The 141,927-nt window shown below is 46.4% G+C and overlaps 5 protein-coding genes across 7 annotated transcripts; 1 reads left to right on the top strand and 4 right to left on the bottom strand.

Moving 5' to 3' along the window:
* Positions 1-1,162: 1,162 nt before the first annotated feature.
* Positions 1,163-28,464, bottom strand: CIP2A (cellular inhibitor of PP2A). Its single transcript, XM_068163060.1, has 21 exons — positions 28,334-28,464; positions 26,729-26,876; positions 25,264-25,376; positions 22,465-22,559; positions 21,685-21,781; positions 20,582-20,704; positions 20,295-20,440; positions 19,122-19,197; positions 16,736-16,963; positions 16,101-16,260; positions 15,071-15,212; positions 14,077-14,176; positions 13,254-13,372; positions 12,969-13,161; positions 11,141-11,215; positions 10,947-11,057; positions 9,837-10,033; positions 7,943-8,056; positions 5,094-5,176; positions 4,427-4,566; positions 1,163-2,681 (listed from the first exon to the last, which is right to left on the bottom strand). The coding sequence occupies exons 1-21, from the start codon at positions 28,433-28,435 to the stop codon at positions 2,511-2,513; spliced, it is 2,733 nt and encodes a 910-aa protein (XP_068019161.1). The 5' UTR covers positions 28,436-28,464; the 3' UTR covers positions 1,163-2,510.
* Positions 28,465-30,208: 1,744 nt separating this feature from the next.
* Positions 30,209-36,093, bottom strand: SH2D1B (SH2 domain containing 1B). The gene is made up of 4 exons (XM_068163067.1): positions 35,960-36,093; positions 33,955-34,018; positions 31,922-32,090; positions 30,209-30,262 (listed from the first exon to the last, which is right to left on the bottom strand). Exons 1-4 carry the CDS (start codon positions 36,091-36,093, stop codon positions 30,225-30,227), a joined length of 405 nt encoding a protein of 134 aa, XP_068019168.1. The 3' UTR covers positions 30,209-30,224.
* TRAT1 (T cell receptor associated transmembrane adaptor 1) lies at positions 31,311-63,915 on the top strand. Of its 2 annotated transcripts, none has more exons than XM_068163065.1 (6): positions 31,311-31,389; positions 56,063-56,173; positions 56,764-56,800; positions 58,533-58,594; positions 60,660-60,718; positions 63,138-63,915. In XM_068163065.1, exons 1-6 carry the CDS (start codon positions 31,365-31,367, stop codon positions 63,402-63,404), a joined length of 561 nt encoding a protein of 186 aa, XP_068019166.1. In that variant the 5' UTR covers positions 31,311-31,364; the 3' UTR covers positions 63,405-63,915. The 2 variants fall into 2 exon arrangements, with proteins under 2 accessions (XP_068019166.1, XP_068019167.1); XM_068163066.1 differs by lacking the exon at positions 31,311-31,389 and adding an exon at positions 52,617-52,735.
* Positions 63,916-65,552: 1,637 nt separating this feature from the next.
* Positions 65,553-81,934, bottom strand: LOC137453658 (uncharacterized). Its single transcript, XM_068163068.1, has 13 exons — positions 81,787-81,934; positions 80,630-80,696; positions 79,993-80,057; positions 77,916-77,943; positions 76,748-76,803; positions 75,399-75,438; positions 74,591-74,652; positions 73,275-73,367; positions 72,778-72,838; positions 70,554-72,127; positions 69,230-69,293; positions 67,393-67,482; positions 65,553-66,167 (listed from the first exon to the last, which is right to left on the bottom strand). The coding sequence occupies exons 1-13, from the start codon at positions 81,856-81,858 to the stop codon at positions 66,151-66,153; spliced, it is 2,289 nt and encodes a 762-aa protein (XP_068019169.1). The 5' UTR covers positions 81,859-81,934; the 3' UTR covers positions 65,553-66,150.
* Positions 81,935-89,750: 7,816 nt separating this feature from the next.
* Positions 89,751-118,016, bottom strand: GUCA1C (guanylate cyclase activator 1C). 2 transcript variants are annotated; one of them, XM_068163069.1, is made up of 4 exons: positions 117,688-118,016; positions 94,507-94,656; positions 93,426-93,513; positions 89,751-92,315 (listed from the first exon to the last, which is right to left on the bottom strand). In XM_068163069.1, exons 1-4 carry the CDS (start codon positions 117,889-117,891, stop codon positions 92,185-92,187), a joined length of 573 nt encoding a protein of 190 aa, XP_068019170.1. In that variant the 5' UTR covers positions 117,892-118,016; the 3' UTR covers positions 89,751-92,184. The 2 variants fall into 2 exon arrangements, with proteins under 2 accessions (XP_068019170.1, XP_068019171.1); XM_068163070.1 differs by lacking the exon at positions 117,688-118,016 and adding an exon at positions 106,436-106,711.
* Positions 118,017-141,927: the final 23,911 nt, after the last annotated feature.

Consider the following 141,927-nt stretch of genomic DNA (forward strand, 5'->3'; position numbering starts at 1 on the left):
AGACTGAACTAGAAATTTAGGGCTGATGGAGTTTTCTTTTGCACAAGCTGCACCAGGGGAGGTTTAGGCTGGATGTCAGGAAGAAGTTCTTCACAGAAAGAACCTTATACCATAACAGTCCTTCCCTTTCTTCTGTTCTCTTCTGATCTCTGGCTGTTTTGCTTCACTTGGGAGAGAGAACCAGCTTAGAATACATATAGAATACATAGAATAAACCAGGTTGGAAGAGACCTTCAAGATCACTGTGTCCAACCCATCAACCAATCCAACCCACCTAAACAACTAACCCATGGCACCAAGCACCCCATCAAGTCTCCTCCTGAACACCTCCATTCACGGTGACTCCACCACCTCCCCAGGCAGCACATTCCAATGGGCAATCACTCTCTCTGTGAAGAATTTCCTCCTAACATCCAATCTGAACCTCCCCTGGCACAGCCTGAGACTGTGTCCTCTTGTTCTGGTGCTGGTTGCCTGGGAGAAGAGACCAACCCCCTCCTGGCTACAACCTCCCTTCAGGTAGTTGTAGAGAGTGATAAGGTCAGCCCTGAGTCTCCTCTTCTCCAGGCTAAGCAACCCCAGCTCCCTCAGCCTCTCCTCACAGGGCTGTGTTCCAAACCCCTCACCAACTTTGTTGCCCTTCTCTGGACTCGTTCCAGCAAGTCAACATCCTTCCTGAACTGAGGAGCCCAGAACTGGACACAGGACTCGAGGTGTGGCCTAACCAGTGCAGTGTACAGGGGCAGAATGACCTCCCTGCTCCTGCTGGCCACACTGTTCTTGATGCAGGCCAGGATGCCATTGGCCCTCTTGGTTGCCTGGGCACACTGCAGGCTCATGTTCAGCCTACCATCGACTGGCTTTAGCTAAGTCTAACTCCTCTGCTCCTTTCTCTTGTCCCTTTTGTACAGGGGGGTAAGGGAGTTAGGGAGGGAGAATCTAGGAACTTCCCCTGGCCAGGGGAGTCCTTGTGCTGTTTATTAATTGTAGATATCAGTATAATCTGGTCAATCCTCTATGTTTTGTACACACTCACTGCATTCCATTGTAGATCTTGCTTGTAAGCACAGCTTCATTTGCTTCTAACTGAGCTGGTCTGGCAAAGTTAATGCTGAGGGGGAAACTTCAACCCACCACACTTGTGTTTTGTTTGTGTTTTTTTTTTATTCCCCAGGTCTTCAGAGACCCAACCCAATGCCTAGAGAGGTTAAAATAGATACAGTTCATCTGCTGTGGCAGAATTGCCACAGAATGGAGCAGGCTTGTTGAACAGAGTCAGTAAGACATGAAGGAGTACACAACTGACAAAATAAAACACAGAGGATTTCAGGTGTTTTAAAACCTAGAGATGAGAAGAAGGTCATAATGCTTCAGAACAGAAAATACATATACATTACATCATCCCACACTCTGGCACCAAAATACAGCTAAGAAATAGTTCTGGTTTACCAACAGACAGCCCTGAAACAGTTCTGCCAACTACTACAGGTCATGCATGTCAGGTGTGAACTCAAGAGGAGTGTTTCAGCCACTCAAACCCCACCAAATCCTGGTCTCAGTCTTGCCTATGAAAAGTGTGTTTTAAGAATCCCAAATTACCTGCACAGCTGTAGTCTGAGCAGCATGAGATCTTGGTGTGGAGCAGAAAGCTACCATGCTGACAACAACCAGCATGCACCAGGCAGGTGGTGGAGGAGTAGGAAATTGTTACCTAGCACTTTAAAAATGATCTCATACTTCAGAAACATTTGTACACATTCATGCCTTTCATCTTAGCACCATGCCACTTGCTGGAGAGTCACTGAGACCTGGTGTTCTGCATGCTCACATGGGTATCTTCTGTTAATTAGCAATGCCTCCACACATGTACTGCATGAAGCACTTGCACCAACACCCTGAGAAATACATCTTTCAGTGTGGCCTGCTCTAACTGATACAATTCATTTGGCTCTGGTTTGTAACTTAGGGACCAGGAAGCAACACTGAAGAAATAATAGTGGCCAGCAGAAGAGTCAAAGTTAAACTGAATCAGTGCTGAAGCTATGAAGCACCCTGCTTGACAGACAGGCAAGAGAAGAACATTAAAAGCTGACAGTGACTCCCTCTTTTGCTTATTTTTCCCTATATAGAGATACACTTGGGAAGCTTTGCACCAGCACCAGCTGCATTCAGCTCTTAATACAGAGGATAATAGCTCTGCCAAAGCCATCAGAAGACCTCTTTGCCACACAGGAGCTCATTTTTTTCAGAACAAATCTTCCTCAATCAGTACTTTTTCTTCAGGGTTGAAAGGCTACTTACATTTGGGTTTTATTTGCTAGACAGTAGCTCAGTGTTTTCAGAGCAAATCTTCCACAGTTGCTACTTTTTCCTCAGATGATAGCCAGGCTACTGTCATGGCAGATTCCCCCCACCCCAAGTCAGAGAGTTTGCTAGCTTCAGGTTTAAAAGTCTTGGCATATATTCATACACAGATGCACAAATGACTAGAGTCTTCAGGACACACAGCCTTATAAAGTGAGGTTCACTGCTTCTGCACTCAACTTGCCACCACTTAGACTGTGAATCATGGCAATCATATTGGAATGTTTGTTCAGCTCCTCCTTCTGGAGTTTTACAAGGGCTTCTTTTTCTTCCAAGCGCCCTTCCAGCTGGGATTTCTGAACTTCCAGGGAAGATGCCTGCAGAAACAAATAAAGTGTTCTAATTCACAGTATCACCAAGGCTGGAAGAGACCTCAAAGAGCATCGAGTCCAACCTGTCACCACAGACCCCATGACTAAACCATGGCACCAAGTAACAATAATAATACTAAACCAGGTTGGAAGAGACCTTCAAGATCACTGTGTCCAACCCACCAACCAATCCAACCCACCTGAACAACTAACCCATGGCACCAAGCACCCCATCAAGTCTCCTCCTGAACACCTCCATTCATGGCGACTCCACCACCTCCCCAGGCAGCCCATTCCAATGGGCAATCACTCTCTCTGTATAGAACTTCTTCCTAACATCCAGCCTAAACCTCCCCTGGCACAGCTTGAGACTGTGTCCTCTTGTTCTGGTATTGGCTGCCTGGGAGAAGAGACCAACCTCTGCCTGTCTACAACCTCCCTTCAGGTAGTTGTAGACAGCAATAAGGTCTCCCCTGAGCCTCCTCTTCTCCAGGCTAAGCAACCCCAGCTCCCTCAACCTCTCCTCACAGGGCTGTGTTCCAAATCACTCACCAGCACTGTTCTTGATGCAGGCCAGGATGCCATTTGCCCTCTTGGCTGCCTGGGCACACTGCAGGCTCCTGTTCAGCCTACCATCAACCAGTACCCCCAGGTCCCTTTCTGCCTGTAGCACTGCATGGGGTTGTTGTGGCCAATGTGCAGAACCTGGCACTTGGTTGTGTTCAGTCTCCTGCCCTTAGACTCTGCCCATCTGTCCAGCCTGTCGAGGTCCCTCTGCAGAGCCTCTCTACCCTCCAGCAGATCAACTCCTGCCCCCAGCTTGGTGCTCCCTTGAATCAGCAGCAGCAGGTTCACTGCTGAGCCAGCCACATTTCATTTCAAGCCTCACACTGGTAAATATTTACCGTGGACAAAGGAAGTGTTTGCTCTGTCCTGGATAACGCTGCCTGGAGAGGCCTAGGTTTTGCTTCCAGGAAATGAAAACACAGCCAATGCTTTTGCCAGACTGCACATTCTGCCTTTGCTGACCAGTATAAATGAAATTAAAATGAATTACAAATCAACCTCTGCCCTGGGAATTTTCCCTACGAGCAAGGACATACACAGGCTGCACTGAGGCTTTGCAGACATAGTGCTGGTTACTGAAACATTCCTCAGTAACTTGCCATAGCCAAACTGCTCTCTGCTTCCCAGGAATAAAAATGCTTTATTTTCTCAGGGAAAGAGAAAAACAGATGCCTTGGGGTGTATGCATGTGCAGCTTAACCCAGTGAGAGGGGGGAAGTCAACCAATCCTCGGTTTGAAGCAGCCAAGGCTTCTGCAGAGGAATTGGTGACACTCATTAGTTTAATGTTGTGCTACAGTTGGTTTGTTTGTGGTTGGTTTGCTTTTGTGTGTATGGTTGGGGTTTTTTTCTTCTTTGTTTAGGTCTTTTTTAGTTTTCTGGGGGGATTTGTGGGTTTTTGGTTGGGGTTTTGTTGCCTTTTTTCTGGTGTTTCTTTGTTTTTTCCCCTTCCAAGCATCATGTGCTTACACCATGCCTCAGACAGCCTCATTAGAGCCTGACTCTGACCTCTTCTCTCTTAAGTTTGCACTCCCCAAAGCTGAATTGGTTCTTGTACACTGCACAGACTGTTCTAGGATGTTTTTCCCAGCTGCTTTACCACTGGAACATTGATTTCCCAGCTCCATCAGTGACACAGATCTCTCAAATGCAAGTCTCTAAATGCAGGTGCACAGAATTCCTTACCTTGATACTCAGCTCCTTCCTGGCTTGCTCTGTTTTACTCAGTTCTTTCCTGAGGAGGTCTATAGCTTGCTCCAGATCTGTTTGCTCCTTCTGCTGAGTTTTCAGTTTTTCTTCCAGGACTTTTATTTTCTGTTGCAGGGCTTAGGAAAACAAATGCATTAAGAGAGGGGCTGCCAAACTTAGAAGAGAAATGCTGCATCACCTAGGAAACCAGGAGTTGTTATTTTTGAGCTGCAACATGGCTGCTGCTAATTGAATTACTGAGTACTGCCACCTACTGCTGACTCTGGGTGATTGCTTCCAGTCATTGGCAGCAGACCTGAGGCGAGCTCTTGCAATGTGCAGCTCCTACAGGCAACAGTTCTGCCTGTTTTCACAGAACTCTGGCATCCTTTTACAGACATGCTGTAAGAAGATCCCGAGGCGAGGTGTGATGCTGTGCAGAGGGTCAGTGAAGTCCACACAGGTTGGGAAATGGGAGTTTTTTTTCATGGAGCAGTGTTCAAAGCCAACATCCTGCATTTGTTTCATTCAAATGTTAAATTACAGCTCCATGGCTAAGCTGAAGATTGACAAGTGACTTAGCAAGGCACAGCTTCTTGTTCAGTGCCCCAAACAATGCCTAGTCAGTTCTCTAGGGCCAGTCACTGCCAGGCTACTGACTTACTTGTTATTTTGCCATCTCTCTCCTGTAGCTGCTGCTGTAATTGTTTTCTGAGGTCTTCCATTTCTACCAACTGTGCAGCAGTCCTGAAATTGCAGAGAAGGAAATCTTAATGATTGAAGTGAGATAATGCCACCACTTTTCTGCCTTAAGAAGCTAGTGTTATTTTGGTGTAATTTCCAATTGCTACCAGGAGCTTCCAATCATCAAACATGAATCTGCAGGGTGTGAGCACAGATAGATTTTACTTCCTGTTTCCCCTCTACTTTATTTCCTTCACCACTCCTGTTTAATTTCCTCCCCCTGCTTTTACTTCTGTCCCTTCCCCATTTTCTTTCCTTTCCCCCCTTCATGAAACACTAATTTCCCTTCTCTGATCACAGAGACACATTGGAAAACACTGAAGAAGTTCATACCTGGAGCCTGAACGCCATCAGAACCTGTTGCTTTTGATCACAGCCATATGGTATTCAAGATACCACAAGACAACAGAAGTTGTCATGCAGCCCAACTCAAAAATCACTGCCATCAGTGATTAAGAATTTCTTAGACTGGATATTAGGAAGAAATTCTTTACAGTGAGGGTGGTGAGACACTGGAACAGGGAGGTTGTGCATGCCCACTGCCTGGAGGTGTTCAAGGCCAGGTTGGATGAGGTCTTGAGCAACCTGGTCTGGTGGAAGGTGCCTCTGGCTATGGCAGGGGGATTGTAACTAGATGATCTTCCAACCCAAACCATTCTATGAATCTATAAATCTACCAGCATCACAGCTGCAACCTGAGCACCTGAAGCCAATCTACTTGTTCCATTACTAGCCAGCCTAATTTCTAAAGCATATTCCCTCTGCCACTTGCCTTGCCCAGATGGCATCTGCTGTCAGTCTTGTTGAGTTGTTTATCCACTCCCTACCTCCCAATTTCCAAGCTGCATCCTCCAGCCAAGAGAGGAGAAGAGAATTTCCATGGTCTCCATTTAACTTGGGACAGGTCAAGAATATCCAGATGATAACTGCTACCCTAACTTGGGGTGCATCAAGATGAGTATGGCAAGCAGGTCAAGGGAGGTGCTCCTCCCCCTCTGCTCTGCCCTGGGGAGGCCATGTCTGAACACTGTGTCCAGCTCAGGGCTCCCCAGTTCAAGAGGGACCTTCTGGAGAAGGTACAGAAAAGGGCTGCAAAGATGGAACATACCTCTGATGAGGAAAGACTAAGAGAGCTGGGGCTTTTTGGTCGGGAAAAGAGCAGATTGAGGGGGGACTCCATCAATGCTGATCAATACTGAAAGGGTGGGTGTCAGGATCAGTCTCTTTTCAGTGGTGTCCAGTGGCAGGACAAGGGGTAACAGGCACAAACTTGAACATAAGAAGTTCCATCTAAGCATGAGGAGGAACTTCTTTACCTTAAGGGTGGTGGAGCACTGGAACAGGCTGCCCAGAGAGGTGGTGGAATCTCCATCTGGAGAATTTCCATGCCCACCTGGACATGTTCCTGTGTGATCACCTTCTCTAGGCAACCCTGCCTTAGCCTTGGTCTCTATAGGTTCCTTCCAACCCCTACCATGCTGTGATTTGGTGACCTGCCTTTAAAAAGGCGACTTTTCACAAGAAATCTCCCCAATTACAGTGAGCTGTACCCTGTGCTAGTGAAAGCATGTCTCCAGATTCAATCAGTAGCAAACTGATGTTATTGGTATGAAAATGCTTCCAGTTGAAGCAGAACTCAAGGCAGTGATTTAGACTGCTCTGATTACTCACAAGGCAAGAGCCTGGAAGGATCATCTGAACTTTGCAAGCAAAACCCAGAACAGCATTTTATTTCAAAGCCTGTTTGCTATCTTCTACAAAATGAAGTGTTAAATAAGGTTAGTCAAAGAGGAACCCTATTCCCTTGGATTCCTTGCTGGAAGATCTCTCTTTGAAGGCATCAAAAAGGGGGGGGAAATAAGTAGAATTAGTCCACAAGAAGAGCTAAGTAATGCTAGCTTTTGGGTTGAGAAATGATGTTTTCTACAACACTCACAATACTAAGCAACACTCTCTCTGACATAATTGTTGGAAGGTTTAGTTTAGGAGGGTTGAGCAGCTCTTTTTTAACCATCATTACCTTAGTGTTGTTGGTTTGTGTGTTCAGTTGGGGGCACTGTTGGGGGTGGTGTTGGTTGGTTGGTTGGTTTTGTTGTGGGTTTTTTGGTTTTCCCTGATATGACAGAGAAACCTTGCAGGCTACAAAGGAATATGTGAAAATCTCCAGGTGAAAAGAGCATTTCAGAATTCAACCACCACCAAAAGATACCAAATCCTATGCCAGTGAGAAGGGAATGCTTGGGCAGAGATATTTTTCCCATCTCATGAAAACAAAACTCCAAACCCCAATTATTTATTCTCTTACAGATTTCCTACAGAGTCCTTTACCTGAAGCATCAAGGGCAGAATCTTGTAGAACTGACAAGCACCTTAGTTCAGGGGAAATAAACTGTTCAAACCAAAATGGAAAGGACCTAGAGAAGCTCCAAGGCATGCAAGTTTACTTCATAAAATGTTTCTGTTGGGCTTTTCAAAGTCCTGCTGTCACTGAAGTCTGTGGGTGAAGTCTCCCCACCCTCAACCAACACAGGAGCAAACCAAATGAACTAAAGTCACTACTACAGATTTTCACCTCACCTATATATAGAAAAATAACCCTGAAGCATCTTTTACTTCCTTTAGCTCCAATTCTCAAGTGTTCCCTACAACACAACTGAGAAGTTGAGACTGATGTGCTCTTTAGTTTAATCCTGTTTATCTTTAATGTGCTTTGTAAAAACAACAACAATTCCAATACCTCAGTGGAAGTCCCCTGCCAGTGGAACTCACCTGTCATTCTGCTGCTTGAGTGACTCATTTTGTTTCTGCATTGCCTCCATTTGTTTGCTGAGTGAATTGTATGAAATCTGCAGATCTTTATATTGTCTTTCAGTTGTTTCATACCTGCAAGTGAATTAGGAGCTTAGGGTTGAGGAGTGTAAGTGCTTCTGAAGAGCTTTTACTTTAATAGGCTCTCAAATGAGAATACTTGGCATCATCTCTGCAATCATCCCAATCAAGCTAAAAGCAGTGTTTGGGGGCAGGGGGGTGAGGTTTGGATGGTTTTTTTTTTTGTTGGCAGTTTGTTGTTTGTCTTGGGGGGGGGGGTTGTTTCTAAAGTGAACATACTTGGAGGAATTAGGAACAGGTAAAAAAAAAGGAACTGGAAAAAAAAGAGCCAAGTTTCAATAGCAGGTCAGGTTAGGTTGTGTCCAGTTCTGGGCCCCTCAGTTTAGGAAAGATGTTGACTTATTGGAAGGTGTCCAGAGAAGGGCAGCGAAGTTGGTGAGGGGTTTGGAACACAGCCCTGTGAGGAGAGGCTGAGGGAGCTGGGGTTGCTCAGCCTAGAGAAGAGGAGGCTCAGGAGTGACCTTACTGCTCCTTACAACTACCTGAAGGGAGGTTGTAGCCAGCTGGGGCTTGGTCTCTTCTCCCAGGCAGCCAGCACCAGAAGAAGAGGACACAGTCTCAAGCTGCGCCAGGGGAGGTTCAGATTGGATGTTAGGAGGAAATTCTACACAGAGAGAGTGATTGCCCACTGGAATGGGCTGCCTGAGGAGGTGGTGGAGTCACCATCAGTGGAGGTGTTCAGGAGGAGACTGGATGGGGTGCTTGGTGCCATGGGTTAGTTGATTAGGTGGTGTTGAATGATAGGTTGGACGCAATCTTGAAGGTCACTTCCAACCTGGTTTATTGTATTCTCTCTCATTTCTACCTCACTTCTACCCCATTTCACTTAAATATGCTACACAAGTGCTCACAGGTACAAACTCCTACCTGAGGCAGACATGCTATTATTGGCTGCTTCCCCATGCTATTTATAGCATGTCATCAAGACATCAAACAGGATCAAAGCAGCTGAGAGTATGGTATAGTACTCATAAAGACTAAGCATTGTTAACTGCTTCCTAGAGAAAGATGCCCACTTTTACACCATGGTCATGCTATTCACTGAACTGGACTCTCCAACACCTACAACTTTGTTCCTCACTCCATTTAGAATAGAATAAACCAGGTTGGAAGAGACCTTCAAGATCATTGTGTCCAACCAATCATCCAACACCACTCAACCAACTAAACCATGCAACCAAGCACCCTATCAAGTCTCCTCCTGAACACCTCCAGTGATGGTGACTCCACCACCTGCCTGGGCAGCACATTCCAATGGGCAATCACTCTCTCTGTGTAAAACTTCCTCCTCACCTCCAGCCTGAACCTCCCCTAGTGCAGCCTGAGACTGTGTCCTCTTGTTCTGGTGCTGGTTGCCTGGGAGAAGAGACCAACCTCTGTGTGTCTACAACCCCCCTTCAGGTAGTTATAGAGAGCAATGAGGTCACCCCTGAGCCTTCTCTTCTCCAGGCTGAGCAACCCCAGCTGCCTCAGCCTCTCCTCACCGGGCTGTGTTCCAAGTCCCTCACCAGCTTTGTTGCCCTTCTCTGGACATGCTCCAGCAAATCAACCTCCTTCCTAAACTGAGGGGCCCAGAACTGGACACAGGACTCAAACATATTACTATTTTTTCAGTAACTTACATCAGTCCCATTGATAAGCATATAGAAGGACAAAAACAACCATGGTTTTAAGTGAAAATTCCATTAAGCAGCACAAAATGCTGCCCTCCCAATGTGCTTAAAGGGCTTCAACACTTAGACCAGCAAGCACTGCTTAGAGATCCTCCACTTACCTCTGAAGAAGATCAACAGAGGATTTTTTCAGTGTTTCATGTTCTTCAGCAACTGTTTGTAATTTCCTGTTGTGTTGAAAGAGCTGTTCAATATCAGTCTGTGCCCTTTCAGATTCCACCTGCTGAGCCTTCAGCAAATCATTAAGTTCTTCTTTTTTCCGTTCTGCCTCCTTCAACATTGCAGCAAGAGTTCTTGCCTGGGAGTGGAAAGACACCCCCACAAACCCCCCCCCCCAAAAAACAACCCACCATTATAAGCAGCTCTGTTTCATCAGTCACTCTGCAGTAGGCATAGTAAAATGCCATCAGCTACATTAAGGAAAGGATTTCTCTTACCTAGCATTAGCTACAGATTAATTTGTTCACTCAATTCCTTAATCTCCCTTTACAGGCAGGGAAAGGGGAAAGGGGGAAATGTAATTATACATCCCAACACTGATTTAGTGATCTGCAGCCTATAACCTTTAAAGACCAGAAATGATTCTGGGTTTTCCATGCACACTTCAAATGCATGCCTCAGGGAAGCAAGCTGTGTTTGAAAGTTCACCTCTGACAAGTGATTAAAAGGCACAAACAGGAAATATTTCTCCAGGTATCAGCAAATTGTAGCTAGAATTATACTAAGCAGGATTATTTAATTCTCAGTAACACTACCATTAAGTTAACACTGATGGTAACAAGCCATAAGCAGTACAGCAGGTTAGCTTTGTTGACTGTAGGTTGCCCAGAGGTGCTCAAGGACAGGTTGCATGAAGCTTTGAGCAGCTAAGTCTAGTTGAGAGGTGTCCCTGTCCCTGGCAGAGGGGTTGGTGTAGGCTGGCTGAGGTTGGAAGGGACCTTACCTTTCTATGATTCTACAACTTCCTCTAAGGGAAAGGATTGAGCTAGATGATCTTTAAGGTCCTTTCCAATCCAAACCATTCTATGAGTCTATGAAAGAAAACTGTTCCAATGAGTAGTTCAGAGGAAATCAGGATGTTTAGGATGAAAAGTGAGACTGCCCTAACTTGCAAGCAGCTGACTGCAAGGTAAGCAGTGAAGTTGCCACTGACAATCTCAGGTAAGCTACCCACACAAACAGAGTTTCAGAAGGAAGCTCCTGCTACTTACCTCAGACTCGGCTTGGGCTCTCTGACACCGGTACTGAGCCATCAACCTATCAGCCTGAGCCAGAGCCAAAGCCTTAGCTTCCAAAAGGTCTTGCAGCTTGGTTTCTTTGGACTATGCACAGAAAGAACATTGTTCATCAACACTTTCTGAATGCACAGACAGCAATGTACCCACATGCAGCAGGTTGTACTCACTGCTAATGCTGACAGCTTCTGCTCGTAGACATCCATTATGTCCGATATCCTCACGTCAGGGAGAGGCTCCTTCATCTGGGGAAAGGTTTGCCATTTACTGCTACTGCAATTTGTATTTACTGGACAGATAAAGGGCTCAAAGAGCTCAGTAGTGTTGTGGACTCCACCTGTCCCCCAGCTTTCTGAGTTCTTATTTCTGCATCCGAGACTGCTCAAATCCATCCACCTGACTCCTGTGGAAGGCCTATGAACAATGGAACTCTGCAGGCTGAAGAGCATTCATCTGCAAAAGGCTATCAGTCCATTGGCACTCTGAAACAGCTCCCTTTGGTCTAATCTCTCAGTGCCCTCGTGGGAAACCTAAGACAATTTCCCTTAATATCAACAAGGCAGAATGAAAATAGTTGAAAAACCACATCCATACTCCATGGCCTCCTCAACATAGCTACCAGGAAAGGCCTAGGAAACTTCTTCTGGAATGATGTTAGCCAGAACAGAACTTACTACCTAAACTATTGACTTACTAGAGGAAGTGTACCATGTATGGCACAACAAGTTCTAAGTGTTTATTAAAATATTTGCCCAAGTCAAGTGAGAATGCAGCTTTGTGATTTCAGGACATTTCTCCCTTAGGCAACACCAGTGTGAAGCAGCTGTTCCTGTATCCAGCATATTCCTGAAGCAAGCTATGCCAGCTGTATACACACTGAACATCTACTCAAAAGCTACCATCTCTGCACCATTTTGAGTGATTCTGCAAGGGTTTTTTCCCTACACAGCCCCAGTTCTCAGCTCATTTCTGTCCCTAAAGTAGGGCACAAGCAATTTTTTCCTGCTTGCAAATGGGCCATCCCTGTCCTTTTATTACTACTATACGAAAGGCTTCCATGAGTTCCCCTCACTGTTTATGCAGTGATCCTGTTGAAGTGTGGTCTCAGTCATGCTTTGACACACATTTGAGCTTCTCACAACTTACAGAACACACAGAGAGATGAAGTACTGAATATTTCAAATGACTGGGTATATTGATCTTTCAAATGGAAGTTCTGCTAATTAAAAGGTCTAAGAAAAGACTCACTCAATTTCTCCCCTCAAAACATCAAAGCAGCTTTACAACATGCCATGTCACTGGAAGCTGCTGCACTAGTGCTGCTAGGCACCTGTTGCTGCTAATTAACTACATTAATTACTACAGCAATGCACCTATAGACCAGAAAAGGCTGGTCAATGAGAGCATGCTGTGGCAGAGGATGGAGCAAGCCAGTGCAGACTCACTTGACATTTTTCAGTATTAATTTAGCAGCTAACTGGAACTAGTAGCTAGCCCAGTTTCACCAGCTACAAGAGAAAGGAGGCTTGCAAAGCTAGAGCTGAAGGCAGTACCACTGATCATGGAATCACAGGATGCCAGGCTGGAATGGACCCCAAGAACCATCTGGGCCAACCTTTCTAAGTGATAGCATAGTTGAAATGAGATGGCCCAGCACTCTATCAAAATGAGTCTTCAAACTGATCTAATGCAGATATGAAGGTCTGATCAGGCAGAGGTGCAGGAGAACCTCCCTTGGTCTGCTGGACACCCTCTTCTTAATGCACTACAGGATACCATTGGCCTTCTTGGCCACAAGGTCACACTGCTACCCCATGGGTAACTTATTGCTCCAAGGTCCTTCTCCACTGACCTGCTTTCCAGCCTGCCAGCTTCTAAACTGTCTTGCTGCACAGTGCATGTTGGTACCTGTGCTATAGCCTGATGCTGGCATTTCAATTCCTACTTCACAGTAGAAAAGTGTCAACTATTTAACAAAGGAACATAAATTCCACTAACCTCTAGTCCAGAATGGAGTTTTTGTATTAATTCCTGAATATTTGAAGTTGTGGATTCATCAGCTGAAGGACAGGATGAAGAACATCTCACTGAGGTAATGGTTGTCACTGGTGACTGCAGTTGGATTCTTTTGGATGGGTGCTCTGTCTCCTGCTGCCTGTAAGCATTGCTTGCTGCAATACTTTCTCCAAGCCTATGGAAACAAAAAGGCTACCAATGAAGCACCCTGCTACATACACCACCAAAGTGCTCCATACCAGCAGACTATCACAAAAAGAAACTTACACTATGGCAGGAAAATCTGGTAAGGGTGCAGCCTCAAACAGTATTCTAAGTGCCACTTGGACTTGCTCTCTCTGGTCTGATGTTAGAGCAAACGTCAAAGACGTAATCAAGCGCTGGTCCTGAAAGGAAAGCTGCTGTGGTCAAACCAAGATGAAACAGGCCAAAAAAAACCCAACCCAAAACCACACAGACATCACAGTATCATAGTATCAGTCAGGGTTGGAAGGGACCACAAGGATCATCTAGTTCCAACCCCCCTGCCATGGGCAGGGACACCCCACACTAGATCAGCCTGGCCACAGCCTCAGCCAGCCTGGGCTTAAGCACCTCCAGGGACAGGGCCTCAACCACCTCCCTGGACAACCCATTCCAGGGCTTCACCACTCTCATGGGGAAGAATCTCCTCCTCTCATCCAGCCTGAATCTCCCCACCTCCAGCTTCATTCCATTCCCCCTAGTCCTATCACTACCTGAGACCCTGAGCAGTCCCTCCCCAGCCTTCCTGTAGCCCCCTTCAGATCCTGGAAGGCCACAATGAGGTCACCTCAGAGCCTTCTCTTCTGCAGACTGAACAGCCCCAACTCCTTCAGTCTGTCCTCATAGGAGAGGTGCTCCAGCCCTCTGATCATCCTTGTGGCCCTTCTCTGGACACCTTCCAGCACCTCCACATCCCTCTTGTAATAGGGGCTCCAGAATCAAGGCCCACCAGCACAGGAATTCACAGATTGCTCAAGGAGTTTTAACCCTCAGAAGTGAAGCTGCTGGAGTGCAGTGAGGCTTTTCCTTCAGGGATGCATTTCGTAAGGCATCTTAGAAACCCTACCTGTAAAACCTTGTAGAAGCTGACCTCCATACCAGGCACATCTTGCTTCAGCCTGCTCATAAGATCAAGGGTTTTCAAAATGATATCAGCAGCAAGTTTGCTTTTTAAACACACCAGTGGAAAGCAGAGTGGATGAGAAAACCCAAAAGAGAGAAGAGGAGAAACAAGAAGTCTGATCAATAACAGCACTGATAGATAAAACATTAAGTTTACAGATAAATTCAATGTCTAGCAAGGCAACAATGGCTACATCAAGATCACTCAGTTCCTTGGACATGCTGCTGAGCCTCTCTAGAAGGCCAAGGATGCCAACAGTGAAGACCACAAAAAGCCACATTCAAGAGGAGGAGGATAGAATTCTAGGTCCAAATATATTTGGCTGTTTTTTGGCCATATAACTCTGAAGTTATATCAACACTGAGGTTAATGACACTGAGCTGGAATGCAGTCACTGTCTCCTACACTAATGTGTAGGCTGCTTAAAGTCAAAATGAAAAATTAAGTGCCAGGAGCAGGTCTGGTAAGCTTCAGTTTGGATGAGCTTGAACTACTGAATGAGGTTTGAATCACAGAATCACCAAGGTTGGAAAAGACCTCAAAGATCATCAAGTCCAACCTGTCACCCAAAACCTCATGACTAAACCATGGCACCAAGTACCACATCCAATCCCCTCCTGAACAACTCCACCACCTCTCTGGGCAGCACATTCCAATGCCTAACAACTCTCTCTGTGAAGAACTTTCTCCTCAAGGCCACTGTTCCACCTAGGCTGATCTCCAGCTTACGCTGAAAACATTTCAGCTTGGTTTTCCTTTGGGCCCTGATGAGCAATGTTACTTTGTTGCCACAAAAAGGCTGAATTTGATTTTAAAGCATTAATTTGCAGACATGTAAATGGTCATTTCAGTCCCAATCCACTTTCCATCAGAGCAATCTCACAACTTTCAGACAAGCCCTTACTAAATCAGATGTGAGAGAAGTCTGTGTGCTTACCACATTTTAGAGTCTGCTGCTTTTGTCCCCAAACCAGTATCGATCCCACTGTAGGTAAACTGGTGTTCTATCAGAGATGTGCACTGGCTGGCAGTCAATACCTTTGAGGTATGCTTTTTCAGTGTGTCATCACTACAGAGGAGTAGGCAGAGTTAAGAATAAATCTATCTGTGATTAGGGATTGGCACCACAAGGCAACACTCTCTAATAATAAAGGACACCAACATAGTGTATCAAAGCACAAGAACCTCCAAAAAGGGTTTTAAACCTTAAGTGCACAAGCCACTCAGTGGAAGGTGCCCCTGCCCATGCCAGGGGAGTTGGAACTAGATGATCTTCAGGGCCCCTTCCAACCTAAACCATTCTATGAGTCTATGTTTAACTCACAAGCCAAGTCAGCTTCACTTTTGAGTTCACTCACTGGAAACACCAAGGGGACACAGCAGTAAGTGGCAAAAAGAAAGATGACAAACAAAGGCAGTGAAAAATCAATGTTCAAAACAAAAACCAGCTCTCTAGGAGTGATCTTGCAGACACTTCTTCACAGAACTCAGATTAGATGCAAGACTACATCCTGCCATCATGTCCTCTTTACTTCATGACACTAAGGGCTTCAAGAGGAGTGTAAAATGATTGGTTTTCCTTGTTTCACTTGTCTAGATTTGTATCATATTCAACTAGAAGCTGCACTTGAGTTAGCTAGGTGAAAATACTGTACTGATCAAGAAGATGGCCACCCCAACTCCCCTTGCAATCTCAACAGAAAAACATTCAATCTCCCTTTTTGATCTGCAAAGTGCTTCTATACTATTATGTGGCTACCACAGTTTGCCCTGCACCACTGCACTTACAAAATCATTTCACAGCAATTAGAAAGCTATTTCAGATCTTTTTGAGATGGCAATCTCCAGTGAAATTAGGGCAGTCCTTGGCATTAAAAGCCATTAAAGTGAGCCAAGATGGACATTTCTTCTCAGATCACAGTGGAGGAATAACCAATTAGCAGCCCAAAGGCACATAAAAAGGATATTTGTCAGGACATTAATAGCCTTGACCATTCTTTCACACTTTTTCTTCACCAATAGCTCATCCCCAGTCTGTTCTGGCATCTGAAGATGATCAAGAAGAACAGGCAGCAAAAGATCCACCAAGTGTTTGGCTGAAGTGCTGCTCCCACTGTTATTTGCATCCTGTAACAAAGACATTTGATGTCAATATTTAGAACTACAGTAAAAGAAAGCCAAGCCTACACTACCTCTTCTTCCACCAGCCTGTCTTCTAGCTTCCCTGGCCTCATCCTATTTCAGGTTTAAGGCTACTAATCTGAAACAGTATTGTATAGGAGGAGGAAGTTTAACAAAGAGCACAGTAACAGGATAAACTTCCTGTCTTCTGCAAGTCCTGGGAAGCAATTCTTTGATAGCTTTGCATCTACCTCGTGACTTCAAGAACTGCCCTATCTTCCACTTAACCTTCAGCACAGACACTTCTAAAATACAGCATTGTTTCTAGAAGAACAGTTGTTTTGCAAAGCCTGGAATTCCAGAGCAGGAAGGATTTAGTTTCCAGTATATTTTTTACATAGTGGTTTTCAAGTACAACGCTATTAAAAAAAACATAGAGCTGCTAAGAAGCTCTTTAAAACTCAGCTACCAGCCTTGGTACCTCCAAAATCTCCTTCAACACCTGCAATGCTAGAACTGAACAGTCTGCAGAGCCTTCCAATGGTTGGTTTGACAAGTGCACCAATGCAACAGATGGCTCAGAAGGCTTGGAGCGAGTCACAAATCTGGCATTTCCAGAGCGCGGCAAGCCAGCTGGGTCCAGCACCGCCTGCCGCAGGCTGTGACGCAGCTCCACCACCGAACAGAAGGCAAGCAGCAGCTCCAGGATCTGTGTGAAGGGAATCAGAGTTCAACAGCTTTTAAATCAACAGACATTTCAACACTCAGAGCAGTACCTAAAGTTCTGTGTGACTCCCTTTAGGGCTTCAGAGATTTCTGAAGAAGAGTTTTCCTTCCTTGAAGCCAAGGCAGCAGCAGAAACAGTTCATCAGACTGGCAAATCTTGACAGGATTCAGTGTGTTGCTTTCCCTTCTTTAGGGGCAGGCTCCCCTCTCACAGCCAGCTTGCCTGTCTTCTGCAGGGATGTGTGAGTGGCTCTCTTAAAGCTCTCAAGCTGTCTACAGCTACCTGAAGAGAGGTTGCAGCCAGGTAGGGGTTGGTCTCTTCTCCCAGGCAACCAGCACCAGAACAAGAGGACACAGTCTCAAGCTGTGCCAGGGGAGGTTTAGGCTGGATGTTAGCAAGAAATTCTTCATAGAAAGAGAGACTGGCCATTGGAATGTGCTGCCCAGGGAGGTGGTGGAGTCACCATCACTGGAGGTGTTTAGGAAGAGACTGGCTGGGGTGCTTGGTGCCATGGTTTAGTGGATTAGATGGTGTTGGGTTGGACTCGATGATCTCAAAGGTCTTTTCCAACCTGGTTAATTCTATTCTAAATGCAGGACTGTTGGCTGGTGATCTAACAAGCAGTAGAAATGCTTATACACTTCAGGATGAATAAACCACAGAATTAGTTCAAAAAGAATTCCAAGATCATGGAGTCCACCAGCATGGCAATTACCCATGTCCCACACTGCCATCTCCACACAGTTCTTGAATGCCTCCAGACACTCCACCACCCTCCTTGAGCAGGCTCTTCCAATACCTGACCTTTCTTTTAGTCAAGAAGTTTTTCTAATAGCCAACCTAATAGCACAATTTCAGGCCATTCCCTCTTGGTCTGATAGAGAAAAGTGACCTACCTCCACCTCAGCACAACCTCCTTCCAGGAGAAAAAGTCTTGAGAGATATAAAGACATTCACTTGTGCATACTTAAGAGAGCAACACACTCTGGAAAGCTTATCAATTTATCTTCCTAAAGAAAAATCAATAAACAGCAAAAACCAAAGGTACAAAAGGGGCATGAATGGGCCCCAAAAAAGCTGGGGAGGGACTTTTTACAAGGGCTTGTAGTGATAGGAAAAGGGGCAATGGGTTTGAGCTGGAAGAGAGAAGATCAGTATTTGATAAAGAAGAAATTCTTTACAGGGGGGATGGTGAGACACTGGAGCAGGCTGCTCAGAGAGGTTGTGGATGCCCCCTCCCTGTAAGTGCAAGAAGCATTGAGCAACCTGGTCTAGTGGGAGGTGTCCCTGCCCATGGCAGGGGGGTTGGAAGTGGATAATCTTTAAGGTCTTTACAACACAAACCACTCTATGAATCTCTGACAAACATTAGCATTTACTATGATGTATAACATATTCATTAAGAAAAGAGCCTAAGGTATGTTTGCCAAATGTATTTAGTCCAAATACTTCCACAGCATTTCATATTTTGGTGTTTAGCAACAGGTAGCCAATATTTCATCTAGAGAATCATAGAACAGCATAGGTTGGAAAGGACCTTAGACATGACCTACTCCAACCCCCCTGCCATGGGCAAGGACACCTTCCACTAGACCAGGTGGCTCATGGCCCCATCCAACCTGGCCTTGAACACCTCCAGCACAGGGGCATCCATGACCTCCCTGGGCAACCCCTTCCAGTATCTCACCAGCCTCATACTGAAGAGCTTCTTCCTAAGAGGGAAAGCTAAAGGCAATGGTTAACTGCTTAACTAAATGTGCCATCAATTTGTTCAACGTGGAAGAACTTACTCCTCTAGCAGTTCAAAGTCTGAGCAGTATCAATTCAAGTTTTAACCAGAGATTGCATTTTTTGGTAAATCCCCAAATTTCTTATTAGCCAAGGAACAAAATCTGTTTGCCTTGGCTTGCTGCCTGACAGCAGAAACACAATATGGCAGAAAAACAACTCCAACAAGTTGAAAAAAAAAATCCAATCTATAAAATATAAACTTGGTGAATACTGTAGGTCACTGAAGGGTTCTAAAGTCAATGTATTCCATCATCAACCCCTGGACATAAGGCACCCACTCATGACTACAGAAGCAGAACTAGCTTGGGATTTGTACACTCTACTTTTAAACCAAGCAAGCAGAAAATACCTTAAATGATGACTCAGGATCCTTTCCATGAAGAAGATCTAATACTTGACCAAGGCATGAGGTAAAGTGCTCATACCTGCAGCACACACAGGAGAACAAAACACAAACACATTAATAAAAAGGAGAAAGTATTGCACACAGACTCAGAGGAAGTGAAAATGCAAGTGTCCTACTCTCCTCCTCACCCCAAACACTTCAATGAACAGTGACAGCTTTGATAATGTCATTTTTATCTGAAAAAGACTGAACTTCAAACAAAAATTCTAAGAATGAAAGCAAATTCCTTAAAATAAGCTGCAAATCAGATTTGGAGCTGGTTTTACTGCTAGATTTAGACTGAAAGTCAGCAGCTAAATGCAGCTAGCTGTATGTGAAGAAGTACTAGCTGAACAATCCCCAGACACTCCCCAGTAAAATTGTGACTGCTTAAAGCACACTAATCCACTTTAGGATAAAATAGGCCTGCAAAAGGCAAGGCAGCTACTCACCAAGTTGTCTGACTGCCAATACTGCTCAGAGAATTACTAAATACACTACTCAGTATTCCATGAGTTACACTGGAGAAGCAGATTTTGATTCACACTTGTGTGAATCACAAGAACTAGTTCCAGGTGCAGCATTTACAGTGAACTAGTAACATTTAAAAAAACACCTAGGGATTTTTTTTTCCCAGTGTTTGGTGAGAGGCCTTGAGCACAGCCCTGTGAGGAGAGGCTGGGAGCTGGGATTGTTTAGCCTGGAAAAGAGGAGGCTCAGGGGTGACTTCATTGCCCTCTATAACTACCTGAATGGTGGTTGTAGCCAGGAAGGGGTTGGCCTCTTCTCCCAGGCAACCAGCACCAGAACAAGAGGACACAGTCTCAAGCTGTGCCAGGGGAAGTTTAGGCTCGAGGTGAGGAGAAAGTTCTTCACCGAGCGAGTCATTCGTCATTAGAATGTGCTGCCCAGGGAGGTGGTGGAGTCCCCATCCCTTGAGGTGTTCAAGAGGGGACTGGATGTGGCACTTGGTGCCATGGTCTAGTCATGGGTTCTGTGGTGACAGGTTGGACTCGATGATTCTCGAGGTCACTTCCAACCTCAGTGATACTGTGAGTATGAAGAGCATGCAGTGAAGAAACTGAACAAGAGCTCGTAGGAAAATTAATCCTCTGCTTCTGGGAAGCGAAGTCATACCTGGTAAGATAATCTGCAACTTTGGGGTTCTTCAGAAGATCCATGAGGAGATCAACAGAGTATTTCCTTGTGAGAGTGCCATCTCCATTTACAACAATATTGAATATGAGCTGAAATGTCTGATGAATATTTCGAGCGTGGAAGAGCTGCAAGGTAGAAGCAAATGATGTCTGGGCACACGGTTACCTTGCCAGGCCTTTTGCTGATTAAAACTGGCTGGAATGAAAGTTCTGTTTGGCCAGTGTGACTGGCCAACACATCCACTGTCACTTCAAAGTATCACTTACTTTTTCTCCTACTTCTTCATTTAAAGTAAGGCTTGACAATATTGAAAGTGCAAACACAACCACAGTCAGGCTGCTGTGGGCCAGGAAGCTTATCAAGGTACGATAGAAGCTCTTCACGTTATTCTACAGTGAAAAGGAGGAACACAGACATCATCAATTTTACTTTGTGCTCTAAAACACCAAACTGACAGACTGTACATATCTATGAGCCACACAACAATATTAGGATGATAACAGCTCTCTAGGAAACCTATTTTGGTGTGCTGCTGCACAGCATTAGTGATGCCAACAACTACACGGACAAGATGACCTTTGAGGGTCCCTTCCGACCTGATGCAATCTGTGACTAAATTCTCTGTTGCACTTGTGTGAGGAAAGCTGAAAAACAACAACCAACCTACACAAGCTAAGGAAAAAAATTAAAGAAAGATGAAAAACTTATTTTGCTGCAGTATGTAATAGAAGATAACCACTGCACATTGACTCCCATCCCTTTCTCTGCTCCGTGATCAGGTCTGACAATAGCTCCTCCTTGCTCCTCCACCCCCTCTTCAAAAGTAAAACATCACAACATTCACTGCCATGGAGACAAATCTGTGCTTCTGAATGAAGAAAGAAGTTCTGTTTGCACTGATTTACAAAGAGGCAGGGACTGAGTTAATGCATCTGGCATCCACAGATAGTGGATTCAAAAGCCCCCTCACCTGACATTGAGATCTGTGGTATTTTATTGATTCATCTTTCAAATGGCAAACCTTTCTGGGCCAAAGTTAATGCAGGTTGCCAAAAATTCAACTATGGTCTTTATATGTTAACAACATTAAGTTCACCTTCCACATGCAGAGAACAGTTGCAGAAGCTGAATGCATAACACAAGTTCCTGCAGCGACACAGCAATGTAGGGAAGGAAAGGGAGCACTCAGCTGCCTGCTCTAGTGGGTATTTTCTCCAACAGGAGAAAACCAAGTGCCAGCTCTGCAGAGCAGGCAGGCCAGGGCTGTTATTGTCACAAAGGAAATGCCTATGAAATACTAAGGTAAATCCCCAAAGAGCTCTTTTCCCCTTCCTGCCAGAGATTCAGGCCACAAAACCAAAACTCTTACCAAAGACTTGACTTGGGTTTGAATTGACAAATTGTGACGACAGAGATTTGCCAGCAGCCCTAAGCACGGGATCATTAACTCATCTTCAGTGGTTTGACTTGAAAAGAAAATGTCACAAGTTTAAACACAGCTTTTTTTCTTAAGACATGCAGAATTTCATGACAAGAGAGGTCAGAGTGGGGAACTGTGTGACTGGGGGACTTTGTGTGGTGGGTTTATTGCTAGACTTCGGTTTGTGTGTGGGGTTTGGTTTTTTTTGTGGGGTGTTTTGGTTGGTTTGGTTATTTTGTTTGTGTTGCTTGGGGGGGTGCTGTGGTTTTGTTGTTGTTTGGTGGCTTGTGGGGGTTTTTTGTTTGGTTTTAATTAGACACCATTCTGCTAAGCAAAGCAACATTCATAGTGCAATCCCCACAGTGTGGGCAGAGAGTACATCTGAGGGGAAAACCAAAAAGTGTCAGTCATTAGAGCTCTTGCAAGGACACTCACACCACAGTCAAATTCATCTGAAACAAGTCTGCTCCAAATGACAGACAGCAATTTTCTCTCTGTTAGCTGCCTGCTCCCAGGGGTGTGGAGGTGGGCTACAGAGGCAGTCAATATTCAGTCACCCAAAGTCCCACAATCACTGCATGTGATCATCTGTAACAACATGGTTTTTTAAAGACCATTCTGTTAACTTCAGAGCAAAAAATGTCACAGCTCAGTCTGGAGACCAGGCTAATGCAATATGCTAATGGTTCAGAAACTTAGGTATTGCCCAAAAGAAGAGCACACACTTACACATGATGCATTAGGAATGAAATTAACTCATCAATGTTGGCACCAGCAGAAAAGACTGGGACGTTGTAGGTTAGCTTCTGCAGCAATTGAATGCTCTGAGGAAACAAAATGTTAGTCACATTATGCCTTTCCCACAGCATCTCACTGAAGAATGCTACAAGTTACAAAAGCTGAAAGGACAAATAAGACATCACAACTGCATTAATTTTCAGGCTCTATAATAACAGCATAATTACACAAGCTGCTGCAAGCACATTGAGTCTTGTCCTCAATCTGCTTATTAAAAGCTCAGGCAGATGGGTAAGATTTTGTTCTGACAGAAAAGTTACCTTTTCAGCCCATCCAATTCATCCCTTTGCTTCCTCAGCAAGTCCTCAGTTCTGTCAGAGAAAGGGGCTTTGTCCTACTGAAAGACCTAGAAGTTCCACCAAAATCCAAAAAGGGCTTTGCAACCCCTTGCAGAAATTTTCTTTATAGGAAAACAGGTTTGCTGTGAACACTGCAGACAAACCTAGTGCTGGCAAAGCCCTGCCTGCTGGCAAAGCCCTGCCTGCTGGCAAAGCCCTGCCTGCAGCACTGTCTCAGCACATGACATAATTGAGCTGGTGTGGAGTTAATAAACATGAGAAAAATCACAGCTTAGGATATCAGCTGAAACAAAATCTCACCCTGGCAATATCTCATCAAAGCTTAAAGGTCTTACAATCAGATCTACCTGCTGGTTACAAACATCTCTCTCACTGACTGGCATCTTCTGGCACTCCAGCTGCTTTAAGAAATATGCAGACCATGAAAGAAGTGTTCTTCACTGGATGTTTGACTGCTTTTCCACAGAGCCAAAAGAACTACTAGCAAACCCCCTCTCCCAGCACACCCCTGGGCTGCTCTCCCTTCCCCTCTCCCAGCACACCCCTGGGCTGCTCTCCTTTCCCCTCTCCCAGCACACCCCTGGGCTGCTCTCCTTTCCCCTCTCCCAGCACACCCCTGGGCTGCTCTCCTTTCCCCTCTCCCAGCACACCCCTGGGCTGCTCTCCCTTCCCCTCTCCCAGCACACCCCTGGGCTGCTCTCCCTTCCCCTCTCCCAGCACAGCCCTGGGCTGCTCTCCCTTCCCCTCTCCCAGCACACCCCTGGGCTGCTCTCCCTTCCCCTCTCCCAGCACACCCCTGGGCTGCTCTCCCTTCCCCTCTCCCAGCACACCCCTGGGCTGCTCTCCCTTCCCCTCTGCCAGCACAGCCCTGGGCTGCTCTCCCTTCCCCTCTCCCAGCACACCCCTGGGCTGCTCTCCCTTCCCCTCTCCCAGCACACCCCTGGGCTGCTCTCCCTTCCCCTCTCCCAGCACAGCCCTGGGCTGCTCTCCCTTCCCCTCTCCCAGCACAGCCCTGGGCTGCTCTCCCTTCCCCTCTCCCAGCACAGCCCTGGGCTGCTCTCCCTTCCCCTCTCCCAGCACACCCCTGGGCTGCTCTCCCTTCCCCTCTCCCAGCACACCCCTGGGCTGCTCTCCCTTCCCCTCTCCCAGCACACCCCTGGGCTGCTCTCCCTTCCCCTCTCCCAGCACAGCCCTGGGCTGCTCTCCCTTCCCCTCTCCCAGCACAGCCCTGGGCTGCTCTCCCTTCCCCTCTCCCAGCACAGCCCTGGGCTGCTCTCCCTTCCCCTCTCCCAGCACAGCCCTGGGCTGCTCTCCCTTCCCCTCTCCCAGCACAGCCCTGGGCTGCTCTCCCTTCCCCTCTCCCAGCACACCCCTGGGCTGCTTTCCCTTCCCCTCTGCCAGCACACCCCTGGGCTGCTCTCCTTTCCCCTCTCCAGAAAAGAGACACTACCACAAGTAACCAGAAAGTACTTGGCTGAAAGCTTAAAGCACTCCTGAGAAAACCTGTGGCTATTTCAAAAATAAAGAAAACTTCACTCTTAAATGCACAGCAAGGCCAGGTTAAATTGATGCTCTCAAAGGTCTTTTCCAACCTGGTTAATTGTATTCTCCTCTAAAATTGGTGGTCAGGCTGGGAGAAGGCATGTGGGCACTTAAAAAAGTAAAGGTTTGTTTCCTTAAATCATTAATGTCTGCACTGGGCTCCTAAAAGTAAGCTTCCATCAGCACAGCCCTCTTGCATTCACTGGCAGATAAAACAACCTCCTAAGCTCTCAAGCAGCAGTTTCCTGGAATGCTTTTAAACCATGGGTTTTTTGTGTGATTGTTGGCTGTGTGTTTATTGGTTTGTGGTTTTCATTCTTTTTGCTGAATTTATTGTGGGTGTAATGGTTTTAAGTAGAGCAGGTGAAAAGCACAAGGAAGACCAAAGAGAGATTACAAAACTCTAGTGTAAAAAATCTTGTCACACTAGGCTCATAAACAAGTAAAGTACACAGCTAAGATCAACTCTCCTCAACACATTACTGCAGACAGAGCTTTTAAATGTATTCCTTGCACACAGTCTAATGAACCCTGTCTGACAGTAGCCAAATATTATGAAGCATCAATACTAGATATTAGAAAGAAAACTCATTTACAGTAAGGGTGGTGAGACACTGGTTGCCCAAGGAGGTCTTGGATGCCCTCTCCCTGGAGGTGTTCAAGGCCAGGTTGGATGAGGCCTTGAACAACCTGCTCTAGTGGAAGGTGTTCCTGCCCATGGCAGGGGGATGGAACCAGATGATCTTCAAGGTCCTTCCATCACAAACCATTCTATGAATCTATGGTGAATACCTGAGCAATCTCAAATGAATCCAGTTTCAGCCTGTGCTTCAGAGCCTTGAAGGTCCCTTCCAACCCACAAACCATTCTGTGAATTAGCTTTTGTTACCTGCAGTAAGACTGGGTCACTAAGATTGGTAGAACTTCGATGAACCACTCCTGCCAACACGCTGGTCAGATTGTAGGTATCCTGGAGAGCTTCTCTAGTCTCATTGTCTAGAGCTAGAGATTAAGAATTATTAATAACAATAAAAAGTATCTAATAGCAGTCTAAGCAGAAGCCAACATTGCTCCTTTATATTTCAAACACAGCTACAAATCAGTTGCATCTCTACCTTACTTCCCAACTCATAGTTAATTCAAACACAAATACATTTCCTTAAGATACTGAAGGACTGTTTCCTACCTACAAAGCTGTAGTTCTATTTGAGATCTCAACACCAGCATTTAAAAGGCTTTAAAGCTTAAATCCCCTGATCTCAGTTTCCTGCTTCATGTTACAAGTAAACCAGAACTGGTAACTCGACAGAGTTATTTAGTAGCAATTGGGGTGTCCCTGCCCATGGCAGGGGGGTTGGAACTAGATGATCCTTGTGGTCCCTTCCAACCCTGACTGATTCTATGATACTATGAGTTAAAGCTCAAAAGCCAGTTCTGCTTAGGTAGTGCAGGAAGAGACACAGCACACAAGGATGACAGGTTAAAGCAGCAGAACAGTTGGGGGAAGAACAATTTCCTCCAGAATCAGTAGGCTTGAAAAAAAACCTGTTAAAAAACCAATCTGCAAGAAGTACAATTTCACAGTGGAAAATAAAAGGAAAGATGAAAAAACTCCAAGAATCAGAGAAGATTAACAAGGAGTCATCATGAAGGATTCAAATCTTGAGTGACTAATCCTACAGCATAAGACATCAAGCAGTGAAGGGACAATTTTTGTCTGCTGCATGCGTAACCTAGACATGTAGGTTATGGTGAGCACAGAGCTTCCCTAGACAATGAATCCCACCTCTGTGAAATGGAAAGGAGAAACAAAACCCAAACAAAAACCACCAACACCATCTCAAGACACAAGTAAGAGGCAGCAGAACCTCCCTCCTTCATAACTGGGAAACTTTATGTGCACAGCTCAGGCCACTGGAGAGCCCAAGCTGCCAGCCAGCAAACACTGCAGTGGGATGTTAGAAACTGTGGATGTAACATGGTTTCTCTCTATCTTTGCATCCTCTAGGTGTGTTTCTTCACTTCAGCCTTATCAAGCTCAAAAAAAAGAAGACAAAAAAAATTAATCAAAGACAAGAGGACAACTCTTCACCCTGTTCAGTCAGGAAACAAATTCTGACAAGCATGGACATTGCCATTTCACAGGGATGGCTTAACATGTTAAATGGCCATGAGAAGCAGATTTGATCTGGCCTTGTACCTCCGGCCAGGTGGCTTGGCAGAGAGCAGTACCACAATGAAAACCATTTTGTCTTTCACAATGTTGTGTCCTTCCCAAGAGGTTCATCACTCATGCCACAGAATCAGCACCTGTCTTGTCTTCCCTTTCCCCAAAAGTTCAGAGCACACCTTACCTAGCTGTGACAGCAAAGTAATGACAGACAAGGTCAGAGATGGGTTTATGTTAGCATCCTCAAGGAGTTCTACTAGGCAGCTGAGACATTCACTTGGTAGAATCTGGTTTGAAGCAAATAATCGTGTAAGCTTCAGCCCAGAGATAACCTGGAGAGGGAGGGAGAAAGCCAACCTTAATTACTCAACTGCAATGAGCTATTTGACACAAGAAGTCGAAGCACAGAGGAATATTAAATAGGTTTTGCACCATTTGACAAGCTGTGAATGAGTGGCAGACTAACAGGACATTTGTATGCAAAATTGATTAAAAAAAAGAAATAAAAGCTTAGAGAAAATCTGGCTTTCCTTTCTGTGGGTGTGTTCCCTTCAGTCTTGGAAGGAAAGAAGTTCACATTGGGATAGATTCTGGAATCACAGAATTGTTTGGGTGGGAAAAGGCTCCTAAGATCACCAAGTCCAACTATAGACTATAAACTATATATAGGCTATGAAACCATGTCCTGAAGTGAGGCTATGAAACCATGTCCTGAAGTGCCATGCCCACATGCTGAAGTTTCTTCTGTTTCCTTTCTGACAGCATTCATACTAACAGCATTCTTTTCAACCTCATAGCTGTGGAAGGAAGCAAGCTGAGCTGAATGCTCTTACACTGATGGTTTAGCAATTAATAAAGCTGGATTTGAAAAAGGTGCTTGCAGATGAAGCCATTCAGTGACTATCCCAACACAAACCAAGCGTGCCCAGCACAAGGGTTGGTGTACCCAGGGTTTTATCTGCAGGTCAGAGAAATGGACAGACCTGCTCCTTAGCCCTAAAGACCTTTGAAATACTGGAACAGGCAGGTGGTGGAGGCTCCATCCCTGGAGACAACAAAGGTCAAGCTCGATGAGGCTCTGACCAACTTTGATCTAGCTGCAGGGGTGCTGGACAAGATGATCTTTGTGGATCCCTTCCACCCAAACGTTCTCTGCTTCCGTGGTGCAGAATCTGAGGCTCCAGGTACAAGCTCAGACACACTCCAGACACACCAGCCCATCGTTCAAAAGCGATTGTAAGGTGTGAAAATAAATTATCCTTGCGGGACAGGATTTAAGGGGCATGGAATTAAAAACAAGGCCAAAACACCTACAAAGTCCCTTCTGAGGCACAGTATGCGTTTAGCCTATGTGTGCACTTCACACGTCTGGAAGTACACACAGGCACTGTGAAACAGTTAAAGGCCGTCAGCAAGGGCTGGAAAGGGAGACATTTTTTCTGGGGGACGTCCTCCCTGGCTAGCAGCCCCGCTGAGAAGCGGGCCCGGGTGGCGTTCTCTCGTCCCCGGCCGCCGAGCGCCGGGGCGGGCCGCGGGCCCTGTCCGTCCAGCACCGCCGGGCGCCGGCAGGCAGCAGCGGCGCGCCGGCAGCCTGCGCCTCGGCGGCCCCAGAGAAACAACATCCGAGACAGCCCGGCTCACACTGACACCCGAAAAGAGCCATCCGTGCCCTCAAGCCCAAGGGGACACCACAGACAGCCTCCCATTCCCGCCCGCACTGCCCCGCTCCCACCGACCAGCCGGGGGGGGGGGTAGGACGGGACCGTCCAAGGAACGGCGCCGCTCTCACCTCCAGGCTGCGCTGCAGGAGCGCCGCGTTGGTCGGTGTCTTGGCGGCCCGGTACTGCGTGGCTGCCAGGAGCAGCGACTTCATGCACCCCAAAGCATCCATAGCGCCTCAGCCTCTTAGATGCACCAACGAGAGACTCCATTCGTATTTCCCGCTGCCGACGCCATTTTGACGGCAACGTCCAGCGCCGGGCTGAGCCGCGGGGCACGACGGGAGGCGCGGCCGCCGCCATCTTCCTTTCAGGGGGTGGGAGCGAGGAGGAGTCATAGTGAGGGTGCCGGCCGGCGGCAGCGGAGGTAGAGGGGAGAGTATTCTGCTGCTGTACCACTAGGGGGAGACATGCACAGCTGAGCCTTCAGACGGACCCGATGTAGGGGAATCCACTGCTTGCCGTGGCAGATGGTTCCAGTGCTGAGCTATTCTCACGGGGAAGCGTTCCCTTCTGTAGTCCAATCAGAATCCCCCCAGCAGTAACTTGTCCGTATTAGCCCTTGTCTTTTCCATGGGACTCCTTATAGAAAGGGAGTCCCTATCCTCCTGGTAGCCCCCCTTGATGTAATAAGGTCTCCCCTAAGCCTTCTCAAGGCTGAACAAACCCAGCTCTCTCAGCCTTTCCTCATGCAGCTGCCAGGAGCAGGGACTTCATGCACCCTGAGGTGTCCACAGTGCCTCAGTTGTCCTCTCAGATGGGTGCCTGGGAGGCACATCAGGCTCCCACCTGAGCCCACTCCCTGACTTTGCCTTGCTGCTGCCCTTTTCATCCACAGCAGCCTTGCCTGTCCTGGGCAGCAGCAGAGCCCAGCCTGCAGCTCGGTGCCCCTTCTGCCTTGGCTCCCTGCCCTCTCCTGGCTGCCTCTCCACTTACACCGTTTTTCAGGGGCAATCGCTGTCCTTCAACTGATGCTGTTTGGACACATCCAGTTGGAGATGTGCCTGCTCACTGCAAGGGGGTTGGACAAGATGGCCTTTGAGGGTCACTTCCAATCCAATGCAGTCTGCGACTCTGTGATGTATGTCAGTATTGATGGCAACACCAATAAATAATCTTACTTTTTCTCTCCTTCATGCTGGAAGTACCAGTTGAGCCTGGCACCAAACACTATTAGCACTGTTAAGTTCATAATGAAGCCAAAAGTATTGAAAAACCCCAAAGTCCTGTATCAAGTAGTGGTTGAAAGAAACCTAATAGTCAGAAATGCAGCTAGTATTACCCATTAAAATACATAAATAATTTGAGAAACATCTTAAACTCACAGCTATCAAAACTGCTACCCCAAACAGGGGTGTAGTTGGTAATAACAACCAGGAGAATCAGAACACAAGTTCCACTTTTGGCTTTTACTGCTGGTTGCAGGCAACCTTCACAAGTTGTATGTTAAATATTAAAATTAGAGATAAGATTAAAGAGTACTTCTACATTAAAAAGGAAAGCAAACAAGCATGCACATTAAAATACAGAGCTAATGTAGCAAATGACATCTGGGAAGCATTCTCCTATGGAGAATACATTCTCATGTGTTCATACAGATGTGCATGCAGAGCTTGTGCTCCTCTTGCAATCTACCAGAACCATTCATCAATATTTAAGTTATTCTAAACCATTTTCATGCTGCTGATTAATTCATTGTGGCATGGACTTAACACAGCCTTTTTGGTTTAGGTTCTTCCAAACCACAGGATAACGCTAGTACGCCATGACATGGGTGGAATACTACCCACTTATCCAACAAGGTGCACAAAAATAACAAGAGTTTAGAGGTTTAACAGAGCTTAGAGGTTTTTGAGCAGTCTGCAAAAGGAGGAGACTAGTGACAGAGGTACAGATCCACAGTGGAGAATGCCCAGCTGGCAGCTCCTCCCAGCTGATCTGTTGTAGCAGGTTGCAGATCCTTCAGGACAGGAAAGAGATGTAGTCACTGTCATCAATTTCTGTAAAGAAATCAATAAGAAAAGAAGAGAGGTCACTAGGAATGGCTCCCCTGAAAGCCCACAGTAAGCAGGATGGCCTGTGACTGTTTTCCTGGGCAGGTAACTCAATATGGTTTCTCAGTATCCTCTCTGATGCTGTTAGATTGATGATCTTAGAGGTCCTTTCTAACTGAATAGAATAGAATAGAATAGAATAGAATAGAATAGAATAGAATAGAATAGAATAGACCAGACCAGACCAGACCAGACCAGGTTGGAAGAGACCTTCAAGATCATCGCGTCCAACCTATCATCCAACACCACCTAATCAACTAAACCATTCAACCAAGCACCCTGTCAGGTCTCCTTCTGAACACCTCCAGTGATGGTGACTCCACCACCTCCCTGGGCAGCCCATTCCAATGGGCAATCACTCTCTCTGTGTAAAACTTCCCCCTGACCTCCAGCCTGAACCTCCCCTGGCGCAGCCTGAGACTGTGTCCTCTTGTTCTGGGGAACTGAAACAATTCTATGATTCCTTGCCAATTCTACCCTCGTATCTGGGTCTTGGGATCCTCAGTCAGCAAAAGGCCAACCAGAGACTGAACTTGCTGCTCCCAGATGTGTGATCCTGAGCACAAGGCTATATGCTTCCTGTTTTCAAAATACTCTTTTAAGAAGTTAGTCATGTGTTGGGATTTTGGTTGAGTTTTGGTTGGCTGGTTATTTGTTTTGGGTGGGGGGTTTATAGGTTTTGGTTGTTTTGATCTTTCTTTTTGTTTTGTCTTTTTTTTTTCCCTCTAGCATAGAATCATAGAATGGTTTGGGTTGGAAGGGACCTTGAAGATCATTTAGTTCCAACTTCCATGGACAGAGACACACCTTCCACTAGATCAGCTTGCTCAGGGCCCCATCCATTCTGGCCTTTAGCACCTCCAGGGAGGGGGCATCCACGACCTCCCTGGGCAAACTGTTCCAGTGTCTTACAACCTTCACTGTAAAGAATTTCTTCCTAAAGAACAACAGCAACTGAGTTGCATTTTGGTATAAAAATAGCTTTCAATCTGGACAAAGAAAACAGAGGACAGCCAGCCTCAGCTCCTTGTGAACTGGAGTGTTCTGCATGCAAGCTTGGAAGAAGAGCCATGGTAGGTAGAGCTGCTCTTCAGGCTTCTCTACCCTAAAAGCATCAACACCCATGAAGGAAAAAAATATTCTTTGCCTTCAGAATGTCTCACAATTTCAATTTGTTAATTTGTAGTGGATGAGAGTATGCAACCTGTAAGCTGGGGATGACTGTTTTCCAATAACCGTAAGAGAGAAGGAGGGATGTTGAGCTTTGGTCTGTTCAGTCAGGTCTCAGGGGGCACACAGCAGATTGCATTGGGTTGGAAGGGATCCTCAAAGGTCATCTTGTCCAACTCCCCTGCAGTCAGAAGGGACATCCTCCAACTAGATCAGGCTACCCAGGGCCACATCAAGTCTGATCTTGAATGTCTCCACAGACAGGGCCTCAGCCACACCCCTGGGCAACCCCTTCCAGTATTTCACCACCTTCTTTGTAAAGAACTCCATCCTGATGTCCAACCTAAATCTCCCCTGCTCCAGTCTAAAACCATTCACCACAAATCTGTCAATGGAGTTGTTTTAAAACACCCAAACAAGAGGTAAATTTCTCACCATCATAAATGGTGTCCTTTCCTGACTTGAGCCTCCAGCTTCTTTGGGAGTCCTTTGGTTTGTTTACTGGGTAGCGGAGGTTTATTACCAGTCCTTGATCTGGCTTTTCAAAAGTGTATATGAGGTCCTTTAATGTTTTGAAGATGATGTGGGGAACACCTTCAGAAGTCTGCAAGGAAAGGAAAATAAAGGTTTTTTTTTGGCAAGTGCCCTTCACATAGCAGCCCCTCAAAGAAAGGAATCCTGGAACCACAGACTTCCTTTGGTTGGAAGAGCTCTCTAGGATAATGGAGTCCAACCTTCAGCATAATACAACCATAGCCATTAAGCCATGTCCCCAGGTGCCATGTCCCTGGGTTTCTTGAACACCTCCAGGGACAATGACTCCTCAATGTTCTCCTTGTAGTGAAGGGCTCACAACTAAACCCAAGACTGGAGGTGCAGCCTTTTCAGTGTCCACAACAGGGGCACCATCACTTTGCTGCTCTTGCTGGCCACACTGTTTTTGATCCAGGCTGGGATGCTGTTGGCCTTCTTGGCCACCTGGGCATACTGCTGGCTCCTGTTCAACTGCTGTCAGCCAGCACCCCCCCAGGTCCTTTTCTGATGGGCACCTTTCCAGCCACACTGGCCCGAGCCTGAAGCACTTGTTATCCAGTATAGCCTGCAGTACACATCTGGTCTCCTGACATTACTTCTTCTGTGATGTCAGATGCAGTTTTCTCAAAGCTATTAGACTTCCAGATCAGCACTTCTGGCAGTGCTTTGTTTTTCCTGTCAGTGGGGTGTTTGGGGGAATTCCATACCCCTCAAAATGTTGTGTCATCATTATGGCTTGGGAGTGTTGACAGACATTAGAGTTCCAGGTATCTGAAAGCTGGCACATACAGACAGCAAAACAAAGCTGGGTGGATAATAGATTTAAAGGACAAATTAATTTATTTAGCTCAAGACATCTGATGATATCCTAGACCAAGTCCAAGGGGCATGTTGGGATTAGTTAATCTTGCTGTTTCACCTCTTTTCTTCTTCAAGTGAATCGAGTTTGCCATTGTGCCTTGCTCTTCTGCTGATTTTAACTTCATGATTGGTTGCTTACCAAGGAGCTGTTTTGTCACCAGATGAGGTGACAGGATATTGTACTACCCTTCAAAGACTAGGGACTCCTCCTGGGTGGTGTGGCCACGGCAGTGAGTGGCACCTCCCACACCTTCTTTCTGGTTTGAAAACCAAACATCGGTTTCAAACGCTGGCTCAGCTGTCTGCTGCAGCAACCCACTAGAGCAGTGCCAAAGAGGGAGAGCATCACAGGCTCCCTCTTGACCTTAGAGCACAAGTTTAGGGGCAACATGCTGACTTCCTCTTCAGAATGCTGTATTTAAGCCTTTATGTGCAGAAGCCAAACGCTTTATAAATTATCAGCATTGCCAAGCACAGGATACACAGAATATACATAGAATAGACCAGGTTGGAAGAGACCTTCAAGATCATCAGGTCCAACCCATCAACCAATCCAACCCACCCAAACAGCTAACCCATGGCACCAAGCACCCCATCAAGTCTCCTTCTGAACACCTCCAGTGATGGTGACTCCACCACCTCCCTGGGCAGCCCATCCCAATGGGCAATCTCTCTTTCTGCGAAGAATTTCTTCCTAACCTCCAGCCTAAACCTCCCCTGGTGCAGCCTGAGACTGTGTCCTCTTGTTCTGGTGCTGGCTGCCTGGGAGAAGATGTGCAGAGGCAGCAGACTGTCTGAGGATCGCTCTGGAAGTCTCAGTCTCCAGCACTAGCTTCCATTTTTAGGCAGGAAATGATGATGTGTCCAGCTTTGTGACTGGCAGTGGAGACTCCCGAGGCCCAAAAGGGCTTGGAGGTGGCACCTGAAGCCATGGTTTAGTTAGTCATGAAGCGCTGGGTGACAGGTTGGACTGGATGATCTCTGAGGTCTTTTCCAACCTTAGTGATTCTGTGATTCAAATCAAGGCAGTGGTCTTCAGTGCAATCTTTACAGGAGAAGTAGGAGCTACTCACCTGTATCCTAAAATGTCCTTGGTGTTCCTTGAAGATACGATAAGTGTAGACAATCTCTTCAAATCTGTGGGGAACATTCTCACATAAGTTATGCTTTTTATCAACTCTCAGCCCCCTGCAGCTTGCTTTCACAACTGGAGCTGATCTTGACAGCCAGCTTTTGGGGTTTTTTTTGCTGGGTTTGGGATTTTTGGGGCTTTTTTTGCTTGTGTCTTACAGTAAACTGCAATACAACAAAAGACTCCAAACAAAGAAACCAATCTAAAGGAATGCCTGATGCTCCATAGCATTAATTACATATATTATATATATATATATAATTTGCCTTTCCATTTGATTCATATATCAGAGCTTTCAAAGTATTTGAGATCCTCCAAGTCATCTAATTGTCTGTTAGTCAAAATTAATCAGGCCTGTTGTCTTCTTAAGCCTCAGAAACCCAACTCTTGTCAGTTCAGATCTAACCCCCTGTACATCACTCTGCAGACACATGTGGTATTGGACCAAGTTTATGGCACTTTTTGTTTTCACCCTGCAGAGTTAAGGCCACACAGAGTAACTGTAGCTGAGAATCCTGTGTCCACTCTGCAGTCACTGCATTTGGGTTAGCAGAGATCTTGATAAAGACTGTCCAGCTTTCTCACCTCCAAGCTGAACTTCCTTTCCACCTTCTCATCTGTATTTCCCATGCTGAGTTTTGTACTACTACAGCTGCAATGGAATAGAGCTGGTGTGTGAAAGCAGTGGAAATGCTCTGAGTTTTCACATCCAGAAGGGGCTGGATGTCACTGAGAATTTGCATTGCTTGTTCTGAGGTAGGAGAACACAAAATAGACCCTGGAATTCTACTGCTTCCAGAGGGCTCCCAAGTCCTTGCTCACCACTAGCAGAATTGCTTCAGGGTACTAAAAACTACTTTGTGGTTTTCAGCTGGGAATACACTGCACTATTTCCATTTGCTGTCTGAAGGCAGCCCTTGCTTTGACTTCTGCATGCCATCAGTCATCCCCACAGTTCAGCTCTTACATTTGTTAATGCACAAGTTCAAGTCACACTAACACTAAAGCATTTAGCAGTTTTTGACCACAAAACCCCACAGAGGCTAGCTGGAAGTCATGTGCTTTTGCATATGCTTGCCCCAAACAGCCAAAAGCTGTCTGCAAGCCATCTCAAGACACATCTGCTTTGCTCTCAAAACCAAAGAATGAGAAAGCAACTGTTAGTGTGGCACCAAGCCTGACTTCTGTGTCAGCTTGCATCTGCCCACAACACACCCTGTAGACATGCCTTCTATTACATCAGTAGTTCAAACTCATCACACACCCCTGAGTAGCCCTTCACTTTCTCATCTTCATGAAAGGAGGTTGGAGTGAGGTGGGAGCTGGTCTTTTCTCACTAGTATCAGTTGATAGAATGAGAAGAAATGGTCTGAAATCCTGCCAGGGGAGGTTTAGCTTGGATATTAGGAAAAATCTCTTTGCTGCAAGAGTGGTCAGGCATTGGAACAGGCTGCCCAGAAGGGTGGTAGAGTCACCATCCCTGGAGGTGTTCAAGAAATGCATAGACATGGCACTTAGAGACATGGTTTAATGGCTATGGGGGTGTTAGGTTCCTCAATGCCTCATGCAACCTGGCCTTGAACACCTCCAGGGGCAGGGCATCCACAACCTTGCCACGCAGCCTGTTCTGCTGTCTCACCACCCTTACTATAAAGGCTTTCTTCCTAACATACAGTCTAAATGTACCCTCTGGCACCTCTCCTTATCATCTGCAGAGAGAGAGCAGCAGATGACACCTTCTGTGTGCTCTGTTGTACACAATGTCTTCGTTGGAAGCCACGCTTTCACCGCTCACTACAAAGGGAGCCTAAGGCAACCAGCATTACGTGAGTTATACACTCCCTGGGAGACTGTTGGTATTAGGGAAGAGCTACAAGTGTTAGAGAAGATGAATGCTTGTCTTTTGATCTGCAAACCCATGAAAACTTGAGTATTAGAGCACTTACAGAACACAGAGGCACAAGGCTCCTTCCACGCTCTCACTCTCTCGTATTAAATAGCTCCCGTCCTTTCCACTCCTGCTCAGCCGTTCTTCACAGGTCCCTCTCGTTATCTTGCCATGATAAAATGGGAACTCCATGGATAAAGCAAGGTCTCTCACCTTCCCAAGCAATTCCCCAGGAAGTCAGAGGACTGGCTTCAAAATAAAACGTGCTCTACCAGCAGCTGCCTTCAGACAGGCGAAATGGAAGGTTTATCTCTGCTGTGACCATGGTCCTGTCCATGGTGAAGGTGGTGCTGAGACCTTGTGGTTGCACTGCAGACAGGAAATGACAAATGGTTTGTCTGCTGGTCACAGCCTGCATGAGAAGGGATGAGTCTTTAGCCATGTTGTTCCAGCAGACATTTGAGTAGTGTAACACCCTCCTAAGCTGCACAGTAGCCAAGCTGACACCTCGGTTAAACCAACTTTTATGTTTAAAGTGGCTCACAGCCCTGCCCTCCCCTGCCCAGGGAGGTGGTGGAGTCACCATCATTGGAGGTGTTCAGGAGGAGACCTGATGGGGTGCTTGGTGCCATGGGTTAGTTGTTTAGGTGGGTTGGATTGGTTGATGGGTTGGACACGATGATCTTGAAGGTCTCTTCCAACCTGGTCTATTCTCTTCTATTTTCTATTCTATTCTAAACAGGTTCTTGTTTAGAGCTTTGGAAAGTGCTGCTTTGTTTGATTCCTTTCTTTGATACACTTCTTGCCTGCAAGAGTTGTCAGACCTTGGAACAGGCTGCCCAGGGAGGTGGTGAAGTCTATGATTCTGTGATTTAGAAAATTAGATTATTGTTTAGCTCTTCAGCCCAAATCAGCTCTTCTAGATCCCCAGGCTAGTCAGCAGCCCTCTGTTCTTTTCGACACCAATAAGTAGAGGCCAATATTTACATTTTTAGAACATGGATTGTATTTACAACTGGGATGTGGCCTGCTGAGCCAGGCAGGAACACTTCTTCTGTTTCTTTATTAAGAAGGGAGAAAGAAAGGGCTTGATCTATGGCAGCACAGCTATAGCTGTCTAAGACATGCTGGTGGAGTTCTCAATTCTGCTTCATTTTGACTCCCTCTGGCAGATCGAGCCTCCTGCTGCTGCTGTTGCTGCTATCAAATTCATATTCAAGCCCAAATGCTCTATCTCACAGCATGCAGGCTGTGTGAAATGATTCCTTGACTTGTTGCCTCAGAAAAGAGCTCCACTGCACTGCTTAAATTAATTGTGGAGAAGGAAGCAGGAATGAAAATTAGCAGCATGAATCTTTTAATGTTTTGCCTTGGAAATCTGGGAGTTCATCAACAAAGTTCACTTCATTCCTGTAAGGAGAGAAGGATAAGACTATGTGATCACCTGTTCCTATGTGTACACCCACCTCAGTGAGGGGGCTACCATGGTTTCTTGAGAGACATCACAGTGATGGTGCAGGAGGAGCAGAGCTGCCTCTTGGGAGTTCCACAGCAAGTACACAAACAAAAAGCTGTGCTGTGCCCTTTGTTGAGGACATCCTTTAGCTCCAGCATCCTAGATGCCTCCAACTCAGACACTCATCCTGTGTTTCACAAGGTGTTGAAGCTTTGCAGAGTGAGCAGTTGGCAGACCTTGGATGCTCTTCCTGCAGAAGGGTAGTCCTGGGTTGGCTGTGATAGTCATGAAGCTCCTCACACTCTGCTGCCTTTAGTTCCAGAAAAGGGAAAAACCTTGCGCAAGATAAGAGCAACACAATGAGATGAGGATATGACAGTGTGGTGGGCTGACATTACCCCCCAAAATAAAATTGCCAGACTAGCTCAGAGGAAGCAAGTGAAGCTGTGTTTGCAAGCAAACCTACAATCTAAAATAAGGAATGCAATGAATATGTACAAAATACACAAGATTTCCATACCTTTACAATCTATAAACAGCACAAGAACCCCCCCTGGACAAAACCAGAGGGTTACCAACAGCTTCTTCCTCTTCATCCCTGTACATGGGACAAGAGGAAAAAGGAGAAAAGCAGGGAGTAGCTTATTAGTACTTAGCCACAACACATAATGCAGCTCAGGTCAGCAACAGCTAAGCAAAAGCCAGCTAGTATTACTTAGGATAGGATAGGATAGGATAGGATAGGATAGGATAGGATAGGATAGGATAGGATAGGATAGGATAGGATAGGATAGGATAGGATAGGATAGGATAGGATAGGATAGGATAGGATAGGATAGGATAGGATAGGATAGGATAGGACAGACCAGACCAGGCTGGAAGAGACCTTCAAGATCATCATGTCCAACCTGTCATCCAACACCACCCAATCAACTAACCCATGCAACCAAGCACCCTGTCAAGTCTCCTCCTAAACACCTCCAGTGATGGTGACTCCACCACCTCCCTGGGCAGCCCAGTCCAATGGGCAATCTCTCTGTGTAAAACTTCCTCCTGACCTCCAGTCTGAACCTCCCCTGGTGCAGCCTGAGACTGTGTCCTCTTGTTCTGGTGCTGGCTGCCTGGGAGAAGAGACCAACCTCTGCCTGTCTACAACCCCCCTTCAGGTAGTTGTAGACAGCAATAAGGTCACCCCTGAGTCTCCTCTTCTCCAGGCTAAGCAACCCCAGCTCCCTCAGCCTCTCTTCGTAGGGCCTGTGTTCCAAACCCCTCATCAACTTTGTTGCCCTTCTCTGGACACATTCCAGCAAGTCAACTTCCTTCCTAAACTGAGTACCTGAGTAAACCTGAGTATCTAATACCTGCTAGAGTGGAGAAACCAAAAAGAGAGTTGTTTTACACAACTAACTTTATGTTAGTGACCAGACCAATGGGATTATTTAGACCTCATCATTGTGGTGGTAGGGCCAAACGGGCTGAATACAAACCCAGAACAAGTCCTTGATGTGCTGGCCACACTCCTCTTAGTGCATCTCAGGATACCATCCGCCCTCTTGGCCGCAAGGGCACATTGCTGTCCCGTGGATAATTTGCTGTCCACCAACTGTTCTCCAGCGCTGATGTATTAAAACCAAAACGTCTCCGTTCCTCCGCATCGCTTCGGAAAGCCATCCCGAATCTGCCTGTGGCCTCTAGGTGTCGCTGTAACTCCACGTCAGGACTACGCCGCAAGGAGCAGCCCATTAAAAGGTGTTGGTGGTCTGCAGGTGTCACTGTGGCTCCAGAGACGGACTGATCTGTAGTGAGCAGCCCGTTAACAAGGTGTTTGCATAGCCAGTTGGGTAAGAATCCACAGGTGCCAAGCGGCTAGCTGCTCTATCACCTGTGTAACAGCACCTGTGTTTGTGGTGCTGATTTACTTCTGGGCTTGCAACACAAGCTTGAGCTTCCCAAGATGTCCTCATTTCGCTCACAGTTCCTGCTGCAGACACAGCCATGTGGCTCCTTTTTTACCTGGAGGGTCTTTCCTAAGTGAAGTGAATTAGCCAATTAGGGATCCACTTGCAGATTCATAGTATGGTTTGGTTGGAAGAGACCTTAAAGATCATTTAGTTCCGGCCCCCCTGCCATGGGCAGAGACGCTTCCCACTAGATCAGGTTGTCCAAGGCTCCATCCATCCTGGCCTTGAACACCTCCAGGGAGGGGGCACTGGACTACTCTTTAGTCTCTGTGTTCTCAGGATGTAACTCTACAGCTGGGTTGTTCTATTTGATTAGAAACACTCAACTGAAGGGTTAAATGGCTGTGACAACTGGGGATCTCTGTGATCAATCAGTGTTAGTGAGCACACTGTTTGTAGTGACAGGATGAGAAGGAATGGATTGTTGGTGATCACATTCTTCCCCCCCTTCCCTCCCCCCTCCCCCAATACTAAGAATATAACACATCCTGATTTAACCATGAGAGCCCAGGAGCTGGGTAGGACTCTTGAGCTAGATTTGCAGCCCCTGCACTTCAAACCATTCCCTGGCAGCAAGGCAATTTCTAGGGCATCGATTCAGTTCTGTCATAACAGCTAAAAATTGTAGTTCCAAGCTACTTTCCAAATTTCCTGTCTATGAGCTTTTAGTTTATGCTGAGTGCTTGATGCAATCTCCCCAGCTTGGATTGCAGAAAAAAGGAATTGAAGGCAGAACCTTCTGCAGCATTCCTCCTCACCCATCCACAAAGTCATTTGCAGCTATCCATAATAAGAGGGGAGCATGGAAACCCAAATAAATTGAGAAATAATTGAAAAGCCATTAAAGTGATCTGCAGAACCTTATGAATTAAAGCAGGTTAGAAATGGAAGCATGGCATTTGTAATTAAGCATTGTGTGATAAATGCTCGCATTCATTACTCCATAAAGCTTTCAGAGTCATCATCATGCCCAGCTTTTGGAGGAGTGTGCTGATTAAAAAGGGAAGGAGAGATGAATCTTGTTTTCCTCTCAGGAAATATGCCCATCTTGATTACAAAAGCAAGAGTTCACTTTCAAACCTCAGTTCTACTGAGTTAGCTGAAATGCTTCATCTTTTCTCTGCCAGCTACTCCCTCAATGCCTCTTGCACAACTGTGATGATTGTTGTGGCTATGAACATCAAAAGGGTACACTGATTTCTACTGTGGAGGTATTAATATGCTCTGAGGTCTGTTCCACATGCAGCCAGCTGCTTTCCATGCTCCTAACTTAAACCTCACCTTCTACTCGTTGCAGTCTCCATTATTACAGATAGAGTTGCAAAAAGAGTGATTTCCATCCCTTTGCTGGGTGGTGTGTTCTCCAAGATATATGGTTTGGTCTCCTCTCAGTCCTGTAATCTCTCAGCTCTTGATGGAGAAATCTTTAGCTGCTTTTCACGGAGAAATGTGCACACTTCTCATGGATTAAGGAACAACTGCAGCTAGGAAGCTTTCTGGTCCTTTCCAACCTATTCCATTCCATTCCATTCCATTCCATTCCATTCTATTCTATTCTATTCTATTCTATTCTATTCTATTCTATTCTATTCTATTCTATTCTATTCTATTCTATTCTATTCTATTCTATTCCATAATATAACATAACATAACATAGCATAGCATAACATAACATAACATAACATAACATAACATAACATTTGAGCAGCTGAATCAGAATTTAACATTTTTTTAATTGCTCCAGAGCCTTAGGAGCACAAGTTGAAAGAATGGAGATTTAGAATCATAGAATCAATGGAAAGACCTCAGAGATCATCATGTCCAACCTATCGCCCAACACCTCATGGCTAACTAAACCATGGCACCAAGTGCCACATCCAGTCTGCTTTTGAACACCTCCAGGGATGGTGACTCCACCACCTCCCCGGGCAGCACATTCCAAGGCCAATTACTCTTTCTGGGAAGAACTTTCTCCTCACCTCCAGCCTAAACTTCCCCTGGCACAGCTTGAGACTGTGTCCTCTTGTCCTGGTGCTGGTTGCCTGAGAGAAGATAGGGTATTGGGAAGAAATTCTTCACAGTGAGGGTGGTGAGACACTGGAACAGGTTGCCCAGGGAGGTTGTGGATGTCCCCTCACTGGAGGTGTTCAAGGCACCTTGAGCAAGCTGCTCTGGTGGAAGGTGTCCCTGCCCATGGCAGCAGGTGTGGAACTAGATGATCTTTTATGTCCCTTCCAACCCAAACCACTCTGTTTTCTCTATATTCTGTAAAAGCATGCTGACTCCTGGGAGTGTTTTGTTTCTGTAATGTACTTTAGCACTCCTGTGGCACAAGTCCTGTTTCCTGTGTAGAATTATCCTTTGCACCTCCATGTTACACTAAGTGCTCTGTTAATTAACATTGAAACAATTAATTATGAAATCTCCAAGCCCTTGGGTAGCTTGGGAAAATGTAATGCCCCTCTATGCTCTGAGGAAATCAAGAACTCAATGGGCTTTCTCTCAAAGATGCCCACTTGGAGTTTCTCCAGTGTTCTGTTATTGATCCTTCTATAGCTACCTGAAGGGAGGTTGCAGCGAGGCTGGTGTTGGCATCTTCTCCTAAGTAACTAATGGCAGGACAAGAGGAAATGGCCTCAAGCTGTGCCAGGTTTAGGTTGGATATCAGGAAAACTTTCTTTCCTGCAAGAGTGGTCAGGTATTGGGACAGGCTGCCCAGGGAGGTGGTGGATACAGCATCCCTGGAGGTGTTCAAGAAATGTGTGGCCATGGCACTTTCAGACATGGTTTAAGGGCCATGGTGGTGTTGGGTAGAAGGTTGGACTTGGCCATCTTAGAGGTCTTTTCCAATGTTAATGATTCTGTAATCCAAATTAAGATGTGATTCATAATAGGATCTCTTATCTCAGTGTGACCTGTGCCTGCATACCACCCCTCTGAGGTGTGAGCACTAAGTGAGCATCCACTGATTTGCCTGCCACGGCCCGTGCTGGTGGCAGGGCTCCACATGACAAGGAGCACAACTGCCCTTGTCACTGTGGAAAGGCAGAGTAAGCTAACTTTCCTCAGGGGATGTAATATAGAAAAGGACTTTGGGCATTCATAGAACCATAGAATTATTTTGGCTGAAAACAACTTTTAAGATGACTGAGTCCAATCATTCTTTCACTCTACCAAGGCAGGTGATAAACCATGTCCCTCGGCAGCGCTTCTCTGACTCTTTGCAAGTCCTCCAGGGATGGGGATTCAGCCACCTCCCTGGGGAGCCTGTTCCAGTCTTTGAGAACCCTTTCAGGGAAGAATTTTCTTCTAATGTCCAACCTAATCCTCCCCTGGAGCAACTTGAGGCCATTTCTTCTTGTCCTATTGCTTGTTACTAGAGAGAAGAGACCAACTCCCACCTGGCTCCAACCTCCTTTCAGGGAACTGCAGACAGTGAGGGGAGCCTCAGTCTCATTTTCTCCAGGCTAAACTGAATGCTAATGCCAGGCAAATTTTAGATGTGAGAGGAATCATTTATGTAGTCTCAGCTCAGAAACTCCCTTTTTACCAAACAAACAATTTGTGTGATTTACAAATTGCAGAGGATTCTCACCTACCTCCACAAAAAACCAGTGACTTGTTGTTGGAGGCCATCTGGGCAACTATTTAGCCTCTCCTCACTCAAAGGCTGTGTGTGTAAGCATCCAAAGTGCTGCACAAATTATGGTGCTGCTTCCACAGCCCTAGCAGATGTATTTGATTTGTTCAGTGGAATACATCTAAAATTAAACCCTTAATTTAAGAAAGTAAACAAGCAAAGGTGAGCCTGGCTTCTGTGAACACCTGCAAAACAACAGAGGCTGTTTTTCAACCCTTGCAGAGCAATGCCAGTTAGTGATTCCATCAGGATGTGAATGATTCTATAATGTACCACAGAAACCTAGGGCTGGTGCTGGAACATTGACTGAAAAGCCAGACAAGGAGCAGAGCAAACATTAACCTCCTAAGTAATCTGTGTGCTTTCTATTTCTGCAGCCTATGTGACAATGAAGATGTTTTGCAGCATGGCCTGTGTTAAACGTGCTCCTTCAGCACCACTTGCTTGTACATCTGATTTCCAGCCTCTGCCTGATGCTGAGTTTAAGGTCTGGGGGAACATGAAGCTCCTAAACAGCACCCATCAAAAACCTGACCTTGTCACCTGAGCTGGAACTAAAGACATTAGAGATTCATAGATTTATAGAATGGTTTGGGTTGAAAGGGACCTTAAAGAGCATCTAGTTCCAACCCCCCTGATGTGGGCAGGGACACCCCTCACTAGATCAGGTTACTCAAGGCCTCATCCAATATGGACTTCACAGTCTCACTAAGGTTGGAAGAGACCTCAAAGATCATAGAGTCCAACCTGTCACCACAGACCTCATGACTAGAACACCTCGAGGGAGGGGGCATCCACAACATCCCTGGGCAGCTTGTCTCAGTGTCTCACCATCCTCACTGTGAAGAATTTCTTCCTAATATCCAGTCTAAATTTACCCTCTTCCAGCTTCAATCCATTCTTCCTTGTCCTATTACTACAAGCTCTTGTGAAAACTCCCTTCATGGCTTTCTTCTAGGCCCCCTTCAGGCATTATCTCCAAAGAGGATGGGAAAGAAAAGTTTGAAGGTGGTCTTCTGCATGGTGTAGTCTTGTTGGAAGGGAAGTATCTCCAGTCAAGGGATAGGGCACTTTGCACATGCCAGGCAGCAACTGGTTATCAGTAGGAGGACATTCATCATTGTTCTGCAGTAGTGATTCCCATCCATCCTCCTCTGCTAATCCTTGAGAGGATTTGTCTTGAAAGAGCCTTTGCATGCTGAATCCATCTGGCTCAGCCTCACTATGATGCCAATTCATTAACGCCTGTGATGTGACTGAAGCACTCAGGGTTTCATTCTCCAGGAGCCAGCTGCAGATGTGGCTGATGAATGAAGATCCACCTTCTACAGGAAGCATTATTGTATAATCCATCAGCTTTATGTCAGAGCTACTGATGCTTTTATGGCCTCTCTGCTCATAGTAATGGACCTGCACTCGCAGGGGCTTCATCATTTGAACCACAAGCATCTCTGAGATGGGCAAAGACATTTGTACAAGCCTTCATCAGGAGCCAGGGCTGCCTCTGTGAAGAGGAGGAGAATAAAGTCAGGCTCTGCATACAGATGGTTTCTTTTCTCCAGTATCAGCAGATGACGCTCCTTGTATTCTAAGCAAGGTTACTTCTGGGAAGCAGCACTTTCATGCCTGGGGTTGAAGTCTCTTAAGTGCTTTTCCACATGCTCCTTTTCATCTCCTTCAATTGCCAGACCTCCTTCCCTCTAAAGTGGCTGGACAATAATCATATTAGTGCTCAATGGGTTCAGCTAGGAACTCCAGACTAATCTGTTGTGGTAAATAACCAAAGGAGTCAGAGAGCAGAAAGGATTTCTGTGCTTTCCTGGAGCCTGCCACTCAGTAAATACCAGTGGGATCCTTCTTGTGTGAGTGCTGCTGAAGGCATCTCACCATGGCTCTGTCCACCACTGTCCTGGCAGGAATGTGCTGAGCAGCAAAGTGACACCACCTGTGACAAAGACTGTGAGGGCACAGTGTTCAGAGCCAGTGTGTAAATTTGGCACACAGGAGACTCATCAAAGTCACCTTGCAGGCTTCTGTGACATCACTTAGTCCTTAGGCTACCTAAAGGCAACAAAAAAGGGCAACACAGGGCAGCAAAGCTGGCAAAGCATCTAGAGAACAAGTCTTATGAGGAGAGGCTGAGGGAACTGGGGTTGTTCAGTCTGCTAAAGAGGAGGCTGAGGGGAGACCTTACTGCTCTCTACAACTCCCTGAAAGGAGGTTGCATTGAGGTGAAGGCTGGTCTCTTCTCCCTGGTATCAGGTGATAGAATGAGGTGAAATGGCCTGAAATGGTGCCAGGGGAGGTTTAAGTTGGATATAAGGAGAAGTAGTTAGGCAGTGGAACAGGCTGCCCAGGCAGGTGGTGGAGTCACCATCTGCAAAGGTGCTCAAGAAGTGTGTGGCACTCTGGGATGTTCTTTAATGGCCACGGTGGTGTTAGGTTGATGGTTGGACTCCATGCTCTTAGAAGTCTTTTCCAACCAAAGCAAGTGATTCTATGAATCTCAAACACCCCAAAGTGTCACATACAGATAAAATTTCCAGGTGTAGAATGAGGGAGGACACCTCCTTGGAAATCCTCACAAATGCCAGCCCCATTTCTAATCCCCAGAGCAGAGGTGCCCATGGTCTGGTCAGCAGGAACACCAGCTGTCTTCATCTCCACAGGCAGGTAGGAGCGTCCTTGTCCTCTGGAGATGGAGCATCTGGGCTTGTGTTGCAGTGTAGTCACTGGAACTGAGGCAGCTGATGGAGCATCACACAGACTTTAAATAGCCTCAGAGGCAAGAGAAAACAGAATCAATTTCTGAGATAACAAGAGGAGAAGTCCAAATATACACACACATAAATCAAGGAGTTTGGCATGCTTCGATGAGTACTGTAAGTGACGCAGTGTCCTACAGGACTCCTTGTCCTTCCCTACTTGACTTTGAAGTCCATAGCCTTCCACAACTGGCATTCATCTTTCCATGGCTTCCTGATGAATCTAGCACTAGAAATGTGTTGTGTGAAGTGACCTTGATTTATTGAGAGGGAATTAACTTAGGTCACAAAATGCACCCAGCCCACAACACTACTGGTCTGACCACAAACCACAGAGAATGGTACCCACACCACTGAGCTGGCACTGCTGCTTCTCAGCCAGCTGTCACACCAGAAGGACAGCAATCAAACAAAAACAGCCCCCAAAATCCCCTCCCAGCCCAAGGAAACATCTATTACACTAGGGCAATGAAGCTGGTGAAGGGTCTGGAGAACAGGTTTGGTGAGGAGCAGCTGAAGAAACTGGTGGTGTTCAGCCTGGAGGCACAGAGGCTGAAGGGAGACCTTCTCACTCTCTACAACTCCCTGAAAGGAGGTTATAGCAAGGTCAGTGTTAGTCTCCCTAGTAAGAAGTGACAGGATGAGAGGAAATAGCTTTGAGTTGCACTGGGAAAGGTTTAGGTTGGATATTAGAAGAAACTTTTCCCCTGCAATGATTCTCAATGCTGGAATAGGCTCCCCAGGGAGGTGGGTGAATCCCCATCCTTGGAGGTGGTTAAAATACACAGAGATGTGGTGCTGAGGGACATGGTTTAGCACCAGCCTTGGTAGCATTAGGGAATGTTTGGACTGGATGATTTTGCAGGTCTTTTCCAACCAAAGCAACTCTGTGGTTCTGCAGTTGATCTATTCTGTGCTTCTTTAATAACAAACCTAGTTGGGGAGTTGTTCTTCAGAGGCCTGAGACTGAGTCTTTTAGTCTCTTACAGTGAAGGTAACCCATCATGAACCACATGGAGAGACCTGGGATGTCTTCAAGAATGAGCTCCTCCACAGCTGGTCCTTTTTTTAACCCAGATAAGCTGCTCAGTTTTTTTGGTGGTTGTCAGTCTCTTGCCCTTGTGAACAGAGCCTGCACTGTGCCCTTTAAAGGGTCTTTTAAAGAACCTTTGGGCACTGCAGTGGAAGAGAGACACTGAAGTGCTGAAGCATGTCCAGAGAAGGGCAATGAAGCTGGTGAGGGGTCTGGAGAGCAGGTCTGGTGAGGAGCAGCTGAGGGAACTGGGGTGGTTCAGTCTGGATAAGAGGAGGCTGAGGGGAGACCTCATTGCTCTCTACAGCTCCCTGAAAGAAGGTTCAAGTGAGGTTTGTTTTGGCCCCTTCTCCCAAATAGCTAATGACAGGGCAGGAGGAAATGGTCTCAAGCTGCACCAGGGGAGGTTTAGGCTGGACACTAGGAAAAATTTCTTTATGGAAAGATTGGTGAGGCATTGGAGCAGGCTGCTGAGGGAGGTGATGGAGTCATCATCCCTGGAGGTGTTCAGAACATGAGTGAATGTGGCACTCTGGGATGTGCTCTAATGGTCATGAAGCTGTTGGTTAGAAGGTTAGGCCTGAGGATCTTTGAGGTCTTTTCCAATCCTAATGAATCTGTGATTCCTTTGCCTCTAGCTGTGGAGAGAGAAGCTCTGTGTTTTGCGTGTCCACACTGCACAACTGCTCACCAGTCTTTATCAGTGCGCACTTTTGATGTCCACTGCAAGTCAGTAGTGGTCAGCAGAAAAGCACTCTTAGAGACACAGGAAGAAAACCCCAGCTTTTCTTTGCACTCCAGTTCTGTTCCTGGTACTAGGCTGTAGAACACCTCACTGGAGGCACCTCAGAGCCTGCCACCTCTGTGTGATTAAATGACCCTCTGTGAACTGTCTCACAGAGAAAGCCACAAACCAGGATGGTCAGCCACATTTGTGTTGTTGTTGGTCTCACCAAGAAGCTGCAGTGCCCTGAGTGTGACTGCTCAAGCAGACTACTTTCTCCAAGAGTGGCAGAAAAGAAGTTACACTTGTCTTTCCAATTTAGTGTGGTGCTAGAACTCCTGAACTAAAGTTTAACTTCAAGTAGAGGCTAGGGTGAGGTATGAAACTGGTGATTTGTAGGATGCCTGGCTCACAGTAAAAATGAAAAGTTTGGGGCATTCACTGAGTTGAGTGCTGAGAAGGAAATAAACTCAGTGTACAAAGATTCATAGATTCATAGAATGCTTTGGGTTGGAAGGGACCTGAAAAGTCACCTAGTTCCAACTGCCTACCGTGGGCAGGGACACCTCCCACTAGACCAGGTGGCTCAAGACCTCATCCAACCTGGCCTTCAGCATCTCCAGGGAAGGGGTGCCCCCAGCCTCTCTGGGCATCCTGTTCCTGTGTCTCACCACCCTCACTGTCAAGAATTTCTTCCTAATATCTAGTCTCTCCCATCTCAAATTCATTGCCCCTCATCCTATCACTACAAGTCCTTGTAAAAAGTCCCTGCCCTGCGTTCTTGCAGGCCCCTTTCAGGTACTGAAAGGCTGCTCTAAGGTCTCTCCAGAGCATTCTCCTCTCTGGGCTCACCAGCCCCAACTCTACCAGCCTGTGCCCAAAGGAAAGGTGCTCCAGCCCTCTGACCATCTTCATGGCCTTTTCTGGAACCCCTCCAGCAGTTCATCTGCTGTCATTCAACTTACTGAATTCAACAGTTGGTGCCATTCAAGTCCCACACCAGTCCAATGTCTCTAGTCCTGGTGGGGCACAGACCCCTGAACCTACATCCACATGTACAACAGTGGTGATGTCGAAGGAACGTTCAAGAAATGTGTGGGCATGACACTTGAGGACATGGATTAATGGCCATGGTGGTCTTAGGTTGGTGGTTGGACTCAGTGGTATGGGAGAGCTTTTCCAACTGGAAGAGTTGTATGATTCTGAGGGTATCTGGTTTGTATTTCAGTTAAATCAGCATCTGAACACAAGGTTCTAAATAGAAACCAAATCCCACAGCTGATGGAAAGACTATCCAATTTTGTTGGGGTTATTATAAAAGGAGAGAAGTCACTCATGCAAATCACAGAATTATTTCAGCTGGAACAGACCATTGAGTCCAACCATCAAGCCAACACCACAATGGCCATTAAACCATGTCCCAAAGGAACGTGTCCGCGTGTTTCTTACACACCTTGGTGGATGGTGACTCCACCACCACCTCCCTGGGCAACCTGAGCCAATGCCTGATGACTCTGTCAGGAAAGAATTCTTTTGCCCATAGTCAGCCTAAACAGAACCACAGAATTACAGCATGTTAGGAGTTGGGAGGGACCTCTAGAGATCATCGAGTTCTGACCCCCCTGCCAAAGCAGGGTCAGCTAGGGCTGGCTGCACAGGAATGCATCCAGGCAGGTTGTGAAAGTCTTCACAGAAGGAGACTCCACAACCTTCCCTGCCCATAGAAAACTTGTTAAATATCTATATCCTACTGAGCTGTGACCTCTGAGAAATGCCAAGATGTGCATGTTAATGTAGAGCAAATCACTTTATAGCCTTACAGCATTTTGTGGGACAAGACATTTCCCATGCACCTGTGCTTGCTCTTTCTGCAAATGCCACCAAGTCACCGACAGTTTATTCTACAAGGGAGCTAGCACCCCCTTTACTGTGCCCAAATGTGCTGCAGCACAGGAAGCAGGAAGAAAACAATGTTCAACAGCCCTGAATGTGGCCAGGCAAGCACTTTCATCTGCTTACCAGAGAGTTCTTTAAATAAAGGTGCAACAACAGCTTTGTGAAGCTGCAAGATTCAGTAGTTGAGAGGTTCAGTTCGAGCTCACTAATCCAGGGCATCGCTGAGCACTTACCAAGAGTTACCTTCAGAGTTGTTACTTCAAATCTTTAGCTTAAGCTAAATGCACACCAATTAGATCTGAGCAGTCCTTCATAGAATGTTAGCATCATAGAACTGGGTTGGAAAAGACCTCTAAGATCGTTGAGACCAACCTTCAACCTAACACCACCGTGGCCGTTAAACCATCTCCCCAAGTGCCATGGCCACACATTTCTTGCACACCTCCAGGGCTGGTGACTCCACCACCTCCCTGGGCAGCCTGTTCCAATCCCTGACCACTCTTGCAGCAAACAATTTTTCCCTAGTATCCAATTAGCACAATTTCAGGCTATTTCCTCCTATCTTATTACCTATTTCCTCAGGACCCAGCATCTTTCTGAATGGAAAACAAAATCCCTGCAATAGCCACACTCTGCTTCTGCAGGTTCTGGGTGAAGTGGGGTCAGTGGTGTTCTCTCTCTGCTGGCCATGCAGAGAGCTGCTCAGCTATCTCCCAGCACCTAACACAAAAACCCCTCCACCCAAAGCTTCACAAGACTGCAGGGTTAGCTTTCAGTGGAAACTTTGACAGTGCAGAATTACCAAGATAAGAACTTTTCTTTCTGCACTCCTTGATAGTAGGGGTTTGTAACATTCAGAAAGAAACAATCCCCTGTGGTTTCCCCACAGGAAACCCATTTGCTGCTTGTGATAGGAGCCATAGTTTCAGGGGCAATTGAAGAGACAAAGTTGTGCTTGACACTGGTTTAAGTAAAACGCTGACATTCAGCCCCAAGTGATGACAAATGACTACAAATGACACTGATCTTTATTTGTGTTCATTTTCTTGCTAAATACAATATTTGTTGTAAGAGTCAGAGGAGCTGTCTGCAGTATTAAACTTTGGATTGAAAGGCCTCACTCTTGCTGGCAGCTTTTTCATGCCAGCCTCTTTTCTGTGCCATTCTTCCTCACTGATGTTCACCACACAAGGAGCGCCAGGTCTGCACCTGCATCATCTAAGCAGAGCCACGTGCAAAGATAAGAACAGCTCTGCTTCTCTGATGTGCTGGGTGAGACTGGAACCAGAGCAGACTCCAGTCTCAGCTGCCCTCAAAGCATTTCATAGAATCATATGACTGTTGAGGTTGGGAGAGACCATCAAGTCTGACTGCTCGCCTAGAGCTCTCAATCTCACCACTACTGCTAAGCCACTGCCACTGACCAACCACTTCAGTCACTTATCATAGTATCACAGTATCATAGTATCAGTCAGGGTTGGAAGGGACCACAAGGATCATGTAGTTCCAACCCCCCTGCCATGGGCAGGGACACCCCACACTAGATCAGCCTGGCCAGAGCCTCATCCAGCCTGCTCTTAAACACCTCCAGGGACGGTGCCCCAACCACCTCCCTGGACAACCCATTCCAGGGCTTCACCACTCTCATGGGGAAGAACTTCCTCCTCACCTCCAGCCTGAATCTCTCCACCTCCAGCTTCATTCCATTCCCCCTAGTCCTATCACTACCTGAGATCCTGAGCAGTCCCTCCCCAGCCTTCCTGTAGCCCCCTTCAGATCCTGGAAGGCCACAATGAGGTCACCTGGGAGCCTTCTCTTCTGCAGACTGAACAGCCCCAACTCCCTCAGTCTCTCCTCGTTGGAAGGCTTTATCTAATCAAATCACCTATTTCTGCTGTAGTTCCTTTCCCCAGCAAACCCTGGAAGGTCCACTACTGAAAGATCTTTGCCCTTCCAGCAGAAATGTCCTTCACCTCTTGCAGGAACAGCTACAGGCTTTGCAAGACTTTGGCTGCAAACAGTTTCTCTTTCATTCTGGGCAAGGAAGTTTCCATTGCCTCACCAAGCACTGAAAATGACATCATTTTTTTTCAAAGGAAGTTTGGAATTTGAGAGAGAGGTGCTAGAGAAATTAGCTGTTTGAGGCTGATTCTGCTTACACTTGTGCAATTTATTTCAGCTTCAGGAAGGCAGAATAAAGAGAAAAGACCTGTACAGCTTGCTGGCAACATGCATGCATGCAAAGCTCTAAGAAGTGATTGCTTAAGTAAATGAGAGGTGTAGATGCATTGGTGCCAGGTGGCAGCAGCCTGTTGAATTGGTGTTTCCTCCAAACTACACTTGGACAATGTAATAGTTTGCTGTAATATTCAGAGAATCATAGAAGGGGTTGGGTTGAAGAGCACGCTAAAGATTATCTAGTTCTAAACCCCCTGCTATGGCAGGGACACCTCCCACGACAACAGGTTGCTCAAGGCCTCATCCAGCTTGGCCTTCAACACTCAGGCAGGGGGTACCTACAGCCTCCCTGGGCAACTTTTTCCAGTGTCTCACCAGCCTCACTGTCAATGATTTATTCCTAATATCCAGTGTAAATCTCCCCTCTTCCAACTTCAGTCCATTCCCTGTCTTCCCATCTCAACAAATCCTCATAGAAAGTCACTTCTGGGCTTTCCTGTAGCCTCCTTTCGGTTCTGTAATTAATTCAAGAGGTATCTAGGGACTTGGTGCATTCAACATAATGTCAGAATCAAGAAGACTTAGTGTATGGGCCCTATGAATATTAAGAAAGAAGGTTTGAATCACACAAATGGGACTGACAAGCCTGTGCATACACTGCTGGGGCAAGACAGGTGGATAATAGAATCATAGCATCAATAAGGTTGGAAAAGACCTCAGAGATCATCAAGTCCAACCTCTCACCCACCACCTCATGACTAACTAAACCATGGCACCAAGTGCCACATCCAATCCCCTCTTGAACACCTCCAGGGATGGTGACTCCACCACCTCCCTGGGCAGCACATTCCAATGGCCAGCAACTCTTTCTGTGAAGAACTTTCTCCTCACCTAGAGCCCAAATAAGTGCAGATGAACAAATATCTTATTCCTCTCTTGGAGGCAATACATTGAAGGAGACCATCAGTTTGCTCCTGGGGTTGTAAAAGCCTAAACCACATTTCCTGTTTGTGAGAAAGCAAGTGAAAAGGAGACTGGAGGCCCTTTGAGTTCCACGGCAGCTCTAAACATAGACTCACGCTGCCGGGTCCAAAACCTAAGAGCACCCAAGGTCTGCCAACATCACTTGATTTGTTGCTTGATAAAGGGCCAGGGAGGACTCCCAGTAGCAAGAGCAGCAGGTAAGCCTTCTCTTTGCAGTGTTCTAACCTTGGAAACAAAGCAGCAGCAACTTTTTCTTTACAGTGAGGGTGGCGAGACACCGGAACGGGGAGCCCAGGGGCGTCGTGGTTGTCCCCTCCCTGGTGGTGTTCACAGCCAGGTTGGATGAGGCCTTGAGCAGCCTGGTACAGTGGAATGTGCCCCTGCCCATGGCAGGGGGGCTGGAACTAGATGATCTTTAAGGTCCTTTCCACCCCAAACCATGATACGATTCTATGAATCTATGAAAATCACTTTACGGCAGGTTACCAGGCTTCCAAGAAGGTTGCTCAAGGTTCTGAAGATAAATTTCAGTGATAATAATAATGATTATGTGTCACCATGAACAACTTAAACCTCCATCAATTAATGTTTGTTAATGAAGAGGAGAGGCTGAGGGAGCTGGGGTTGCTTAGCCTGAAGAAGAGGAGGCTCAGGGGAGACCTTATCGCTGTCTACAACTACCTGAAGGGAGGTTGTAGACAGGTGGGGGTTGGTCTCTTCTCCCAGGCAACCAGCACCAGGACAAGAGGACACAGTCTCAAGCTGCACCAGGGGAAGTTTAGGCTGGAGGTGAGGAGAAAGTTCTTCCCAGAGAGAGTTGTTAGCCATTGGAATGTGCTGCCCAGGGAGGTGGTGGAGTCACCGTCCCTGGAGGTGTTCAAGAGGGGATTGGACATGGCACCTGAAGCCATGGTTTAATTAGTCATGAGGTGTTGGGTGACAGGTTGGACTTGATGATCTGTGAGGTCTTTTCCAACCTTACTGATCCTATGATGAGAAGTACTGGTGTTAATTTTATGCTTAAAACATTAGCTGTGCGGAGGGTTTTTATTTCACAACGTGCCATTTCCTTTCTGAGGTATGAAGCTGATGCCTTACCAAGTGATTAGTGGAGCACTAATTACAGTTTAAAGAATGCTTTCTGCAGAATTAATCTTGTCTTAAAAACTCACACAGGTGGAAGCATCTTTACTGCTAATTGAACATTCATCAGTTTCTTAATGGGTTTCTCTTTCTCAGAGTCATTAGTAGAGAATATTATTTATCTCACCCTTTAATTGGGGGGGGGGGGGGGGAAGCTAGTTTTATTTCATCTTTGATGAATTTGTAGGCAGAAGCAACAGGAAACAAAACATTTTGTGCTTCTGGTAGTGAGTAAAGTAATTAATTAATCTGCTTCTGTGAGTGATGAGCTGATACTGTAGATGGCATCCATCCTCCCTCCCTCATGTTTTCAGTAGGCAGAGCTGGCAGAAGCTTCAAATCTTGCCATTACCCTAGAACACACTAGAACAAGAAGGAGAAGTGGAATGTGGCACTTCTGCTACCTATTCTTATCCTATTAGGGGCATAAAGATCCATTCTTAGCCCTGAAGTGTTGAGCCTGGCCCCTTTCCCCAAAAGGCTTGGACCTGATGGTCTTAGAGGTCTTTCCCAACCAAACCAAGTTGATGAATCTTTGGTTCTATGGCCAAAGAGATACAAAAACAATGGACTGCAGAAATGAATCCAGAGAGGATTGGAATGTTTTGGAGGGTTTTCTTCAGGGTTGTTTTGTTTGTTTGTTTGGGGTTTTTTTTGTGTGTGTGTGGTTTTCTTGTTTGTTGTAGTTGTTGTTTTGTTTTGTTTGCTTTTTTCCCCCCAGTCATAGTATCATAGTATATCAGTCAGGGTTGGAAGGGACCACAAGGATCATCTAGTTCCAAGCCCCCTTCAGTTAGAGTATAGTGAACCCTGCAAAGAGAAGGTGAAAGAGCAAGGAAAACTCATATTTTCTTACCATGTCTTGTCACTGTTGGTGGAGAAAGAGGTAATTAGATCCTCAAAGCTTTAAAAAGGGAAAAAAAAAACCCAACCCAACCCACAATTAATTGTGGCTTTGGAAAGCCTTTTGGATTTCATTTGTGTGTGTGTAAATATGGCATCTTTTGTTTGTAGCAGTGCAAACCGTGCTGAGAGGAGGAGAGTAACCTCATCTCTGAAGTCAGAAAAGTAACAACGTCCTCTAGATGGGAACTAAAAGGTCTTTAAGGTCCCTTCCAAACCTTTTGATGATTCTGCTTGGGTTGAGCTCCAAGTCTGACCCTGTTTCCAAACAGGAGTGAATAGGAACGTGTCATTAATCATAGCATTAGAGAATGGTTTGGGTTGGAGGGAACCGTTAAAGGTCATGTAGGCCAACAGCCCTGCAGTTAGCAGGAGCATCGACTCCTGAGCAGGTGGCTCAGAGCTGTGCAACTGGAATATTTTCAGGCATGGGGTATCTACCACCTCTCTGGGCAACCTGAACCAGTATTTCACCACCATCACTGTAAAAAACACCCAAACACTTCTTCCCTGTTTCTAGTCTAAATCTGCCCTCTGATAGTTTAAAACCATGATGCCTTGTCCTGTCACAACAGGTCCTGCTAAAATGGTTATCCTCATCTTTCTTGTTGACATTATATTAATACTAGAAAGGTTCTAGCATTAAGCATTCAAAACACTGTCAGCTCCAGTACAGTACTTCCCCCACTTAACACATCCCAGCTTCTAAGAATCAGCCAAGAACCGTTGTCCTTCCCATCAAACCTTCAGCTCGATGATGAACTCTTTCCATTCACAGAGATTTCAGACATTGCACTGAGCCTTAGATGTTCTTGCCTTTGACATAGACTGCTTGCACTGTTGGATAGATAGCATAAGATGCAAATGCTGGGTTACAAACTGTATACCAAAAGGATTTTTTGCCTTTAGCAGTTTGTGATTTTTGCTGCATCTTGCAGGCACACCAACAGCCCAGGCTTTGGCAGAGTGCTTCCTGCTAAACAGTTTATTGATGTTGCTTTCCTATTAGTTAGCATCTGGGCTTGAAATTAATTATTTAGCTTGTAAAGCAATGGCTGTCACAGAGTAAACAACAAAACAGCAGCTGCAACTACAGAGAGCAAAAATCAACCACGGTAAAACGGTGACACAACGTAATCTCAGCTGGAAAGCAGGTCGGAGTGAGGTGGGGATTAGTCTCTTCTCCGTAGTATCAGGTGACAGAACAAGAGGAAATGGCCTGAGGCTGTGCCAGGGGAGGTTTAGGTTGGAGGTTAGGAAGAATTTATTTGCTGCAAGAGTGGTCAGGCTTTGCAACAGGCTGCCCAGGTGGAGTCAGCATCCCTGGAGGTGTTGAAGAAACGTGTGGCCATGGCACTTTGTGACACGGCTTAACGGCCACGGTGGCATTGGGTTGAAGGTTGGACTCAATGACCTTAGAGGTCATTTCCAACTGAAACAATTCCATGGTTCTGTTAAAAAACATGCTTTTCTTTCAGTTGCAGAGATGGACTGCCACTTTGCTGTCTGGGGAGTCCTGGCCTTTCTGAGCTTGGCTCTGGTTGTGTCATTGGTGCTGAACATTGTGCACTGTATGAAAAAGAAGCGAGGTAAGGAAGTTTTAGATGCCTGTGAGAAATAGAGCTTGAGTGGTTAAAGTGCCTGCAGAGAAAGCCAAGGAAGTTTTAGGTGCCTGTGAGAAATAGAGCTTGAGTGGTTAAAGTGCCTGCAGAGAAAGCCATCACTCAAAATTAAGTTTGATTAACAACTTCCCACACCGTTCTGTGATCCTATGATTATGTGCTTAAAGGTGGTTTGGATGTGGTGCTTGGGGATAGGGTTTAGGGGTGAGCCTTGTAGAGCAGGGTTATCAGTTGGCCTTGGTGATCCTGAGGGTCTTTTCCAACCTGAACATTTCTGTGATTTCTGTCATTAATCATATTAAAATACTCTTTTTTTTTGGGGGGGTTGTAAACTAACACAGGCTTTGCAGCCACAGCACAGGGTCACGACACAAACATCTCTTGCATTAGTCAAAAGTGTTTGATAAAAGCATGTGTGTGTGGGGGCCAGGGCACAAGTGAGGGTGCTGAAAGCCAACAGCTTTCAATGTTACTCTCTGCAGTGTCAGTTGAAGACAAGTATCTGAGGTGTTCTAAAACTAACACATTTCATTTTCTCTTCACTTTATATTTTCCAGCTAAAATGCACAAAGACTATGAAGACAACAGCCCAAGGTAAGCTGGATCAAAACACTTTCTTTCTGGCAAGGGTGAAGTGAGCAGTAAATAAAGACAGATGGCTTTGAGGGGACAGCAGAGAGAAGAATCCAATATCTCATGCAGCCTGCCTGAACATGTCAAAGAGCAGGATGGTTATGGGGAAAAGTTTTCCAAAGACACCTGGAAAAATAATTCATGTGGGAGAGATGTCCTTCAACCATTTTCATCCACACACAAACTGTGATCATTTTATAGAGTAAAGAAGGTGCCAGACCTTGAGCTAAAGCACTATTTACTATCACTCAAATTCAATAAGTCTGTAAGAATTTAAAAGAACTCTCAGAAAGCAAGGATAAATTGTGGTCTGGTATTTAATACCTGTGGAGTATACTTAGGTGTTCAAAAAAGGCTTGGATGTGGCACTTGAAGCCATGGTTGAGTTAGTCATGAGGGTGACAGGTTGGACTTGATGATCTCTGAGGTCTTTTCCAACCTTATTGATTCTATGGAGCAATAATTTACATGTTTTTATGTTCCATACCTTCTTTTACTTATAGAATTGTTTTAGTTGGAAGAGGCCTTTAAGATCATCAGGTCCAACCATCAACCTAAGACCACCATGGCCATTAAACCATGTCCCAAAGTGCCATGCCCACACATTTCTTGAACACATCCAGGGATGGTGACTCCACCACTTCCCTGGGCAGCCTGTTCCTAATCTCCAACCTAGACCTCCCATGGCACAATTCCAGCTCATTTCCTCTCATTCTGTCATCTGGTACTGGGGTGAAAAGACATAGAATAACATAGAATTACATAGAATAAACCAGGTTGGAAGAGACCTTCAAGATCACTGTGTCCAACCCATCAAGCAATCCAACCCACCTAAACAACTAACCCATGGCACCAAGCACCCCATCAAGTCTCCTCCTGAACACCTCCAATGACAGCGACCAGCCCTTACCTGACTACAACCTCATTTAGAAGAGACTTTTAAGGTCATTGAGTCCAACCTTCAACCTAAGACCACCACAGCCAATAAAGCATGTCCCAAAGTGCCACATCCACACATTTCTTGAACATATGATGTCCAGAAGCAATAAAGCAGAGTCTCCTCACATCTGCTGGACAGCTCATCATCTGTTCTGTCTTATTCCATGTAAAAAAAAGCCTCCACACTACAGAAAAGTGATGGAAAGAATCTAATCTCAACCCAAATATGAAAGGCCCTCAAAATAAAAATATAAAGCAGCCTTCACCTGTTACCCAGAGTCAGTCATCAATTTATAATTAGCTTGAAGATGAATCAGCTAGTTCCAACTGCCTACCATGAGCAGGGACACCTCCCACTAGACCAGGTGGCTCAAGGCCTCATCCAACCTGACCTTCAGCACCTCCAGTGAAGGAGCACCCCCAACCTCCCTGGGCAACTTGTGTCACTGTCTCACCACCCTCACTGTAAAGCATTTCTTCCTTGGGGTTCTTTTCAGTGATTATTGCTCTTTCTAGATCTCTATTTAACTTATTTACAGGAAAGAAGAGTTCATTTCTTGGCTAAATAACAAATCTCTCTGCGGAACACAAACACTGCCATTTCTGCCCCCACCCTGATATTTTTGGTCTTGTTTTTCAGACCATATACAATCTGCCACTGTTATGTGTGTGTGAATTGATTGGAGTGGAATGATTTGGTGCTAAATAAAGCATATTCTGTGAACTCTTAAGTATCTCTCAATTCCCCCTCTAGCTACGGTGCCTCTTACACTGAAGATGGCCCTGTTTATGGCAATCTCAATCAAGGTATTTCAGGTAAGCTTCATGTCAAGAAGATAAGTCAGAATAGAATAGAATAGAATAGAATAGAATAGAATAGAATAGAATAGAATAGAATAGAATAGAATAGAATAGAATAGAATAGAATAGAATAGAATAGAATAGAATAGAATAGAATAGAATAGAATAGAATAGAATAGACAAGGTTGGAAAAGACCTTTGAGATCATGGAGTCCAACCTATCACCCAACACCATCTAATCAACTAAACCATGGCACCATCCAGTCTCTTCTTAAACACCTCCAGTGCTGGTGACTCCACCACCTCCCTGGGCAGCACATTCCAATGGCCAACCTCTCTTTCTGGGAAGAACTTCTTCCCAACATCCAGCCTCAACCTCCCCTGGCACAGCTTGAGACCGAGCAGTTTTTATTTAACATGAGCATGTTTGCCTTATCTGGGCTTAAGCAAAGCTTAAGGTCTTGAACTGCAGGCAAAAAAAAGTCCCCAAGAATAAAACCTTAACCAACTTTTTCATGTGGGGTTTGCACAAATTCAACCAAGCCAACACTCAAGGCCAGCGTGGAGCAACCTGGTCTAGTGGAAAGCATCCCTGCCCATGGCAGAGGGATTTGGAGTAGATGATCTTGAAGTTCCCTTCCAGCCCAGCCCATTCTGTGATTCTATGACTGACAACTACAAAATATCTGCAAACTGGAAGTCAGGGATCTGTTTTTCTGGTGGCTGAAATGAGCAATGGCATGAGTAAAAGCTCTTACAAGATATTTGCAGAAAACTGGAAGTAGAGTCAGGAAGAGAACTGAATCACCATCTGCTGCAACTCACAGCCTCTTTCTTTCTCAGCCAGAGAAAAGCTTGCCTGTGCTGAAAGGCACAGTAGTATGTGGTTACTGCTCATTGCAAGAAGTCCTCCTAGCAGCCTAAAATGATTTCCTGCTCAGTCAGTAATGAGAAACTTCCTCTGCATTTGAAGAAACAAATGATTTTCATTTTCACAGTGTGTCTGAGTTTCTTAGCTCTTTGCCTCTCCCAAAACAGAGGAGATTCATAGATTTTGTCAGGCTGGAAGGGACCCTCAAAGGTCATCTTGTCCAACCCTCCTGCCATCAGCAGAAGCTTCTCCAGCTAGCTCAGGCTGCCCAGGGCCACATCAAGTCTGGTCTTGAATGTCTTCAGGGAGGGGGCCTCAACCACATCTCTGGGCAACCTGTTCCAGTATTTTACCACTCTAATTGTGAAGAACTTCCTCCTAATGTCCAGCTTAAATCTACCCTGCTTTAGTTTCAAACCATTGCCCCTTGTCCTATCACTTCAAGCCCTTCTAAACAGTCCCTCCCCAGCCTTCCAGTAGGTCCCCCTCAGATATTGAAATGTTGTTCTAAGGTTTCCCCAGAGCCTTCTCTTCTCCAGGCTGAACAGGCCAAATTCTTTCAGCCTGTCTTCATAGGAGAGGTGCTCCAGTTCTCTGATCATCTTTGTGGCCTCCTCTGGACCTAGTCCAGCAGGTCCATGTCCCTCTTGTGTTGGAGACACAGGACTCCAGGTGATATGTCACCAGAGCAGAGGGGCAGAATCACTGTTCCTGACTTGCTGGCCACGCTTCTTTTGATGTAGCCTAGTATGCCATTGGCCTTCTGGGCTGCAAGTGCCCATTGCTGGCTCATGTCCAGCTTCTCACCCACCAGCACCCCCAAGTCCTTTTCTGCAGGGCTGCTCTCAGTCTCATTCTACTCCAGCCTGGACTGGCATCAAGGATTGAGGTGACCTAGGTGCAGGACCTTGCACTTGTCCTTACTGAACCTCATGAGATTCTCCTCAGGCCACCTCCCCAGGTCCCTCTGGGTGGCATCCTGTCTTTCACTCTAAGCAGCCACACCACTCAGCTTGGGATCACGTGCAAACCTGCTGAGGATTCACTCAGTGGAGGAAGAAATCTGTGTGTGTTTTCAAAGCAAAACACACTTCTAACACAGCAAGCTGGGGGCAGTCAGTTGTGTAATAGTGAGGGTCTGTTGATCTTTGCAGTCTCAGCAGTGTGTCCCTAATAACTAAAACATTTCTCTACTTTGATAAATTCTAGAGGAGTGTTGTTACGAGCAGATGAAGTCCCAGCCTCAAAGGCCACTTAACCAACTACAGGTACCTTTACTTTTACTTCTGTGGGCTGTCTCAGAGTTCTTCTATTTCTCCAGTGACAACATGTAAGCAAAACCTTCACCCTGCTCATCAGGAAAATGAGCCATGTGCTGGTGTCTCAGCTCATCACAGGATTTAAGCGCAGAATCGATCCTGCGCTCAATCTGGGTCATCCACGAGGGAGCAGAACAATTACAGACAGATTGTTTCCATCCATATGGCTTGCTGAAGCTCAGTCATGGGCTGCCAGGGCTGAAGTAAAGAATTAATTTCATTTATTTTGGAGATTCATAGATTCATAGAATGGTTTGGGTTGGAAAGGACCAGAAAGATCAGCTGGTTTCAACCCCTCTGCCGTGGGCAGGGTTGCCTCTCAACTAGACTTGGTAGCTGAAGGTCTCATCCAACTTGGCCTTGAACACCTGCAGGGAGGGGGCATCCACAACCTCCCTGGGCAACCTGTTCCAGGGTCTCACCACCCTCACTGTAAAGAATTTCTTTCTCATGTCCAGTCTAAATTTCCCCTGCTTGAGCTTCAATCCAATTAATCAACTCAATCCAGATCAACCAAGTGAAAACACAGGCTGCACCAGGAGAGTCTGACTGGTCCTTTCCTGCCCAGCACAAAAGCTATGTCTTAACAAATTGAAGGTGGCTGTGTTTCTATGAATTTGTATTCTGTTGAGACACTTGGCTGCCTAAAAGCAAGCAAGCTTCAGCCAAAATTTGTCTGTAATTGAAACCTTCCCAGCACCAATTTCCTGAGTTCATAGCTTCATAGAATGGGTTGGGTTGGAAGGGACTTTGAAGATCATCTAGTTCCAAACCCTGTGGCACTGGCAGGGACAACTTCCACTAGATCCAGTTGCTCAAGCTGATTTCCAAGTATTTCATAAGGACAATTCCCTCTCTCTCTCTCTCAGGATGCTTCCAGAGGGTAGAAATATCCTTTTTTTTTGGTTATTTTTTATCTAGCCATTTGTTTTCATTAATTTCACAGGAACAGAATAATCTCTGGACATTCCAGTGTCAAAAGTGAGGGGTAATTTGGCTTGAAAGACCACAGAGAGGAGAAGGGGAACAACACCTTCCACTCTCACCTTGGAGCCCTTTCAGCTCATCTCCCGTTTAGGTCCCCCCCAACCTCTCCTCTGGGACCTGCTGAAGGGTTCAGCAGCATGGCCTTCAGCCAGCACCTCAGCCAGCAGTGGTGGGGGTGTTGTATCCTTGCCATGTCTTCAGCAAGGCCTGATCCTCCTCTCCACACCCCAAACCCAACAGCTGATGGCACAGCTCATCTTCAGGCCAAGTTTTCCTCCCCACACAGCATCTAAATTAAGCCCAACCTGGAAGGGAATAAGTGTCTTGCATCCCAAAGAACCTGGAGTCATTATCTAAGTTACTCTTACTCCCATGAAGCATCTTGGATGCTTGGATTCATCCTTGGATTAATTTTCCCTCACTGTCACTCTCCTGAGAACATGTGTCACAGAATCACAGAACTGTTTGGGTTGGGAAAAACCTCTAAGATCATTGGGTCCAACCATCAACCTAAGTCCATCTGCACTGAACCATGACCTGAAGTGCCATCCCCATGAGGTTATGTTAGCCTACTCTCTGTGCTGCTACAGCTTAATTATTTGTGCTTTCAGTGGGTTCATTTGCAACTAGTCAACTTCAGCCACCATTTGGATGGCAGTGTGGACACACTCAAAGCCTTAGATATAAAACCCTTTTTGGCTGGGGAGAGGCCTTGAGCACAGCCCTGTGAGGAGAGGCTGAGGGAGCTGGGGTTGCTTAGCCTGGAGAAGAGGAGGCTCAGGGGAGACCTCACTGCTCTCTACAACTACCTGAAGGGAGGTTGTAGCCAGGAGGGGGTTGGTCTCTTCTCCCAGGCAACCAGCACCAGAACAAGAGGACACAGCCTCAAGCTGTGCCAGGGAAAGTTTAGGCTGGAGGAGAAAGTTCTTCACCGAAAGAGTAATTGGCTGTTGGAATGTGCTGCCCAGGGAGGTGGTGGGAGTCACTGTGCCTGGAGGTGGTCAAGAGGGGATGGGACATGGCATTTGAAGCCATGGTTTAGTTAGTCCTGAGGTGTTGGGTGACAGGTTGGACTTGATGATCTTTGAGGTCTTTTCCAACCTTATTGATTCTATGCTGTGCCAGGGGAAGTTTAGGCTGGAGGTGAGAAGAAAGTTCTTCACAGAGAGAATTCTTAGCCATTGGGATGTGCTTCCCAGGGAGGTGGTGGAGTCACCATCCCTGGAGGTGTTCTAGAGGGGATTGGATGTGCCATTTGAAGCCATGGTTTAGTTGGGTGACAGGCTGGACTTGATGATCTCTGAGGTCTCTTCCAACTTTATTGATTCAATGAATCTATGATTTTAAAACACCCCAAATGCTAAAGCAAATTTCCTTCCAGGTGGAGCCTGCCACTCAGATGTGTTATGCCTCACTTGATCACAGTGTGAAGGGAAAACGCAGGAAACCGAGGAGAAGGCAGAGCCCTTCATTGCAGGGGGATGAAGAGGAAAGATCACCCAACCACACCACGAGGGCTTCCAAAGCCTGCATTTACCTCAACAGTGAGCAGCTGGCTGCTGAAAATACAGGAAACGTGGAAGCCATTCACGATGATCCCATCAGACTGATGAGTTTGATTCACACTGCAAAAGGAGAGAACATCTGAAGTGGCTTCATGGACCAGGTCTGCAATTACACAGGGAGATCTGCTTGTTCATTCTGAATGGAGTAGGAATGGTTCAAGATTGTATCCTGGCAAAGCAACAAAGGTATAAAATGAGTGAGTATTCAAGAGTGTTCTCCAAGAGGATTTACAGGCTAAGCAAAAGAACCCCAACCCCAAAGCCCAGAGATCCATGCTGCTGTGAAGGATCTGTCCTGAAGACATTTTGAAAGGAGGTTGGAGAAGCATTCTCGTGGTATTGATTGCAGCAAAAGTGAATCCCTTGTTTAAAACAACAACCAACTCTGCCACAGTTCCAAATGCCCTTCTGTGCTGCCTGCAGGCCTCTGGCAGGGTCTAACTGTTCCTCTGTACAGGTTCTAACAGCACTTTTGGAAGGAAATTGTGTTTCATCCTTCCACACTTAAGATCCATTTGTTTCCCCAGTCCAAAACTGATCTGTTCAGCACTGTGTACTTCCTACCATGGTAATCACAAAATAAATCTCAGGCTAATTGGCAGCTAATTTACCAGTTTGCCTTAACAACCTCCTTCCAGGTCTTTCATTTTGTCCTCTGAGCCATACCAGCCTACATCTCACACCTTCTACTAATGTCATGTTGTATCCAGCCTTATTTAAGAGGCCACAAAAATGAGCAAATGGTCTCCTAGGGAGGATTTTTCCTTCTGGTGGTCTATGGGTTGTTTTAGATTCCTCTTGTTTTACACTGCTATTATTACCAACCATGTGACACACATAGGAGCTGTTGGTTTCCCCAGATTCATAGAATGGTTTGGGTTGGAAGTGACCTTAAAGATCATCTAGCTCCAACCCCCCTGGCATTGGCAGGGACAGCTTCCACTAGGACCAGTCTGCTCAGGGCCCCATCCAACCTGGCCTCGTGTGCACATGCATCTGAAAAGCAGCTATGAGAAATGAAGCAAAGAAAAACCCCAGAGCTCAAAGAGCCAACCCCTCTTCTAAAAGCAGAAGCAAACTCACCCAGAGGTGGGACAAATGAAGAGTGAATATTCATAGTGATAGAACAAAACTTTTGGAGTGGAAGGGATCTTTAATATCATCCAGTTCCAACCCCTCTGCTGGGAGCAGGGACACCCTCCACTAGACCAGGTTGCTCCAAGCCTCATTCAACTTGGCCATAATTGTGTCAGTTTCACTTTGGGTTTTGTTTCCTGCTGCTAACACCAAAATGTGGCACTGGGATGAAATAATCTTCTAACCACCTAAGGGTTTCCAAGGACTGCCTCCTAACCTTCTTCTCATTTCCATTGAGATAAACTTTTGCTCTCTTGTTTACACAGGCTTACCCTCTTGCCTGCATTCAGCTTGTGGTGTAGGAGTCTTATCTAGAGTCAGAAACTTATCCAACCCCCAAATCCAGTTTACCTTGAGAACAGAAATACCAATAATCATCTCTGACTATCTACATCTCTGGGGTATCAAGAAATACTGGGAAATAATTACCTCAACCAATCCAAGGGGAAGGTAGCTTGTGAAGCATATCCCCTACAGTTCATCCATGTCTGAAGCAGGAAGGAAAATGAGCCATAAAGACAAAATGTAGTTGAAGGAAACATACTAAGCATGAGGTATAGAATCACAGAACTTCAGGGATTGGAAGAGATCATCTAGTCCAACTGCCCTGCCACAGCAGGATCACCTAGAGTACATCACACAGGAACAAGAGGGGATTGGATGTGGCGCTTGGTGCCATGGTTTAGTCATGAGGTCTGTGGTGACAGCTTGGACTTGATGATCTTTGAGGTCTCTTCCAACCTTGGTGATACTATAACATGTCTGGGTGGACACATAAAACAACCCCAAAACATACAAATCCTTTCCAACCCCAACCACCCTGTGAATCTAGGAATCCCTGTGTGCCCAGAAATGAAGTAAAGCCAAAAGGAAAAGCTATTTGTTGTTTTCCCTGGAGCTCCCAACGCTGATGAAACTGACTGCATTTGACAAGACTCCTTGCCAAAACCACCTCCTTACCCAGGGAAAAAACCCACAGCAATGAACAGATGTGGGACTCTGAGACATCAGTCTCATGGATTTCCTGTGTGAACACAGACCCCTGGGAATTCCCAGAGCTGAAACAAAGCATTGAAAGCCAGCAGTTGTTCAAAGCAGGCTTTTATTTAGGACACAAACTGATTTGCAGATAGAGTTCTCTTAGATAGATTCTTTAGAACAGGTATTTTTTCTTTGCAGATAGAATTCTCTTGGCTATAGATGGAGCAAATCCACTAAAAACTGTCAAGTTTTATTGAACAATCAACTTCAGGGAACCAGTTGGGAAATAGCACTTTAAAATGACACACAGTGAGGCATATGACAATAACACTACATTTGGATCAGGCAGGCCTGAGGGGTTTTCCCCCCTCTCCCCCCTCTCCCCCCTCTCTGTTAGTAAAAGTACATCTATAAGGTGTGAAAAGGCAGGAATTCAACAGAAGGGCTTGTAACTTATTACTGAAAGGATAAAAGCTTAGAAAGAGATAACAGAGATAACCCTCTGTGCTTATAAACACTGTGAAGTACAAAGACTCAGGAAAGAAAGCCACACTGCCTGCAGTATCTCACAAAGAAGTGCCCTGCCAGAGAGGATGGGCCAGTTCTTGAGGATTTTTATTAGAGGCAGCCCCTGAGTGCTTCCTCAGTGAGTTTTGACCAGGAGGTTGTCCAGAGGTTTGCCAGGCTTTTGGGCTTCTCCATCCACGTAGATTACTTTTCTGGATACTCTGAAGAAAAGGTTTGTTTAGACAAAGTTAAATCACACAAACATAGGCTTGCTGAAATGCCCAGGAACAACAGAGTGAAACTTGGTGACCTGTGAGTCTCTGAAACTAAACCACCAAGGCAAGGGATCTGAACACCTGGACTGTGAACAGCAGCAAGGCTCCTTGTCTGTGTTCCCAGGAGAACAAACTTCCCTGGAGAGCAACCTTTCCATCCTCTGCCATTCCAATGTTTAAACAGTTTATCAGCATTACTGAGACATGTCCCTGGAGGATGTGTAGATCTAGAGCTTGGGGATATGGCTTAGTGGTGGACCTGACAGAGCAGGGTAAACCATAGAATTGTTCAGGTGGGAAAAGGCCTCCAAGATCATGGAGCCCAACCATCAACCTAACACCACCATGGCCATTAAACCATGTTCCACAGTGCTGTGTGCACGTGCTTCTTGAGCACCTCCAGGGATAGTCAATCCACCAGCTCCCCTGGACAGCCTGTTCCAATGCCTCACCACTCTTTCAGGACAGAGAGTTTTACTAATACCCAACCTAACCCTCCCCTGGCACAGCTTGAGGCCATTTCTTCTCATTCTATCACCTGATACTGGGGAGAAGATGCCAGCTCCCAGCTGGGCTCAATGATCGTGAAGTTCTTTTCCAACCTAAATGTTTCTATGAAATATCAAACTTTGAGATGCAATCTTTGAATCTTTTAGCTCACCAAGAGCTAAAAGTTAAAAGACACAAGTGAGAACAGAATTCTTTCTTTGCATATTGCTGAATAAAAGGCATCACTTGTTAGCATCTCCTTTAATCTCTTTTGGTTTAATCTGCCAAGTCTAACAGAATGGCAGAGCCTCTCTCAGCCTTCTCTTCTCCAGGCTGAACAGCCCCAGGCCTCTCAGCCTGTCCTCATCAGACAGATGTTGCAGTCCTTTCATCATCCTCATAGTGTCTGTTGGACTCTCTCCAGCACCTTCCTGTCCCTCTTGAACTGGGGAGCCCAGAACTGGACACAATACTCCAGATGTGGTCTTACCAGGGCAGAGCAGAGGGGCAGGAGAACCTCCCTTGCCCTGCTGGTTACACTCTTCAGATCTGCAGGTTGGATTACCTTGAGCTCTCCCAAGCCTCCATGCTGGTTTTATGCTAGAAGCATGCATGTAAGCAACACCCTGCATACCTTTACTAGTTATTTCTTGTGACCTTTCTGTTCCCGTCAGGCACTTACCTTCAGAGAGCCTCTTCCTCGCTTTTGGGACAATTGGTAACACTTCTTTGCCCTTAGGCCAAGTAGAGTGGGCACCTGAAACCCCAGATTCTGGTGATAAAAGCAAAACAAACCAAACAACAACAGAAAGAGTAAGAAAAGGGCAGGAGCAATGCTGGGCAGCTTGGACACAACATTATGTTGTTGTTGACATATTAGCCTCTTAACATCAGCAATAATTCACTGGCATACTACAGTGAGGAAATTTCCTTCTGCAATGCACCTCATTTCTGGTGAAACTTAGTTCAAATACATTTTATACACTGAACATATGGAAGTGTAAGCTAGGGTTCTCCAAACCAGAATCATAGAATCAGCAAGGTGGGAAAAGACCTCAGAGATCATCAAGTCCAACCTGTCACCCAACACCTCAGGACTAACTAAACCATGGCTTCAAGTGCCACATCCAATCCCCTCTTGAACACCTCCAGGGATGAGGACTCCACCACCTCCCTGGGCAGCACATTCCAGTGGCTAACAACTCTCTCTGGGAAGAACTTTATCCTCACCTCCAGCCTAAACTTCCCCTGGCACAGCTTGAGACTGTGTCCTCTTGTTCTGGTGCTGGTTGCCTGGGAGAAGAGACCAACCTCCTCCTGGCTACAACCTCCCTTCAGGGAGTTGTAGAGAGCAGTAAGGTCACCCCTAAGCCTCCTCTTCTCCAGGCAAAACAACCCCAGCTCCCTCAGCCTCTCCTCACAGGGCTGTGCTCCAGATCCCTCCCCAGCCTCGTTGCCCTTCTCTGGTCATGTTCAAGTGTCTCAATGTCCTTCTTAAATGGAGGGGTCCAGAACTGGACACAGGACTCAATGTTTCAAATCATCCTCTTCAGTATTTATCTGTTAGTTATCCTCATAAAAGAAAAGAAAGGGAAAATAAAACTGGTGATGTTGCTTAGAATAAAAACCAAGCCAAGAACCCCCCCAACAATGCTGGGGCCTGGAAGGAAGCAATCTACAAAAGCAAAAGAGGCTCCTGAATTGCACTTCAGCTGCCTTTTAAAGGTCAAGTAGGACTTTTACTCCAAAACATGCATTTAGAATGAAATGGAAAGACCAACATCTAAAATCTGAAACTAATTGAGTTTGGTTTGAGGTTGGTTTGGTTTTTTTAAAAGAAAACTCTACTGTCCTGAATTGGCAAAAGCCTTTTTTATCCTGATCATGAACCCAAGTCAGCTAAGCAGGTCAGGCTGTTTCTTCACTCTGGGGGTGGTGAGACACTGGAGCAGGCTGCCCAGGAAGGATGTGGATGCCCTCTCCCTAGAGGCTGCTCCATGCCAGGTTGGATGAGGCCTTGAGCAACCTGGTCTAGTGGAAGGGGTCCCTGCCCACTTCATGGGGTTTGGAACTAGATGATCTTTAAGGTCCCCTCTACCCCAAAGCATTCTATGATTCTAAGTCACAGTAGCTATACAACTCAACTGCAGGTTTATAGGAAGCTGAAGAATCCCAGCAAAAGCTTTGGCTTATTGAAGTGCAGGATTAGCAATCTCTGGATTCCTGCTGAACATTTAAACACAGAAAAGAGCAAAGAGGAAAGAGGAAGCCTACAGATGAGAGGCAACACTTCAGTAGAAAAATTCCTAATTGTTTAAAGGAAAGCAAGGCAGCTTGAGTAGCTTAATTAGTACATGCAGATCAGGAAAGCAATTAGGTGTAAATCAAAGGAACACTTAAATACACCAAATTATTAGTGAGGAAGAAGAGCTGTCACCTAGACAGTGGTCTGTTGAGATCTGCAGATTTATCCTCAGAAGATTGCTAAAGCACTAACTCATAAAGTCTCTGAAACTAACCTTGCAGGTAAGTACCAGGAAGACGAAGACTATTTTTGTCTGTAGAAGCCTGAAGTCCAGAGTGCTGAAAAGAAAGCAGCAACAGATGACATTGAGAGAAAAAAAAAGATGTATCACTTCCCAGCTTGCCTCAGGAGGAATCACTGGCCAGCTTGGATGGGGCCTTCAGCAACCTGGAGGTGGGAAGTGCCCCTGCCTGGGGCAAGGGAGTTGGAACTAGATGATCTTTAAAAGCTGCTTCTAACCCAAACCAGTCCATGATTCTGCAAGCCAAGGGCCTGAGTCAATAGTTGAATCAATGAGTCAAAGGAGTCAAGTGGATCCCAGTAAAGCTTAACTGGTTTGCCTTGTCCACCTACAGGGTGATTAAAGAGTCAGAAAGACAGCACCTTAATTACAAGGTGCACTACTTGAAGTGAGCTGGGCCAGTGACACAGCCTATTACAATGTGACAAAATCCTGCACTGAGCATTCTAAAGCCACTTGGAAGGTTATTAGAAACAGTGAGCTTCCTCACACCGAGCCATGGAATTGGTTTGGTTGGAAAAGACTTTTAAGATCATCAAGTGCAACCATTCTCTGCCAAGTCTGGAGCTAAATCACATCTCTCAGCACCACATCACCGTGGCTTTTGAACACCTCCATGGATGGGGATTCTACCACCCACCTCTGCAGCCTGTTCCACTGTTTGAGAGCCCTTTCAGTGAAGAAGTTTCTTCTAATGTCCAACCTAATCCTCCCTTGGTGCAGCTTGAGGCCATTATCCTCTTGTCCTGTCAGTTGTTATCTGGGAATCTGTGACACCCACCTCATTCCAAGCTCCTTTCAGGGAGCTGCAGAGAGCCAGGTCTCCCTTTAACCTCCTCTTCTCCAGACTAGACAACCCCAGTTCCCTCAGTTGCTCACCAGACCTATTCTTCAGCCCCTCCAGCAGCTTTGCTGCCCTTCTCTGGACATGCTCCAGCAATGTCCTTCCTGTAGTGAGAGGTCCAACACTGAACCAAGTGTATCCAAGGCAGTGCTGACTACAGAGGGACAATCACTGCCCTGTTCTCACTGTCCACACTATTGCTGATCTAGGTCAGGTTGCTGGCCACTTGAGCTCACAAACTAGAGTAGCTGGTGGAGCCAACACTTCCTCAGGCAGCAGGGCTGGCAAAGCAGAGAGGAGGAACCATCAGGCCCCCCAGGCGGAGGGACAGAGCCCTGCCACCACTGCCTCCACTCGATTGATTAAGAGACCTGATAGAAGTGAGATCTCAGCAAATAAAACCCCCCAACCCCCCAAAAACCACCCTGCTGATCAAACAGCAAGGTCAAGTACCTGGCTCTGACAGGTGGGACTGGCAGACAAGCTGGGGCTGCTGCTGCTGGGGGTGCTCAGAAGGTCCATGCCAACTCTTCTCATACGAATGTTTCCTCCCGGAGAAGCCTGCTGCTGTTTTGGGGAAGGCCAAGAACCTTCTGGCACATCTCTCTGTCGCTTTACTGGGGAGCAGTGGTGGGACTGAAAGTTGCCTCGCCTTTTAACTCCCAGGAGCTGAGAGGAAGCTCGAACAGGGGAGTTGACAAGAGCATTGACAGTGTCAGACATGGGTATTCCTTCGTATCTCCTGTAAGCCAAAGCCCTCTGCAGCCCAGGCAGTTTTGGGGTAGGACCACCACACAGCTGCTCATAGACCCTGTCAAATGCTCTGTCAAACTCTGTGTCAGACTTCACAGCAACACTGAAACTACTCTTCACCCATCTCCCTTTCTCTTCAGGGTTCTGTGAATCTGACTGAGGTCCCAACAAGGTCAAAGGTTTGGGGCTTGCTTTGGGAGACAGTTCACTGTAGAGCTTTTCAAATGCATCTTCACATTTCTGGGCAGTCTCTGAGAGTCTCTGCTTGGGAGGCAGTGAGGAAAAGGAGTTCCTGCGCTGGAAAGGACTGTTTCTTTCAGGAGTGGCTGGTCTGGGATGTACAAGCAAAGTGTTTGATGCTCTTGCAGGATCACAGCTCGTGAGGCGTGCAGAAGCGTGGCGATTGCCATCGGAACTGTCAGGGGATGGACACAGCTCTGAGGCATCCTCACAAGGCAAGGCAGGCTGAGTGCTGCTCTTGCTCACCAAATGCACCTCTGCTGACCCTGAACTGGCAGCAGATGCTACAAAACTGCCTTCTGAGGAACCTTTGTAAGCCAGGGTTTCACTTTGTTTGCATTTTGAGTTCTCTAGTGAGGCAGTCTGCAGCTTATCTTCAACCAGAAAGGTCTCTCCCATTCTAACAATATTGTCAAGAGGCTCTTTGGAGGCATTTTGGCCTTTTCCAAATACCAAATGCTGTTCCAAACTTGAGTCACAGTAGTCCCCTTTGTTTCCATTTGTAGCAATACAAGAGTAAGGGACCAGAGCAGAGGAGTCACTAATGGAACAGTTGCCATCAGGAAGTTCTCTGTCCTCACATTCAAAGGTTTTATTCTGGATGTCTTCTCTTCTACTGCTGCATATGCTAGGCAGGGCTTGCTTCATTCTCAAAGGTCTGAACCCTCTCTTGTCTACAGTGATGTTGAGCCTTGACGATCTAGAGCGCCACCTTCTGCCTCTTAACTGTCCGAACATGTATTTCAGCTGTTTCTTCAGAGAGTGCTTTGTCATGCTCCTTTTGATGATCTCCACCATCATTGGATACAGGTCTGCAAGAGTGAGGTTGCTCCAGGAGCACTCCTCGGCTCCAGACTGCTCCTCTTCTAAGTTGCTGTCACAGGAGGTGTTATGCAGCCCTGGATAAGGTGGATGCCTGGATATGGTTATTGCAGTTGGTGAAATGGGGATACTAGAAGGCTGTAACTCTAGTGATCTTGAAGAGGAGCATTCATTTGACAGCTCTTCCCTTCTGCAAACAGCAGCCTGGTTGTCTAGTTAAAAAGAAAAACAATTGGAAAAAACCCAACCAACAAGCCAAAAAAAACCCAACACCCACCTCAAAACCCAACCATAAACCTGACAGAAGAATAGAACAGAATAAACCAGGTTGGAAGAGATCTTTGAGATCATCCAGTCCAACCCATCACCCACCACCATTTAATCAACTAAACCATGGCACCAAGCACCTCACCCAGTCTCTTCCTAAACACCTCCAGGGATGGGGACTCCACCACCTCCCTGGGCAGCACATTCCAATGGCCAATCTCTCTTGCTGGGAAGAATTTCTTCCTAACATCCAGCCTAAAGCTCTCCTGGCACAGCTTGAGACTGTGTCCTCTTGTTCTGGTGCTGGGTGCCTGGGAGAAGAGACCAACCCCCACCTGGCTACAACCTCCCTTCAGGGAGTTGTAGAGCACAATAAGGTCTCCCCTGAGCCTCCTCTTCTCCAGGCTAAACAATTTGCTGCTACCCAACTCATGTTCAACTTCTCATCCAGAACCCAACCTGCAGAGCTTTGCTGTTGGATAAGGACTGCAGCTGTTTTCAGTAAATTAAATGCTTAGTTCTATTAAAACAAATGAATAAAATCCACATTTCCTAGCTAACATATCTGACCAACACTCAACAGGTTTAATTGTACCACTCAGTTCTGGGCCTGGCAAAGCCAAAGGAAGATCTACTGACGAAGCCTGAGGTGCTACCTGAAAAACAAAGGGAAAGAAAAGTCAAGTCACACAGTCCAGTATCCCAAGTTTTTCCATGTTAAAGGTAACATCCAAACCTTATTTCACAGATGGCATTGGGTTGGAAGGGACCCTCAAAGGTCATCTTGTCCAACCCCCCTGCAGTCAGCAGGGACACCTCCAACTGACCAGGCTGCCCAGGGCCGCACTGTCTGACCACGAATGCCTCCAGGGATGGGGCCTCAACCACATCCCCGGACAGCCTGTTCCAGTGTTTCACCACTCTCATTGTGAAGAGCTTCCTCTCAATGTCCAACCTAAATCCACCCTGCTCCAGTTCCAAACCTTTGCCCCTCATCCTATCAACACAACCCCCTCTAAACAGTCCCTCCCCAGCCTTTGATGATGATGGATTAATCAGCTAGCAACTTCTGACAGAAGAAAACGGAGTTACCGTCATCCACTCTGGAATTCTTCTGCCATAATCTTGCACTATGGGATCCACCTTGACTAGCTCTGGAATTTTCCCATCATGCCCAAACAGATTCTTAGAAGAGAAACAAAACACAGCACAAAAGGATTAAAGCACAGAAGTTACTGACAGCAATGAATGCAAACAGAGTACTTGGAGTTGGATTGAGTTAGTACTGTTCAGATAAGGACATCCCTGCAGAAACCTCGTTTTGGTGGGGATACTGAGTAAAAGAATTCAATACAAGCCCAAATCTGGACAGGATCATCAAGTTCAACCACTAACCCAGCACTGCCAGGCCACCACTAAACAATGTCCCTCAGCACCACATCTCCACAACTTTTCAACCCCTCTAGGGTCGAGGGCTCTACCACTGCCCCGGGCAGCCTGGCCCAGGGCTTGACAACCCTTTTGTGGAAGAAGTTGTTCCTCATGTCCAGCCCAAATCCCTCCTGGCACAACTTACACACTTTGAACAGATCCCCTCTCAGCCTTCTCTTCTCAAGACTAAAGAGTCCTAGGTCTCACAGCAGAGATTTTCCAGTCCCTTCATCATCCTTGTAGCTCTCTGTTGGACACTCTCCAGTAGATATCCATCTGTCTTGAACTGAGGGGCCCAGAACTGGACACAGTATTCCAGATGTGGTCTCACCAGGGCAGAGTAGAGGGGAAGGAGAACCTCCCTTGACCAGCTGGACACACTTTTCTTAATGTACCCCAGGGTGCCATTGGCCTTCTGAGCCACCAGACAGCATTGCTGTCCCACAGATAGCATTGCCCACTAGGACTCCAAGGTCTTTCTGCATGGAGCTGCATTCCAGCAGCTCAACCCCTAACCTGTACCGGTACCTGGTGTTGTCCCTCCCCAGATGCAGGACTCTGTACTTGTTCTTCACAAGTTTCCCCTTTGCCCAGATCTCTCTGAATGGCAAAACAGCCTGTGGTATGTCAGCCAGGTCTCCCAGTTTGGTATCATCAGGAATCTGGCTAAGGGTTCACTCTGTCCCCTCATTCAGTTCACTGATGATATTGAACAAAACTGAAGTCAGTGCTGATCCCTGGGGAACACCACTGGCCACAGGCCTGCAGCTGGACTCTGTATGCCACTGATCACAACCCTCTGAACTCTGTTGTTAATTGTCTCATTTGCTATGCTTCCTAAAATATGCATTAAGATACAGACTAGAGTCTTCTTCTGGCTGTATCAACTCATCAGGGACATGTAAGCTATTCACACAGTTCAAAGACCTCTGTTAAAACACAAAATTAATCCATATTAGACACCAGAAATCTTTTACCTGGGAGAAAGTGGCTTCATCCCTGCTGCTCACAACAGCCACACTGGTATCATCTTCTCCATCTGCAATTTGAAGCCAACCATGAAGTCAAATTTGGTTGAACCAAACCCAGAAACATTTGTAGACACACTCTTGATTCCAGAAAAGCTTTTCTGCACCCAAACTGCCTTCCTTTAGTGCCTTGCCACTCCCATTGGGTCAGGGGATTGGATTTATGATTTGTAGCTTCCTAAACGACTTGAGGGCAACAAACCAATCTCCCTCCCACTTCAATTCTTTAGGAATACAAGGTCCAAACAAACAAACAAACCAATCAAATAATTCTTTCAGAACTCAAGGACTAAAAGACCCCAAAGTTCTCAGACGAGTCAAAGTGACGCTGAAGCTGTTGCAAGCACTGCCGAAGGCTCGCTGCTGCAGCTGAATGCAGTACCCCTGTTAGGGGATGCTCAGGGCAGTATCCCTGCTAGGCCACCACAAAATTATGCACTTTTTGGGGAACTACTAATAAAAACTGGTGTCACTTACAAGCTTTGGCCTTCACTGCTCCTCTCTCTCTTTACTAAAAGTGACCATACTCTACATTGCCTTCGCAACACCTAAGGGATCCCAGCGAGATCCACTGCATAGAGCTACCAGTACCTCAGCCTCTTGTTAGAGCCTTTCAGAAAGTAGAGAACAGGAATAGAACACACATTAAATGGAACAGTGAGGAACCAGGCACAAGTTATTGGCAATTTCTTTTCAAACAGTTCAGACAAACAAAGAAGCAAACAAAAGGCAGACCCAAACCACATGAAAACCTCACCTAGGTCAGATGTTTCCATGGCAGAGATCTCAGGAGACTCCTTAAAAGCACAGGAAAGGAATGTTAAGGTCTGGCAGCATCAGCCATATTAACTACTTGGTGGAATTGTCTGGTTTCATTACTTGCTCAGGTGTTTTTTAGATGGTGAAATCACAGTATCACAGTGTCACCAAGGTTGGAAGAGACCTCAAAGATCATCAAGTCCAACCTGTCACCACAGACCTCATGACCAGACCATGGCACCAAGTGCCACGTCCAATCCCCTCTTGAATTAAGTCAGTCATCCTCCATAACCCATAACCACAGGACACCTTCATGATTAACAAACCAGTACACAAATTGGCCTTGATGGGCATCTCACAGCTCACTGGAGAAGACAATTTGCTTCCCAGCCCTTCTATAGTCAGACTAATAATGCAAGGAGAGGCTATTATACAGCAAGAGCAAAAAACAAAGCAGTTGACAGATGAATTCTAATCAGCAAATCTTTATCAGTATGTACTGGAGAGTGTCTTCCAGTGTATAAGGAAAGATTCTGATCTGCCTACTTTAATCAATCCTTAATTTCCTACTTGCAGAATACAGAATTAACCAGGTTGGAACAGACTTTTGAGATCATCAAGTCCAACCTATCACCCAACACCATCTGATCAACTAAACCATGGCACTGAGTGCCTCATCCAGGCTCTTCATAAACACCTCCAGTGATGGTGACTCCACCACCTCCCTGGGCAGCACATTCCAATGGTCAATCTCTCTTTCTGGGAAGAACTTTCTCCTCACCTCCAGCCTAAACTTCCCCTGGCACAGCTTGAGACTGTGTCCTCTTGTTCTGGTGCTGGCTGCCTGGGAGAAGAGACCAACTCCCGCCTGGCTACAACCTCCCTTCAGGTAGTTGTAGAGAGCAGTAAGGTCTCCCCTGAGCCTCCTCTTCTCCAGGCTAAGCAACCCCAGCTCCCTCAGCCTCTCCTCACAGGGCTGTGCTCCAGACCCCTCCCCAGCTTTGTTGCCCTTCTCTGGACACCTTCCAGCAACTCAACATCTTTCCTAAACTGAGGGGCCCAGAACTGGACACAGGACTCAAGGTGTGGCCTAACCAGTGCTGAGTACAGGGCACAATGACTTCCCTGCTCCTGCTGGCCACACTGTTCCTGATGCAGGCCAGGATGCCATTGGCCACCTTGGCCACCTTCAAACCTTCTGTATATAATCTTCCCTTTTTTTCCTTTCCTTTATTTTGTAGTAGTCTTGCTAGTGGCATCAATAGCTCACTTCTATGGATAAGGAGCATTTTCTAACCCAGCATCTGACATCACACATTCAGAATGGTTTTTTACAGGTATCCATACCTGATGTACTGTGGAATGTCCATCTTCAAAATCACTGCTCTCTTGCTTTGACATTTCTGAGCATGCATGGGAGAGGGAAAAAAAATAAATCATTTTGACAGGTTACAGATCAATAGAATAGAATTAACCAGGTTGGAAAAGACCTTTGAGATCATCAAGTCCAACCTATCACCCAACACCATCTAATCAACTAAACCATGGCACCAAGTGCCTCATCCAGTCTCTTCCTAAACACCTCCAGGGATGGTGACTCCACCACCTCCCTGGGCAGCACATTCCCATGGCCAATCTCTCTTGCTGTGAAGAGGTTTCTCCTCACCTCCAGCCTAAACCTCCCCTGGCACAGCTTGAGACTGTGTCCTCTTGTTCTGGTGCTGGGTGCCTGGGAGAAGAGACCAACCCCCACCTGGCTACAACCTCCCTTCAGGCAGCTGTAGAGAGCAATGTCTCCTCTGAGCCTCCTCTTCTCAGTCATTAATTCTTCCTTTGTATACACTTAGTGATAAAATTAAACAAGTGGAGAATATGCAAAGGGCTAAACCAAAGAACTAACTACAACACTGTTCTGGAACTAGAGCAGATAGAACATAGAGCAAATGAGCTCTGATCAGGGATCTACTGTGTTACAGGTGGTCTTCTTAACCCATAAAGCACCACAGAAAACTTCCCCCTTTTATCAGGTGCCATCACTTGTGGAAAAGGAAGGCAACTGCAAATTTCCTGTGGCAAATGTTGACAAGGACATGAAAAAGGCTACTGCTGAAGCCTGAAGGTAGAGCCCCAAAACTCTATTGCAGCTTTTCAACAGCTTTTGGCAAGGAGGCTTTCCATGATTGCTACAGAATAGAATTAACCAGGTGGGAAGAGACCTTTGAGATCATCCAGTCCAACCTATCACCCAGCACCATCTGCTCAACTAAACCATGGCACCAAGTGCCCCATCCAGGCTCTTCTGGAAAAGAATATGTTACATATTCATTATTATTGTTGCTGTTCTCATATGGGGTTGTGGAGTGGCTCCCCCTGAAAATGAACCACAAAAAAGTAAGCATCCTCAAGAGCTTGGCATAAGCCTGGGATGCTGCAGAATAGAATTAACCAGGTTGGAAGAGACCTTTGCAACCAAGACTCCCTCAGGAAGATAATCTACAGCACTTAGTTTTCTTACCTGCATTCCTGTGAACTCTTCTTTTACACTGCCATGGGAAAGAGGAAAATGAAATCATCAGAAGAATTTTGGAACAGTAAAGTTAGCCTCAGAATAGCAAAAGTGACTTTCACAGATGCCTTTATTTGCTTTGGTGTGTCACAGTTTGGCACTTCCTCAGTGGCTATTCAGTTTCCTTTAGGTTTCCTGTCACCTGCTCAGAAAAGCCACAAATAAATGGTAAAAAGAGAGTCTATTGCTGCTAAAAATCACTGCAAGAGCTTAGCTTACAGCTGCTTTGGCCCACATGAGAGGCTAAGGCAGGATTCCAGTCCTTAATGGATTTAGTCTGTGAAGTTATCATCTCCAAGGGCCCTTCCAACTCAAACCATTTTGTGAATAAAGGTGTGACAAGAAGTGGAAGAGGAACAGGAAATTCAGCCCCTTCTCTATCTCTCTTAAATACATTGTTTCCCCAAAGTGATTTTCACTCCTCATCCCCTCACTCAGTGGGCTTCAGAGCAGCTTGTCCTAGCCACCAAGGCAAAACTTAGCTTTTCAGGCAGAGAGAGGAGCAGGGTAACTTCTAAAGAGTCACTGGGAGAAACCCTGGGATTGTGATGAAATGCCCTGCTGAGCATTCCATGGGGGAGTTTAGGAAACAGGAAAGTGACTGCTTGTCTAACATAAACATTCAGAATAGAAACTTAACAGCTTATATGGCCACAACATCAATAGAGTTTGGCCTGACCCCACCAGTGCTGAGGCTGCCAAGGTGTTTTTATTATTCTAGCAGTGTCTGACACACACACATGGATAAAAAATAAATCTAAAGATGAAACCAGGAAGCCCTTTGGAAAAGCTGATAACCTGAACCCAGATAAACTGAGTCAAGTTGTGGTAACCTCTCAAGAATGAGAGAACTGGGTCTGTTCAGGGTGGAAAAGAGCAGACCGAGGGGGCAGCTCATCAGTACTTAGAGAATGGGTGTCAGGAGGAGGGGACCCAGCAGGCGAGGAGGGCACCCCCAGCAGGGCGAGCAGGGCAACCCCCAGCAGGGCGAGGAGGGCATCCCCCAGCAGGGCGAGCAGGGCAACCCCCAGCAGGGCGAGGAGGGCATCCCCCAGCAGGGCGAGGAGGGCATCCCCCCAGCAGGGCGAGCAGGGCAACCCCCAGCAGGGCGAGCAGGGCAACCCCCAGCAGGGCGAGGAGGGCATCCCCCCAGCAGGTGAGGAGGGCAACCCCCAGCAGGGCGAGCAGGGCAACCCCCAGCAGGGCGAGCAGGGCATCCCCCCAGCAGGGTGAGCAGGGCGACCCCCAGCAGGGCGAGCAGGGCGACCCCCAGCAGGGCGAGCAGGGCAACCCCCAGCAGGGCGAGGAGGGCATCCCCCCAGCAGGGCGAGCAGGGCAACCCCCAGCAGGGCGAGCAGGGCAACCCCCAGCAGGGCGAGGAGGGCATCCCCCCAGCAGGTGAGGAGGGCAACCCCCAGCAGGGCGAGCAGGGCAACCCCCAGCAGGGCGAGCAGGGCAACCCCCAGCAGGGTGAGCAGGGCACCTGTCTTTTTTTCCAGTGGTGCCCAGTGATAGGACAAGGGGTGATAGGGTAACAGGCAGAAAGTTGATCAGAAGTTCCATCTAAACATGAGAGGGAACTCCTTCAATGTCAGGGTGCTGGAGCACTGGAACAGACTGCCCAGATAGCAGGTGGAGTCTCCATCTCTGGAGATGTTCCAAGTCCACTGGGATGTGGTCCTCTGTGGCCTTCTTTAGGTGAACCTGCCCTGGCAAGGGGGTTGGACTCCACCTCCAGAGGACCTTTCCAACCCCTACCATGCTGTCATTCTGTGACAATGCTCCAATGTAATCCAAAAGTAGATATCCCCATCAGACAGCATTTTAAGACAGGGTGAATGATTTTTCCAGGGGTGCTAACCAATAGTTATCTATTTCATTCTCTCTCTTCTGATGCTCTGAGCCAATCTGTCCCCAATTGCTTACAGAAGACAGCAAGATGACAATGTACTCCTGCATACACAGTAGATTCAACCATAACTATTGCCACATTTTGACTGCAGAGTAGGACTGCATTATCAGATACCTTAAATACTTCCTTCTTCCATTCTTTGAGCTGCTTGGTTGACACTTGCCCCCATGGCTTTGGTCCTGAAAAAAAACCCACAATGTTGTGTATTTTATGTTTATATCCCCAGAAGCATTTTTGTTTTACATTACCCACACCAAGTATCATTCTAACAAGCACAAATAGATAGGAAGAATTTCTTACATAGTTAATAAAAACCATTATCAAATCTGGGCAGCTGCCTTTTGCCCTTTCACATTACACTATGAACCAGCTTCATCTAGCTACAGCCTTCCTCTCTCTTTTCATAGCACCACAAAGTTGTTTGGTTGGAAAAGACCTCCAAGATCATCAAGTCCAACCATCAACCTAACACCACCGTGGCCTTTAAAGCACATGCCACCTCCACACATCTTGAACTCCTCCAGGGATGGTGACTCCACCACCCCCCTGGACAGCCTGTTTCAGGAGAGAGAGAAACTGTTCCTAACATCCAGCCTAAGCTTGCATGTGTGTATCAAAGTTTATATGCAAAACACCACACCTAGAACTCAGTATCTGCTGCAATGAGATGCTATATAACTGCCAACATCTGCCTGCTTTACTGAGCCTAAATATGCATCATGCAAATATTAAAGCTTCAAGAAGTTCTTACCATCAGCTGTCTCATAAGTGAGGGTTTCCATGGAAATGAGCAAGTCATCTTCAAAAGGTTGATTGTACTAAGTAAAAAGGAGCATTAGGAGTTAGAAGAAATGATTAAAGCAATGTTTCATTCCTTGCATTTGATGTACTGCTTCTGTTCACAGCCTGGTCAAAGCAAAACTGCAGTTATCTGTGTGTTGTTTGCTTGGCTGAAGGTAGAAGCCAGCAAACTGGAAACCTTTATCCCTGAGGAAGGTGTTCATGTTTTAAGCATCTACAGAAGTCGCTCCACTTCCAGGTACAAGCCTGTCCCTGAGAACAACAGGCCTTCAGAAGGGTTTAAAACGTTCTGTAAGTTCCTCCTGAATCTCCTGTGCAGCTGGAAGCACAGACTGCTCATGACTTGGAAATCTCCCATCTCTTCATGGGAAAAGCCTTCTAGGATCAGGCTTTGCAACTAGCTATTGGCACACAGGATTGCCCTGAGCAGCAGAGGTGACATCCCTGAAGACATCCTCACACCTCTGGATGGAGATGTGTGGCTGCCACATCTGTAACACAAAACAGCTCTGAAGTGAGGATTTGTGGGGGGAGTCTCTCGCTTGTTCTGTGGTCTCAGTGAAAACACTTAGTCTAATGCTAGCTAACTGGGGTTAAGGGAGCTGTAAAGATGACTTGGAATTAAGTAAGTCACTTAGTATTGACAGTCACAGATCGGAGTTTCCTGGGTGCTACTGGAGGAGGTGGCTCCTCACCAGCTTGCTCATGCCAAGGCACAAACCTGCCGAGTCTGTGCCACGCTGGGAGGCCTCAAGTGACAGCTAGGAGGAACAGGACGCTGTGACACCACGAGTAAATAACTGGCGACGATAATTCAGCGCCAGTTACTGCGAATTAGTGCACAGAAAGCAAAGGGTCTGTACGGACACACAGGACTTAAGGGTGGTCGAGGAGAAAAGGGACAGAGAGCAGTGCCTAAGGCAGGGGGGCAGAGGCACACAAAGAGGCGGCCAGGCCCGAACGAGCCAGGCCAGACGGCAGAAACCGCAGGGGACAGGCGTTCCTGAGGCAGACAGGAGGCATGGCAGCACAGACCCGCAGGCACCAGAGAGCTTCCCCGCAGACCCTGCCAACAGTCCGCACCCAACGGCCCAGCGCCGCACTCACCCGCTCCAAAATGCTGCTGATGGTCAGCACAAAGCGCTTGTTGTTCTGCCGCATCCGCCTGTTCAGGTCCATGGCTCACAAGGCACTCCCCACCGGCAGACGGCAGGCACCGGCACATGCAGGCCTCTGCTCCAGCCGCTGCAAGACACATCGGATCGGATCCGTCCCGACCCGCCCCACGCCGATTCAAACACCGCGCCGGGTCACCGCCCTCCCCACCTCTGATTGTACTCCACTCATGTCAGTTCAGTGTCACAGCCTATCCAAGCAAGCAGTGGGGAGATGTTCTCATTCTAATTGGCTGTTCTCTGCTAAGAGCCCACCCTCCTCCTCACAGTCACCCCGCCTCAAAGTCCTCCCATTGGCCATAGGGCTCGCAGAGGGTTGGGGATTGGACGCCGCCGCTGCTCGGGGCGGGCTCCAGCCGCCGCGTGAGGGCCGGCCGGCTTGTGCCGCTACTCGTGTGTGCGGCGGTGTGTTGGGCCCTGAGGGGAACGGCCCTCCGAGCGGGTAGTTCCTGGGGTAGATGTGGCAGTGCAGGAGCCGCGGCAGCAGCCGCTGTGAAGGCAGCCACGGCTGCTAGGAGCGGGGAAGCTCCCTTCGCCCTGCGGGGGGCTGCCTTGGCCTCGTTATAAAAAGCATCTTTCTAATGTCCAACTTCAGTCTACCCCACTGCAGATTCAAACCACTGCCCCTCGCCCTATCGCTACAAGCCCTGCTAAAAGTCCCTCCCCAGCCTTCCTGTAGGTCCCCTTCAGATACTGAAATACAGCTTTAAGGTCTCCCTGGAGCCTTGCCTCCTCCGGGCTGAACAGCCTCAACTCTCCCAGCCTGTCCTCACAGGAGAGGTGCTCCAGGCCATCATCTTCATAGCCTCCTCTGGACCCCCCTCCAGCAGGGTCCATAGCTCTTTGGAGCTACTCTTTAGCTACAGCTACTCCTCCTTACACACTTCTGAGGTTTTTTGCACAGGCTCTGAGTCTAAGCTTTAGTCACTGCCTTGACACAAGCTGGGCTCTGCAAGGGTTTCTGGAGCTGAGCAGTTGCTTTGTGCTCTCATACTTGCTTCTAGGAAGAGCGAGAGCAGAGCAGCCCTCAGAAGAAACACACTAAAAGCGATGAGTTTGGCATTTCAATAGTCAGTGTGATGTTTTGGCTGTGCCTGAAGAGCAGCATTTACAGAGCATAGATGTCTAAATCACTTTTTTATATGGTTTCTTCAGAGGCTGCTTGCTGAAAATGATTTACTGTTCCAGATGCCTCCAATACCCCCAGGATATCGACTGGCTGGAGAGGGTTCAGGGCACGACAGCAAAAGTGATCACTTAGTGCAGATGTTTTGATTCACCAAAAAAATAAACCAAAAAAAAAGAGATGATAAAAAGAGGGAGGAAACCCAGCTCGGGGATGTGCTCAGTGGTGAGATAGAAAGCACACAGCTTGCTCCAAATAGGAATAAACACCACGAATAAACCAAATACACATGGGAGTGTGCAGCAGGGCAAGCAGTGGCACACACAGCTCAGTTTTAGAATAGAATAGAATAGAATAAACCAAACCAGGTTGGAAGAGACCTTCAAGATCATCGTGTCCAACCCATCAACCAATCCAACCCACCCAAACAGCTAACCCATGGCACCAAGCACCCAATCAAGTCTCCTCCTGAACACCTCCAATGACGGCGACTCCAGTTCCAGGAGTTATTCCTCTATAAACCCAACTAAACCAGAGAGAAGTTGAGGTTATGCCTTCAATCAAACAATTCTGCACACACCCACTCAAGAATAGAATAGAATAGAATAGAATAGAATAGAATAGAATAGAATAGAATAGAATAGACCAGACCAGACCAGACCAGGTTGGAAGAGACCTTCAAGATCATCATGTCCAACCTATCATCCAACACCACCTAATCAACTAACCCATGCAACCAAGCACCCTAATGAGTCTCCTCCTGAACACCTCCAATGATGGTGACTCCACCACCTCCCCAGGCAGCACATTCCAATGGCCAATCACTCTCTCTGTGTAGAACTTCCTCCTAACCTCCAGCCTAAACCTCCCCTGGCACAGCTTGAGACTGTGTCCTCTTGTTCTGGTGCTGATTGCCTGGGAGAAGAGACCAACATCTGCCTGTTTACAACCTCCCTTCAGGTAGTTGTAGAGAGCAATAAGGTCACCCCTGAGCCTCCTCTTCTCCAGGCTAAGCAACCCCAGCTCCCTTAGCCTCTCCTCACAGGGCTGTGTTCCAACTTTCTTGCCCTTCTCTGGACACCTTCCAGCAAGTCAACCTCCTTCCTAAACTGAGCGTCCCAGAACTGGACACAGGACTCAAGGTGTGTCCTAACCAGTGCAGTGTACAGGGCAGAATGACCTCCCTGCTCCTGCTGGCCACCATTGCAGAAGATGGCTGTGTCCAGCTCTGAGGCGCCCAACACAAGAGAGAGATGGACCTGCTGGGGGGGGGGGGGGCGGTCCAGAGAAAGCCACAAAGATGATCATTAGGGCAGTGTCAAACTCAGATTAGGAATCCAAACTGACAACTAACCAAACAGCAGTACTGCAAAGGAGGTGATGTGAAGTCTCTTAATACTTTTCACTACCTGAATTTAAAAGCAGAGGACAGTGTTAGTTGCTATATGTTCTCATGCTCCACAGATCATCAGAGACTTCATGGAAATCATTTCTTCCTACACAAACACGAGTCCATGCAATGAATAGAAGGCTGCATTAAATGCAAATAATTAAAAATATACAGCATTCATAAATGCTCTCTATTTAGGTTTTTTTGTTTGCCCTTATTTTCCATAGCTGAGCAACTCCACAGAAGGAACACCAAGATTTGACACTGACCTTGATCAGAGGGCTGGAGCAGGTCCACTGTGAAGACAAGCTAAGAGAGTTGAGGCTGTTCAGCCTGGAGGAGGCAAGGCTCCAGGGAGACCTTAAAGCTGTGTTCAGTATCTGAAGGGGACCTACAGGAAGGCTGGGGAGGGGCTTTTAGAAGGGCTTGTAGCGATAGGGTGAGAGACAATGGTTTGAGTGTGCAACTTAAGTTGGACATTAGAAAGAAGTTCTTTATGATGAGAGTGGTGAAATGATGGAACATGTTGCCTGGGGATGTGGTTGAGGCCCTGTTCCTGGAGACATTCAAGATCAGACTTGATGTGGCCCTGAGCTGCCTAACTGAGTTGGAGATGGCCCTGCTGACTGGAGGGGGGTTGGACAAGATGGCCTTTGAGGGTCCCTTCCAACCCAATGCAATCTGTGAACCTGTGATCTCTCTGACAGGGGCCACTAGGAGGTGTACTGCAATCAGCACCCATCCCTGTCCTGTGGGAGCAGATAATGTTGTTTGCAAAGATTCAAACACAGAGCTCATTGTGATCAATGCAATTTTGTTACCAGATCCTCAGGAGTGAAAAATAAAACCACATTTACTCAAACAACAAATATTGGCAGGGCTTCTGAAACAGGCCAAGGGCTTATTGAGAAGAATATTGATTGAGCCAAGAAAACATCAAGCAGTTATAAAAGTTTAATCATACTCTCATTCAAGCCTGCCTTCAGTGCCAGGAATTCAAATTCTCCCATCTCCTGGGGACAGAAGATACATTTCCATAATGTTCTGCAACTTCCAACACTTTGCATCTGTCCAGGATGGTGGAATTATTCATTGCAAATGATTTAGCTGTGATTTAGAACTCTTTCTGCTCTGAGCATACAAATGGTGCAGCAACAAGCTGTGATTTTGGGACTGTTTCTCATTGGCAGTGATTTAACAAAGAGCTGGGCAAACCAGATTCAGCCCAGGAGGTATTTTTTTCCTTTGAAGTGGTCAAAATAAATGTTTGGTCTGCATAATTCACCAACATATGCCTGGTCACTCAAACCAGATGAAGTAATAATGACTCTGCAGCTGGGGGAAAAAGCTGAATTTGGTTAAAAGGATGTGGCTGTGTCCTTAGTGTAAAATGGCTCTTCACGTGTGGAGCTGCCTGAGAGAACTTCTCTGAGCAGAGAATCATAGAATCCTGGAATCACAGAATGGTATTAGGTTGGAAGGGATCTTAAAGACCACCTAGTTCCATCCCCCCTCCCAATGGCAGGGACAGCTTCCACTGTCACTCAGGTGACTCAAGTGACCAGGTCTAGGCTAGGCCATTCAAGACCTCATCCAACCTAGCCTTGAACACCTCCAGGGAGGGGGCATCCACAACCTTTATTATTAGAATAACCTTTATTAGAATAAACCAAACCAGGTTGGAAGAGACCTTCAAGATCATCGTGTCCAACCCATCAACCAATCCAACCCACCCAAACAGCTAACCCATGGCACCAAGCACCCCATCAAGTCTCCTTCTGAACACCTTCAATGACGGCGACTCCACCACCTCCCCGGGCAGCCCATTCCAATGGGCAATCACTCTCTCTGTATAGAACTTCTTCCTAACATCCAACCTGAACCTCCCTTGGTGCAGCCTGAGACTGTGTCCTCTTGTTCTGGTACTGGGTGCCTGGGAGAAGAGACCATCATCCACCTGTCTACAACCTCCCTTCAGGTAGTTGTAGAGAGTGATAAGGTCACCCCTGAGTCTCCTCTTCTCCAGGCTGAGCAACCCCAGCTCCCTCAGCCTCTCCTCACAGGGCTGTGTTCCAAACCCCTCACCAACTTTGTTGCTCTTCTCTGGACTCGTTCCAGCAAGTCAACCTCCTTCCTAAACTGAGGGGCCCAGAACTGGACACAGTTCCTGGGCACCCTGTGCCAATGTCTCACCACCATCACTGTAAAGAATTTCTTCCTATTATCCAGTCTAAATGTACCAGCTTCAGTACATTCCCTCTTGTCCTATTACCACGAACCTTTGTAAATAGTCCCTCTCCATCTCTCCTGTAGCTCCCTTCAGGTCCTGGAAGGCTGCTATAAGATTTCCCCAGAGCTTTCTCTTCTCAGAGCAGTTTCTTTTGGCACAAGTTCTGGGTCTGGTCACAATATGTGGGTATAGAAGCTGGTAATGGTTTAAGAGCACAGAAGCTAGTGCTTGCCAGGAGAGAGGAGGAAATGGATTCTGTGGGCTACAATCGTGAAAAGTCATATCTAAGTTAACCTCACTGCTGTGGAGGGAAAAAAAGACAACAGCTACGCCTGTGCTCTCCATCACTTCATCCAGCATTTAGTGTTCTACATCACTAAAGTTTCATTAAAGTGAAAGATCCAGGTCACTTTCTGGCCCAATACACCCAAATACTTTATAGAGAAAAAGAAGATAGTGCTTTGCACCTGCTTTCTGCCTCTCTCTTATGATGTGCAAGGTTAAGATTTATTTGCATAGACATTTCTCTGTCTTTAGAAAAGGTCTGGTAGGGTGGACTCAAGTCTATACTGGGAGGTGAGGGGTGAAGCCATCTCAACAAGGAGATGGGTGCTGGGAGGAAGGAAAGTTGCTGCTGGTCAAGGGATTGTGTCTATCAATACATTTTAAAGGTGGTACCACAGATAGCAGCACATCAGAAAACAAAAGCTGATCAGGAATCATTTACAGACAGAGATTAGGATAACTTTTAGAATGGAAATTAGAGCTGGAGTTCTAGATCTCACTGTGTCTGGTCACTGCACTGAGAGGCTGAGAGAGTTGGGGTTGCTTAACCTGGAGAGGAGGAGGCTCAGGGGAGACCTTCTTGCTCTCTGCAACTACCTGAAGGGAGGTTGTAGCCAGGTGGGGGTTGGTCTCTTCTCCCAGGCAAGCAGCACCAGAACAAGAGGACACAGTCTCAAGCTGTGCCAGGGGAGGTTTAGGCTGGATGTTAGGGAGAAGTTCTTCAAAGAAAGAGAGATTGGCCATTGGGATGTGCTGCCCAGGGAGTGATGGAGTCACCACCACTGGAGGTGTTTAGGAAGAGACTGGATGGGGTGCTTGGTGCCATGGTTTAGTTGATCAGATGGTGTTGGGTGATAGGTTGGACTCGATGATCTCGAAGGTCTTTTCCAACCTGGTTAATTCTATTCTATACTGAGGTTGCAGTGAAATTGATTCTCAACAAAATCTTCTTGACCTACAAAACCTGAATAAGAAAACAAACCTGAAAATAAACTTGAGTAAGCTTGCCTTTATCTAAAAAAGAGGGAAAATCAACTTGTGTGTATCCATGGTTTCCTGCACTCTCTTTGGTGTCACAGAAACACGTGGGGATGGATCTGTAGCCAAACACTATAATCTCCTAAACTCCACAAACACCAACACCATCTGTGGCAGTTTTTACTGCAAATCATCACATGTGGAATGCTTCTTCCAGTCTGATGAGCAGGGCCTTGTCATGGGAATAGTGTCACAAGGCCTCCATGCACCATGGCTGTTATTTCCAGATGTCTCTGCTTTAGATATGTACAAGAAGATGCTTTATTCTCTCTCTCCAGTAAACAGGAAAGTTATCTTCCCAGTGCTCATTGAATGCCAATGCAAAGCAGAAATGAAAGAAGTCAAAATAAGCAGCAGGAGTAGCACATCTGTCAGCAAACAGTTTTCTGCAGCACAAAGCTACTCTCCAGATGCCAGAAAGCCATTTTTATTTCCCAGGGGCCGATTCCCTCTCCCTCAAGCTTCCAGAAACGCTTGGGACAAATAGAAGAAAGTAGAAAGTTGGTTACTAGCTGACCCTGACTTAGAGCCTAGCTGTACACGGCACTTTGGGACATAGTTTTGTGGCCATGGTGTTGTTGGGCTGATGGCTGGACTCAATGATCTTAGAGGTCTTTTCCAACCAAAACAATTCTATGATTGTGTAGAACAATAAAAGGACTTTCATTAGAAGAGAAACTTTAACTACCCTGACAATTAGCAAAGCTCACCCCGCTGCACAGAGTGAATGTGAAGGCCATGAGTCTTTCCAAGGTGAAGGTGGTGACAAAATGTTTAACCATTCTCAGTGCACATCCATCTTAATTAAAACTTACCTCCCTGTGATGCTGACACAGGCAGCACAGCTTCGTGAGACAGTCCCAGCTGGCATCCGCATCAATCTTGTCAGGAATGACACTGCTTGAGAGCATATTTTTTTCTCCTCCATGCAGGGCTTTGAAGCAGAAGCATTCTGGTGGCATCCCCTTGGCTCATCCCTCAGCACTGCCCCTTAACCACTCAAGTATTTTCTAGGTTGGGTCTACAACATCAACTATCACTGACCTTCCTTTCTTTATTCCCTGGTCTCTATTAAACTAGCAATAAATTTTCCAGGTCAACTTACATGGTACCTTCATGACTGCAACACATTGCCACCATCATATTGTTTCAATGCAAGACTCTGTAGGAGGGTCACACTTGGCAGGTTTCCCTTGTGCCACCTGATTTCACTTGATGAGCAGATGTCAAATTCAGAAGAATGATCCATGAGGACTTCATCTCAAGCATCTGGGTATTAATCTGGGCTTAAATAGGCCAAGGAAATTTGATTCTCTTACTAAAAAGCTTAGACTCTTATGAATAGTCCCCAACACAGGTGGAGTTAGTGCATGCAAATAGTTTTGGAAATGATCATAGAATCCAAGAATCAATAAGGTTGGAAAAGACCTCAGAGATCATCAAGTCCAACCTCTCACCCAACACCTCATGACTAAATAAACCATGGCTTTAAGTGCCACGTCCAGTCCCCTCTTGAACACCTCCAGGGATGGGGACTCCACCACCTCCCTGGGCAGCACATCCCAATGGCTAACAACTCTCTCTGGGAAGAACTTTGTCTTCACCTTGACCCTAAACCTCCCCTGACACAGCTTGAGACTATGTTCTCTTGTTCTGGTGCTGGTTGCCTGGGAGAAGAGACCAACCCCCACCTGGCTACAACCTCCCTTCAGGTAGCTGCAGGTCTCCCCTGAGCCTCCTCTTCTCCAGGCTAAGCAACCCCAGCTCCCTCAGCCTCTCCTCACAGGGCTTGTAACAAAACCAGTTGGTGTGGGTAGTTAGCAGTCATTTTTTCAGAGCCTGTAACTTTTATTTGTTTATAAGCAAGAAATCCAAACCACAGCTGTTCCCACATAGCCACCTTGCTTAGATTGGAGCATTTTATGTGTCACAAAGCAAACTCTGAAGGACATCACCCTCTTTGGCTCTAAATACATAAGAAAGTTAAGGTGAAGAAAAAGTGACTGTTTGAGTGTGAGAAAACGGATATTGACAAAGATGTATTCGTGTGCCAGTGATGAATAACTGCAAGAACCTGAAACTCCAACCACCAGCAGCCTCATACATCACTCCTTTTAGTTGAGATGTAAAAGATTCAAATGTCAGAACTAGAATGTCAGAACTGGAATGTCAGAGCTGTTTATAATGTCAAGTGATGCACATTGCATACTCATAGGATATCACAGAATCAATAAGGTTGGAAAAGACCTCAGAGATCATCAAGTCCAACCTGTCACCCAACACCTCATGACTAAACCATGGCTTCAGGTGCCACATCCAGTCCCCTCTTGAACACCTTCAGGGATGGTGACTCCACCAGCTCCCTGGGCAGCACATTCCAATGGCCAATTACTCTTTCTGGGATGAACTTTCTCCTAACATCCAGCCTAAACCTCCCCTGGCACAGCTTGAGACTGTGTCCTCTCATTCTGGTGCTGGTTGCCTGGGAGAAGAGACCAACCCCCACCTGGCTACAACCTCCATTCAGGGAGCTGCAGACAGCAATAAGATCTCCCCTGAGCCTCCTCTTCTCCAGGCTAAGCAACCCCAGCTCCCTCAGCCTCTCCTCACAAGGGCTGTGCTCAAGACCTCTCCCCAGCCTAGTTGCCCTTCTCTGGACATCTTCAAATGTCTCAATGTCCTTCTTAAGCTGAGGGGCCCTCTTGTAGAGGGTAGGTTTAGACTGGATATTAGGAAGAAATTCGTGACAGTGAGAATGGTGAGACACTGGAGCAGGCTGCCCAGGGAGGTTGTGGATGCCTCTTTCCTGAAGGTGTTCAGTGCCAGGTTGGATGAGGTCTAGAGCAACCTGGTCTAGTGGGAGCTGTCCCTGCCCATGGCAGGGGGTTGGAACTAAATGATCACTAAGGTCCTTTCCAAGCCAAACCATTCAATGAATCTATGCCAGAATGTAGGAAATGGATAAAATGTGTTGCAGGCCTGAGAGAGAATCAGTCCAAGCAGACCCAGAGAGAACTCTGATTTTCCCTTTGCAGACACTTCATGTAGTTCCATTCAGCTCACAAAATTAATCTATATAAAGTAAGGTTGAGTTGGTTTCAGCCTAGTTTCCTAGGCAAATGAGACATAGGAGGTCATGCCATCTGCAGATGCCACCTCTGCACTCCCAACAGCTACCAGATTCAGAGCAATCACAACCACGGTTGTGAGGAGGTCACAGTCTCAGAGAGACTGAGTTGCTAACAGCTTTTGCCCAGGTATCTGGGCAGGGCAAAGATTCCCAAATGAGACCTCCTTGTCAGGGAGAGGCAGGAAGATTTAGCTGTTAAACAGTCTGCCTAGCAGGTGGCAGCAATCCCACCAGCAGGAACCAGGCACCACACCTCTTACCTTTTTTCTCATACAGCTGTGGCAAAGAACTCAGTGAAAACACATAGTTGTGAACAGGAGGACATACAGGACAAAGGGCACACATCTCTGGGGAAACAGAATGCTTACCAAATGATTTGGTTTTAGCTGTTCTTTGAACATCTAATTTTACTCTACAAAGATAAGATTTCATTCCAGCCCTTCCGTAAAAAGGTTGACTTGGAAGTACAGCAGCTGAAGCCTGCCCCAAACCAACCAAACATCACAGTTATTTTAATGTACAGGTGTGATACAATCAAGAAGAACATCACAGCATTTCAACTTACAAATGCAAGACAATCAAGCCTGGTGGACACCTTGCTTAGTCAGGAGCAAGCATCTTGGGAATGTGAGACTGAGGCGTTTCCCAAGGAACCTACTTCAGTTTTGTGTCCTGATCAGAGCAAATATTACTTGCAAAGCATGCTGCTCTCTGAATTGATCCTGATAGAGCCCCATCCTCCCTAGAAGTTTATATCCACACTTTAGATAGTAGATTAAAGAGCTTGTGCTTAGAAACTGATTAGCTCCATGTCTTCTAGAGAGGTTGCATCCTGCAGTACTTTCATTGCTTTATTGATTACTCTGAGCGGTGTTCATGGAGACCCCCCAAAAAAGTTATTTGTGCTGGATTTTCTGTCATGTGTAGGCAAAAGTTTTTGGTCTATGGCTGCCACAGTCAGTAGCAAGGGAATGAGTAAAGAAGAGAAAAGGAGCAGTAGAGAGTCAAGAGTGAAAATGTTACTCCTGGAGCAGGCTGCTCAGTATTGCCTGGGCTGACTCAGGCAGCATCAAGCTCTCTGAAAGCTGTCATCTGAAATGATGACACAGATGATGTCTGCCACTGGGTCCCTCAGATGCTGTGTCTCCTGCCATTCTGTATGACTTTGAGTACGTTGGAAAGGTCAAAACTTTTCGTAATCAACTCCATTAGGTCCTCGTGCTTCTCCACACCATTGATGAATTCTTCTAAAGTCAGTTCCCCTAAAAGGAAGCCAGATACTCCTTAGGAAATGAGAAGCCCAGCACTCACCCTCCAACACAGACCCATTGATGTGAGATTGAACCCCCCCCAGTAATGTTCCCAGTTCTCTGCTGGGCCTCTTCAGGAACCGGGAAACCCAGCAATCATTCTCAGTCCAACACAGAACTATCCATGCCAGATTGAATCCCCCCAAGAAGGGTCACAGTCCTCTGCTGACAGGCCAGTGCAGGAAGAGCATTTGCTGATGTTTTCCCATTTTGCTTCAGATCCTGGAACTCAGGCTTCTGTTTGTTTGTTTGGTTGGTTAGATTTGGTTTGGTTTTGGTTTGTTAAAACAGGTGAAACACAGCTTTTGTTGAAATATGGGACAGTTCTGCATGCTCAGTATCCACAGCGATGCAAATGTGCTAAAAAGGGCAATAATGGAGCTTGCATAGAGGCTGAGTTTAGATGTGTGGATCAATTCTCTGAGAGCTAACTGAAATTTATCTTGTGGCTGATTTTAATAGAGAAGAAGGGGCCAGCCTCTTGTCCTGTGACAGGACAAGGGGCAACAGACACAAACTGGAACCCAGGAAGTTCCGCCTCAACAGGAGGAGAAACTTTGCTGTAAGGATGCTGGAGTCCTGGAACGGGCTGCCCAGAGAGGCTGTGGGGTCTCCTTCTCTGTGGCCTTTCAAGACCTGCCTGGACATGTTCCTGTTCAATCTGATCTAGGTGACCCTGCTTTGGCAGGGTGGTTGGTGATCTTCAGAGGTCACTTCCATCCCTTACTATTCTATGACTAAGGTTTGACTTGCTGAGGATCACCAGGCATACTCTGTGCTGACTATAATAATTAGCTAGGGTCATGGTAAGATATAGTAAAACCCCAAATAAATCTGTAAGCTGAGTTAGATAAAGTCTTCCAAGAATCAGAAGTGGTTGTTTAGTGCTAGTGCCTTAGCAGTAGTCATGGGATTGTGAGCTCTAAGTGAGTGCTTGAACTTGAAGATCTCAAAGGTCTCTTCCCCAGATTAACAGATTGCACTGGATTGGAAGGGACCCTCAAAGGTCACCTTGTCCAACCCCAAAGTCCCTACCCATGCCAAGAAATCCTGGATTCTTACCGTCATTGTTGACATCTATCTTCTGGAATATCATGTTTGTGAACTCTTCAGCAGTCATGTCTGTGTAGCCATTAATAGCCTGGATAGCCTGGAGGTAGAAATGCAGAAAGGTCTTTAAGACATTGTTTCATCTAGCTGTTAAAAAAAATGCAGTGGCAACTGCAGGAATTCATTGATAGAATGGTTTGGAAAGGACCTTAAAGATCATCTAGTTCCAATCCCCCTGCCATGGGCAAAGCCACCTTCCACTAGACCAGGCTGCTCAAGGTCTCGTCCAGCCTGGCCTTGAAGAGCTCCAGGAGGGGGCATCCATAACCTACATCCCTGAGTAACCTATTCCAGTGTCTTGCCACCCACACTGTAAGGAATTTCTTCCTAATATCCAGTTTAAATCCTATCCTATTCTATTCTATTCTATTCTATTCTATTCTATTCTATTCTATTCTATTCTATTCTATTCTATTCTATTCCATTCCATTCCATTCCATTCCATTCCATTCCATTCCATTCCATTCCATTCCATTCCATTTCTACTTCTATTCTATTCCTATTCTTATTCTAATTCTAATTCTATTCTATTCTATTCTATTCTATTCTATTCTATTCCATCCCATCCCATTCCATTCTTTTCCTATTCTACTTCCATTCCATTCCTATTCTATTCTATTCTATTCTATTCTATTCTATTCTATTCTATTCTATTCTATTCTATTCTATTCTATTCTATTCTATTCTATTCTATTCTATTCTATTCTATTCTATTCTATTTCCTATTCTATTCTACTTCTATTCTATTCTACTCCTATCCTATCCTATCCTATCCTATCCTATCCTATCCTATCCTATCCTATCCTATCCTATCCTATCCTATCCGTAGAACTGTGGTCTAAAGTAAAATACCCCTTAGGTCTGTTTACTTCAATGAGCAAGAAACTAATAGCAGGAGCGTCTCTAGCCAGAACAATTCTGATTTTGCAACTATAAAACATGAGGTAAAGTACAGATAATCCATTTACAGTCCATGACAAACCAGTTTCAGGGGCAGAGCACAATCCTCTTGCTGTGGTCACCACTTGCTTACCGTGAATATGCTTAATAGTTCTTTCTTGTCAATACATCCATTGCCATCAGCATCGTAGAGCTTAAAATACCATTTCAGTTTCTGATCAATTTTCCCTCGTATAACCAAATTTATTGCAGCTATGAACTCCAAGAAGTCTATAAATCCATCCTAAGAGAGAAAGAGAGAAAAAAATAAAAGCCCATTTAACCACAGTAGTTTTCTGTCATTTCTGTCAGTCAGTTCCACAGAAACAGCACGCTGAGAGAAACAGGCTTGGGAGGTGGACCCAAGCCAGCCTCATGAAGTTCAACAAGGCCAAATGCAAGGTCCTACACCCTAGGTCAGGGCAATCCCAAGCACAAATAAAGGCTGAGTGGGGAGTGTCTCAAGAGCAGCCTTGAGGATAAGAACTTGGGGGTGCCAGCTGATGAAAACCTCAGCATGAGTCAGCAATGGTTGCTGGCAGTGCACGAGGCAGCCCCGTCCTGGGCTGCATCAAAAGAAGTGTGACCAGCAGGATGAGGCAAGGGATTCTGCCTCTTGCTCTGGTGGGACCTAGAGGTTGGACTTGGCCTTTTCCAACTTGGTTGATTCTGTGATCCCCACCTAGAGTAGTGTGTCCAGTCCCAGTGCCCCCAGCATAAGAAGGAGGTAGAACTGTTGGAGCAGGTCCAGAGGAGGCCACAAAGGTGAACCGAGACCTGAAGCACCCCCAATAAGGGGCCAGACTGAGGGAGTGGAGGCTGTTCAGCCTGAAGAAAAGGCTTTTGGGTGACTTAGAGTTGCCTTGCAGTACCTGAAGGGGCTACAGGACAGCTGAGGAGGGAGTTTTTATAAGGGCTGGTAGTGATAGGACAAGCCACAATAGCTTTCAGCTGCAAGGTGGTCGATTTAGGCTGGATATTAGGAAAAAAACTTTACAGTGAAGGTGGTGAGACACTGGAACAGGTTGCCTGAGAAGGCTGTAATGCCCCTTCCCTGGAGGTGTTCAAGGTCAGGTTGGATGATCAGTAAGAGGTGTCCCTGCCCATGGCAGGGAGGTTGGATCTAGATGATCTTCCAACCCAAATCATTCTATGATTCTATGAATATAGAGCCTGGTGCTGAAGTTCTTCCATCAGGTCCCTCTGAGAAATGCATGCTGCACAATACAAAGCCTTCAAGTCATAAGCTAGTTTCTAAACAGTGAGGCATGGGAGCAATTCATAGGGAAAGAGCATTTTAGGTCACTTTAATTCCACATTTTCTGCTTTCTTCTTTGAAGCCATTGGTGGAAACTTGTCGAGGATTCTATGGTGAGGTGGTCTAAGTTACTGTGACAGTTCCTCTGCTTCTGTAAAAAAAATGTGGTGAGGACTGAAGAAAGAGTTGCTTGGTTTGGAGCCTGCTTGTCCCAACTGTTCCTCCTGTGCACATAAGAGATCACAGTCCCGGGACGATTACTCTCTCTGGGTGCAGTGCAAAATGAGGGAGCAGGAATCTCCTGATGTGGCTCTGAGGGGTGGGTCAGAGAGACATTACAAAAAGGGGGGTTAAAAAGTTCTTTGACTTGCTCAAAGTCTTCTACTTGGCCTAGTAGACTTGACCAAAAATACATACATGTTTTGGTGTCTTACTGTCTAGCTTAGATGAGCTAGAAGCTTAAAGGCATGTTATGGTTGTGCATGTGTTTGTGCCCTGTGGTGCTGTGGTTTTCTAACTTGGTTTTGCTTTCACTGATGAGTAGGGTTTTTGCTTTTTAAGCTGCTTGGAACAGTTTGAGTCACAAAACAAAGACAATAGAAGGCTCCAAAACTGGAAAGGGAATTTGCTGGTGATGTAAAACTCATCCTCGCAGCCCTGAGGGCACCGCCAGCCCTGACTGTCCGCTTCCCAGACCCTGTTTCAGTTGCTCGTTGGCTCCTGGACCTCTTGAAGAGAAAGTGATTGAATTTTATCCTTTTTGTTTATGAGGTGTTTTACTTTAGACAGCTATCCTGTGTGCTGGAGTTGCTGGAGGCTGCTCACTTTTGTTTGGTGGGGATGATGAGTGCCCTGTGAGGGCAAAGCCAGGCAGCAAGGGACTGTGGCATTACACAACAGCCATTAATGCCTAACCCTGGAGCTGTATAAGGGCTTTATGCTTCCAGTCCTGGAATAGCCTAACTAAGCCTCTCAGGGCCTAAAAAAAACTCTGGTGGCTTCAAATAATTTGCACACAAATTGAAAATAATGGACTTGACAGCTATGAATACACAGCTGACCTGAAATGGTGAGGCCACTCAGGGTTGGGCCAGCAGGATCTCACCTTGGCTGCCTAGATCTTACCTGAGGATGATTTTGAGGTGGTGCTACTGGGATATCTGGCCACCTCCCACCAAGCACCACTGTGGCTGTGGAAGGGGGGGACAAGAGAGACATGGACCTGATGGAGTGGGTCCAGACAAGAGCCATAAAGATGATCAGAGCACCTTTCCTGTGAAGACAGGTTGAGAGATTTGGGGCTGTTCAGCCTGGAGATGAGAAGGCTCTGTGGAGGTCTTAGAGCAGCATTTCAGTATCTGAAGGTGACCTCCAGGGAGGGTGGGGAAGGACTGTTCAGAAGGGCTTGTAGTGATAGGATGAGAGGCGATGGTCTGAAACTGGAGCAGGGTAGATGTGGGCTGGACATTAGTGGTAAGTTCTTCACAGTGAGGATGGTGAAACACTGACACAGGTTGCCCAGGGATGTGGTTGGGGCTGAAGACATTCAAGATCAGACTTGATGTGGCCCTGGCCAGCCTGGTCTAGTTGGAGGGGTCCCTGCTGACTGAAGGGGCGGTTGGACAAGATGCCCTTTGTGGGTCCCTTCCAACCTGGTGCAATCTGTGAACCTGTGAATTTCTGTCCCTGCCAAACCCTCCAGTGAGTGAAGGCACTGTCTTACTTGGAGCACTGGGGAACCTAGCAGGACTCTACACACAATAACCAGTATCTTCATGCCAACACTGGGCCCTGAACAATCTCTAAACTCCACCTGCCACCGAAAGAATAGCTCAGCAGGCTTTGTCAGGATTAACAAGGGTGCAAATATAGATGTTCTAGGTATTTCAAACCCAGGGTTTAGGACATTAAGCCACCTTCCCTCTCCATCCCCTGTCTTTCAGAATACTACTTAAAGCTCCTAGAGCAGAAGGAGGAGGCACAGGTCAAACAGCAGATTACAACAGCTCAGAATAGCTGTGAAATTTATAGCTAATCCCATGTGCTTCTCTCTCCAGATCCCATTTCAAATATAGTGCTGCTCTCTCCACCCTCAGAAACCTAAAGGAGGATTCAGATCATTTCATCTTCCCCCATTTCCTTGCTTGCTTTGTGCTTCTGAAGACTTCCAGCTGTTCCTAAAAGGTTGCACACCCGTTGCTGAAGAAACACAGAGCTACTTGTGACTCTGCTGGGGCATGGACAGAGCTCCAGATCTCCTACAGGCTATGGCCACCAGTTTTCTAAGTAAACAAAGCTGACATTTGTCACAGGGTGGGGGAAGACTCTTGGCAAGCAAAGGCTGTTAAATAAGGATGGAGAATGAAACAGGGAATTAGGAGCTGCAGGTCATTAAGTGGTTTTGTGATAATTACTGGTACACACTCTTACATAAAGAGAAGAGGCTCTATTGACCAAACTGTTACACAAGATTCTGGTAGCCCAGACCAAGAGGACCTGCAAGTTTTGGGGGACTTAGAAGACAGCAGGACCTTTGTGTTAGAGGGGTTGGAAATGCAGAGCCAGATGTGTCCTGGCTCTTAGGTTTGTAGGCTACCCTGGTATACACCAAAATATGAAGATGACAATTTTGTAGCCCTCAGCTCCCTGCTGTCACTCATGGTTTTCCTTCAGGATTACTGGAGAGGCTTGGAGAAATCCCCTAAGCATGGAGCAAGTCCTCTGCTCAGCCTGCAGTAAGGCACAGTGGTGTCCAGGAGGGATGTACTGAAGGAAACCGTGTGCTCAAGGACCCAGCCCTCTACCATCATCTGCTTGGCAGTAGGCTCCAGCTCCCTGCACTCCTGATTTTAAGCCTCTGCCTGGTACTTTTAAGAGCATCTTTTCCAACTTAAAGTAGTAGGCAAGAGAGAGAAAACTAGTTGGGCCCATGACCACATAACAACACATTTCCCAGCACATTTCTTGCTGACAATTCAAGCAATTTTTTCTTGTTTGACAAACCCAAGGACAAGCATTTAACAGACAGCCTTGACTTTTAGTAGCACAGCCTCAAGCTGCTCCAGGGGAGGGAGGTTAGGAAGAAGTTCTTCACAGCAAGGGAGATTGGCCATTGGAATGTGCTGCCCAGGGAGGTGGTGGAGTCACCATCCCTGGAGGTGTTCAAGATGTGGCACTTCAGCATGTAGTTTAGTGGTCGTGGGAGTTGGGTTGCAGTTGGACTCAATGATCTTAAAGGTCTTTTCTGGCCTTAATGAGTCTGTGATTATAATGAATCCCACAAGTGGTGGAAGCAGATGAGATTTAGGTTCTGGGTGGTGTTTGAAGGCTTGCTCACTATCAAACATTTTATTTCATCTTTTAAGAGCTCTCCATGCCTTCAATGATAGTGTGGAAGGCAACTATCACACAGTGCTAGGAACCCACTGTACAGCTGGGCTATGGCAGTCTGTAACAAAATGATGTCTTGAGCTGAATCTCTAGTGACGGACTGCCTCACCTGAGAGAACATGGTGTTCCTCTGTGTTTTGCAGTTCTCAAGAGGGAGAAAAAGTGGAGGGAAAAGAGCAACTGAAAGCCAAGTGAAGAATATGTTACACCAAAATGGAATGGAATGGACCAGACCAGACCAGGTTGGAAGAGACCTTCAAGATCATCAAGTCCAACCCATCATCCAACACCATCTAATCAACTAAACCATGGCACCAAGTACCTCATCCAGTCTCTTCTTAAACACCTCCAGTGATGGTGACTCCACCACCTCCCTGGGCAGCACATTCCAATGGACAACCACTTTCTCTGTGAAGAATTCCTTCCTAACTTCCAACCTAAACCTCTCCTGGTGCAGCTTGAGACTGTTTCTGAAAGAACATGACATCCTGCTGTGAACATCTGCATGCTTTGCTTGGCAAATGAGGTGCAAGCACTACTTGCTTGCTACACATTCAAGAAAGATGGGGACATGGCACTTCAGGACATGGTTAATGGCCATGGTGGTCTTAAGTTGAAGGTTGGACTCGATGACCTTCCAACCAAAACAGTCCTATGACTCTGCTTCCTAGAGACAGACATGGCCAAATGATTGGCATTTCCTTCTAGTACAACACCTGAGAAGATCTACCTGGCTAATCCCATTCATGTCCCTATAACCGGAGAGGACAACATCTATTTATAGGCAGAGGGCAGAATCAGATGGTGAGAAGCATCCCTGAAAATCAGACCTATAAGGGGACAGCAGGAAAGTGGGGAAGGGGCTAGGATAAGGGCAAAAAGGAATGGTGGTCTGCCTCCCAACACTTGTCAGCATCCTGCAAAGGTGTGAAGGGAAACTCTCATTATTTGGGGGGGGGGGGAGAGGGAACAAAAAACTTCAGCTTGAGATTGCTGCACTGTTGTGTAGGCACAGCACCACCCAACAAAGTTTCACTCAAGCAACACATTTTCCTTAGAATGGCTTGGGTTGGAAGTGACCTTGAATATCATCTAGTTCCAGCCCTGCTTATTATCTGTTCCACATCAAGCAGCCTGGTTGAACTTTCTTTAGAGTTTAAAATGTTTTCCTTTTCAACCCTTTTTTTTATAGCTCTCATTTGCATAATGATGTCAGATGAGCCCTATTTTATTTTTGCCCACAGAACTATTTTAAATGCAAAAGCACAGAGGAGGAAGATAACTGAAGATTGACATCAGCTGGTGGCTCCTGATCTAAAGATGTCCTCAGCTCTTTGCTGTGGAGTGTCCAATTCCCAGCATTTACCAACTTGGTCTCTGCATAAGAAGCGTAGTGAAAAATGCTGTTCTCTGTAGAGGCCTCTCCATTGCAGAGTGGCTGAGAGCAGCCAGGCAGAGAGGGACCTGGGGGTGCTGGTCGATGGTAGGCTGAACATGAGGCTGCAGAGTGCCCAGGCAGCCAAGAGGGCCAATGGCATCGTGGCCTGCGTCAGGTACAGTGTGGCCAGCAGGAGCAGGGAGGTCATTCTGCCCCTGTACACTGCACTGGTTAGGCCACACCTTGAGTACCGTGTCCAGTTCTGGGCTTCTCAGTTTAGGAAAGATGTTGAGTTGCTGGAACGAGTCCAGAGAAGGGCAACAAAGCTGGGGAGGGGTCTGGAGTACAGACCCGTTAGGAGAGGCTGAGGGAGCTGGGGTTGCTTAGCCTGGAGAAGAGGAGGCTCGGGGGTGACCTTCTTGCTCTCTACAACTACCTGAAGGGAGGTTGTAGACAGGCAGAGGTTGGTCTCTTCTCCCAGGCAGCCAGCACCAGAACAAGAGGACACAGTCTCAAGCTGCGCCAGGGGAGGTTTAGGCTGGATGTTAGGAAGAAATTCTACACAGAGAGAGTGATTGCCCATTGGAATGGGCTGCCTGGGGAGGTGGTGGAGTCACCATCATTGGAGGTGCTCAGGAGGAGACTTGATAGGGTGCTTGGTGCCATGGTTTAGTTGATTAGGTGGTGTTGGATGATAGGTTGGACACAATGATCTTGAAGGTCTCTTCCAACCTGGTCTGGTCTATTCTATTCTATTCTACTCTACTCTACTCTACTCTACTCTATTCTACTCTATTCTAAATACAGAGAATCCTTGAAATTGCATAAATTTCCTTCAGTGCCACACAGCTATTTATCTTCTATGCTCTTTGCAGCATATCCCTACCTCCTCAAATCCCATTTGGTGACAAAGCAAGAGACACTTATTCCTGCAGAGAGTTTCAATTAATGCCCAGATCAGCTGCAACAGCAGCTCCTCGTTTCCAGTCCTTGCTCCATGTGTTGAATGGCTGTGCACATTTTATCCTTCATACGTCATAAGAACCTAATCAATCAATCCTTACAGTGCTCAGTTTGCATGTTTAGTGGTGGCAAAACCTATCTGCAAGGGGCTGGCAATCATATGGGTTTCTGAGTGAAAGGAAGGAGAGTTTTCAGAAGACAAAATAAAAACCTTCAGGCCTTGGAATGTGCTGCCCAGGGAAGAGGCGGAGTCACTGTCCCTGGAGGTGTCCAAGAAATGTGTGGCCATGGCGCTCAGGGACATGGTTTAATGGCCATGGTGGTGTTGGGTTGGTGGCTGGAGACAATGATCTTAGAGGTCTTTTCCAACCCAAACAGTTCTATTATTCTGTAGCAGTGGTGCTGACTGTAGAATCATAGAGTCAATAAGGTTGGAAAAGACCTCAGAGATCAAGTCTAACCTTGCACCCAACACCTCATGACTAACTAAACCATGGCACCAAGTGCCACAGCCAATCCCTTTTTGAACACCTCTAGGGACAGTGACTCCACCACCTCCCTGGGCAGCACATTCCAACAGCTAACAACTCTCTCTGTGAAGAACTTTCTCCTCACCTCCAGCCTAAATCTACCCTGGTGCAGCTTGAGACTGTGTCCCCTTGTTCTGGTGCTGGTTGCCTGGGAGACCTGGCTACAAACTCCCTTCAGGTAGTTGTAGAGAGCAATAAGGTCACCCCTGAGCCTCCTCTTCTCCAGGCTAAGCAACCCCAGCTCCCTCAGCCTCTCCTCACAGGCTCAAGGCCTCTCCCCAGCCTTGTTGCCCTTCTCTGGACATGTTCAAGTCTCTCAATGTCCTTCTTAAATTGAGGAGCCCAGAACTGGACACAGGACTCAAGGTGTGCCCTAACCAGTGCAGAGTACAGGGCACAATGACTTCCCTGCTCCTGCTGGCCACACTGTTCCTGATGCAAGCCAGGATGCCCTTGGCTTTCTTGGCCACCTGGGCACACTGCTGGCTTGTGTTCATCCAGCTGCCAATCGGTACCCCCGGGTCCCTTTCTGTCTGGCTGCTCTCCAGCCACTCTGACCCCAGCCTGTAGCTCTGTTTTAACATCAAGTAAGACTTCCAACATACTACAGATACAGCAGACATTATTTTTCTAGATGTGCTCTCTCCTTTCACATTGGTGTCAGCTCACTTTGAAGGATATTGTCTCTGAACTGCAGGATACTCTCCCAGAAAACCACATATACATCAGTGCTTGGGATAAACATGACTGTTTCCTCTCCAACCTTCATCAGCAGGCTGCATGAGCAAGGACTGGGTGACAGATCTGCATGGACTGAGGCACAGAGGGAATAAAAACAGCTGGGAGGAGTGCAGATTGCTTGCATGTGGTTGTAGCTTTTTCATTTGTGTGTTACAAATAACTTAAGGGTGAAGAGGATTGGGTAATTTTAGGGGCAATGTTTTTATAGATGGACTGTGCTACACTTGGATCTCAAGGAAAAGAGGCTTTCATCAGAAAGCTGTGGCAAAGGACAAAGCCACCATTTATTGGGCTGCCAATGCTGGTGTATAAATAACACAGCTATTAATGTGAGAGTCAGGAATAAAACCTTCACTTAAGTGGCACCTCCTGCACTCCTCATGAGATTCTTAAGGGAAGATGATTTTGCAGTCACAGTGCTGAATCATAGAATCATAGAAATGTTTTGGTTGGAAAAGACTTCTAAAGATCATCAAGTTCAACCATCAACCTACCACCACACCATGGCCACTAAACCATGTCCTAAAGCCCTGTGTCCACATCTTGTGTTCAGCATCTTTGCTATCACTCCAGCTAAGAACAATAAAGAACAATCTTCAGGCTTCACTAATGTGTTTATTTATTTGTTTGCTAACTATTAGGAGAGCAGAAGCCAAGGAAAGGATGAGAAGTCTTTACATAGAAGTCTTGTTTTGAGGAAACATGGGGAAATTGGACATCTGCACACTTGGTGTAGAAGGTCATTCAATGATGAAGCAGCTGGTGGTCTGCACAAGAGACACATCAGCATGTTCACGAGAAGAAAGATTTAGGACACAACCTAAGTCATTAATCTCCAGCAGAAACAAGTGCTGAGTGGAAACAGCTTTAATAGACTGGACAGGTGTACCCTGCTGAGCCAGAGCCAGGGACACCTCTTCAGTACTGCGCTCTGCCACATATGAGCAGGCAAGGTAAGAGAGTACAAGAGTGCAGCAAGCACAGCAGTATCACTTCTTCAGCACAGTAACTTAGTGGCAATGCTCTGCACTTACATGGTTTGCCTGTTGCCCAGACCAGAGGTCAATCTCTACATGACAGTGAGCTGTGCAGGGAAGATGTAGCCCCTACCCCTGTCATACCTCCAGTGACCACATGCGTGGGGAGCTGAGCTACTCCATTATCTCCAGCCTAAAGGCTGGTAAGGTATCACAGCATCACAGTATGACTAAGGTTGGAAGAGACCTCGAGGATCATCGAGTCCAACCTATCAACACAGACCTCATGACTAGACCATGGCACCAAGTGCCACATCCAATCCCCTCTTGAACACCTCCAGGGACGGTGACTCCACCACCTCCCTGGGCAGCACGTTCCAATGATGAACGACGCGCTCGGTGTGGCTTGCAAGTGAATTCCTGTTGGAGTTTGTATTCATGGCTCGAGTCAAAGAGTCTTCAGCTGGGTTTCTAGTCCATCATGAACTACCAAAACCCTGCCCTGCTGCCAGAATTTCTTTTTTAGCTGTTCATCTGGGGTTTTCCCCTGAATTTTCTTGTAGGTTGGAAGCTAATGAGCAGTTTGGGATCTCCATGCTGCAACCACAGCTCATCTTCTCAGTACACAGAAAGCTGAATTTTTCAAGCTAGCTGCTAGCCTAGGTATGAAACATCTGCAACCCCTCAACTCCCCCCAAACTTCTATAAAGACTGGAACACCCTGCTAGAGGAGACTGAGGCCAGTGGAAGGTAGGAGGTTGGAACTAGATGATCTTCAAGGTCTCTTTCAACCTAAACCATTCTATGACTCTGTGAGATCAAGGATCAGTTTCTGTCAATGGCCATGCTTGTGTAGCTCAGAGAAGTCCCTAGCTGTGAAGGCTGGCCAAGGCTAAGGTCTCCTCCACTTGAGTGGCCCAGTCCCTGTTTGGCATGTGGTGACGTAGACACAGCTGGCCTCCTCTGGTGGAATGACTGCTGTTCCAGCCCACCCACTTTGCTGTAATCAGGCAGGCCACCAGTCACTGCTCTGCCATCTGTGACTCCAAGAATTACAAAAGAGGGACATGGGAGAAGACTGAAGGTGGAAATGCTTCCTTTGGTCCTGGAGTTGTTGTTGAAAGGGGGGGTGTTAGCAAGGTGAGAGATGGAGCAGCTCTGTGAGACTGAATTCCTGCTCAGTACCCTGGTTTTAGCCTTGAATGATCTTGGTTCCTCTGAGGAGGATGAGGATGAAGAAAATGCTCAGTTAAAATTCAGAAAGATGCAGCAAGAAAGTTCCTGGTACAAGGTAGGGTTTGGTCACGCAGATGGAGCAGCTGAGATCTTTCAGGATAGTGATCTCACAAGCCATACTGAAAAGACACCATGCTCCCTGTCTGACAATGCTGGTGCAGCTCCTCCTGCCTTTTTGTCCTCCACATTGTACATTGCTGTCTAGGGTATTGTGTCCCTCCAGCCCTCTGCTTCTCATGGGAGAAGTTGCTTTGCTGTCTGACAACCTGAGTGCTTCACAGAATGCAGCGACCTCTGAAACACCAGGTAAAAAATCACCACTTAGCAGAAGGTTCCCTTCTTGGTTTAGTTGTCTTTGCCCACTGCCACAGCACCTAAAGGTGAGCAAATGGTCCTTCTAAACCCTGCTTTTATTCCACTCTTCTCTCTTTTAACATTCAATCAGAAGGTCTCACAAACCTGAGGGCTTCACAATTCTGTAGGGCATGTGCCCACCAGCAGTGCCCTGGATACTTCAGCACAGGGATGAGTGGAGGGCTCAAGGTGATCAGTGTTAAAACCAGACTGCCCATGGGGGTCAAGGGTGCCCCCTCCCTAGAATTGTTCAAGACCAGGTTGGATTCATAGAATACCATGTTGGAAGGGACCTCAAGGCTCATCTAGTCCAACCTTTCAGGGTAAGAATATAGTTTAACTGAGATGGCTCAGCACCATGTCAGGCTGGCCTTTGAAAGTGTCTCATGTAGGAGAATACCCTACCTCCCTGGGAGTCTCTTCCAATGTCTGGTAGTTCAAATGGTGAAGAAATTTCTTCTGGCATCCAGTGCAAATCTCCCCAGTATTAACTTGTCCCCATTACCCCTTGTCTTTACCATGTGACTCTCTGTAAAAAGGGAGTCTCCCTCCTCATCATAGCCACCCTTTATGTACTTGTACATGGCTATGAGGGCTCTCCTAAGCCTTCTCAAGGCTGAACAAACCCAGAACTGTGATGGGTCCCTGAGTAGCCTGATCTAGTGGAAGGGGTCCCTGCCAATGTGAAGAGGGTTGGAACTAGATGATGTTTAAGGTCCCTTCCAACCCAACCCAACCCATGAATCTACTAATTCTGTAAAATCTGTTCAGCTGGGCTGCTCTTCATCACCGAAGTGCAGACCATATTTTCCTGTCTGATTTTGTTATCAATACCTTGCCAACCTTGTAGCTGAGCATGCCAATATCTTCATGTGCTTGTCCATGAGCACAGGCCAAGCAGAAGATAGAATAAGAGCTGGTGAACTGCAAGCTACACCTCATCTTCAGAACTATTGCTGAAGATGGCAAGCTATTTCTTGAACCTGATGCTTAAAGTGCCCTATGCAAAGTACTAAGAAGACTCCCACTCAAAGACCTCAAAGCACATTCCCACTGCTGCACCTCTAGTGCACCATAATGGGAGCTCTGTCCCCAGCAACCCTTTAGTGAGCACAGCACAAAGAAGAGCCTGCAGCCACCACACAGAAAACACCACAACAGTATGAGATGAAAGCAAGAAAGGAAAGGAGGTTTACCTGGTTGAGGTCAAAGATATCGAACACCCGTTTAATGTACACATCTCCCTGCGGATCCAGCCCCTGCAGCCCCAGGAGTTTCTTGAATTCATGCAGACTGAGCTGACCAGATGGGCATTCTCTCATGAATTTGCTGTAGTAATGGTGCATCTCTGGGAGAGGGTCGTTCCCTGTCAGTGATTCATTGGCACCCATGGTTTCACGCAGGCAGTGTCTCTCGGGTTTGCATTCACATTGATGTCCCTCAGGTTCAGAGGCTTGCTCATGACCAGGAACTCAAACAAATACTGCATTTAAATGGCCAAGGTAAACCTCTTACAGCTTAGGCTGCTATTTTTATCTAATGACTATCTGTGCTCATGTGAGATTACCTGTAATGCCCAGTTCTAAACCAGATGGGATTTGGGAATGTCGTTAAAGTCGAAGCAAAGAGAGCCACGCTCAAACTGGGGCTCATCAGGAGCCAGACTCTCCCAGTGGCTACAAACACACACTAGAAATATGAAAAACAAGGAGAACTCAAAATGGGTGAAATCCATGAGATGCAGAGATGTGGTACTGAGGAGGTTTAGGTTGGACATCAGGAGAAACTTCTTCACTAAAAGGGTTTCCCAAACTCTGGAACAGGCTGCCCAGGGAGGTGGTGGAATCCCCATCTGTGGAGGTGTTTAAAAGAGGCAGAGATGTGGTGCTGAGGGATATGATGTAGCACCAGGCTTGGCAGAGTTAGAGGATGGTTGGATTTGATGCACCCTACTTCCTCACTCTCGGGACAGGTGCCCAGATAAAACACAGAGGTTTGGTCACCTCGTGGTCACCTCAGGCTTTTGACAGAACCTGAGCATAAGAGGAATCTTTGACAGTAACTTCTTTAACAAGAATCACCTTGGGCTGGTGAGTGAATTAAATTCAAGTTTCCTTGCTGTTGGTTAGTGCTCTTGTCCTGTGTTTTATTTTACAGCTTTCAGGAGCTGAATTTCTTCTGCCCCAGTGAGGGCAGGGAGGGGGTGAGATATCAGTAACACTTCTGCATTGCTTAGCTTCTATACAAGGAGATGAGCAGCTCAGGAGCCTTACTATAGCACAGACAAATTTGGAGCTATAAATACCAGTGTAGAACTACAGGTTGCTGGAGATGAGGGAAAAAGATGCTCCCAGTCTCTTATCCTTTTAATGCATAATCACATGGTGGGGTTAAAGGGCACAGTTCTGTGAGGTGCTGACTGCCTCATGCAAAACAGCCACCTTCCTCCAGCCCAACTTCAGCCAGAGTAATCAGTATCTTATAGGATCAGGTCAATTTTGGAGAACTCCTATAACTCTTAATGGGTTGAGTTACTGCTCTCTTTAGAAGGACATCATCAAATTTAATACGTGGCATACAAGGCAGAAGTGCTCCTCAGGTGCTGATCACAGTATCACAGTGTCACACAGTATAACTAAGGTTGGAAGAGACCTCGAGGATCATCAAGTCCAACCTATCAACACAGACCCCATGACTCGACCATGGCACCAAGTGCCACGTCCAATCTCCTCTTGAACGCCTCCAGGGACAACTTTAGGAGATAAACAGGAAGATACAGACATCGACAAAGTTAACCCAAACTGGTTCAGCAGTCAAAGAATATACAGTAAACTTTGTAGCTGAGGTGTTGCCTTTCCCTCAGAGACCATTGTTGAGCCCTAGAGCTGATGCGTGATCCCCAGGGACTGAGGGCAAGTGAGGACACATCTTCTGCAGTCACCTCGTCAGCAGGTGAACGCCAGCTGTTGCAGTGAGGGCAAGAGAAAAGGAAAGGAGGACAAGGGAGGTGAAAGGAAGTAAGCAGACAAACCTCTTGGGTGCACACAGTCTGACCAGAATCCTGAGTTTCATTCATGAGCTCTCATGTCTAATTCTTAAAACAATGACCATCTGTATGCCCACATGTTGCTTCACATCACTTCCAGGGACAGTGACTCCACCACCTCCCTGTTCAATCCCTGACCGCTCTTGCACAAAAGAAGTTTTGCCTGATTTCCAACCTAAACCTCCCCTGCCACAATTTCAGACCATTTCCTCTCTTTCTATCTCCTGATACTAGGGAGAAGAGACCAATCCCCACCTCTCTCCAACCTCCTTCCAGGGGGTGGTGGAGAGCAATGAGGTCTCCCCTCAGCCTCCTCTTCTCTAGGCTAACAACCCCAGTTCCCTCAGATGTTCCTCATAATTCCTGCTCTCCAGACCCTTCACCAACTTTGTTGCTCTTGACCCCCCCCTTAGTTTTAAGAAAATAACTGAAATACCTGTAAAAGACATCAAAATGCCTGGGGAAAAGGTGAGCTGGTTTATAATTCAGTCTCACAGCATCTCTCACCCCTAGTAGGGAACTGGCACAGTCTGTAACAGTTGACATTACACCTGACCCAAAGGAAGGTAAGTTTTATGTGGCACAAAAGGGATAAAATTTACAAACCTCTGCACAGTTTTTCAGCACTTTAATAAGCTGAGAGACACAGGGTGTGCTGAGGGAGTAGAAGTTCTGCTCCAGAAGCCATCAGCAATGAGACATTTCTACTTTTATAAAGAAACCCAGGAAAATCCATGACAAAGTGGAGTGGAAGAAATGAACAGAGCAAAGCCATTTCATAGCTTCATAGAATGGTTTGGGTTGGAAGACCTTAAAGATCATCTAGTTTCACTCACTCTGCCGTGGGCAGGGACACTTCCTGCTAGACCAGGTTGCTCAAGGTCTCATCCAGCTTGGCCTTGAATACCTGCCTGGGCAGCCTGTTCCAGTGTCTCACCACCCTCACTGTGAAGAATTTCTTCCTAATATCCAGCCTGAATAGAATAGAATAGAATAGAATAGAATAGAATAGAATAGTTGGTTGGGTGGTGTTGGGTGATAGGTAGGACACAATGATCTTGAGGGTCTCTTCCAACCTGGTCTGGTCTATTCTATCCTATCCTATCCTATCCTATCCTATCCTATCCTATCCTATCCTATCCTATCCTATCCTATCCTACCCTATCCTATCCTATCCTACTCTATTCTACTCTACTCTACTCTACTCTACTCTACTCTACTCTACTCTACTCTACTCTACTCTACTCTACTCTACTCTACTCATCACCCTCACTGTCAAGAATTTCTTCCTGATACCCAGTCTGTATCTCCCCTCTTCCAGCTCAAAGCTATTGCCCTTGTAAAAAGTCCCTCCCCAGCTTTCTCCCCTGAAGCCTGGGCTGCACCTTGCAGTGTGGGCATCAGGAAACTGCAGATGGGACTGATCACCTCTGACTAAGGTCAGAGTAGCAGGGCAATGACTGTTAAACTCTTACTTTGAAGTGGTGATGTTAGAAAGGAAGGTAAAGAATCCTCTCAACCCAGGGAAAATCTGAGAAGCGAAGCGAAGCGAAGTGAAGCGAAGCGAAGCGAAGCGAAGCGAAGCGAAGCGAAGCGAAGCGAAGCAAAGAGAAGAGAAGAGAAGAGAAGAGAAGAGAAGAGAAGAGAAGAGAAGAGAAGAGAAGAGAAGAGAAGAGAAGAGAAGAGAAGAGACGAGACCAGGTTGGAAGAGACCTTCAAGATCATCGTGTCCAACCTATCATCCAACACCACCTAATTAACCAAACCATGCAGCCAAGCACCCTGTCAAGTCTCCTCCTGAACACCTCCAATGATGGTGACTCCACCACCTCCCCAGGCAGAACATTCCAATGGGCAATCACTCTCTCTCTGTAAAGCTTCTTCCTAACCTCCAGCCTAATCCTCCCCTGGTGCAGCCTGAAACTGTGTCCTCTTGTTCTGGTGCTGGTTGCCTGGGAGAAGAGACCAACCTCTGCCTGTCTACAACCTCCCTTCAGGTAGTTGTAGACAGCAATAAGGTCTCCCCTGAGTCTCCTCTTCTCCAGGCTAAGCAACCCCAGCTCCCTCATTCTCTCCTCACAGGGCTGTGTTCCAAGCCCCTCACCAACTTTGTTGCTTGGGCTCCATCTCAGAGAAACAAAAAGAAAAGAAATCCTGGAACTTCAGCTGGGAGGGGAGGAAAGAGAGGGAAAACAAACTCCATTTGTTTAGACTTAGAACAATTTAATAAGATAATGTAATAAATAGAAAATAATCCTTGAATAATTTAGATCAGTAGAAAATAATTTCACACCAATTGAATCATGTAACAATTCTTGTTTCAAACGTCCTCAGAGCCTTTTGTGTTAAGGGCAAGACCTCTGAATTAACCAGAGTCTGTTTTTGTGAAGGATTTTGGGCTTAGACAAATTGGATTTATCCAGTTAATAATGTTACATGCAGATCCTTAAACAACTCTAAATCCCAGCTTCCTGTTTCTAGCTGCCCACACAGAATATTAAAGCAGCCTTTCTCTTTCTTTCTTTTCATTTCTTTTTTCCCCCCTTCCCCCTCCAGCTCCCCAGCAATTAAATTCACCAAGTTAAGCGTTTTGGAAGAGAGGGGAAAAAAAAAAGCCAACAGAGAGACAGACCTCAGTGAACACTAAATGAAAAGGGGAAGCTGTCTTCCCTAATTAGGTGAGGCTGTTTTGACTGGAGGTGTTCCCCGTGGTGCCTGAAGTCTTCCCCACACCAAGCAGATGCTGATCAGCTTGCATCTCCTAGTGGCTCTGGTGAGCAAAGCAAGGGTTTGCTGCTGAAGAGATGTGGATATTTCTGTCTGGAAATCCCAGTCCAAGTGGTTTTCTGGTCCAGTGGGAGAGGCAGGGTTGGGTTTGTTCTTCTCCTTCTCCCTGCAGCTGAGCAAACCCCACATTTATTCCTATCTGTTGCTTTTGCCCAGCTCAGGTTTGGGTGGAGAATGAATGACTCACTAAGATTTTAACTACCTCTGCAATGCTTTTTCTCCACACTTGCATTTTGGTTCCATAAGTGTTTCAATTACTGCATGAAGAAGGGATGAGACACTATTCCCTCCTCCCACTCTTGGAACTTTTACTTCCCCTCTCTTCATATTGCTGCCTTAATTTTGTTAGCTTTAATTTTCAGTTGCTTTACATTTCACTTATCTATTCCCTGCTGCTATCTACTTAGCATTTTCTTGGCTGTTCCTGGTTTTTGCTTTGTTTTGGGTTTTGTTTGGCTTTTTGTTTTGTGTTTGTTTGTGTTTTGTTTTGTTTCACTGTACTTTCCCCATGGCAGTTCTTGAAAGGCTTTTGAATAGGTCAAGGGTCTTCTGGCTTATGATTTATACAATAACACAATTCAAACATCCTCTCACTGCTCAGCTTTAAACTCTGGTTATTTTAAGGTCAGGCCACACCTTGAGTCCTGTGTCCAGTTCTGGGCCCCTCAATTTAAGAAGGACATTGAGACACTTGAATGTGTTCAGAGAAGGGCAACAAAGCTGGGGAGGGGTCTGGAGCACAGCCCTGTGAGGAGAGGCTGAGGGAGCTGGGGTTGCTTAGCCTGGAGAAGAGGAGGCTCAGGGGAGACCTTATTGCTCTCTACAACTCCCTGAAGGGAGGGAGGGGGTTGGTCTCTTCTCCCAGGCAAGCAGAACAAGAGGACACAGTCTTGAGCTGTGCCAGGGGAAGTTTAGGCTGGAGGTGAGGAGAAAGTTCTTCCCAGAAAGAGTAATTGGCCTTTGGAATGTGCTGCCCAGGGAGGTGGTGGAGTCACCATCCCTAGAGGTGTTCAAGAGGGGATTGGATGTGGCACTTGGAGCCTGTTGGGTGACAGGTTGGACTTGATGATCTCTGAGGTCTTTCCCAACCTTATTGATTCTATGATTCCCAGGTGGGGATAGGACAGTAAAGCATTTATACTACTCATAAAATGGTGATAATAAAATGGTAAGCATTGTAATTGTTACTAATGTTAATCCTAACTACCAGTTAATAATAAATAAATAATAGTAGCCATCATAACAACATCATCTGTTCATTTTGTTAAGGAAGAATGAAATGGTTTCCACTGACCAAATCAAACAGGTTGTTATTCCTCTGAAGTGTAAGTGAGGGCAGGGAGACTTGGCTCATCTCACTTGCTAAGAGCTGAGTCATCTTGAAATAAGATCCTTTGGCTCTCCTAAGCACAGAGAGAAGTTTTGAGCTGGGTTTCTGACCAGAATCCAGAAAACACACGCCTCTTGATTAAACTCCACATAAGCCAGGCTCTTGTTAGAGAAGTGTGGGTCTAGTCAGAGTGATCAAAAGTAGCCTGAGAATACTGTTCCTGCGAAAGCTGGTGCCAAGTCATAAGAGTCCCAAATGTGCTACTCTTGGCAAGCTGCTGTGCCAACAGCCATGCTTCTGCTTACGTAAATGGGTTCTCTAACCCAGCCTGAAGCCCCATGGAATGGCTTCACAGGAAACATGCATTACAACAGATCAATATCCACATCATATCAAACTAAACAGACGTGGTGTGAATCCCAAAGGGAAAGCTCATGAAATCCTGGCACATGGCTGTGGAGGTCCTGGTCCATGTTTGCTACAGGCTCTGCAGAGAGGCTCTCCTGAGACTTTATTCCAGGCAAGATATAATTAGAACTGAGCTACAGCTTATCTGGGTTCTCTGTGTTGTATCTGAATCATAGAATTGATTTGGCAGGAAGATCATTGAGTCCAACTCTCAGCCCAGGAATACCATGGCCATTAAACCATATCCCAAAGTGCCAGGTCCACACATTTCTTCAACACCTCCAGGGACGGTGACTCCACCACCTCCCTGGGCAGCCTCTTCCAGTGCCTAACCACTCTGGCAGGAACTCTATACCTCCCCTGGCACGATTTCAATCATGTAGATGTACTGTTGAAATGTCACTAGGTATTTATACTGTCCCTATTTAATAAAAAATGTATTTTGCCCCTATTATTATGTATGAAAAACATTCACAGGATCACAGAATGCATCGAGTTGGAAGAGACCCTCAAAGGTCATTGTGTGCATTCCTCCTGAAGTGAGCAGGGACATCTCCAACCACAGCAAGTTGCCATAGCTGATGTGTTTCATTTCTCTAGCTTCATGTAACCATAGATTCATAGAATGGTTTGGCTTGGAAAAGAAAGTTAAAGATCATCAAGTTCCAGCACCCCTGCCATGGGCAGGGACATCAAGGGCAGCAAAGTTGATGAGGGGTTTGGAACACAAGCCCTATGAGGAGAGACTGAGGGAGCTGGGGTTGCTTACCCTGGAGAAGAGGAGGCTCAGGGGAGACCTTACTGCTCTCTACAACTACCTGAAAGGTGGTTGCAAACAGGCAGAGGTTGGTCTCTTCTCCCAGGCAGCCAGCACCAGAACAAGAGGACACAGTCTCAGGCTGCGCCAGGGGAGGTTTAGGCTGGATGTTAGGAAGTTCTACACAGAGAGAGTGATTGCCCATTGGAATGTGCTGCCCAGGGAGGTGGTGGAGTCGCCATCACTGGAGGTGTTCAGGAGGAGACTTGATGGGGTGCTTGGTGCCATGGTTTAATTGATTAGGTGGGTTGGATTGGTTGGTAGGTTGGACAGGATGATCTTGAAGGTCTCTTCCAACCTGGTCTATTCTATTCTTCTATTCTTCTATTCTATTCTATTCTATTCTATTCTATTCTATTCTATTCTATTCTATTCTATTCTATTCTATTCTATTCTATTCTATTCTATTCTATTCTATTCTATTCTATTCTTCTATCTTCCACTAGAGCAGGTTGCTCAAGGCCCCATCCAGCCTTGTCTTGAACACTTGCAGGAAGGGGGCATCTGTGACCACCCTGGACACCTGCTCCAGTACCTCAGCACCCTCATTGGAAAGAACTTCTTTCCGAGATCCACTCAAACTCTCCCATTTTTCAGCTTCCATCCATTCCCTCTCATCCACGTTTAAGTCTTCCCAGCCAGTAAATCACACAAATAGATTGCACAAGGAGGAAAACTTGCCAACCTGTTATCTGGGAGCAGATGCTGCATTCTTTATATCATTTTCCAGCTGCAAAAGGATGCATATCAGACAATATTCTAGGTATCTCACTCCTGTCCTGCTTGCTGAATTACTTTCCCTGCAACATCTCCATTAAGATAATGCACAATCAAATCTATGCCTCACACTGCAGTACCTAACAGGGGACAGTTACAACATCTTGCAGAACAAGGAATGAATAGCAGCTCTTTAGTGGGAGCTCATGATTAAACAATGAGTGTTATAAGCCTAGCATAAGTATTTTTATAGTGGATTTTATGAAGCCATAAAGGCCATAATCATTGTTTAATTTCATTAAAATGGGGAGGAAGGCTTCCAAATGGATAAAACATTGGCACACCATTTGGAACATTAATTGAGCGAGGTCTTCTGGGAGCAGTAAAACTAAAGCCTCAATTTGTACAGGCTGAGTCTTTTGTGCCCTGAGTCTCCATACTCTGGTACCCCCAGTTCCATCCTTTATCCTCCCCAGGCAAAGGAGACAAGTGCCTGGTTCTTTGGCCAGCCAGCTGTTGCCTTACACGATGAATAAGAGCTGAGTTCTGCAGAAGTGGAGCATTTGTTCTGGGGGGGTTCCTACTGTTCAGCTGCCAACTTTTGTGAAGACTTTAGGAACTGCTAGCTTAAATGTCTACTCTTAGAAATGCCATTGGAATATGCCAGCTGACTGGGAAGTTGTGGGGAAACAAGAGAAGTGGATCAGAGACTGATGGACAGGACTATGCAGCAGTTAAACTGTGATGTTTGGATAAGCTGACAGGTTTAATGCATAGGTCTTAATATTCCCACCAAATAGTAGGGATTGGAAGGGACCTCTGGAAGTCCAATCTAATCAATTAAACCATGGCACATTCTCATTAGCATAAGGAATTTAAAGAAGTGAACAAAATGGTTAATTTGAGTTACATTCAGTATTGCAAAGACTACAACTAGTAGAGAAAGGTTAGTGGAGAAAGATGGTGAAGGGCAGTCCTACCCTGACTGCATCTGATTTATCCTGCTCTCTGCCTGCTGCAGCCACAGCCTTTTGCTGAGTCCAACACATATTTTCAAATATATTGATCAATACCAATAATAGTGGCAGGTTCTCCACTGCAAGGCATTGCTGTTGGCACAGGGCTATTTGAAAGGTACTTTCATAGAATCACAGAATCAATAAGGTTGGAAAAGACCTCAGAGATCATCAAGTCCAACCTGTCACCCAAAACCTCATGACTAACTAAATCATAGCTTCAAGTGCCACATCCAATCCCCTCTTGAACACCTCCAGGGATGGTGACTCCACCACCTCCCTGGGCAGCACATTCCAATGGCCAATTACTCTTTCTGGGAAGAACTTCCCCTGGCACAGCTTGAGACTGTGTCCTCTTGTTCTGGTGCTGGTTGCCTGGGAGAAGAGACCAACCCCCACCTGGCTACAACCTCCCTTTGTTTTTCCCTCTCCTCACCCCTAGCTATTTCATGGCCATTGGAATGTGCTGCCCAGGGAGGTGGTGGAGTCACCAACACTGGAGGTGTTTAGGAAGAGACTGGATGAGGCACTCGGTGCCATGGTTTAGTTGATTAGATGGTGTTGGGTGATAGGTTGGACTCAATGATCTCAAAGGTCTTTTCCAACCTGGTTTGTTTATTCCATTCCATTCCATTCCATTCCATTCCATTCCATTCCATTCCATTCCATTCCATTCCATTCCATTCCATTCCTTTATAGGACAAGTCCTTCAAGACTATGTCAGAAAGAGAAATACTTAATACCAAAAGGGCAAACTGAACTGGATGGGGCCAGGGGAAGTGGGGAATGGGGTGTGGGGATTAGTGTCACAAGAAGAGACTACAGGCTGAGAATCCTCATTCTGCTGGGCCCAATACAGGCAACTAAAGGTTGGATGTGAAAACACACACAAGGTACATTGTATTCTCACCACTTTCTGACACAAAATACAATCCATTTCATATGAAGGAGTAGCAAGGCCATTTCTGGAACTGAAGCTGTCTGGAGTAGCTCTGGCTACTACTGGGAGCAGTTTTAACTTGCCGCTGAAGTGATTCATGTTGTGAAGCTTTCACAGCATCTCTGAATTCCTAGAGATCAATGACGTGGGGAGAGACAGCCAATGCTCAGTGTGCTGGGCTTGATAGGGTTTTGTTAGGGGGTTTTGTTTATTGAGAGGGTTTTGTTTGGGTTCTTTTTGGGTTTGGTTTGCTTTTCAAGTTAGGTTTTATACCGTGATGATGGCCTGTCTATTCTAGGAAGTAGATTATGATCATATAGTATTGGCAGTTCAGTCTAAACCTTACTTCAGCCAAGAATAAGCACTTTTGTAGGAGTCACAGATGTCTCTCCACTTCTTTTACAGCATTAGACAGAATATCTGATTTTGATTTCAGGAGCAAATAACAAGGTGCAGACTTCTGGATGGCTCTCCTGGCTAGAAAGAACATGCCTAACCACTGAACTGGAAGAAGGTAAGACAGCAATGCAACTGCAGCTGCTGGACTGGAAGAAGGTGAGACAGCAATGCAACTGCAGCTGCTGGACTGGAAGAAGGTGAGACAGCAATGCAACTGCAGCTGCTGGACTGGAAGAAGGTGAGACAGCAATGCAACTGCAGCTGCTGGACTGGAAGGAGGTGAGACAGCAATGCAACTGCAGCTGCTGGACTGGAAGAAGGTAAGACAGCAATGCAACTGCAGCTGCTGGACTGGAAGGAGGTGAGACAGCAATGCAACTGCAGCTGCTGAAATGGAAGAAGGTGAGACAGCAATGCAACTGCAGCTGCTGAAATGGAAGAAGGTAAGACAGCAGTACAATTGCTGCTGCTCAATCAGTGCCTTTGGGATGACCTAGGATGTTAACCAGCAAAAATTGGGATGATAGATCAAAAGCAGGCTAATGTGCCTCTGGAAAAGAGGGATTGACTGATCCCAAACTAAGCCACAGAAGGTGCTCAGTATTAATCCAGCAACAGAAGGTGGTCATATTGTGTCTGTGTTGCATATTCCTAAAGCATTAATCCCTATGGATCCAGCCAAACCCTTGCTGCTGTAAAAAATGATTTGCCAAGAAGTGTTACACAAATAGAACTTCAAGTTATGAACAGGCACTGAACATAATGACGACAACCTGAGTTTCAAAGGTGAGAAACTATTCAACAAGCATCAGGTTGCCTGTATGCCATCTTCCAAATGACAAAGTGTCCTGGGCATTGTTTGCATTACACTCTGAATCATTTCCATTCCCTCTGAACAGTCAGCACCGGAATCCCTCTGAGGCATCACACCGAGTGCAGCAGGTGAAACAGCCGTAAGCAAGCCCGCAAGTTCAGAATGAGTTCTTACCTTATTCATGTCAAATGTATGAAATACTTGCTCAACATAGTTGTTAGCTTCTGGAGTCAGTCCGTGTAGATCCAGGACATGTTTAAATTCATGCAGGCAAAGCTGTCCAGACGGGCACTCCTTCATAAACTTCGTGTACCAGTGGTGGATTTCCATGGCGTTGATGTCGTCTGCGGATCCAGCAGCCCCCATGGCATCGAACATACCAACTTAACCTTTTTCAGCATTTATTCATCCAAGGGTTCATTCTTGCTCCCCAGCAATGATCACTCAAACACCAACTCTGCCTCTAAGAGGCACTTTAAACCTCTTACAGGTCACTACCAATATAGACTAAGTAAATATAGCACCCTAGTGAGATTACTGGCGCCCAGTTTGAGCGCATCATGGTTTTATCAGCTGATTACTGTCTCCATGCACAGTCAGGTTCCAGAGCCTCAGCAGCCTTTCTCAGAGCCACAGAATTGTTTTGGTTAGATAAAACCTCCAAGATCATCAAGCCAACCATTTACCTAACACCATTTACCTAACCATTTACCTAACCATGGCCATTAATCTGTGCCCCAAAGCATCATGGCCACACATTTCTTGAACACCTCCCGGGACTGTAACTACACCACCTCCCTGGGCAGCCTGTTCCAAAGCCTCTCCACTCTGACAGGAAACAAATATTTTCCTGGCACAATTTCAAGCACACAATAGTAGAGAGAAGAGACCAGTTTAGGGCCCCCCCAGTTCAAGAGAGACAGGGATCTACTTGAGGCCTCAAGTCCAATGGAGGGCTACAAGGAAGATTAAGGGACTGGAGCACATGCCCTGTGAGGAGAGGCTGAGAGACCTGGGGCTGTTTAGTGTGGAGAAGACAAGACTGAGAGAGGATCAAATAAATGTATAAATATATGAGGGCTATCAAGAAGGAATGGACAGCCTCTTCTCACCTGTGCTCTGTGATAGGACAAGAGGCAATGGATGTAGACTACAGCATAGGAAGTTCCACCTCATCATGGGGAAGAACTTCTTTACTGTATGGGTCACAGAGCACTGGAACAGGCTGCCCAGAGAGGCTGTGGAGTCTCCTTCTCTGGAGATTTTCCAGACCCATCTGAATGCATTCCTGTGCAACCTGCACTAGGGGTGTTGGACTCAAAGATCTCCAGGGCTCCCTTCCAATCCCTAACACCCTGTGATCTTGCATTGACATGTGTGATGCCAAAGCTATCTAAACTGGATGAATGTTGGACAAGCAATTACTTGGAGAGTAGCTTCTAAATCTTTGTTTTCATAATTCACAAGGTTTTAAGCTTCAGGCCCCTTTGAACATTTGGGTTCCTTTAGTGCAGCTTCCCTGGAACTGTTTTTTTTACTTTTATGACTTTTATGGTCCAAATCACAGCATCATGGAATGGTAGGCACTGGAAGGGACTTCTAGAGATCATCCAGTCCAACCCCCCCAGCCAGGAAAGGTTCACCTAGAGAAGGTTGCACAGGATGGTGTCCAGGTGGGCTTGGAATGTAACCATAAATGGAGGTTACACAACCTCTCTGGGCAGCCTGTTCAAGTGCCCCACAACCTTCAAAGTAAACAAGATCCTCCTCATGTTTAGATGGAACTTTTGTGCCCATTACCCCTTGTCCTGCCATGGGCACCACTGGAAAAAAGACAGGTCCCATCCTCCTGACATCCACTCTTGAAGCATTGATCAGCATTGATGAGATCCCTCCCATCCCACTCTGCTCTTTTCCAGACTGAAAACCCCAAGTCCCTCATCCCTTCCTCATAAAAGAGATGTTCCAGTCCCCTAACCATCTTGGCAGTTGTGAAGCTGATCAGCACAAGTGGTTTACAGGCTAAAAGTAATCACTAGTTAAAAAAACATGTATAATAAAAAGAGAGAGTTTCCTAGAGGGAAGCTCCTTAAGCTTGCTGATTGAACTCATTCGAGTGGCCACAGCTGATGGGAGCAGAGAGGATGACTGAGGGGTACCCATTCCCTGGGCACAGGCTGCTAGCGATTGCCAGAAGCAGGAGAGTGTCTCAGAAGTATTTTTGACCTGGCTAGACAAGTATGGCTATTTTTATCTACCAGACTTGATGCAAAGACTGATTAATTGGCTTATCTTTATCCAGCTGGGGCCAGGCTGAATAAATAAACTGGGGGGAGGGGGAAAATTGATATTTGGAGGGTCCTCTCTTGGATGGATGTCTGAGTGAGACACAGACAAACCCAGCTTACTTCTAATTTGCACATTCACCATGAAAACCAGGCATGGAAATGACTGTTTCCCATACAGTTTCTATTTACATCTTCTCACCTTTTAATTTCCACCCCCCTACACACACTGGCTTAGTGCTTCCTCATGAGGACCTCTTCCCTTTTCATTTGCCCATCTTGGTGTCCTTGCATGTGAAAAAATGCAACTCAATATGCAGTAATAAACCTGAAAATTAGTGGTTTCTTAGTGTGTTATGTCCTGGATCTCTTTGAAGTGACAAAACCTGTGCAGGAAGCTGTCTGCTACCAATGGCATCATGCATCCAGGGGCAAAGCAAGTTTCTACTGAAATCCACTAATGAAAGAGCAGAAATCAGGCTGCAAAATCCACTACAAAAAGAGCAAAAATCAGAGAGAGGTGAGATAGCCTGTACTGAGAAGATGATCAGGTGGCAATGGACCTACAATTCTTCCTCATATGTTGTTATGGTTGTTGTTATGGTTATCTGTCCAGAGAAGGGTAACAAAGCTGGGGAGGGGTCTGGAGCACAGCCCTGTGAGGAGAGGCTGAGGGAGCTGGGGTTGCTTAGCCTGGAGAAGAGGAGGCTCAGGGGAGACCTCATTGCTCTCTACAACTACCTGAAGGGAGGTTGTGCCAGGTGGGGGTTGGTCTCTTCTCCCAGGCAAGCAGCACCAGAACAAGAGGACACAGTCTCAAGCTGCACCAGGGGAGGTTCAGGTTGGATGTTAGGAAGAAGTTCTATACAGAAAGAGTGATTTGCCATTGGAATGGGCTGCCCAGGGAGGTGGTGGAGTCGCCGTCATTGAAGGTGTTCAGGAGGAGACTTGATGGGGTGCTTGGTGCCATGGGTTAGCTGATTGGGTGGGTTGGATTGGTTGATGGGTTGGACAGGATGATCTTGAAGGTCTCTTCCAACCTGGTTTGGTTTATTCTAATAAAGGTTATTCTGTGCCAGGGGAGGTTTAGGCTGGAGGTGAGGAGAAAGTTCTTCCCAGAGAGAGTTGTTAGCCATTGGAATGTGCTGCCCAGGGAGGTGGTGGAGTCACCATCCCTGAAGGTGTTCAAAAAGAGATTGGATGTGTCACTTGTAGCCATGGTTTATACGTCCTGAGGTGTTGGGTGACAGGTTGGACTTGATTATCTCTAAGGTCTTTTCCAACCTTACTGATTCTATGATTCTATTCCATGATTCTATGAATATTTGGGGGATTTTTTTTGTAGGTGGTGAGTTGTTTTTTCCCCTCACTAAGCATTGAGGAAGAATATTCCTCAGTGTTTCAGCCTGAGCCACTGATGTTAGGTAATTCACTCTTCACTAAGAAATTACACTCCCCGAGTAGGAAGGCACAACCTTGCTGCTTCTATGAGATGAATGAACGTGCTTAGTTAGCACATGCAATTAAAATAGAGGCAGAGGAAATCTGGGAGAGTTTAGAAAGTTAAAGATCACTGCTGCCAGACAAGTTTTCTGATGTATAACAGATTTCTGGGGGCTTTTTGTGTGTGTGTGTGTTTTTAAAGCATTTCACTCGTGGAATACATCAGCACATCAGCATTCACTGTTAAAACACTTGAACTGGGAGCGCTGAGAAATTGGATTCAGACTTGCAATTAAAACTTGAAAATAAACCAAGGGGCTGTGTGTGGGGGATGAGGACGTGTTTGGGGTTCTAAAGCTGTTTGAAGGTTTAATTTCATGGAAAGATTTCCTCTGATTTCACAAGGGGACGTTTTTGGAAAGTCTCTGATCGGTTCCAAAGCTTCACAGAGGATACAATATCCACTGAATTGGTACAAAATCCCAGGAAGACAGGAAAACAACATCTCACTCCTTAAACATCCCTTGATCAGTATGCAACAGCAAGCAGGAAGGTTTTACCAAGTTCTTTGAAATAGCAGACAAAAAAAAAGGAGAAAAATATTTCAGGGGCTCCATTTACTTCACTAAACCAGACCTCAGCCTTGAAGAGCACCTCGCAGTGAGGTATGGGAACTGTTCCTGAGAGCAAATGCTGTTTGCATGACCCTGGAAAACTGATAGAATAGAGTATAGAGTGGGATGGGATGGGATGGGATGGAATGGAATGGAATGGAATGGAATGGAATGGAATGGAATGGAATGGAATGGAATGGAATGGAATGGAATGGAATGGAATGGAATGGAATGGAATGGAATGGAATAGAATAGAATAGAATAGAAGAATAGAATCGAATAGAACCAGTCCAGTCCAGACCAGGTTGGAAAAGACATTTGAGATCATCAAGCCAACCTATCACCCAACACCATCTAATCAACCAAACCATGGCACCAAGCACCCCATCCAGTCTCTTCCTAAACACCTCCAGTCATGGTGACTCCACCACCTCCCTGCAACAAACCTCAGAGAAAGAGGGAGAGGGAATAGAGTGAAACTTCAGGAGGGTAGATTTAGACTTGATATTAGAAAGCAATTCTTTACAGTGAGGGTGGTGAGACACTGCAACAGGTTGTCCAGGGAGGAAGAAGTTCTTCACAGAAGGAGTGATTGCCCATTGGAATGTGCTGCCCAGGGAGGTGGTGGAGTCACCATCACTAGAGGTGTTTAAGAGGAGACTGGATGGGGTCCTTGGTGCCATGGTTTAGTTGATTAGATGGAGTTGGATGATAGGTTGGACTCAATGATCTCAAAGGTCTCTTCCAACCTGGTTAATTCCATTCCATTCCATTCCATTCCATTCCATTCCATTCCATTCCATTCCATTCCATTCCATTCCATTCCATTCCATTCCATTCCATTCCATTCCATTCCATTCCATTCCATCCCATCCCATCCCATCCCATCATTATAGGGTCATAGAACCATAGAATTATTTTGTTTGGAAAAGGCCTCTAAGATCATTGAGTCCAACCATCGACCTAACACCACGATGGTCATTAAACCATGTCCCAAAGTGCCATGTCCACATATTTCACGCACACCTTGTGTTCAGCATCCTTATTTTTATTCTTACTTCAGCTAAGAATGATGAAAAGCTATTTTCAAACTTCATTAGCATATTTATTTGTTTGTTTGATTAATTATCAGGAAAGCAGAGGTGAAGGAAGAGACACAGCATCTGCCAAAAGTGCAGGTATTCAGTTTATGCAATTTCCTGACCCAAAGCTTTCCTCCTTCGCCCAAGGACAAACTGCTTGCAGCTTCACTTTTAATTCAGTTCACCCTCCCTAAGAAGGAACAGTCTTTCACTCCCTGAAAAAGCCCAGTCCTGAACCACCCGCAGGGAGCTGGGCTATTACTGGCTTCAGAGGGAGATGTAAGAGGCAGTAAGAGATGAAAATCCTCATGTCACCCTGCTAAATCCACCATTGCACTATGGTGGTGTGACAGGAAAAGAGCCAAACACCTGCCACTTCCATCCTGCTAAGGGCTGAAACAAGATTAGAGTTATGCAATGCTGCAGAGTGGGAATTCAGCCTGTGCAGGGAGGAATCTCTCCTTTCTCTTCCTTCCTTCAGCAGGATTCACTCCTCATGAAGCTGAGCAGTGTGGCCTCAACATCAACAAATAACATGAAGAAAGCAAGTACCAGATGATCCAACAAGAGGGAATGGCCTGAAGTGGTGCCAGGGGAGGTTGGAGATTAGGGAAATTTTATGTCCTGCAAGCGTTGTCAGGCATTGGAACAGGCTGCCCAGGGAGGTGGTGGAGGGTGTGCTGGGTAGTTTGTGCAGTGGTTACATTACTGCATAAGGCTCCAAAGCACAGGCTGAAATTGGATTCATTTGAGATTGCTCAGGTATTCACCATAGATTCATAGAATAGTTTGTGATGGAAGGACCTTGAAGACCATCTGGTTCCATCCCCCTGCCATGGTCAGGGACACTTCCCACTAGAGCACGTTGCTCAAGGCCTCATCCAACCTAGCCTTGAACACCTCCAGGGAGGGGGCATCCACAACTTCCCTGGGCAACTTGTTCCAATGCCTCCCTACCCTTGCTGTAAGTAATTTCTTCCTCATATCCAGTCTAAATCTAAATCTAAATTCTAACTCTTCAGTCTCATCTTGAATCAAATATGTCACTTAGAATAAAGCTAAATTCTCTATGTGTTCATCTGCCTAACTCTTGATAAAAACATGGATGTGGCTGAGAAGAATAGAATAGAATAGAATAGAATAGAATAGAATAGAATAGAATAGAATAGAATAGAATAGAATAGAATAGAATAAACCAGGTTGGAAGAGACCTTCAAGATCATCGCGTCCAACCTATCACCCAACACCACCCAATCAACTAACCCATGTAACCAAGCACCCTGTCAAGTCTCCTCCTGAACACCTCCAGTGACGGCGACTCCACCACCTCCCCAGGCAGCCCATTCCAATGGGCAATCACTCTCTCTGTGTAAAACTTCCTCCTGACCTCCAGCCTGAACTTCCCCTGGCGCAGCCTGAGACTGTGTCCTCTTGTTCTGGTGCTGGCTGCCTGGGAGAAGAGACCAACCTCTGCCTGTTTACAACCTCCCTTCAGGTAGTTGTAGAGAGCAATAAGGTCACCCCTGAGTCTCCTCCTCTCTAGGCTAAGCAGCCCCAGCTCCCTCAGCCTCTCCTCACAGGGCTGTGTTCCAAGCCCCTCACTAACTTCGTTGCCCTTCTCTGGACTCGCTCCAGCAAGTCAACATCCTTCCTAAACTGAGGGGCCCAGAACTGGACACAGTACTCGAGGTGTGGCCTAACCAGTGCAGTGTACAGGGGCAGAATGACCTCCCTGCTCCTGCTGGCCACACTGTTCTTAATGCAGGCCAGGATGCCATTGGCCCTCTTGGCTGCCTGGGCACACTGCAGGCTCATGTTCATCCTACCATCAACCAGCACCCCCAGGTCCCTCTCTGCCTGGCTGCTCTCCAGCCACTCTGACCCCAGCCTGTAGCACTGCATGGGGTTGTTGTGGCCAATGTGCAGAACCCGGCACTTGGATGCGTTAAATCTCATGCCGTTGGACTCTGCCCATCTGTCCAGCCTGTCGAGGCCTCTCTGCAGAGCCTCTCTACCCTCTAGCAGATCAACTCCTGCCCCCAGCTTGGTGTCATCAGCAAATTTACTGATGATAGACTCAATGCCCTCATCCAGATCATCAATAAAGATGTTAAAGAGGATGGGGCCCAGCACTGATCCCTGGGGGACTCCGCTACTGACTGGCTGCCAGCTGGATGTGACACCATTCACCACCACTCTCTGGGTTCGGCCATCCAGCCAGTTCCTAACCCAGAGAGTCAGATGCTGTTGGTTCATCAGGTGCAATTGCATCTTACTTTACCTTTGCTTTTATTTTCATCAGAAAGAACACCATGAGTTCAAAATGGCAGAGCGGATCTGTAAAGACTCCCTCGCTAGCTGCTTCCCCTTGCCATCTGGTACAGTATCTGCCCAGCTAATCATGGTTATGAAATGGATTATGAAACTGTCTTAATCTAGAACCACGATTTGTTTCTCACTTTTACTCTTCACAGTCCCTCCCCCATCTCCTGGGGGCTGGGGGTGGGTGGAGGTGTGAGCAAGTGGCTGGTGGGCACCCAGTTGCTGGCCACAACGTAGAGCAAAGGAATATGTAGGCATACACAAAGCATTTTATTGTGTTTGGTGGGAAAGATTAAGCTTTTTGGAAGCTCTTCATGCAAGCTAATTGACTGAAACATGTCAATGTGCTGACAGTTGCGAAATGATATAAGCAGATTTGCAGACCTTTAAGAGAAGTGGTTGACCCAAAAGAGGTTGCCCAGGTAGGTTCGTGATGCCCCCTCCCTGGAGGTGATCAAGGCCACATTGGATGAAGCCTTGAGCAACCTGGTCCAGTGAAGGGTGTCCTTGCCCATGGTTGGGGGGGGTGGATCTAGGTGGTCTTTAAAATCCTTTCCAACCCAAACCATTCTGTGTGTCTATGCACATGGTTAAGAGCTCAAAGCTGACAAACACACCGCAGCAGCAGGCCAGCTCCGTCACTCGTCCTGCCCTTCTACATGCAAAGTCCCGAAGGAAGCAGCAGAAGCAAGCCTGGTTTTGCAGGTAAAGTGCTCAGCTGGATTCAGGCTGTCTAGCAGAGGGGGAAACCAAATGACCTGTTTGACCAGAGGTACAGAAGACTCAGACTAGCCTACAATTTCCTGCCATTTATAGCGAGCTTCAACTGCCCTCTTTTATTGTCTGCTGAAAAGTGAGTGGGTAAATGCACACTTGCTCTGGGATATTAAGCTTTCCCTTAGAGTGTTTGTTGAGCACTCTTAGATATTTTGGAAGAACAGGGATTTGTCCCAGCGGTAGTAGCAGGCCCTTGTCACAGACAATACAGGAGCCACCATCTGAGAGGAGCAGAGGCTTTCTCACAGAGTGATTGGCACTGATTGGCACTTGCATCCATGTGCCCTGGCACTTACCAGTACAGATGCCCTGGAAAGAGAGGTTTCCCCATGAGAACAGTTAGACATTGGAATCATCTCCCAAGGGAAGCAGTGGATTCCCCTACATCAAACAGTTTGAAGGCTCAGCTTGACAGGGTGTTGGACCATTTCAACTCTACTATTACCTAGAAAGGTTGGACCAGATGATCTTTGAAGTCCCTTCCAACCTGGCATTCTGTGATTCTGTAGTATTCTGTGATGATTCTATGAGGTATGAAGTGTCCATGTACAGCACTGTAACTTATTTTGTGGTAAAAATAGAATCATAGAATGGTTTGGGTTGGAGATGACATCTAAAGGTCATCTAGTCCAACCCTCCCTGCAGTAGACAACCTCATCTAGATCAGATCTCATCTAGATCAGATTGCCAAGTTGATTATGACCTGTGATCAAATCAAACCATCCCCACAAGTTAATCACAGGTCTATATGTCTGATATAGGTGCCATGGGAAGTCAAGAATTATTAGGTCACAAAAGGAGACAAGCAAGCTTCTATCTTGAGGGGGAAAAAAATCAACAACCATGACAACCCAAGTCCTCTAAAATGAAAGATGCCAAGAAATTAAGTCAAGGAGCTCCTAAAATGCAGGATGTTTCTAATGGATCAGAAGGGGACAGAAGAAGGAACAGTATTAAGTGATCTTCTTCATTGCAAGTCAGTCTGAACAAGCCTTAGCTGTGCCATTTCCCTGCAGTGTGTTGACACAGCTAATAACAGCAAAGACCAACAGATGATTAAAGGCACGAGGGGAGGAAGCAATGTCATGCTTTCCAAGGAAGAAAGGATCAAGACAGATGTAACTTACTCCAGCTCTTAGCGGCACAGCCCTACAAATAGCAAGCAGTGCTGAAGCTATTATTGTCACCATTCAGGCATGGTGATAAGTGCCAGAAATAATGAACTACCTCTCTGAGCACAGAAAAACGAGGCAAAGCATGGCATAATGTATGACCAGGAGCCACTTCAGCTGGCTCTGAAATGGGGATAGTATGTGTTCTGCAAACTGCCCATCAATCCTATCCCACATTATTCCTCCTGACAGATTAAATGGCTGATCTCCAGTGCAAGCAAAACTGCTTGATATCCAGCAACTTGTGATGACACGAGCCAGTCTTCATAAATGCAGACCCTGAGCTAGTAGGAGTGAAAATTACTACTACCAACTTACTTTATTCTGCCAAAATACTGGAGTTTGCATGGCTTGAAAGAAAAAGAAATATGAGAAAGCTTGCAGACAGGTAGCTAAAGGGGGAAAAAAAGTGTGTGTGTGGGAGGTTAAGGTGAACAAAAGCAGATTGAAAACTGCCAGGTTTAGGGTAACAGAAACTGCTAAGGGAATTTTCTAGCACAGAATAGCAGGGGGGTCATGGATGTCTCTTCCTTGGAGGTGTTCAGGGCCAGGTTGGATGAGGCCTTGAGGAAGCTGGTCTAGTGCAAGGTGTCCCTGCCATGGCAGGAGGGTTGGAATTGGATGATCTTCAAGGTCCCCTCCAACCCAAACCATTCTATGAATCTATGGATTTATAATCAAAAAGCAATTAAGGGTCTGTCTGGTAGTGGTCAACTGACCTGTTCACCAGCAACCTGAGACTAGAATGTCAACTCTGGTCATTGTGCTGGTAGCTGTTCACCAGCAATCTGAGACTAGAATGTCAACTCTGATCACCATGGGTAAGTTGCAGTGTGAGATATGTGTGTATGTGTTAACCAATTGAGACAGTGCTCTAAAGGCTAAAAATCCTCACAGAGTCAGAAAAGTTAAGCATTGCAGTGGATAGCACACCTGAAGAGAATCAGGCAGTGACTGGGAAGAGTTCTAACCATTGTAGTGAGTTTATAGCTCTTCATCATTAATAGGGCAACCAGAATTGTATCTAAGCAGTAATTAAAGACGGATTAGGACTGCTAATTCCTAATGCAAGCCTGCCAGCTACCCATGCTGCTCTAATAGAAACTCCTCCTTCGTTTGAACTTGTCTCTCTTTCTCCACCCAAGGTGTCACAAATGAGTGCAGGTTTCTTGTGTTCAATTAAAGATGACTTTAGGAATATTTTTGCAGGCTTTGTATGCTGAAAGGCTCATTCTCTGCTGCAGTGAAGTGCTGGAGCAAATGCATGAGAATAACCTATTAATACCTTCTAAGCTTTGCCTAATTTATCTTCTGCTCATGCTTTACCTTCTTGTTTCTGGGGGGGTTCACAGTTCACACCATTTTCAGGAAATTACTTTTCCTATATTCTTTATAACTTTACACATTAGCCTCTGGCAATCAAATTTCCATTTCTGGAAGGCAATATATATTAGATGAGTTCACCCCTTACATACATTGTCAGTTGGACAATCCCTCTCACAGAATCACCAAGGTTGGAAGAGACCTCAAAGATCAGCAAGTCCAGCCTGTCACCACAGACCTCATGACTAAACCATGGCACCAAGTGCCACATCCAATCTCTCTCCCTCTCTTCAGAGGGGAATACAAACCCACTGCTTAGAGGGTTTGCCAGTCTAGGTGAAGGCAGCTGGTGTGATGCATTGTAAAGAAGCATTAAGTGAACTTATCTCGCAGGTTTTTCAGGTTGACTTTCACTGTACCACCATTATGTTGTTGAGAACAAGTCAGCACTTTAAGACAGATGATCCACAAGTAATTAAGACAAACGATATCCCAGCCCAGAGAATTAGTGTGCTCAGTCACTGTGTTAAGAGTATTATTGGCTTTAAGACACTGAAAGCCTGTCCATGCTAGACCTCATCCGTGCTGCTTTTCCTGTCACAGCATTGTCCTTTATCATCTTTCATAAGAAACTTGATAAATTCAGATGTAGACACAACTGCCATTCTTTGGCCATAGGACAGCATTGTAAGATGCCAGTTTGAAAGATGTTTCTTCAGCAGCAGGAGGTTTAGGACCACCCACGTTTAACTTTGATGTGACTTGGTCTTGTGCAACAGCTTCAGGGCTTTAAACATAGGACAGGAGGGAATGGATTGAATCTTGGAGAAGGTAGATTTAGACTGGATATAAGGAAGGCATTCTTGACAGTGAGGGTGGTGAGACCCTGGAACAGGTTACTCAGGGAAGTTGGGGATACTCCTTCTGGAGGAGCCTTAAGCAACCTGCTCTAGTGGGAAGCATCCCTGCTTATGGCAGGGGGGTTGGAACTAGATGATCTTTAAGGTCCCTTTCAACCCAACCCATCCTATGCATCTATGAATTACTGGATTACTGCCTTTCACCTCAGCAGTAACAGCACCTATGGTTCACCAAACAAGTGTTTTGGTTTAGACTGGGAAAGAATAGCTGCCAGATTCTCTAGGAAGCAGCTGGGCTGGAGGCATTTTTAGCTTAACACCATGCACATGAAACAACTGCAGTCTGAAACTGTTTCCTGCTGAGTCAAGCTGCAGAATGTATCAGAAATACTGAATGCCAGGTGGGAAGGGACCAAGAATGATCTGGCCCAAGCTTTCTAGATGATAGTAGGGTTGAAATGAGCTGGCCCATCACCCCATCAAGCTGAGTCTTCAAACATTCCTATGTAGGGGAATCCACTGTTTCCCTTGGGAGATGATTCCAATGTCCAACTTCTCAAGGTGAAACATTTGTTTGGAGTTTCTTTTGTGACAGAACTTGATGTTTTCTATGGGATGTTCCAGATGTGACTTACACCTCTATGCCTGGGGTGCATGGAAGAGAGATTGAATGAACCTTTCTAGGCTGTGTGTTGCACCACTGCCTGTATTTGGGCAGCATAACAGAGAGAGAGCTGCTTCAACAGGTAGAGAGCTGCTGCATGCCTGGTCTGCAGCACCCAGATTCATCTGTCTATGAAGGTATCATTAAATTGCCCTGCAAACTACTGCTACCATAGAATAAGAACCCAGGGAGGTCATGGATGCCTCCCTCCCCACAATTGTTCAAGTCCAGGCTGGATGAGGTCTTGTGCAACCTGGTCTAGTGGGAGGTGTCCCCGCCCATGGCAGATAATCTTTAAGGTCTCTTCCAACCCCCACCTATGAGTAGTGAAATCTCATTTCTGGAGGACATACTTCCATGGTAAACCAGACAGGTCTCCAATCCTGATTTTAGGGCCAAATGTTCAAGCAGTAGTCAAAGCATTGTTTTCTGGGAGCACATCCAGCTTGCATTTTTTTTTCCCAGGAAAATGTGAATGAAACTGGATGCTTTTACCTGTCTCTGGCTGACTGTCAGAGGGAAAACCAGGCTTTCCATTAACAGCTTATTGGCTGACAACCCTTGAGCTTGCTAATAGCACTTAGCTTAATGACAGGGTAATCTTCTGCAGAGGTCTGACTCACCTGTTTTTCAGGAAATCAGGCAACAAATAAAATACTAATGAGTCCATGTGTGGCCATCTAATTCCTCACTACCACTTGCTGCAGATATGTTTATCAGGTTAAATCAATATCCCTTGTCGTTTTCAACAGGAGCCAACATCCAGGAGACAAACAACCACAGCAGTCAACAAACTTGCAGTGAAGAGATTCATAAATTCATAGAATGCTTTAGATTCAAAGACACCTTAAAGATCATCTAGTTCCACCCCCCCCCGACATGGGCAGGGACACCTTCCACTAGACCAGGTTGCTCCAACCTGGTTTTGAATACCTCCAGGGAGGGGACATCCACAACCTCCCTGGGCAACCTGTTGCAGTGCCTCACCACCCTCACTGTGAAGGATTTCTTTCTAGCAGTCTAAATCTACTCTCTTCCAGCTCAAAGCCATCCTTACACATATCACATAGAGCTCCTTTGAAATGCTGGCACACAAAAAAGAAGGGTCAAACCAGCAGAGAAGCTTAACCTATAAACCAACTTATTTTATTACTCATTATTACTTATAATGCTTGTTAATTACTTATTATGCTTGTTTATTACTTAACATGCCTTATTACAATTACTAAATGTTACAAGTACTCATTATTCATGATCCTTACCATACAATTTAACCACTGCAAGCATTAAAAGGTGTCCATTTGCACATGGGTCATTGACTGCAACTCTGAGTGTGGCCACCCAGCCAACTCCTTATGCAGTGAGTGGTCGACCTCTCAAGCCCATGCTTTGACAACTTGGTGACCAGATGTCATACAGGACAGTATCAAGCACTTAACATAATTCCAAGCAGAGGACATTAGTTGCTCTTCCCTTGTTCTCTGATGATGGTGCCATGGTCTAGTCATGAGGTCTGTGGTGACAGGTTGGACTCGATGATCTTTGGGGTCTCTTCCAACCTTGGTGATACTGTGATGTAACTTCATCACAGAGCAAGAACACCAACATGCTGTGAGGGGATGCATTTTTTCCCCAAGTCTTCTTCACTGATGGATGCACATCCTGAAGCATGAAGACTGACAGCATGAGTAAGTTCCCATCCCAGACAATTTAACTACAAACATTACTGATGCTGTGCCTCATAATTCCAACTGGAATTGGCATACACTTTATTTACTGCTCTCTGACATTCTATTTATTGCAGGGCAACACAGAGAGATTGGGCCAGTTGAGCCATAGGGGCTGTAACAGCACAATACTATTTTCCCAGGGGTATATACATTGACATTCTGATGTGCTCCTTCTGGGGATGAAATCAGCAGTGCTGGAAGCCTGCTCTCAACCCAAGGAAGGCCATTTATTTAGCTCACTTTTCTCCCCACATTTAATCTTTGAAGGTGTGTGTGTGGGGGGTAAGAATTCTCAGCCACCTGGAATGACAGTGGTTCTTTTCTATTTATTTGTTTATTTATTTATGCTTGAGGGACTGTGAGAACAACCTAATTCCACAAAAGTGACTTTTTTTTGTGGTTCTGAATAATATATATATATATATATGTGTGTTCTGAATAAAAGTCCTGGGAGCTAACTGGCTGAAAAATGGCTTGGGAGCTACCCTAAAGAAAAAAAACACCCATGAATACAAGCAAACCTACACAGGTAATTGCTCTTCTTGTCAAAGGTCAGACCTGCACTATCACCATGAGAGAGGCTGTTGCCAAATCCAAGCAGAGTTAATCTTGAGCTGGTCCAATCCCTGTAATAAAATCAGCAACACAGAATCATAGAATGATTTAGGTTAGGAGGGACCTTAAAAATCATCTAGCTCCAAACCCTGTGCCATGGATAGGGACACTGCCAACCAGAGCAGGTTGCTCAAGACCCCATCCAACCTGGCCTTGAACACCTCCAGGGAGGGAGCATCCACAGCCTCCCAGGGCAACCTGTGCCAGTGTCTCCCCACCCTCACTGCAAAGAATTTCTTTCTAATATCCAGTCTAAATCTGCCAAGTTCAAGCCATTGGCCCTCATCCTATCACAACAACAGCCTCCTCAGCTCTCACAGAACCACAGAGTGTTAGGGGTTGGAAGGGACCTTGAGGGATCATCTAGTCCACCCCCCTGGCAGAGCAGGATCACCTGTACCAGATCACACAGGAACACAAGCAGGCAGGTTGTGAATATCTCCAAGAGGGAGACTCACACAACCTCCTTCCAGCCCAAACTGTTGTATGAATCCATGATTCCAAACTGACCCCTCAAGGAGAATGAGTTTGGGTGCACTCTCTTGTGATTATTCACTTTGTCTGTGCCTCAGCCAGCTGTGCTGAACCCTGCACTCTGCTTTGGTTAGCTTCAGTCATTGATTTTACAGGATTTAACTCATGAGTAACTGCAAACTTTGAGTTGCTCTTGTTCCCCACAAGTATTAAATGAGGTTCCCATCAGGCAGAGGGTCTCTGTAAGAGGAAACATGGCTGTGTGTGGGGCAAGCTTCTATTTGGCATGATGTGGAGCACAAAGATGACTGTGAACAGAGCGTTTTCATTCTTATTCCAGCAGTGTTTGCTAAGAGTATGAAACCAAGCAGTGAAACACATTTGTTCCTGGGGTTTTGCTTCCCCCAGAGCAAAAAGCTGCTTGTGGTCCCACTGAAAAAGCCCTCTAGGAAAGAAAAGGGCATGAAATATAGTCACCTAATCCTATACAGCTGTCATGAAAAGGTAAAGGCTCACTGAATGACTGCTCAAAAGGTTAGCAACTGGCATTTGAAGTCTGCCCCCTGATGTAGTGGCACAAAGAAACAGTGACAGGAGTAAGCTGCAAAGCCCCTTTCAAAATGAGTTCAAAGTGCCCTTACAAACCTGTGGAGAAGGGTCACTGCCCCTAAGGTCACTTCCAGTACCTGAAGGGGGGCTACAAAAAAAGCTGGGGAGAGGCTTTTCACAAGGGCTTATAGTGATAGGATGGGGGGCAATGACTCTGAGCTGGAAGAGGGGAGGTTTAAGCCAGATATTAGGAAGAAATTTTTCCACAATGAGAGTGGTGAGACACTGGCACAGGCTGCCCAGGGAAGCTGTGGATGCTCATTCCCTGGAGGTGGTCAAGGCCAGGTTGGATGGGACCTTGAGCTACATGGTCAAATGGGAGGTGTCCCATTACCTATCATATTCATAGTATCAGTTGGGGTTGGAAGGGACCACAAGCATCACCTAGTTCTAGCCATGGGCAGGGACACCCCACAGTAGATCAGCCTGGCCACAGCCTCAGCCAGCCTGGGCTTAAACACCTCCAGGGATGGGGCCCCAACCACCTCCTTGGACAACCCATTCCAGGGCTTCACCACTCTCATGGGGAAGAACTTCCTCCTCACCTCCAGCCTGAATCTCCCCACCTCCAGCTTCATTCCATTCCCCCTAGTCCTATCACTACCTGAGATCCTGAGCAGTCCCTCCCCAGCCTTCCTGTAGCCCCCTTCAGATCCTGGAAGGCCACAATTAGGTCACCTCAGAGCCTTCTCTTCTGCAGACTGAACAGCCCCAACTCCTTCAGTCTGTCCTCACAGGAGAGGTGCTCCAGCCCTCTGATCATCCTCATGGCCCTTCTCTGGACACCTTCCAGCACCTCCACATCCCTCTTGTAATAGGGGCTCCAGAACTGGAGGCAGTACTCCAGGTGGGGTCCCACCAGAGCTGAGTATTCCCAGAAGAGCTATAAGCAAACACTGAGGGAGAACCAGAACACAGGGCAAGATTAGATACAGACAGGACAAGCCTCTTCTAACACTTCCGCAACAGATTCTAGCTACTTTGTGTTTGTTTGGGGGTTTGGTTTGTTTTGGAGGGTTTGTTAGCTTGGGTGTCTTTTTGTTTGGGTTTTGGGGCTTTTTTGTTTGTTTGGCTGGGGTGTTTCTTTGCTTGGGTTTTCCCTTGGGTTCACTTTCTTGTTTGGTTGGGGTTTTCATTAGCTTGAGGGGTTCTGCTTGTCTCACTTGTATGTGGTTGGGGTTTTTTCACTTGTTTGGGTTATTTTTCCTTTGTTTTTTGTATTTGTTGGGTTTTGGTTGTTTGGGGTTTTTTAATGATTTAAAAATTGGTTTTATTTAGAAATAAACCCAAACAACTTTTAAGCAGGCAATGGTAGCCCCATAGCTGCCACAGGACAAGCACTTCGTGGCCCACAATCACTTTAGCCATTCTGTGGGGTGTTGTTTTAATCTGTCCTTCCCTGGAGATAAGGAAGGAAGGGAACCCAGAAAACAAACCAAACTCTCAAGGGTTTAGCTCTTAAATCCAGTCTGAGCTCAGCAGAACTTTGCAAAGACAAACCACAGATGACTTGCAAGCTGGATAATCTTCAAGTAACAGCTCACCTGGGGCTGCAGATTTTCCACTTGCTTTTGATGTTTCTCCCTTGACTCTCTGAGGTGATTCTTCTTGTCATTTGACAAATGCAGTAGTTGCTTGGATGTGCTCAGAGGAATTAGAGGATAAGCACTTTGGTCTACCACACCTACGGTAGAGGACCAATCAATACGTGAGAAGGAAGCAGCTGGAGAGGAATATTTTGTGCTATCACCATTTTGCATTGCCTGGCAAGAAGTTATCTTCCCTGATTTAAAGCACAGCACTGTTTTTCTCCAAAGTGACTATAGGAAAGGCTTGGTTTTATGCAATAAATCCCTCTCTGAATGCACTCTGTTAGCATCAAATGACCAAAGAGGCATTTTTAATTTGAGCTGTTAGCTTTAGGGAGGATGCACTGCTCAGAGAAGGTGCTGGGTTGTACACATTGCTGGGTTGTACACATTGCTGGGTTGTACACATTGCTGGGTTGTACACATTGCTGGGTTGTACACATTGCTGGGTTACTAGATCTGCAAAGAAAAGTCTGGTGGTTAATTGCACTGCAGACAGATAAAAATCTATGTCTTTGTAAAGACCATGCTTAAATCCTACAGCCAGGACAGAGCAGCAGGGTGAAGAGCCTGGCTGAGCTTTTCATGGGAAGAGCAGCTTACAGAATCCTGGAATGGTAGAGGCTGGAAGTGACCTCTGAAGATCATCAAGTCCAGCTGCCCCTGCCAAGGCAGGATCACCTTGAGATGGTCACACAGGATCATGTGCATGCAGGTGTGGAATATCTCCAGAGCTGGAGACTTCACCATCTCTCTGGGCAGCCTGATCCAGAGCTTCACCACCCTTAAAGAAATTTCTCCTCATCTTTAGATGGAACTTTTCATGTTCAACTTTGTACCTGCTACCCCTTGTCCTGTCACTGATCACCATTAACTTTGTACCTGCTAATCCTTGTCCTGTCACTGATCACCACTGAACAAGACTGGTCCCATCCTCCTGATACCTACCCTTTAAGTATTGATCAGCACTGATGAGATGCACCCCTCCCCCCCCCCCCAGACTGCTCTTTTCCAGACTAAAAAGCCCCAATTTCAAGTCTTTCCTCCTAAGAGACATCTTCCAGTCCATTCATGATCTCTGCAGCTCTCTGCTATAAAACAAGACTCTGTCCTTCATGAATCAAGGAGCCCAGGACTAGACAAAATAACCTGGAGACTTATCCTTGTTGCTGCCACTTGCAAACAGAAGCAAGGTTTCATTCAAAGTGTCTCCCACAAAGCTCATTTTCAGAGTAGAACTGCACCTGGCACGCAGCACCCCAGTGTGCTTTTGAATCCTCTGCCCAGAGAAAAGGGTCCCAAACTCACTCCATGGATGCATGGCTCCACTGCTTCCCATGCAGAACAGCTGGAAATTATGAGGAAGAAAAGGGTGAAAATTAAACCTGAATTAAACTGGAAGGAACTCTCTTCATGGTGTATTGCTTATAGGGAGAGCACAGTAAACCCCAGACCTAAACACTTCAGACTCGTTCTTCTCCATCTGTAAAACACAGAGGCTCCAGCCATGCATGCCCCTGGCATACAGGGGAGAGTGAGTCAATTTTAATGACAACACACTCCTGTGCAATAATTCTTATAGAAGGAGTCTGGGAAGTTAAGTCACAATTAAGGTTAATCTACAGATTAATAGCTAAAATTCTGCCTCCCTTCTCCCTTTCCTGGGGTAAGCAGGGCTGGTACCCCACAATGCTTCAAGCTGCTCCAGTCTCTCCTCTGTGTCTTTGGAATCAACCAAACAAAACCTGACAAAAATTAAACCATTCCTTTAAAAACTGTTGACACATTCTTTAGGCAAAGATGAGAAATGAAGCAAGAAAGTCTCAAGCCTTGCCAGGGGAAGTTTAGGCTGGAGGTGAGGAGAAAGTTCTTAAGAGAGAATTGTTAGCCATTGGAATGTGCTGCCCAGGGAGGTGGTGGAGTCCCCATCCCTGGAGGTGTTCAAGAGGGGACTGGACGTGGCACTTGGTGCCATGGTTTAGTTGATTAGATGGTGTTGGGTGACAGGTTGGACTTGCTGATCTCTGAGGTCTTTTCCAGCCTTATTGATTCTATGAAAGTATTAAGAAGTAAACCACAGCATGTGTGGAAGGAAGCAGATGAGAGCATGGCAGAGTATTCTCAAGGTGCTGTAAAGAGCTGAAGCAAGGTGGTTTATTGTTATGATTTTGGGGGGGTATTGCCTTGTTAAATCCAAACCTCTGTGTCACTTCATATAGTTCCAATCATGTTGGCTCCCCACACTGAGCAACACCAGGGACTTCTGCCGCTTGGACTTATTCCTACGGTGTCGCCTCTGAGGGTTTCACAGACCATTTGTCACCTACAAACTAAACATGTTCCAGAATGAAGCTATCCCCCTTTGGGCTTAAAAACTCAGAAATAAGTGAAAATGCAGCCAGTTATCCCATGCCAGAGCAATGTGTGAGTGATGATGTATGCAGGTACTCCACTTCAGCTTTTGTGGTTCATATACTGCAGCACTGGGAGTAATTTATTCCTTTCACCCTTCTGGTGTGGAAGATAAGGATATAAGATTTCCCTTCTTGTGTTCCCCCCCTTCCCTCACCACCCCTCCAACATCAAATTAACAGATGAATGTGTCCAAGAGGAGACAAGCAGTTAGCCAGAGATTGCTGACAGAGGGTTTATTTAGCAGGTGGAATCAGGAACGTGGAGACACTTAAGCCTATCAATATATTTTCAGAGACCTCTGTAATAATAGCAATTGAGAGCTGTTGTAGCTACACCAACCTGTCAAACACCACTTCAAGGGTATTTCAGGAGGGAATTGAGCAAAAAGCTTTTTGTGGAGAGTCTGGGGAATTCTGTCACACCTGATCTTTAGTGTTGCAACAGCACCTCCTTGCCTAAGGCAGAACAAGGACTGCTGTCAGGCACGCCTGTGCTGGAGTACAAAAGACACCAACTTCTCTGAGGCAGCCAAAAGCCCTTCCCCAAAAAAATCACACTTGAGATGGGAGTGTAGGATGAGGAGACTAGACTTGGCAAGAAGCAGAACTGGGTGATGCCAGAGGCTCTAAATAAATCTCTGCAATAGAAGAATGTTCCTTTATCAAAGTGACAAATGCATGTTTATATTAAGAAAATCACTACCTCCAAAACAGAGCCTAATTATTCCTGCCACCAGCCTAGAGCTGGGGACTGCAAGACCCTAAACAAAACAGAGCAGCATGTTTTATTTATAAGAAAGCCACACTAAGATTCTTTATTACTTTCATTCCTGAGTTGTTATGAGAAGGCTCAGGTTTTATTCACGCTGAATACATTTTGTAACACACAGTGGGATTAAGAAACGCTACAAAAGAAAGAAAGAAAGGAAGGAAAGGTAGTTTTTGAAACACAGCTTTAACTTGAGCATGCTGAGGGTCTCACCTCCTTTGCAGGCATATTCAGGCTTAGTTCATTTAGTATTTGTAACTGTATTTGCCTTTTGCAGAGTCACAAATTGGTGCACTGGGATGAAAGGGACCCTCAAAGGTCTTGCCCAACAGCCCTGCAGTCAGCAGGGACACCTCCAGCTAGATCAGGCTGCCCAGGGACACATCAAGTTTGGCCTTGAATGTCTTCAGGGACAGGGCCTCACATCCCTGGGAAACCTGTCCCAGTGTTTGACCACTTTCAATGTGAAGAACCCTCCTTATGTCCAGCTTCCTCCTTTGCTTTTTTACTTCCTTGCTAATGGAACAGAAACGGCTCAAGTCCCCACCACTAAAGCACTGAGTGGGGCACTGAGGGATGTCTGTCCTTTCATTCTGGTCTTCACCTTTCTCAGCTCTTCTCCCTTCTCAGCTCTTCTCCCAGGCAACCAGCACCAGAACAAGAGGACACAGTCTCAAACTGCACCAGGGGAAGTTAAAGGCTCAAGGTGAGGAGAAAGTTCTTCACAGAAAGAGTTGTTGGCCATTGGGATGTGCTGCCCAGGGAGGTGGTGGAGTCACCAGCCCTGGAGGTGTTAAAAAAAGAATTGGACATGGCACTTGGAGCTATGGTTTAGTTAGTCATGAAGTGTTAGGCATTAGGTAATAGGTATTAGGTAATAGGTTGGGCTTGATGATCTGAGGTCTTTTCCAACCTGGTTGGCCGATTCTATTCTATGATTGAGGGTAGAAATGAGCTGCCCTTTAGGATGACTGTGCTTCAGCACCACTCAGCAGCCAGCTGGGCATTTAGGTTTCTACTTGCTTACCTCAGTCCTTCTGCTTCTTAAATTAAGCACTGCTTAGTTCAAAAATAAACTGGCTGGCCAGACAGTGACCTTGCTGAGATTCCCATTTAGCTTTTGAATTGCTAATATCCACCTACAGAAAATGTGCCTCCTAAGAGGTGTCAGGGCATTTACTATCTTTGGTCCCAAATAGACTCCCAGGCAAAGGGACAGCTGCACAGCAAATACATCACTTATCCGGTTACTGGCTATGCTCAGCATGCAAAGAGCCTCCAGAAATTACCACTGGTATCGTTTTGGATCTCTGCCCTCTCCCTGTGCCCCTTTCCTCTTTTGCCAAGAACATTTAATGGAGTATCAATGACGCCCTACCTGACCGGGGGGCCACCAGGCCCCCCGGCCTTTGTTGTCACCACCACCATCACCCAGTGTGCACCAGGGGCACTCACCAGAGATGAGAGGAGGATCCTCCAGCCCAGATGGGCTCAGCTTAGGGCTGCTGCCCTTCCTGGTGGGCATTAAATTGGGGAGTGGGTGGGGAGGGCCAAGTGGCCACACCTGGGGTGGGAGGAGACTCCAACAGAGCCCAGGTGCTGTGGGTTTGAGGGGAAAAAGGGGAGAAATGGGGCAGGTGAGGATGTCAGGTAATGATAGGACTAGGGGGAATGGAAAAGAAATAGAAATGGGTAGATGCAGATTGGATGATAGGAAGAAGTTCTTCCCCATGAGGGTGGTGAGACACTGGCACAGGTTGCCCAGGGAGGTGGTGGAAGCCTCATCCCTGGAGGTGTTTAAGGCCAGGCTGGATGTGGCTCTGAGCAACCTGATCTAGTGTGAGGTGTCCCTGCCCATGGCAGGTGAGTTGGAACTGGATGATCCTTGAGGAGCCCTCCAACCCCAACAATTCTATGATTCTAAACCAATTCTGCAGTTTAAGCTGGATGTTCACAGGAAGAGTGACTGGCCATTGGAATGTGCTGCCAAGGGAGGTGGTGGAGTCACCATCCCTGGAAGTGTTTAAAATGAGCCTGGATGAGGCACTTGGTGCCATGGTTTAGTTGATTAGATGGTGTTGGGTGATAGGTTGGATTTGATGAAAGGCTTTTCCAACGTGGCTAATTCTGTGCCATGAAAAAAAGAATCAAGGAAACTGTGATGGGCTGGGCCAAGTGCATGCATGGATGCATAGAATGATTTGGGTTGGAAGGGACCTTAAAGATCATCTAGTTCCAACACCCCTGCCATGGCCAGACACCTTCCAGTAGAGCAGGTTGCCCAAGGCCTCATCCAGCCTTGCCTTCAGGGAGGTGACATCCTCAACCTTCCTGGGCAGCCTGTTCCAGTGCCTCACCACCTTCACCACGGTGTGGGCTGTGGCAATCCAGTGCTCAGCAAGACTACACTGCATGGTTGCCACCAAGGGGTTAAATTCCAGTACAGGTCTGCCTATCATGAGTTGCCCTCTTTACTTCTTATGGCACATTCACCATGCCTACTGCACCAGCTTCAAAGGCAAGGAAAACTGGAACCCAGAACACTTGGAGCAGCGAACAAGGCAAGAACCTGAACAGGGTTGGACTCAGTGATCTTAGAGGTCTTTCCCAACCAAAACAATACTATGATTCTATGTTGGGAATGAAAATCAGCCTATCAGAATTTGTGTATGGGACATTATGTGCTGCAGGTCGTGCCAGGGAGGGGCTTCCTGATACTTTAGTTGGCACTTAGCTTCTTTTACAGCTTGCTAGCTTAGGCAGCCTGCATGAAGCAGACTCTTTAAGTGTAGCTTAGAGTATTCTAAAGCACATCCTTACAGGAAATAGCATCCTGTGATTCATCTGATAATTGCCATGACAACTCAGCCATGTCAGGTTCACAGATTGCATCAGATTGAAAGGGACCTTCGAGAGGCATCTTCTCCAGCCCACCTGCAGTCAGCAGGGACACCTCCAACTACATCAGGCTACCCATGGCCACATCAACTCTGGTCTTGAATGTCTCCAGGGATGGGGGCTCAACCACATCCCTGGGGAGCCTGTTCCAATATTCCACCACCCTCATTGTGAAGAACTTCCTCCTAATGTCTGATCTAAATCTACTCTGCTTCAGTTTCAAACCACTGCCCCTCCTCCCATCACTACAAGCCCTTCTGAACAGTCCCTCCCCTGCCTTCCTGTAGGTCCCCTTCAGGTATTGAACTGCAGCTGCAAGGTCTCCCCAGAGCTTTCTCTTTTCCAGGCTGAACAACCCCAGCCTAATATCCAGTCTAAATTTCCTCTTGCTACAAGGCCTTGTGAAAAGTCCCTCATCCAAAAAGATGAAGGGATCCATGCTCTGAAGGAGCACAGTGAATCATTGTGAGCTTTTCTTCAAAGGGTGGATTTTACACATCCCTCAGGAATGCTGCAAACACTTAAAATGTTCCTTAGTACATTGTATGATTGCTGGAGTTTGGGTGAGGTTACTTTCTGACAAAGGAGTAACACAGAGCTCTAGAGGGTGCAGCTGCAATGTCAAACAGGCTTCTCAGAACATCATCTGCCACCCAAAACCAATGCAGATTCCATCAGTTTCTTCATGGAATCATAGAATGATAGGTTGGACTCAGTCTCAAAGGTCTCTTCCAACATGGTCCTATTCTATTCTATTCTATTCTATTCTATTCT

This window comes from Melanerpes formicivorus, unplaced genomic scaffold, assembly GCF_026170545.1.
Source record: "Melanerpes formicivorus ecotype bairdi unplaced genomic scaffold, bMelFor1.0.p_v2 SCAF_70, whole genome shotgun sequence".
NCBI lineage: Eukaryota > Metazoa > Chordata > Aves > Piciformes > Picidae > Melanerpes > Melanerpes formicivorus.

Excerpts from the sequence above, each read along its gene's own strand:
- CIP2A (XM_068163060.1), bottom strand. The coding sequence starts at position 28,435 with ATGGATGCTTTGGGGTGCATGAAGTCGCTGCTCCTGGCAGCCACGCAG. Across the intron at positions 21,782-22,464 it reads TCATTCCTAATGCATCATGT|TCAAACCACTGAAGATGAGT; the intron begins GTAAGTGTGTGC and ends TTTCTTTTCAAG. Across the intron at positions 2,682-4,426 it reads GGAAGGAGCTGAGTATCAAG|GCATCTTCCCTGGAAGTTCA; the intron begins GTAAGGAATTCT and ends TTGTTTCTGCAG.
- TRAT1 (XM_068163065.1), top strand. The coding sequence starts at position 31,365 with ATGCAAGCTTGGAAGAAGAGCCATG. Across the intron at positions 56,174-56,763 it reads CTGTATGAAAAAGAAGCGAG|CTAAAATGCACAAAGACTAT; the intron begins GTAAGGAAGTTT and ends TATATTTTCCAG. Across the intron at positions 56,801-58,532 it reads TATGAAGACAACAGCCCAAG|CTACGGTGCCTCTTACACTG; the intron begins GTAAGCTGGATC and ends TTCCCCCTCTAG.
- SH2D1B (XM_068163067.1), bottom strand. The coding sequence starts at position 36,093 with ATGGAGTTCCCATTTTATCATGGCAAGATAACGAGAGGGACCTGTGAA. Across the intron at positions 34,019-35,959 it reads GCCTTGTGCCTCTGTGTTCT|ATTTGAAGAGATTGTCTACA; the intron begins GTAAGTGCTCTA and ends TGTTCCCCACAG. Across the intron at positions 32,091-33,954 it reads AAGGACATTTTAGGATACAG|ACTTCTGAAGGTGTTCCCCA; the intron begins GTGAGTAGCTCC and ends CTTTCCTTGCAG.
- LOC137453658 (XM_068163068.1), bottom strand. The coding sequence starts at position 81,858 with ATGGACCTGAACAGGCGGATGCGGCAGAACAACAAGCGCTTTGTGCTG. Across the intron at positions 73,368-74,590 it reads ATGAAGCCACTTTCTCCCAG|AATCTGTTTGGGCATGATGG; the intron begins GTAAAAGATTTC and ends TTCTCTTCTAAG. Across the intron at positions 72,128-72,777 it reads GCCAGGCCCAGAACTGAGTG|ACAACCAGGCTGCTGTTTGC; the intron begins GTACAATTAAAC and ends CTTTTTAACTAG.
- GUCA1C (XM_068163069.1), bottom strand. The coding sequence starts at position 117,891 with ATGTTCGATGCCATGGGGGCTGCTGGATCCGCAGACGACATCAACGCC. Across the intron at positions 94,657-117,687 it reads ATACATTTGACATGAATAAG|GATGGATTTATAGACTTCTT; the intron begins GTAAGAACTCAT and ends TTTCTCTCTTAG. Across the intron at positions 92,316-93,425 it reads GATAGATGTCAACAATGACG|GGGAACTGACTTTAGAAGAA; the intron begins GTAAGAATCCAG and ends GCTTCCTTTTAG.